The sequence below is a fragment of the Phodopus roborovskii genome, unplaced genomic scaffold (genome assembly GCF_943737965.1).
Source record: "Phodopus roborovskii unplaced genomic scaffold, PHOROB, whole genome shotgun sequence".
Taxonomy (NCBI): Eukaryota; Metazoa; Chordata; class Mammalia; order Rodentia; family Cricetidae; genus Phodopus; species Phodopus roborovskii.
Window position 1 is genome coordinate 4,927,473 of NW_026125562.1, and position 144,179 is coordinate 5,071,651.

Consider the following 144,179-nt stretch of genomic DNA (forward strand, 5'->3'; position numbering starts at 1 on the left):
TAGTGCAAAGAGAAGGGGAGGAGAGGAAAGCACATGAGATTAGGAAGATTGAGTCAGGGAAGGAATAGATGAGAGAGAGAGAGAGACAGAGAGAGACAGAAAGAGAGAGAGAGGGAGCCATTATAGGTTTGAAGAGAAAACTGACTCTAGAGAAATGACCAGAGACCTACAAGACTGACCCCTACTAACAATTTGAGCAACAGTGGATAGGCTACCATAAATGCCCTTCCCTTATAATGAGATTGATGACTAACTTATCCACCATCATAGAGCCCTCATATACTAAGGTGATGGAAACAGACGTCGACACCCACAGCTAAACACTTAGCCAAACTGGAATCCACATGCAGAGAGGGAGGACAAAATCAGGCTACAGAAACCCACAGAGACAGTTTACCTGAACAAAGAGAATTTAATGGGTCCCTAGACTGATAGCTCGGAAACCAGCATTGGAGTGACTCAGACCCCTTGAACATGGGTCTCAGTTAGAAGGCTGAGCAGTCTAAGGGACCTCTGATAGTGGAACTAGGATGTATCCCTGATTCACAAAAGGACTTTGGGTAGTATTTCACTGTGTAGATGTGCCACATCTTCTTTATCCATTCTTCAGTTGAGGGGCATCTAGGTTGCTCCCAGGTTCTTGATATTACATATAGTGCTGCTATGAACATAGTTGAACAGATGTCTTTGTTGCATGGATGTGGATCATTTGGGTATATGCCCAAGAGGGAGATTGCCAGCTCCTGTGGGAAACTAATTCCCATTTTCCTGAGAAACAACCATAATGATCTCCAAAATGGCTGTATGAGTTTGCACTCCCACTAGCAGTGCAGGGGTGTCCCCATTCTCCACATCCTCTCCAGCAACAATCGTCATTGATTTTTCTAATTTTAGCCATTCTGGCAGGAGTAAGATGGTATCTCAAAGTTGGTTTGATTTGCATTTCCCTGATAGCTAAGGATGTTGAGCACTTTTTGAAGTGTCTTTTAGCCTTTTCTTTTCTTTTTTTTTAAATTTATTTTATATAACCAAGTCCAATTAAATGAAAACAAACATTTATACACAATATTTGGGAATTTGGGCTTGTTCTTTCCAAACTACTTCCTGCTGTTAAGGGGCGCTGTCATGGGGGATTCGAAGAAGATTCAGAAATCCTGGCTGCTTTGTCCAGCTGTTTTGAATGTAGGATCACCTCCTACTCTGTTTCAGGCGGTCTGGCTTGATTAAACCACATTAGTCTGGAAGGAATCCATATCTTTTCATTTTCTGTGGAAACAAAAATAGAAATACTTTTCCCCAGTAACTTGTCCTTCAACTTAAATTTTGGAGTCAAAGCATTTTTTTTTTTAAATTTAATTTATTATTTTACATGTCGATCCCAGTTCCCCCTTCCTCCCTCCCTCCCTCCCTCTCTCCCTTCTTCCCTCCCTCCCTTTTACCCTCTCTGCCCTCTCACATGCACTCTAACCACCCTCCCTCCCATCCCCCCATCCCAATTCCATATGTAGGGGAATGCCATCCAGTTGGGTTCATGTAGATCTGACAGGTCATGTGAAGCAGGGACTAGGGCTTCTCTCCTGTCTCTAGATTAAGGCAGTTATCCCTCCATGGGGGATGTGTTCGCAAAGTCCTTTTGGGCACCAGGGCTCCACTATCTGAGGTCCCTTAGACTGCTCAGTCCTTCTGGCTGAGACCCATATTCAGAGGGGCCTGAGTCAGTCCCATGCTGGCTTCCCAGCTATCATTCTAGTTGCCATTAGCTCCTCCTTGTTCGGGTAAGCTGTCTCTATGTGCTTCTACTGCCTGGTCTTGTCCTTTCCATCTGCATCTGGGTTCTAGTTCGACTCAGTGTTTATGTATGGGTGTTTGATCGTGTTTCCAACAGGCATTAGTTGACGGCTCCATGGATAAGTTAGTTGTTGATCTCACTCTCCAGGAAAAGCATTTATGATAGCTTTTCCATGGAAGCTCAAATTGTTAGTTGGAAGCAGTCTTTTAGTTCTCTAGACTTGTTCTCTCTCTCTCTCTCTCTCTCTCTCTCTCTCTCTCTCTCTCTCTCTCTCTCTCTCCTGACTTCTATAGGAATAGATTATAGCTCAATCTTCCTGGTCGCACATGTTTTCCTTTCCTTACCCTCGTTTTCACCTACTTCTCTCTCCATTTGCTGCCCCCCACTTCCCCTGAGTTCTGGGGGGGGGACTTGTCCCTTCCCAGTTCTGTGAAGGACTTCATATGAATCTCTTAGAATAAACTTTGTATCCTAGTTCCTCTGGTGGTGGGAATTATAGGCTGGTGATCCTTTGATCTAGGTCTAAAATCCATATATGAGTGAGTACATACTGTGTTCCTCTTTTTGTGACTGGGTTACCTCATTCAGGATGGTTTCTTCAAGTGCCATCCATTTGCCTGCGAATTTCAAGGTACCATTATTTTTTTTTCAGCAGAGAGGTATTCCATTGTGTAGATGTTCCACATCTTCATTAACCATTCTTCAATTGAGGGGCATCTAGGTTGCTTCCAGGTTCTTGTTATTACAAATAGTGCTGCTATGAACATAGTTGAACAGATGTCCTTGTTGCATGGATGTGAATCCTTTGGGTATATGCCTAAGAGGGGGTCCTGTGGTAAACTAATTTCCATTTTCCTGAGGAACCCCCATACTGATCTCCAAAATGGCTGTATGAGTTTGCACTCCCACCAGCAGTGGAAGAGTGTTCCACTTTCTCCACATCCTCTCCAACATGAGTCATCATTGCTGTTTCTAATTTTAGCCATTCTGACAGGAGTAAGATGGTATCTCAATGTTGTTTGGATTTGCATTTCCCAGATAGCTAGGGATGTGGAGCATTTTCTTAAGTGTCTTTCAGCCTTTTTGATTTCCTCTATTGAGAATTCTTTCTTCAGTTCTGTACCCCATTTTTTAATAGGGTCATTTGGTGTTTTGTTGACTACTTTCTTGAGTTCTTTGTATATTTTGGATATCATCCCTTTGTCGGATATAGGATTCATGGAAATCTTTTCCCAGTCTGTGGGCTGCCATTTTGTCTTGTCCACTGTGTCCTTTGCCTTACAGAAACTTGTAAGTTTGAAGAGGTCCCATTTATTCATTGTTTCTCTCAGTGTCTGTGCCCCAGGAGTTATGTTCAGGAAGCACTCTCCTATACCAATTTGTTCAAGGGTACCTCCTACTTTCTCTTCTAAGAGGTTCAATGTGGCTGGATTGATGTTGAGGTCTTTGATCCATTTGGACTTGAGTTTTGTCCATGGCGACAGACATGGATCTACCTGCAGTCTTCTACACACCCTCCTCTAATTGTGCCAGCACCATTTGTTGAAGATGCTGTCTTCGCCCCATTGTGTAATTTTAGCTGTTTTGTCGAAAATAAGGTGTTCAAAGTTGTGTTGGTTAATATCAAGATTTTCAATTTGATTCCATTGGTCTACCTGTCTATTTTTTGCCAATACCAGGCTGTTTTCAGAACTATAGCTCTGTAGTAGAGCTTAAAGTCAGGAATGCTGATGCCACCTGAAGTTCTTTTATTGTATAGGTTGTTTTGGCTATTCTGGATATTTTGTTGTTCCATATAAAGTTGATTATTATCCTTTCAAGGTCGGTGAAGAATTGTGGTGGGATTTTAATGGGGATTGCATTGAATCTGTAGATTGCTTTTGGCAAGATTGCCATTTTTACTATGTTTATCCTATCTATCCAAGAACATGGGAGATCTTTCCATTTTCTGGTATCTTCTTTAATTTCTTTCTTTAGAGCCACAAAGTTCTTGTTATATAGGTCTTTTACTTGTTTGGTAAGTGTTACACCAAGATACTTTATGTTGCTTGTGGCTATTGTAAATGGTGATGTTTCTCTGATTTCTTTCTCTGCCTCTTTGTTGTCTGAATAAAGTAGGGCTACTGATTTTTTTGAGTTTATGTTGTATCCTGCTAGTTTGCTGAAGGTGTTTATCAGCTACAGGAGTTCCCTGGTAGAGTTTATTGGGTCGCTTATGTAAACTATCATATCATTTGCAAATAGAGACAGTTTGACTTCTTCCTTTCCAATTTGGAACCCTGTGATCTCATTTTGTTGTCTTATAGCATTAGCTAGAACTTCTAGTACGATATTGAAGAGATATGGAGAGGACAGCCTTGTCTTGTTCCTGATTTTATAGGAATCACCTTAAACTTCTCTCCAGTTTGATGTTGGCAGTTGGTTTGCTCTATATTTTTGTTATTATGTTTAGGTATGTTCCTGTTATCCCTGACCTCTTCAAGTTTTATCACGAAAGGGTGTCGAAGGCTTTTTCAGTATCTAGGGAGATAATCATATGGTTTTTCTTTTTCAGTTTGTTTATATGGTGGATCACATTGATAGATTTTCATATGTTAAACCATCCCTGCATTCCAGGGATGAAGCCTACTTGGTGGATGATTTCTCTGATGTATTCTTGAATTCGGTTTTGCAGTATTTTATTGAGTAGTTTTGCATCGATGTTCATCAGGTATATTGATCTGTAGTTTTCTTTCTTAGTTGTGTCTTTGTGAGGCTTGGGTACCAAGGTTATTGTGGCCTCACAAAAAGAGATTGTCAATGAACCTTCTGTTTCTAATTTGTGGAACAGTTTCAGGAATAGTGGTATTATTTCTTCCTTGAATGTCTGGTAAATTTCTGCAATGAATCCATCTGGCCTTGGACTTTTTTTGGTTGGAAGGCTTTCAAAGACAGCTTCTATTTCATTGTGGGTTATAGGTCTATTTAAGTTGTTTGTCTGTTCTTGATTTAATTTTAGTAAGTGATAGTTATCCAGAAATTCATTCATTTTCTTTATATTTTCAATTTTTGTGCAATACAGATTTTCAAAGTATGACCTCTGCCCATTGTTATGTTTCCCTTTTCGTTTATGATTTTGTTAATTTGCATGTTGTCTCTCTGCTTCTTCGTTAATTTGGATAAAGGTTGTCTATCTTGTTGATTTTCTCAAAAAACCAACTCTTCGTTGCATTGATATTTTACATTGTTTTCCTGGTTTTTATTTTGTTGATTTCACCCCTCAAGTTGAATATTTCCTGGTGTCTACTCCTACGGGGTGAGTTTGATTCTTCCTGTTCTAAGGCTCTCAGCTGTGCTGTTAATTCTCTTATGTGACTATCCTCTGTTTTCTTCATATGGGCACTTAGTGCAATGAACTTCCCTCATAGCATTGCTTTCAAGGTATCCCATAAGTTCGGTTATGTTGTTTCCTAATTCTCGTTGAATATTAGAAAGTCCTTAATTTCTTTCTTTATTTCTTCTTTGACACAGGTGTGGTGCAATTGCACATTGTTCGGTTTCCATGAGTTTGCAGGTTTTCTGCTATTTGTGTTGTTGTTGAATTCCAATTTTAAAGCATGGTGGTCCGATACAATACAGGGGACTATTCCTATTCTCTTGTATCTGTTGAGGTTTGTTATGCCACCTAGTATGTGGTCGATTTTAGAGAAGGTTCCATGTGGAGCAGAGAAGAAGGTATATTCTTTTGTCTTTGGATGGAATGTTCTATAGTTGTCTGTTAACCACAGTTGAGACATAACTTCTGTTAATTCTTTTGTTTCTTTGTTGAGTTTCTGATTTGTGGTCCTGTGTAGTGTTGAGAGTGGTGTATTGATGTCTCCCACTATAAGTGCGTGAGGTTTTATATGAGCTTTGATATTTAGTACTGTTTCTTTTACGAATGTGGGTGCCTTTGTATTAGGAGTATAGATGTTCAGAACTGAGACTTTGTGGTGATGGGTATCTCCGCGATGAATACGAAATGACCATCTTTATCTCTTTTGATTAATTTTGGTTTTGAAGTCTAACTTGTTAGGTATTAAGGTAGGCTCGCCTGCTTGCTTTTTGGTTCCATTTGATTGGAAAATCTTTTCCCAACCCTTTACCCTGAGGTAATGTCTATCTTTGAAGCTTAGATGTGTTTCTTGTATGCAGCAGAAGGGATTGTGTCTTCGTATCCATTCTGTTAGCCTGTGTCTTTTTATAGGTGAGTTAAGACCATTAATGTTGAGGGTGAGTAAGAACCATTGGTTGTTGATGCTTGATTGATTTAGGTTTGTTGTTGGCAGTTGTATTGTGAATATATTAGTTCTGCTTTACCCTTGGTTTCTGGTGCAGTGAGTTTAACTGTTGCCTACATTTTTGTGGGTGTAGTTACCTTCCTTGGGTTGTTGTTTTCCTTCCAATACTTTTTGTAGGGCTGGATTTGTAGATATGTATTGGGAAAATCTGGTTTTGTCATTAAATATCTTGTTTTCTCCATCTATAGTGATTGAGAGTTTTGCTGGGTATAGTAGCCTGGGCTGTCATCCGTGGTCTCTTAATACTTGTAGAACATCTATCCAGGACCTTCTGGCCTTGAGGATTTCCATGGAGAAGTCAGGTGTAAGTTTGATAGGTTGCCTTTTATGTTACCTGTCCTTTTTCCTTCACTGCTCTTAATATTCTTTCATTATTCTGTATGCTAGGTGTTTTGATTATTATATGATGAGGGGTCCTTTTTCTTTGGTCCAGCCTATTTGGTGTTCCGTATGCTTCTTGTACTTTCATGGGCATGTCCTTCTTCAGATTTGGAAAGTTTTCCTCGATGATTTTGTTGAATATGTTTTCGGCACCTTTGAGCTGTCCTCACCTTCTGCTATGCCTATTATTCTTAGGTTTGGCCTTTTAACTGTGTCCCACATTTCCTGGTTGTTTTGTGTTAAGGATTTGTTGGATTTATGATTTTCTTTGGTCGATGAGTCTATTTCTTCTAGTTTATCTTCTGCGCCTGAGATTCTCTCTTCCATCCCTTGAATTCTGTTGGTTATGCTTGCATCTGTAGTTCCTGATTTTTTTTTTTTTTGGCCCAATTTTTCTATTTCCAGCATTTTTTCATGTTGCCTTTATTTTCTCTATTTTTTCTTGGCTTTCTGTACCTTCTTTACTTTCCTTAAGGAATTTGTTCATTTCTTCCACTTGTGTGTTTTTTCGTCCATTTCTTTAAGGGATTTTCTCATATCTTTGAGGGCCGCTATCATTTTAATGATGGTAATTTTTATGTCGTCCCTTGTGCTTCCTCTGCTTTGTTGTTGCGTTCCATTCTAGGTGGTGTAAATTCCCTAGATTCTGGTGGTGTAATGCTTGTCTTTCTGTTGTTAGGGTTTCCTTGTATTGCTGTCTTCCCATAGCTTCTTCCAGTAAGTGTTGGTGGGGTCTCCCCTCTCTCTATGGTACTTCCCAGGTGGGCTTATGTGGGTCAGATTTTCCATATCTGTAGCTCTGGGTGGTTCAAGCTCTATATAAGGTCTCTCCACAGACAGGGACCCAGGGATGGGGTCAGTTATGAGGGTCCAGTGGAAGATGCCTGCAGAAACTAAGAGTGGTCCCGCAGAGATAGGCAGGTCTCTGGGAGGGGCCTGGGCCTCCAGCAGAGGACTGGAGGTGGGATCAGATACCAAGCAGGTGGATATTACGGGGTGGTCCCGCATGGATAGGCAGGTCCCCTGTGTTGAGATTCGCTCTGAGAAGTTCCCCCAAGTAGTGTGGACTGTAGCCAATGGCTCTTGCCAATGGCTGGCAGAAGAGTTCAAAAGCTGGGCTGGTACTTAGCATATTTCTGCACTGGTAGTCAGATCTCAGTGGGAACTGGCATTCTCCACTGAGGCCTCTTTCTTTAGCAGAGGCCCTGCTTTGGGGTTCAAGGATCTTGCTGGCAGGAACTCAGAGTGGACCACCAGAAATAGGCGGATTTCTGGGAGGGGACCGGGACTCTAGCAGAGGACTGGAGGTGGTGGTCAGAGACCAAGCAGGTGGAAATTACAGGTGGTTCCTCATGAATAGGCAGGTCTCCTTGTTCAGATTTGCTCAGGGAAGTCCCCGTGAAGTCCCCGAAGTAGTGATGACTGTTGGCTCCACCCTCTGTCCCAGTGCTCAACCAGAGAGGCGGGACAGTGGGCAGGGTAGGGACAGGGTAGGGGGGGCAGGCTCGCTGTTGGGATGGGTGGTGGTGTATCATAGCTCCAAGGATGCTCTTGATGGGGACCCAGATTACTTCTTTTCTTGATTTTCCAGGCTATTCTCTCTACTTGTTTGGATGGTTATGTGTCCAAAGGTCTTTAAATTATTCAAGATGGTTGTTTATATTTCCCTGAAAAGACAAAAACAAAACTCTTCCTCAATCCTAACTTTGGTGAGATTTCTAATCTATTCTTTATTAATTTTGAATAATGGTTTCTCATGAAAAATGTTGTTTTATCTTCTAAAGCTCTTCTATCATGCAGAATATATATATATATATATGCATATATATACATATATATATATATATACATATATATATATTAAATAGGCATTAGATTATTTAACTGTTCTGGGAAGGCGTTTCACTCATGGTAGCAGGAAAGGAATGAACTTCTTTTTAGCATAGGAGCTTTTGAGAGGTCCATCAAGGCATTTCCTGAAGGCAAAGTATTATGTTGATAATCTCTTCTTGATCTACATTCTTTATTGCAATGCCTATCTTTGCCACACCTTCTTCATAATACAGAAGGTAGAGGCTTTCTGTTTGTATTATATTCATAAAAATAATTTTTTCTCCTACCTCCCTCTTCCCTCTCCCATGATTCAGAATTGTCTCTTGAAATGACCTATTTACAACTTGCAATCCTTTTTCAGGTGACATTGTCTGCAACAATTAAAACAATTGACATTTTGATTTTTCTTTAAATGTTTTGAAACCACCCCTCCTATTCATTATCATCACCATAGTCATGAGCTTCATTATTAATTTTATCTCAGATCCAATCCTCCAGATGATCTGGTCTTGCTTCTAAAGGTCTAATTATCCTTTTCCATTGGACATAAGCATTTTCATAAGCCATTGATTCAATTATTATTTTTCTAGCTTCTGAATCTGATATCATTCTACTGGCTGCTCATGACAGTCTTTGTAAGAAGTTTATGAATGCTTCCTTTGGATCCTGTATAACTTTTGTAAATGATTCAGTTTTCTTTCCTGCTTCTCCAGTTCTGTCCCAAGCATTCAAATCTGATGCACAGATTAAACCCTTGACATATTGACATTGCCTTTCTAAAGTAGCATAATTTCCTTCTCCAAGAATTTGAACTTGGGAGATATCTATACCTCTAGCTTTAGCCTTTTGTTCAATAGTCTTAGCCTGCTTTCTGAATCAGGAAGTCTATTGGAATTGTGGTCCAAGCTCTAGGACAGCTTTATTCAAATCTATCCAATCTACAGTGATTAACCAATTACAAACAGACCATGTGTTCACCATCTGCTTCACAAATGGTGAATGGGTGCCATATGAAAATACATATTCCTTGAATTTCCCTAAATCTAACACTGTTACAGGCTTCCAAGTATCTCTTATACAACCTTCTTCTTTTGGTACTTACTCTAAAGTTACTGGATATATTAATGGTGGGTTCTCTTAAGATTGTAGAGTGTTCCTTTTTAACCTTAAAATGGTTCTCCATGTTATTCCTCATGCTCAGTTTGAATATCTCTATAATCTTTTAAAATAAGTTTTCTAAGGACTGAATCTTAGCATTCATATCAACCAACTTTTTTTTTTAACAGATAAACCAAGGATTATCAAAACAACAAAAGTTATCAAAATGATAAGTAACAGTATGTAAATCTAAGTTGACTATCCATTCATTTGCTTTTCCACTTTTAAATCATCTATTATGTAATCATACACAGACAAAATTTTCTCCATTTTAATAGTCTTTTCCATTTTTATTTTGGGGGAAAAGTCTTTTTTTTAACTAATTCCTTCCTTTAAGTATTTCCAATTAACTTACCAAATCTGCCAACAATGTCAGTGAACTGTGAAGCAGAGCATATATGAATCAGAGGACTAGCTTGTGGCTGTGAACTCAAGAGTGTCAGCCCAAGGAGAAGGGCTCTATGAAAGTCCTGAAAGCCTCTTAAGTTTGGTGGCAGCTGAAGACTGTTTAGAAAAGCTACAACTGAAAAATCCTACACTTGTTCAAATAGTTTAGGAGAAAACCTAGCAGGGACTCAGGCAAAATGCCCAGGCATGACTCCAGGCTGCAGCTCAGTTTTGGCCTCAAAGTGGCTTTTTTATAAATTCACACTTTAATGTTGGACCCCAAATGTAGTAAATAAATAAATAAATGACCCAGATAATGATACTAGGGTTCAAGCTTCAAACTTAAGATGAGAAAATCAAAGGAGCCAACCACTAGCTCTTATCACTACCTCAGCCAAATGGGCTGATCCTGGCTCCAGCAAATCTCAGACTGCTATGCTCACCTCCATGTGGCTGGAGAGTCATGAGACTTCAATATTGTGCGATTTCTCACCTGGTTTCAAAGCTGCCTTGTCCCAAATAAACACACAGATGTTATATTAATCATTAAACACTTGGCCGGTGGCTTGGCCTTCTTATTGACTACCTCTTTCTTAATTATTAACTTGTAACTACTAATCTATGCATTTCCACATGGTCTTGGCTTATAGGAGAATGCCGAACCTGCAAATCCTTTGCCTGCTACACCTCCACTGTTCTGGTGGGTTTTCCTGCCTACCTTTTCCAGACTTCTCCTTCTCTCCTAGTACCACCTATCTTCCAACCTCATTAGCCAATGGTCCAACAGTGTTTTATTATCAAGCAATAAGAAAAACATATACAGAAGGACATCCCCATTATTTCTTTTATGTCTAAATAAAAAGAAAGGTTTTAACTTTAACATAGTTAATTATATAACAAAATAGTTATTATGCAAGAACTATAATTACAATGCTCCATTAACATTTAGCAAGATTTAAAGAAAATGGTCTTTCATCTATCCTATCTTAGTGAGTCCAAAAGTCTTATATGAAACTTATATATTGTCAAAACTAAGAAAAACAATAACCCATAACTATCTGTCTTCAAATCTGCCAAAGACCTCAGAAGGATAATGTAGAAATTCCAGAATTGATAGATATATCTTGCTTCATGAACACTCACTTAAAGTTCCTCTGTAACTTTTGAGCATCCATCTTTGGCCCTTAGGTCATAGTGTGACCGGCAGACATCTCAGATAAGCAGGGAATTTCAAACTGTTCACCTGTATTTGTTAGTCCTTTTTCTCTGTGTCCCGCAGAATGTCTGCTATACTCTTCCATTAAGCAGGAACTTTGCAGTACTGTCCATCTTGTTTTGCAAGTTCAGCAGTCACTTTCCTCTGGATCCTGCATGCCCACCTTATACAGCATACAGCCAAACAGTCCAGGCAAGAGCAGTTTCTTTCCCAAATGACTATATCTGTCAAAAAGTGAACTTCTTAATGAGTTTCTTCAATGCCCATCTTCCTTTCTGAAGCAATTGGTATTGCCAGGAGCAGTTGTATCTCACCGTCATGGAAAATGCTAAACCATTATAAATGCCATGTTTTGTAGGTTTTTGAAAGGTTTGAAAAATATCTATGCATTTGAAATATATCTCTGTATATCTAGAAAACCTAACCAACCTAACTATAAGTTTTGACTATTATAGGTGACCACATATAATCTGTATTTAATTATATATCACATTTTTCAAAGAGTTGTATACACACAATACCTAAATAAGAATAGAAATATATCTATATCAAAATTGACCTTAAATTTGTAGCAATAAATCATAATCCATACCAATACAAAGTATTCATTTCTATATCACCTCAATGACTTCCTATCCTCAATGTGGTTGGAGAATGAATGCTAGATCTGAGACCTTGCTCGTGTCTTATATACCTCTCTAATGCTGGGATTAAAGGCATGTGATCCCAGGTGCAGGGATCAAAGGCATGAGCACTGTTACTCTTTACTCTTGTGTAGGCCATGGTGGCCTTGAACTGACAGGGATCTGTCTACCTTTTAATCCTCTGCCCTGGGATTAAAGGTGTGTGCCACTACTGCCTGATCTCTATAGCTTGGGGCTGACATTGCTTTATGAATCATCAGGCAAGCTTTAAAAATCATAAATAATATATCACCACATTGTGTAACAGAATGAATGGCAAAACAGTATCCACCATTCTGCTGCATACAAGAAACATACCTCTACAGTAAAGATAGACATTCCCTCAGAATAAAGGGTTGGAAAAAGATTTTCCAAACAAATGGACATAACGAGCAAGCTGGAGTCACTATCCTAATATCTAAAAAAAAAAACTAGACTTCATACAAAAATCATTCAAAAAGGATGGAGAAGGACATTTCATACTCATTAAAAGAAAAATCCACCAATATGATGTCTCATTTCTGAAAAGCCATGCTCCAGATGCTAGGGCACACACATTTCTTAAAGAAACATTACTAAATCTTAAATCACACATTAAACCCCACACATTCATAGCAGGCCATTTCAACAACCCAGTTCCCACTAATGGACAGATCATCCAGACAGAAATTAAACAAGGAAAAATGGAACTAAGAGATCTTATGACTCAAATGGACCTAATAGATATCAAAAGAACAGGTAACCCAAACAGAAAAGAATATACCTTCTTCTCTGCACCTCATGGTATCTTCTCCAAAACTGACTACATACTTGGGTCACAAAGCAAGTCTCAACAATACAAGAAAATTGGAATAATCCTGTTGTGAACAGGTTTTTCCCACCGGCCTGGTCCCTCTGACACGCCAGCCCCAAATAACACGCAGAGACTCTGTATTTGATATAATGCTGTTGGCCAGTTACTAGTTTCTTATTGGCTAGCTGTCTTAAATATTAACCCATTTCTATTAATCTCAGTACTTCCATGTGGTCTTACCTTATCGGAGAGCGGGGCTGACATTCTTCTCTTTCAGTCCACCATTTTGACTCTCTTCCCTACTACTTCCTCTCTCCTCCTTGTCTCCTACTCTGGCCTATCTTGCTTTCCTATTGGCCAACAGTGCTTTATTTATTAACCAATATGAGAAACATATTTACAGAATGACATCTCCCATCATCTCCTCTTTTCTGTCTAAAGTAAAAAGGATTTTAACTTTAACATAGTAAAATATATCACACAACAGTTATCACATAAGAATCACAGTTAACAATATTTAGTCCGTTAACATATATTAAGATTTAAAGAAAATATTCTATCATCTATCCTATATTTGTGAGTCTAAAGTCTTATATGTAACTTATCTTTAATCCTAACTAAGGAAAACTATAACCTAACTATCTGTCTTCAACTCCTTCAAAGACCACTGAAGGATAATATATAAACTCTAGAAATGACAGAGACAACTCACTACCTGGTCAGTCACCCAAAGTTCTTCTATAAAGTTCCATCTTCAGCCCATAGGCCATAGTGTTTCTGGCAGACTCCTCAGCAAAGCAGGAAACTAAATTGTCCACCTGTATTGGCAGTTTTTCAGTCATTTTTCTCTGTGTCCTGCAGAATGTCTGGCAGACAGACTCTTCCATGATGCAGGAACCCTGTAGCAATGTCCATCTTGTATCAGTAGTCACTTTCCTGTGGGTCCTGCATGTCCAATTTATACAACATAAAGTCAAACAGTCCAAACAAGAGCAGTATCTTGCCCAAATGGCTAGAATTGCCATATCGGAGACAAACTCCATAACGTGTTTGATGTCCATCTTCCTTTCTGATGCAGGTGGTGTTGCCAGGAGAAGTTGTGCCTCATTGTCAAGGAAAATCCTAAACCACTTTAAATGCCATATTCTGTACATCTTTGAAAGGTTTGAAGAATGCCTATTCATCTCAAATACATCTCTATATATCTAGAAAGCCTAACTAACTTAACTATATGTTTTGACTATTATAGGTAATTATCTATAATCTGTACTACATTATACATTGCATTTCTAATATATACACAATACCTAAACAAGAGGAGAAATATACATATCACAAAATTGACCTTAAATTTGTATCAATAAATGAAAATCCATTCTAAAACAAAGTATTCATGTCTATACAATACTCTCCTTTTTACCTTTAAAAAGAATTGGTTGTGATCATTAATCATTTATAACCAAGCCTATTTAAATGAAAACAAACATTTATAGACAATATTTGGGAATCTTGGCATCATTCTTTCCAAACTGCTTCCTGCTGGTAGGGGGCACTGTCATGGGGGTTCCTAAGAAGATGCAACACTCCTGGCTTGTCTCAGCTGTTTTGAATGTTTGATCATCTGGGACTGTTTCAGGGGGTCTGGCTTGATCAAATCACATTAGTCTGGAAGGAATCCACAGCTTTTCATTTTCTGTGGAAACAAAAATAGAAATTCTTTTCCCCAGTAACCTGTCATTAGACTTAAATTTTGGAGTGAAAGCATTTTAAAAATATATAAATTGAGTTAATCCGGTATCATTTCTTTTAACAGTTGTTATTTCCTCAGCAAACATTTTAAAGACAATAGAATAGCATATAGTATCCAATGTTTCTCCATGCTTTCCATCTTTATGTGGCCTTTTTATTATTCTATTTTTTTTTTACTTTTAATTTTTCATTTTTGAGACATGGTTTCTCTGTCCTGGAATTAATCTGTATACCAGGTTTACTTTGAAATCACAGAGATCTGCTTGTCTCTGTCTCCAGAGTACTGGGATTAAAGGCGTGTGCCACCACATCCAGCTGCTCACTGTCTTTTTAAAACCATTTTATTCTTTTTCTCTTCCAAGCCCATGTATATTTTAAAACACACTGTAAATCTTTAGTGGTTTTTCTTATCTGAGTCTGTTTTAACTGTAAATCTTTATCTTTTTGTGGCCATGAGTCTTTTATCTGGTAAACAACAACATTGCTAAAATGAAAGCTACAGCTGTAATAGCCGCAGTCTATCTAAGATGGCAGGGGATACTTTTAATGCCAGAACTGAGAGCTGTGCTCATTGCCTTGGTCTACGCTGCCACCCAACAGCATGCTGCCAGCTTGGAGATATGGCCACTACCATTGCCAGCTCTCGAACACACCATTGAATTGTTAGTAGAGCTCTTTAAAAGCCTTCTGGTTTTTTGTTGCTTATGCTGAATCAGGAAATCTCTCTTAAAGGAACTGCGCAAGCCTCTGCTTGTCTCTAGCAAAACAGAGTTCAATGAGAAAAATGTTGCTATCAAGAAACCTTGCTTATCTCTGTTCTTTGGTTTCTAAAACCACGTTTTTTTTTTTTTTAATAAAAATGTAATTAAAAACCTAAAATGTAAACTTAGAAGCATCTAGACGCATCCTTATCCAAAGATGTGCTATTTAGCTTTCTGTCAACTTAGCACAGAGTCATTTGGGAAGAGGAAGCCTCAGTTGAGAAATGTCAAAGGCTGGCCAGCGGGCAAGCCTGTCTGGCATCTTCTTGATTGATGATTGATGATCCAATCCATTGTGAGTGGTTGTTCCCTTGGGATAGTGTTCTTGGGATGAATGAGAAGGCGGGCTCAGCATCCTCTGTGGCCTCTGCTTCAGTTCCTGCCTTCAGGTTCCTGCCTTGAGTTCCCTTCCTTGAACAAGGACTGTGATATAAAATGTAAGCAAAATAACCCTCTTTCTTCCCAAGTTGCTTTTTATCAGGTTGTTTTATCTCAGCACTAGAACACCAGTTAATCTAAGAGGTAAGCATTGCTAATATTTTGGCACATGTGCCTCCAATTTCTTAGTTATAATATAGAGGTACACATATATAATCAGAATAGGTACCATAATACACATACAGTTGTTTTTCTTCCTAAATTTTTACCTCAAGAGGTTAGTATTCATTCAACTATATATTCAAATTGTTGAAATAATGGTCGATGTGAGCTTGTGTATGAAAACGTATTTAGCTAATATACATATTTGGCTGATACATATCCATGTGAGTTTACCTAAGGATTCCTCTATTACAAAATATTTTTGTTGCTCCACTACAAAGCATAATTGTGGAACAAAGCCAAAGGATGTAAGCCTTTGACTTAATGATCTGCTCTCTCTGCTTCCAATTCTCACTTAAACTTCTCCAAAACACTTGTAAGAATTGGTTATTGTATCAGCTTTTGTTAAGTTTTAAGTGGAAGTTTTTTGGACAGTGTCGGACGCCATTTTGTTGTGAGTGGTTTTTCCTTACCAGTCTGGGCTCATAGCCACACCAGCCCCAAATAACATGCAGAGACACTGTATTAGATATAATTCTGTTGGGCAGTTACTAGTTTCTTATTGGCTAGTTCTGTCTTAAATATTAAGCCATTTCTATTAATCTAAGTATTTCCACGTGGTCCCATCTTACTAGAGAGAGGGGCTAGCATTCTACCCTACAGTCCTCCATCTTGACTCTCCTCCCTACTACTTTCTCTCTCCTCCTAGTCTCCTAGTCCCATCTATCTTGCTTTCCTATTGGCCAAGAGTGCTTTATTCATTAACCAATAAGAGAAACATATTTACAGAATGATATAATCCCCTGTATCCTATCATACAACCATGGAATAGAGTTGGATTTAAACAACAACAGAAAGCCTACAAACTCATAGTTGCTGAACAACACTGAAATGAATTACCAAAGGGTCAAGGAAGGAAAGGAGGGAGGAAGGAAGGAGGGAGGGTGGAAGAGAGAGAAGGAAGATAGAAGAGAGGAAGGGAATGAATAAATAAAGATTTCCTAGAATTCAACGAAAATGACTACATAACATATTCAAACTTATGAAACACAATGAAAATGGGGCTAAGAGCAAAGTTCAAAGAACTCAGTGCCTGCATAAAGAAATTTAAAAAAAAAATGTTCATACCAGTGACTTAACAGCACACCTGAAAGAACTAGAACAAAAAGTACCATACACACCCAATAGGAGTATGAGGCAGTAATAACCAATCTCAGGATGAAATCAATAAAATAGAAACAAAGTGAACAATACAAAGAATCAATTATACAAAGAGTTGGTTCTTGAGAAAATCAACAACATAGACAAATCCTTATTCAACGTAAAAGGCTGAGGGAAAATATTCAAATTACCAAATCAAAAATGGAAAAGGGAATATAACAACAGACACCAAGGGAATCCAAAGAATCATTATGTCATACTTCAAAAACCTGTATTCCACAAAATTGGAAAATCTTAAAAAAAAAAAAAGGATAATTTTTTGATAGGTACCACATACTAAAATTCAATCAATACCAGATAAACTATTTAAATAGACCTATAACACCTAAGGAAATATAAGCAGTCATTAAAGGTCTCATAACCAATAAAAAATAAACAAACAAAAAACCCTACAATGACCCAGGGCCAGATGGTTTCAGAGAAGTCTGGAAGAATTTCAAAGAAGAACTAATACAAATACTCCTCAAATTATTCCACACAATATAAATAGAACATTGCCAAATTCTTTTTTATGAGATTGCATTCATCCTGATAACCAAACCAAAGACTCACCAAATGAGAGTATTACAGACCAATTTCACTCATGAACACAGATACAAAAATACTCAATAAAATACTTGCAACCAAATCCAAGAATAAGCCAAAAAGATCATCCACCATGATCAAGTGGGCTTCATTACAGAGATAAAGGGATGGCTCACCATACAAAAATATATCAATGTAATCCAGCTTATAAACAACGTGAAAGAAAAAAATCCTAGATGATCATCTTATTGGATGCTGATAAGGGCTTTGAACGAAAATCAAACTCTCCTTTATGATAAAGGTCTTAGAGTGATCAGGGACACAATAAAGGCAATATAAAACAAATGGATAGCATAACATCAAATTAAATAGAGAGAACTTAAAGCAATGCTACTAAAATTAGGAACAAGAAAAGGCTATCTACTCTCTTCATATATAGTCAATACATTACTTGAAGTTCTAGCCAGAGCAATAAGACAACTAAAGGAGACCACGTGGATACACATTGGAACGGAAAATGTCAACTACTACTATTTACAGATGATATCATATATTATTGAAGTGGCTAGATACAAGATAACCTAAAAAAATCAGTAGCAAATGATAAATAGGCTGAGAAAGAAATCAGAGAAACAACACTCTTCACAATAGCTATAATTAATATAAAATATCTTGGTGCAACTCTAACCAAGAAAGTGAAAGATTATAAGAGAAATACTTCCAATCTTCAAAGAAACTGGAGAAGATACCAAAAGATGAAAAATCTCTCATTCTCATGAACAGGTAGGATTAACACAGTAAAAATACCATCTTATTAAATCAATCTACAGATTTGATGTAATTTGCATTATAATTCCAACACATTCTTTAGAGACCTTGAAAAATGCTTAATGTTTTGTTTTAGTAATAAAAGAATTTCTAGAGGTATCACCATACCAGATTTCAAACTATACTACAGAGCTATAGTAATGAAAACCATATGGAATTGGCATAAAAACAGACAGGTAGATCAGTGGAATGGAATTGAATACCCAGACATAAACCCACACACCTATACAAGTCAAATTTACACAATAAAAAGAAAGCATTTTTAACAGTTGGTGCTTCTCTAACTGGATGTCAGCATTGAATAATCAAATAGATCCATATCTATCACCCTGTGAACAACTCAAGTCCCAGTGGAACAAAGATAAAAATAAAATCAGATACACTGACCTGCTAGAAGAGAAAGTAGAGGATGGCCCTGAACACATTGTCACAGGAAAGAGCTTCCTGAATAGAACACCAATAGTGCTGACACTAAGAAAAATTAATAAATGGAATTTCATGAAACTGAAAAGCTTCTGTAAGGCAAAGGACATTGTCAGTCTGACAAAGAAGCAGTCATATTTGGAAAAGATTTTTGTAACTCTGCATCTGATAGGGTTTTAATATTCCAAATATACAAAGAACTTGTGAAATAAGATATTAAAATTATAAATAAATTAAAAATAAGATATAGATCTAAATCAAGAATTTTCAATAGAGAATTTCAAATGGCTGAGAAACACTTAAATGTTCAATATCCTTAGCCATCAGGGAAATACAAATCAAAACTAATTTGAGATGCCAACTTACTCCTGTCAGAATGCCTAAGATCAATAACACAAGAGACAGCTCATGCTGTTGAGGAATTAGAGCAAGGGAAACACTCCTCCATTGTTGGTGGGAGTGGAAACACAGCCACTATGCCAATAAAATTGGCAGTTACTTAGGTCATTGGGAATTACTCTACTTTGGTACCACATACCACTATGTACCACCAAACCACTCTTGGATATATACCCAAACATCACTGCATCCTACCAATTGAACACTTGTTCAATTTTGTTCATTTATGCTTTATTCATAATTTTCAGAAACTACAAACTACCTAGATTTCACTCAAGAAAACAAATTGTACATTTACACAATGGAGTATCACTAAGAATTAAAAAAAATGACAACATGAAACAGGCAAACATATGGAACTAGAAAAAAAAATCATCCTGAGAGAGGCAACACTGATCCAGAAGACAAACACGGTATACACCCAATTATAAGTGGATATTAATTGTTAAGTAAATGATAATCAAGTTACAATCCACAGACCAAGAGTGGCTAGGACAGGAATGGAAGCAATGGGGGGGGGTGAGAATTGGGAGAGCTGGAAAGCTGGAATTGGGGGGCATTTGGAAAGAGTATGGAACCAAGTGCAGCAGAAACTTCCTGAAATCTCTGATGGTAACCCTATTGAGGACTCCTAGTAATGGAGAATAAGTAGTCTGAACTGATCATCTTTTGTAGCTAGGTAAGACTCCCAGTGGTGAGAGTAGGTTTACATTTAGTTGAGAGGTTGGTCAAGGAGGCCCTGTGAAGATGTCTACCCAACTCAGGCTGATGGAAGTACATAAAGTTGCCCTCTGTAGATTGGTAGTCATTCCCCATCACCCAAGCCAACTTCCATTCAGCTCACTCATGATCAAAAGTTATAGGTGGTACAGGCTTTGGAGATTTCACCCCTATATTATAGGCTCATTGGTGCAAAAAGCTTCTTTGTGGACTATGAAAAGAGAACTTGGACACCAAACTAGCCAGAAAACCCACCTACAATCTGTCCTGACTGCAAGATATGCAGAGGCAATGGTGGTGCAGAGCATGTATAAGTGGCCAACCAATGTTTTATTTGACTTGGGGTCCACCCCATGAAAGGGAGTCCATACCTTCACTGATTGGAAGGCCAGGAGTGAGAGAATGGATAGCTCAGAGACCCAAGGTAGAAACAATCATGATTGGCAAAAGAGAACAAATAAATAAAATCAATGGAATGATGCCTAATGACATTCTCCTATACTTACATTGGTGCCTTGTCCAGTCACCATAAGGAAAAATAAAAATAAAACCTTGTGTTCTTTCATATGTGATATATATATATATATATATATATATATATATATCTTATTTTACATACTGATCCCAGTTCTCTCGCTCCCTCCTTCCTTCCCTTGTCCCCCCCCCGACCCCTCTTCCATTCCATTCCCCCCCACTACACAGGGAGGGTGATACCTTCCAGTAGGGATCATCAAAATCTGTCAGTCGTTTGGAGTAAGATCTAGGCCCTTCCTCCTTCTAGCCTATTACACACACACACACACACACACACACACACACACACACACACACACAGCAGAAAAGAAAACAAAACAGGTTAACAAAAGACAAAATGCTTGCTAATGAGTTTACATACACATTATAATTTAAGATATCTGAATAATCTTTCAAAGTATAAGATACTCTCAATGGATTTATTGGACCTTGAGGTAGACTGATTCCTATTTTCCTGAGAAAACAATTTAATGATTTCCAAAGCGGTTGTACAAGTTTGCACTCCCACGAGCAATGGACGAGTGTTCCCCTTTCTCCACATCCTCTCCAGCATAAACTGTTGTTGGTGTTTTTGATTTTAGCCATTCTGACAGGTGTATGATGGTATCATAGAGTTGTTTTGATTTGCATTAAGGATGTTGAGTAATTTCTTCAGTGCTTTTCAGCCTCACAAAGACACAACTAAGAAAGAAAACTACAGACCAATATCCCTGATGAACATCGATGAAAAAACACTCAATAAAATACTGGCAAACTGAATTCAAGAATACATCAGAGAAATCATCCACCATGACCAAGTAGGTTTAACATACGAAAATCTATCAACGTGATCCACCATATAAACAAACTGAAAAAGAAAAACCATATGATGCTGTAAAAGTCTTCGACAAAATTCAACACCCTTTCATGATAAAGGTCTTGGAGAGGTCAGGGATAACAGGAACATACCTAAACATAATAACAACAATATAGAGTAAACCAACTGCCAACATCAAACTGAATGGAGAGAAAGTTAAGCTAATTCCTCTAAAAGCAGGAACAAGACAAGGCTGCCCTCTCTCTCCATATCTCTTCAATATCATACTAGAAGTTCTAGCTAATGCTATAAGACAACAAAAGGAGATCACAGGGTTCCAAATTGGAAAGGAAGAAGTCAAACTGTCTCTATTTGCAGATGATATGATAGTTTACATAAGTGACCCAATAAACTCTACCAGCGAACTCCTACAGCTGATAAACACCTTCAGCAAACTAGCAGGATACAAGATAAACTCAAAAAAATCACGAGCCCTATTTTTTTCAGATGACAAAGAGACAGAGAATGAAATCAGAGAAATATCACCCTTACAATAGCCACACACAACATAAAGTATCTTGGTGTAATGCTTACCAAACAAGTAAAAGACCTATATAATAAGAACTTTGTGGCTCTAAAGAAAGAAATTAAAGAAGATACCAGAAAATGGAAAGATCTCCCATGCTCTTGGATAGGTAGTATAAACATAGTAAAAATGGCAATCTTGCCGAAAGCAATCTACAGATTCAATGCAATCCCCATTAAAATCCCACCATTTTAGATTTCTCTATTGAGAATTATTTAGTTCTGTACCCCACTTTTTAATTGGATTGTTTGGTGTTTTGGTGACACACTACAGAATAGTCACATTAGAGACTTAACAGTATACCTGAAAGCTCTAGAACAAAATTAAAACATACTCACTCAGCAAATAAATTGAGTGCTGGAATAAAAACAATAAAGGAAACTAATAAAGAATCAATGAAATGGAGTAGATTCTCCAAGAAAATAAACAAGATAGACTAATCATTATCCTAAGTAACCAAAAGGCAGAGAGAAAACATACAAATTAACAAAATCAGAAATGAAAAAAGGGGGGAATAACAATAGACACTGAGGAAATCCAGAGCATTAAGGTTGAGTACAGCATCCCACCATAGGTAATGGACTCTAATAAGCTAGCTCATGCACCAGGAATCGATACTAGTCCTGAGGTCAGGGTCACCTTAGATAGATCCAGCTACACAATTGTCTCACACATGCAGTGGACCTAGTTTAGTTCCACAGAGGCTCCACAATTGTTGATTTAGAGTTCATGAGTACCCATGAGTTTTGTTCAGCTGTCTCTGTAGATTTCCCCTTCATGATCTTGACCTCTCTTGCTCATGCATCCCCTCCTCCCTCTCTTTAACTGGATACCCAGAGCTCAGCCTCGTGCTTGGTTGTGGATCTTTGCATCTGGTTACATCAATAACTGGGTAAAGCTTCTGTGATGAGTTGGAATATTCATTCACCAGTCATTACAGGGAAAGGCCCCCTCTCCACTATCCTAGGTGTCCTAGCTATGGTTATCCTTGTGGATTCTTGAAAGTTTCCCTAGCAGCAGATTTCTCCGTAACACCATAGTTGCTCTATCAAAATATCTCTTTTCATTTCTCTCCCACTCTGTCTCTGTCCCAACTTGACTATTCCATTCAGATATGTTCTTATTCCCTATCCCATCCCCTTTAGTACTCCAACCCCAAGTTTACCCAAGAGATCTCATCTAATACCCTTCCCAGAGAGATCCATTCATCCCTCTTTGGGCCCTCCTTGTTACTTAGCTTCTCTGAAGTTGTAGTTTGTAGTCTGGTTATCCATTACATCTAGTATCCACTTATGAATGAGTACAATCTGTGTTTGTCTTTAGAAATTGGGTTACCTCACTCAAGAGGGTATTTTCTAGTTCCATCCATTTGCCTGCCACTTTCATGGTTTTGCTGGCTTTTTTGTTTTTGTTTTTGTTTTTTTTTTCAGTTGAGTAATACTCCATTGTTTAAATGTACCACATTTTTTTCTAACTTTTATTTTTCTTATTTTACATATATCTCAGTTCCCTCTCCTCTTTCCATATCCCCTGACCCCACCTCCTATCCAAGTCCCCCCAGTCCAACTGCACAGGAAAGGTGATGCCTTCCAGGAGGGTTCATCAAAATCTGCCAAGTCTAGGCTCTCTCCCCTGCCTCTAGGCTAAGGGGGTATCTCTCCATGGGCAATGTGTTCCCAGTCCTTTCATGCACCATGGATACATCCTGGTGACACTGTCAGAGGTCCCTTAGACTGCCCAGGCCTTCTAACTGAGACCCATGTTCAGGCTGTCTGAGTTGGTTCAATGCTGGTTTCCCAGCTATCTGCTTGGGATCCATCAGCTCCCCCTTTTTCAGGTCAGTTGTCTCTGTGGGTTTCTGTAGCCTAGTCTTGACCCATTTTCTTTCTTTTTTAATTTAATTTATTATTTTACATGTCAATCCCAGTTCTCTCTCCCTTCCTCCCCCCCTTGACCCTCTCTGCCCCCTCACATGCACACTGACCACCTTCCCCTCCCATCCCCCACCCCAATTCCACATGTAGGGAGTGCCATCCAGGTGGGGTAATGTAGATCTGTCAGGTCATTTGAAGTAGGGACTAGGACTTCTGTCCTGTCTCTAGGTTAAAGCAGTATTCCTCCATGGGAGAATGTGTTCGCAAGGTCCTTTTGTGCACCAGGGATACATCCTGGTTCCTTTGTCTGAGGTCCCTTAGACTGCTCAGTCCTTCTGGCTGATACCCATATTCAGGGGGGCCTGAGTCAGTCCCATGCTGGCTTCCCAGCTATCAGTCTGGGGGCCCGTTAGCTCCTCCTTGTTCAGGTAAGCTGTCTCTATGTGTTTCTGCAGCCTGGTCTTATCCTCTCCATCTGCATCTGGGTTCTAGTTCGACTTAGTGTTTAGGTATGGGTGTTTGCTCCTGTTTCCAACAGGTATTAGATGAGTTGGTTGCTGATCTCACTATCCGGGAAGGGCATTTATGGTAGCCTTTCCACAGTTGCTCAAATTGTTAGTTGGTGGCAGGCTTGTAGGTCTCTAGACCTTTCGGTTCAGTTTTCTCTTCAAACCAATAATGGCTCCCTCTTTTATGTTCTCCCTCTCTCTCTTTCTCTCTCTCTCTGTCTCTCTCCTGTCTTCTATTCCTACCCTAACTCAATCTTCCTAGTTACACGTGTTTTCCTTTCCTCCCCCTTGCTTTCTCCTACTTCTCTCTCCATTCACTGTCCCCTCACTTCCCCTGTGCTCTGGGGGACTTGTCCCTTCACCCTTCTGTGAGGGACTTTATGTGAATCTCTTAGAATACACCTTGTATCCTAGTTCCTTTGGTGGTATGAATTATAGGCTGGTGATCCTTTGCTCCAGGTCTAAAATCCATACATGAGCGAGTACATACCATGTTCCTCTTTTTGTGACTGGGTTACCTCATTCAGGATGGTTTCTTCTAGTGCCATCCACTTGCCTGCAAATTTCAACATTCCATTTTCTTATCACTCCTCCCTCTCTGCAACTGGATTCCAGGAGTTCAGTTCAGTGTTTAGCTGTGGGTGTCTGCTTCTGTTTTCATCAGCTACTAGATGAGTCTAGATGATAACTAACATAAGTTAGTTATCAATGTCATTGTCAGGGAAGGACATATAAGGTAGCTCTTCCAGTGTTGCACAGATTGTTAGTTGATATCACCCTTGTAGGTTTATGGACATACCTCTAGAGTCAGTTTTCTCTTCAAACCTATAATGAATCCCTCTATTATGGCATCTCATTTTTTTTCTTCTCTCATTTTTTTCTCCCCTGACTCAATCTTCCTATTCTCACATGCTCTCCTCTCCTTCCCTTCTCTTTCTCCTAACTCCCTCTTCACTCACTGCCCCCTCCCAATATATTCAGGAGATCTTAATCCTTTCCACTTCTGTGAGGGACCTTGTATGAATCTCTGAGGTTCCTTCTTATATCCTATTTTCTCTGGTGGTATAAATTATAGGCTGGCGAACCTTTGCTCTATGTCTAAAATCCATATATGAGTGAGTAAATACCATGTTCCTCTTTTTGTGCCTGGATTCCCTCACTCAGGATGGTTTCTTCAAGTTCCATCCATTTCATTTGCCTGTGAATTTCAAGATTTTGATTTTTGTTTTTGTTTTTCTTTTCTTTTTCTTTTTTACACTGAATAGTATTCCATTGTGTAAATGTGCCACATCTTCTTTATCCATTCTTCAGTTAAGGGGCATCTAGGTTGCTTCCATCTTCTTGCTATTACAAATAATGCTGCTATGAATAGAGTTGAACAGACGTCCCTGTTGCATGAATGTGGATCATTTGTGTATATGCCTAAGAGTAGAATTGCCAGGTCCTGTGGTAGACTGATTCCAATTTTCCTGAGGAACCACCATATTGATCTCCTAAATGGCTGTACAAGTTTGCACTCCCACCAGCAGTGTAGAAGTGTTCCCCTTTCTCCACATCCTCTCCAGCATAAGTTGCCATTGGTTCTTTATCCCTTCTTTAGTTGAGGAGCATATAGGTTGTTTACATGTTCTGTAAGGGCCATATGAACATTGTTGGGCAAGTGTCCTTGAGTTAAGACTGAGCATCCTTTGGGTACACGTTCAAAAGTGGTTACAATGGTAGATTGTTGAGGTAGATTGATTCTCAATTTTCTGAGACACCACATAGTGATTACCAAAGTGGCTATACATATTTGTTCTCCCACTTTCAATGAAGGAGTGTGCCCCTTACTCCTCATCATCTACAACATAAGCTATTCTAAATATTTTTGATCTTAGCCATTATCACAAGTGTAAGATTGCATCTCAGAGTTGTTTTGATTTTCATTTCCCTGATGATTAAAGATCTTGAACAATTCCTTAAATATCTTTTGGTCATTTGAAATTCTTCTGTTAAGAGTTCTATTTTTAATTCTACACCATTTTTAAAATTGGATTATTTGGTATTTTGATGTATTCTTGAATTCTTATATATTTTCAAGATCAGCCGTCTGTCAGATGTGGGGTTGGTGAAGATCATTTCCCATTCCTTAGGCTGCCGTCTGTCTTGTCAATTGTGTCCTTTGCCTTAGAGAAGGCTTTTCAGTTTCAGGAGGTCCCATTTACTTATGGTTACTCTTGGTGTCTGTGCTACTGATGTTACATTTAGGAATTGGGTTCCTGTGACAATGCATTCAAATCCACTTCCCACTTTCTTCTCTGAGGTGTAGTGTAACTGGATATATGTTGAGGTCTTTGATCCAATTGGTCTTAACTTTTGTGCATAATGATATATATGAATCAATTTCCAATCTTCTACATGTTAACATTCAGTTTTCACAGCACCATTTGTTGAAGACACCTTCCTTTTTCCATTGTACCATTTTGACTTCTTTGTCAAATATCAAGTGTCCATAGATGTGTGGATTAATGTCAGGGCCTTCAATTAAATTTCATTGATAAACCTATCTGCTTTTATGCCAATATCAAGCTGATTTTATTACTATTGTTCTAGAGTCAAGTCAGAGTTGGCGATGCCTCCCTAAATTCCTTCGTATACAGAATTGTTTTAGCTCTTTTGGGTATTTTGTTTTCCCATATAAAGTTGATTTCAATCCTCAATTTGAGGACTGGCATAAACTCTTCCTGGGTGAGTTTGCTTCTTTTTATTCTAGAGCTTACAGGTATGCTATTAATTCAGCAGTGTGAAATTCCTCCAAATTCAATATGCAGGCATTCAGTGATATGAACTTTCCTCTTAGCACCTCTTCAAAGCACCCCATAAGTTTGGGTATGTTGTACATTTATTTTCATTGAATTCCATGAAGTCTTTATTTCTTCATTGACCCAGAGGTGATTCAGTTGAGCATTATTTGGTTTCCATGAGTTTGCAGGCTATCTGGAACTTGTATTGTTGTTGAATTCTACCTTTAAGCCATGGTGATCTGATAAGATACATGGGTTTATTACAAATTTTTGGATCTTTTGAGATTTGTTTTGTGACAGAGTATGTGGGCAATTTTAGAGAAGGTACCATGAAGTGTTGTGAAGGTATATTCTTTTGTGTTTGGATGGAATGTTCTATACATGTCTCTAATGCCCATTTGAATCATAGCATATATTAGTTCCCTTGTTTTTCATTAAGTTTCTGTCTTGCAGACATATCCATTGGTGAGAGTGGGGTGTTGAAGTCTCCCACTATTAGTGAGTGGAGTTTGATGTGCAATTTAAGCCTTAGCAATGCTTTCCCTCAACCCCACATGTGGGTGCCCTTTGTATTTGGGGCATAAATGTTCATTATGGAGACTTCATCTTGATGGATTTTTCCTGTGAATATGAAATGTCCTTCATCTCTTTTGATCGCTTTTAGTTTGAAGTCTGTTAGAAAGTAGATAGCTACACCAGCTTGCTTCTTAGGTCCATTTGATTGGGAAGTCATTTCCCAACCCTTTACCCTGAGGTAATGTTTGTCTTTCAAGTTGAGGTGTTTCTTATATGTAGAAGAAGGATAGGTCCTGTTTTCTCATCCATTGTTAGTCTGTGACATTTTATAGGTTAATTGAATACATTGATAGTAAAGGATACTAATGACCCGTGATTGTTAATTCCTGTTATTTATTTTTGGTGGTGGTGGTTTCACTTCTTTAGGATTTGCTGCTGTGAGAACACCTATTGCTTGTGCTTTTGTGACTGCAACTAACTACCCTGGGTTGGAATTTTCATTCTACTGCTTTCTGTAAGGCTGGAATTGTGATAGTTTAAATCTGGTATTTTTATGGAATATCTCTTTTTCTCTATCTATGGTGATTCAATTTTGCAGGGTATAGCGCAGTCTGGGTTGACCTTTGTGGTCTCTTAGTGTCAGAACATCTGTACAGTACCTTCTGGCTTTCAGTCTCTATTGAGAAGTCAGGTATAATTCTAAGAAGTCTCCTTCTATGGTACTTGGCTTTTTTCCTTTGCAGATTTTAATATTCTTTTGTTCTGTATGTTTAGTGTTTTATTATGTGGTGAGGGGACTTTTTGTTGTTGCTTTTGGTCCTGTCTATCTAGTGTTCTGTAAGCTTCTTGTGTCTTCACAGGCATGCCCTTCTTTAGGTTAGGAAAGTATTCTTCTATGATTTTGTTGAATATATTTTCTGTGCCTTTGAACTGGAATTTTCCTCCTTCTTCTATCCCATTTATTCTTAGGTTTGGTCTTTTCATGGTGTCCCAGTCTTCAATGTCTGAGACTGTCTATTCCATCTCTTGTATTCTGTTGGTTATGTTTGCATCTGTAGTTCCTGTTCATTTACCCAGATTTTCTATTTCCAGAATTTCCTCGGTTTTTTTTAATGCTTCTATTTCAGTTTTCAAGTCTTGAATTGTTTCCTTCACCTGTTTTTATTTATTTATTTGTTTGTTTGTTTTGGTTTTACAAGATTTATTTATATCTCTCATTTTTTGTTTGTCTTTTCCTTGATTAATTTTTTAAAGGGATCAATTAATGTTTTTCATTGAATATTCTTTTAGGTTAAATAGTTCCTTATAAGTACTTTTAATTTAAGTACAGTTTATTGATTAAAGAATTTTAGGTATTAAATTATAGAGTATAAGATTTCTGAAAATATTTAAAATATCATAAAATTGGTAACTCCAAGCATACTTGGGAATACTGATTTGTCTCCGAATCTCAAAAAGAAGTCAGCAATTTGAGAACAATGAGAAATTTGCCTTTTCACTGAATGTTGCAATTATAAATCGCATCACCATTAGTGAATAACATACCTTTAAAATTAAAAATATTTTAAAAATTTAATAATTAAATGTGTCAAATGTTGCTAACATGCTAAGAAAAAGATGAAAGCCTAATTGGCCATGCTACTGAACACTGTGATCACTATTGAAGATGGACAAGAGTAACCTTATATTGCTTTTGTGATGATGAAATCTTAATATGAATTCAACTGAGAGTTGGCATTTGAGACCAGAAACATATAGTGTGAATATTTTTATTGTGTACTCATGTTGTATGAAGGCTGAGCATTGCTCAGAAATGCTTTGATGCCTTTGAGATAGGATGTCATATTGGCCCAAAAACCCTATGGATTCTGCCTCCCCAGAACTAGAATTATAAGCATGACCACCATGTATGTCTCTTTTCACTTGGATTCTGGAGATCAAACTCAATTTCCATATCACCTCTGAGCAATCTTTATATAAAGGATTCAAGCTACTCTTCAAGTATCATAGAATATCTCAGAATTTAGTGAATAGCAAACCCTTAATGTGTTAAACATTAAAGATGCAAAATAGTGTCATGAAATTAAACTTGATTTTAAAGACTGACAATTCACCTTCAAAGTGAGAAACATGTTACTGGTTGCCTAGACAAGAAATAATAAGATGAACAAGGAGAACAAAATCCAATATTAGCTTAGTTTGGTTAATGTGGTGACTCAGAACTTAAACAACTAAGTATAGACAAAATAATTAAAACATACATTCACAGAAAAGCTTATCCACATTCATTGCAGCATTTTTAGTATCCTATATTGGAAACAACCCAAATATGCATGCTGTGCCCATCCTGCCAGCAGAAAGAATGACGACAACAAGATTCTTCTCAAGCACACTTTATTGGGAGCTCCAAGCTGAAAGAGAGAAGGACCCCGACCCTACAGAGCGCCAAGCTTACATACTCATGATGATGTGGACATGCAACGTCATCTGATTGGCTTAGGTCTCATTGGACGATTATGCATCACCCAATCGGGATAGGTGAGCAGTCATATTAGGATAATGTCATATGCTCATGCGCAGACGATTAGGATACAAAAGCAGTAAACAAGCTGACGTGGCAAAGCCTGACGAAGCCAGCGTGGCTTCCCACAGCTCCCCCCTTTTTGTTTTTGTTTCCTCAGGATACCCGATCAAGAACCAGCCCTCATGATGGCCAGTCCGATTGAGGGTAGAGCCCAAGACCAAGAGCCTGCTTAAGCACCTTCCCGAGTGCAATGGGAAGAACCCCATCAGGGTGCAAAGGCTGCTCATGCAGGGATGTAAGCTTTCCAAGGTGCAATGACAACAAGGTCACTTGGTGTGCAAAGGCCTTACAATAGACAGGGTGGAACTAACCATCTCGCAGGCCCGCCAGCCACACTTGTGGAGATGCCCCTTGATTCAAAGCCGTAAGTGTCTGAACGATCTTTATGTTATCCTGCCTATGTTGTTGTCTGATTCGACAAATAAGCCAGAGACAGAACACCATGCCACACAGAAGGGCTGCTATGAACATAGCCACTCCCACCCATTCCTTAAAGAAGGAAAATGCAGAAGAGAGCCAAGAGGTAAAATCTCCCAAGGAGACTGGTTCCAGAGGAGTTCCATTCAGCTGTACAATCTGGAATAGTAACTTCCGAGATAACTGCTCTCCTTCAAGCGTCCAATTTCCTGCCAAGAATTCATCTAGCTTGCGACTCTGATTGAAAGAAGCAGTAAAATTAAATTGCAAGGGAGTGATGCAGAAATGCTAGTACTGGGAAACACAGCCAAGTTGTATTATTTTATATAACTCCTCTACTTGATTTTGCACCAGATCTACTCTTTGATTAACTAGATGAATGCCAGCGAGAAGGTGCTTATTAATTGCTTCTTGTATTTCTAGTGCTGCAGAAGTCTTTTCCACTATGTTATTAACAACTTCCACAGTTTGAGCCTGAGACGTCATGGCAATAGCAGCAGTAGTTGCTGCTGCAGCTGAAATGACTATGGCGGAAATGATTGCTGCAGTAATGCCAAAATCTCTTTTATGACGAATGAGTCCTACTAAGGGAAAGTTATTTGGATCCGCCTCCACTGGAATGGGGACAAAAGTAGGTAATTTTACTATTAAAGCCAGATTGACACTGGCATTCCATCATTCTGCAAGCCAGCACATGGTGTTCCTGCAATCTATCGAAGAGGTGTTGGTGGTAACATTCGCTGTTAGAAAAAAGAATGGGGCTTGCACACAAATTGAGGGTGGATTAAAGCTACTATTAGTCCATTGGTGATTTTTGGTTATATTATTAATGTATGGCTTATCATTCTTATTAATTCGAACTGCCGAAATATTCCATAATGCATGTTTAACACCCAATAATCCTGCGAAGGCTGACACATCTGCCATAGCATCTACCTCTTTGGAAAGAAGCCACTGATACCAGTGCCATCCAGCGCTATTGCTAAGTGTATTATTTCCTTTATTCTTAAATTGGTAGCACCTTAACGGGGGTCATTTGGAATCCCTGTAGGATCTGTTTCTGGATATGGTCTGGACTCTGACATGGGGTGAATGTCGGGGGGAAGGTATAATCAGGCTCACACCAGGGGCACTTTTAATATTACTAACATTTGTCTTAAGAATTGGCTGTCTAGAGGGGATGGTCACTTCACTCTGTATTAATAACGTGGTAATGTTAACATCCGTAACATTACCTCCCTTTCCTGACCCATTCTGTTTTCCCTTAGCTCTCTGGGTTAAAGCTGAGAGCAGGATGCTCATATCAGCTTTAGGCTTTTCAAGTGGGTCCTGCCAAGCACTAAGATTTTGTTTCTGTAATACAATACACGGGGGGGGGGGCTGATCCTTATTACCCTGGAAAAAGCACAAAGTGCCATTCAGCTGAAAGAGGTTTGATTATAAATTTTTGGTGTTTGCATAGGGTCCCTGATGCAAGGCATTTTCTCTTGACAGGATGTAGAGAATAAAGTAGGTAAGACACCAGAATAGGAATGAACTGGCACAGGGACAGGCCATGTTCTGGCCACAGCCCAAAATTGCATCTTATCCCCCTTTATCATCATCGGCAGGAGCAGGCTCAGGATCATCAATGGTAGTGGGATGGTTGTCATTCCTTGTCTTCTCATGACATACAACTTGAGTCAACCGCTCTGGCACCCATATAGGATCAGCTTGGCCCTGTGGAAAAACACAAACAGCTCCCCTGGATCTGGCTATAACTGGATCTGGGCCTTTCCAGACATTTTCAAGTACATCCTTCCATTTTGCATCCTTGTAGCAAGGAGGGGATTGGTTCATATGGCAGTCAACTGTCATTAGACCCACAGCATCAATCGTCAGAAAATTCAAAGTAAAAATTACTAGAGATAGTTTATTCTTTGGGGTGTGGCCTTGGCCTATTCCCCCTTTTTGTTTTTGTAAGCATTCTTTTATAGAACGATGGGCTCGTTCAACAATGCCTTGCCCTTGTGGATTGTAAGGAAGGCCAGTGGTATGAGTAACTCCTATAGTTTCACAAAACTGATGAAAGGCTTTTGCAGTATATCCAGGTCCATTATGGGTCTTCAGTGCCCAGGCTTTCCCCAGGCTGCCCAGGCCTCTAGACAGTGAGTAATAACATGCTGAGTACGTTCACCAACAAGGGGAGAAACATGAATAATTCCTGAACAGGTATCTATAGAAACATGTACATATTGCAACTTGCCAAAAGATGGGATATGTGTAACATCCATTTGCCAAATCTCTCCCGAACGCAGTCCCCGGGGATTAATGCCAGTATGAGGAGAGAGCAAGAAGGGGACACAGGCAGGGCAGTTGACGATGATATCACGTGCCATGGCCTGAGGATATTAAATTTTTTGTGCAGCACTGTAGAGGACACATGATACAATTTGTGAAAATCTCAAGCCTTGGAAAGGTTATCCAAGGACAGGAGAAAAAAGGCTCACATGGCTTTATCAGCCATGGGACCAGGAAGCATAGAATGAGCTCTGATATGTTGAACAAAAAAATGGATTGGTTCGGGACCGAATGAGATATTGCAACTTAGATAAGTGTACAGCAACGGGGCTGGAATCCTTAATGAGGCCTGCTACTTCTAGATTCTTAATAGCATTAACTACATACTGGGAATCAGAAATTAGATTAAAAGATTCACTGAAAAGTGCAAACACATGCCATACAATTTGGCATTCCACTATTTGAGGAGTATCTGGTTCAAATCGTACTGTGACTGGTTGTTGTCCCTTGATTACATAGGCTCCTAGACCTGTCTTAGATCCATCCGTATAGATGTCTAAGGCATTTGCAAAAGGCGACTGCGTGGTAATCTTTGGGAACACAATGGGGTGCAGCGAGGCAAAATGCAGTAAAGGGTCTCTGGGCAGATGGTTATCCAATCTTCCAGAGAATGAGCACATCAATATGGCCCAATCATCAGTTGTAGCAGCTAAAATACGTACCTGTTCTGAGTTATAAGGGGTAATTAAAGAATCACATGCCACACCAAAGTGCATCAGAGATAATTTTATACCTTAAAGAGCAAGGGTGGCTACCATAGTTGGATAATGTTCTATGCATTTTTTTAGGAGAAGAATGAGAATGTATCCATAGCAATGGACCTTGTTGCCATAGAACCCCTGTAGGAGTTTCCGGCGTAGCAAGAATGCACAGCAAAATGGGTTGTCCCAGGACTATTCTACATAACTGTGCAGACTGTAAAGCTTGCTCCACTTTAAAAATAGCTACTCATACAGCTGGAGTCAAAGTTCTAAGTGAAGAGATATGTGGGTCACCTTTCAATATTTGAAATAGGGGTCTCAGTTCATGGGTAGGAATCTTTACATATGGTCTTATCCAATTTATATCCCCTAACAATTTTTGAAAATCATTCAATGTCCTTAATATATCTGTTCTTATTTGTAGTTTTTGAGGTATAATGATATGTTTATTAATTGTTGCTCCTAGGAAATTACCTACCTCTCCTTCCTGTACTTTTTCACTAGCTATATGTAAACCATAGGCTTCAAGATCCTTCTTGAGGGATAGAAATGCCTGTGACAGAAATGCCATGGGAGCCACTAATAGGATATCGTCCATATAGTGGCAAATCCTCAGTTTCAGGAATCTCTTCCTAGTAGGTGCTATTGCTAGGTTTACATAATGCTGGCAGATAGTAGGACTATTGGCCATCCCCTGCAGGAGGACCCTCCATTGAAATCTCTGATCAGGCTCCTCATGATTGACAGGTGATAGGGTAAAAACGAATCTTTTATAATCCTCTAAGGCCAAAGGAATGGAAAAGAAACAATCCTTGATGTCAATAATAATAAGAGGCCAGCCATCCGGCAAGCTAGATAACAAAGGGAGACCTCTCTGAATAGACGGGCATTTGTGCATTTACGGCTCTGAGATCATGGAGTAGCTGCCATTTTCCTGACTTCTTTTTAATAACAAAAATGGGAGTATTCCAGGGGGATTGAGAGGCTTCTAAGTGGCTTAATGACAATTGCTCCTTTACTAGTTCTTTTGCTGCTATGAGCTTTTCTAGGGAAAGGGGCCACTGAGGTACTCAAACCGGTTCAGCCGTATTCCGAGGAATGGGGATCGCATCCTCAGTGGCCCCTATGAAAAACCCAACCCTCGTGTGCCTGGATTACCTGAGGCTACAAGAGAATCTACCTGCCCCTGCAATTTTTTAACTAGTCCTCTACCTGGTATATGACCCACCATTTTCATTATAGACTGACTCTGAGGAGAATACTCATCAGTTAATTTTAAATTCATTTGTGCCAGAATATCTCTTCCCCATAATGTAAAAGGAATATTTACTATATAAGCGATAACTTTTCCTTTTTGTCCCTCAGCGCTAGACCAGGTAAGTTCCCGAGAGCTAATATCTGGAGCTTGAGCATACCCCAAACCTTGTAAGGTTTGTGAAGATGATTGTTTGGGCCAGTTCTTGGGCCAATACTTAGCTGCAATAATACTGCAGTCAGCTCCCGTGTCCAGCGATCCCTGAAAATGTTTCCCCTCAATTGTAAGCTGTAGAATTGGCCTCTCATCTAATTCCATGGATAGGTATGTCAAATCAACTCCTGTAGAGCCAAGTCCTTTGTTCCTTCTTGTTTTCCAACAAGAAGGAAACTGCTCATGAAGGCTAGGGATAACTAGTAACTGGGCTATCCTATCCCCAGGTAAGATGGCAACAATTCCTTTCTGGGATGAGCAAAGCACTTTTACTGTGCCTGTATAGTCAGAATCTATGACTCCTGGAGTAACAGTCAATCCTCATGGTGCTGAGGAAGATCTACCAAGCAGTAAACCTACAGTATTAGAGGGTAACGGGCCTTGAAAATCTGACTCCACAGGTTGCACTCCCTTCAGTGGTGTTAATATGAGTTTGGTGGTGGCACAGATGTCCAGTCCTGCGGAACCTGGAGTGGCTCTCCTCACTGTGATGGGTGGCGCAGCGAGGGCTTCTGTAATGCCCCATATATTTGAGGGCCCTGAGGTCGGGGGCCCCTGACCCCATTTTTTGTATTGGCTGTTGACTGGTTAATTGGTTGTCCATTAATATCCTTTACAGAGCGACACTCTTTCGCCCAATGTTTTCCCTTTTTACACTTAGGGCATAAGCCAGGCAAGCACACCTGACCCTGCACTTTAGTATTATTTTTGAGGGCATTGTTTCCTAAAATGGCCTGTCCTTCCACACCAGAAACAAGATGAGGTTCCCTTGTTTGCTCTAGCGGCAGTTAACACTGCTGCAGCTAGGCCTGTATTAGAGGCCCACCAACTTCCCTACAGGCTTTCATCCATGCCTCAAGTCCATTCCCTTTCCAGGGCATGATTGTCCTCCTGCAATCTTTGGTACATTGTTCATAAACCAATTGTTCTATTAATGGCATAGCTCATTCTGCATCCCCAAAAATCCTGCCTGCTGCCTCTATCATACGAGCCACAAAATCTGAAAACTGTTCAGTGGCTCCTTGAATAATCTCTGTCAGGTTGCCTGACACTTCTCCTTTATTGGGAAGTGTCTTCCATGTTTTAAGAGCAATGTCATTTATCTGTCTATAAACTTCAAGAGGATATGCAATTTGATTATTAACCCATTGTCCCTGTCCTAAAAGCATATCTGCATTCCAATCAGGCTGTCCATTAGCAGTATTGGTCCTAGCCTGATTCTGTGCTCCATCATTGTAGATAGATTTCCAGTCTAAATATTGTCCCATACTTAGACATGCTTTGGCAACTCCCATCCAATCTGTTGGCGTCATAATGGAATGTGTTAAACGCTCCACCAGCGCCAGAGTGAAAGAGGCACTCACTCCATAAGTTCTAGTGGCCTCTGCAAGATCTTTGATCTGCTTGTATCCTACAGGCTCATGATATCTATTATTTATCTGTTGATCCTCAAACACAGGATAGGCACTCATTAATTTGCTCCAAGTGCCGGGTCTCACTAGACTACACCCAGATGAAGCACACGCCCCAGGCAGAAGTATGCCACCTTGCTTACACCGCCTGTTCATAGAGGCATAAGATGGCGAGGAGCAACGACACCAACTTCTCCGGGTCCATAACGTTCCCGACCGTATTCGGCCGCTGCTTCCTCAAGATCCTGTTCTTCCTCTGGGGTTAATTCTTCTCTTCAGATTCACTAGAACTTTCTATATACAAATTTGCAAGTTCTGCCAAATCTGGATATAGCTTCGGACCTGAAATTGGCCCTCCCTTTTTTGTTTCACGTTTATTCTGTTCTGTCTGAAACCTAGGTTCTCTTTTAATTTTAACTTTTTGTTTTCCCTTTATTTTCTTCAGACTCTGACATACTATCTTGATGTGCTAATATGCATTGGCCTTCCCTCATCACCTCTTCACGTTTGTCCTCCAAACATGATCGCACCAAGCTGTGTGCCTGCACGCAACTTTCGCGTTTCTGCCTCACGGTCAATGTCTCTGCCTAGTTTATCCCAGCAGGCCAAATTTAATCCCCCAGTCGGCTCAAACCAAGGCGCTATCACATCCACCTCTTCCAAGAACCCCTTAATAGTCTTATCTGATATCTTAAGTTTTCGTTGTTTTAATAATTCCTGTAGTGGCTCCAAAAAAGTGGAGTGGTGGTGTCCCATTCTGCGACCTTATATATGGTTGACCTACGTTTGGGGCGATCAGCTGGCTTATCTACATCAGACTTACAGACCAGTTACCGGTACCGCCGCTCCACGTGTTGAGTTCTGAACCCTCCCTCAGAAGTATCCTCAGGGGGTTCTCTCGACTGGCCATTTGTTGAAATTTCCCGGGTTTCGGCACCACTTCTTGCGCTCGTCCCGCCAGCAGGAAGAACAACAGGATTCTTCTCAAGCACACTTTATTGGAGCTCCAAGCTGAAAGAGAGGACCCCGACCCCTACGAGCGCCAAGCTTATATACTCGTGATGATGTGGATGTGCAACGTCATCTGATTGGCTTAGGTCTCATCGGACGATTATGCATCACCCAATAGGGATAGGTGAGCAGTCATATTAGGATAACATCATATGCTCATGTGCTGACGATTAGGATACAAAAGCAATAAACAAGCTGATGTGGCAAAGCCTGACGAAGCCAGCGTGGCTTCCCACATATGCATATAAGGTGGATGAACAAAATCTAATCCAGTTTTATAGGCAAATTTTACAATCAGCCATATGTTAGAAATGTTGGAAAATATCTACATTAAGACACCTTCTTACTCCCTAAATAAAGCGATTAAATACACTACAATCTACATTATCACGTTGTTTATCTAGAAATATTTAAGATACAGAAGTGGTTGTGATGAGATTATATGTAAAAGTTATGCCATTTTATGTATAAGACTTAGACATACATGGATTTTTATATCCTTTCATTATTTGGGAACAAATCTTCCAGGTAAAAATACAATGGAACTGATGGGCAATAACAAATATTAATGTTAGAATATGAATATACTTGAATATGCATATATTTGGCCAAGTGAAAAAGTTACAACATAAAATGTATTTTATGATTCCATGTAGATGAAATGTTCACAAATAGCAATTTCTATTGAAGATGGGTGTTGCATAGGTGAAAATAAAGAATGAGGTAACTGGTAATGGTTACAGAATTTATATGTGGTACAGTGTTCTGGAATTATTGGTGCTTTCACCCTTCTGGGTATAAGAACAAATTTTATGACATGCATATTTTACTTCAATAAAACTATTAGTACAAAAAGCAGCAGAATCTAATTGACATATTGTTTTACTCCTATTTAAAACTTGTTTATGGTTCTTTGTCTTTACAGTTTTGAGGTCTTATTTCCAAAACTTTGTTGATTTATAAAAAACTGTCTAACACCGCTTTTTAAAAATTCTTCATCCATTCACTTATACTTACTTTCAAACTTTCCCAAATCGAAAATAAACTCAAAAAATTGGATGCTTCTAAGAGAAAAACTATAGTTTGAAAAGCAACTAAGTTACATGTGACTAAGGAATGAATCTACCTTTCAGATAATCTATGATATATATATATATGCAATATATATATGCATATATATATATATGTACACATATCAAAAAGCTGCTTTAAGGTAACATATAATTAAAAAATATAGTTTTATGTGTATGTGTATATGTTGAATGTATGACATATGTATATAGGTGCTGGAGGTCAGAAGGTGGTGCTGGTCCTTTGGAGCTCTGGTTAAAGGTTCTTATGAACCACCTGACATGGGGGCTGAGAACTAAATTTGGATCCTATGAAAAATAGCAAGTGCTCTTAACTGTTGAATCACCTCTCCAGCTTCATAAGACAAAGTTTGTAAGCAAAAAATAAAGTATCATTAAATAGCTTCAATTTCAAACTTTTTGTAATATGTAATGCAGACATGCAGAAAACATGACCCTTCGTGTTGAAGAATATTTGAGTAAATAGATTTTAATATTTTCTTGATGGAAAAAAACAGCAACAACAGTGAATAGGTTGTATCATTTTTTTATAGGTAAGAAGATCAAGACAGTACACATAGAAACTCAATGGTAAAGTTAAGTTTACAGCTGTCTATCTTGGATTGTAGACTTTTAGTACACAATATTTATTGTTAGTGTAAGACCTGAGAAATTTAGTTGAAGATATAACATTAACAGAAACTTTGTACAAAATATTCAAATTTGGGGAATTTCATTTCACAGAAAAATACCAAAAACTTTCTTCCAAAACAAGTAAGTCAAAATATGTCATGTATAATATTGATGAGTCATATGACTCAGCCTTTTCTGTACTCCTTACATTTTATATACAAAAAACGCTTTCAGAGTGCCTTTATAAATAACAGTAATCCCTTGTAATCTACAGTTGGCTCTTCTGTTTTCTGATGCCCATGATAACTGCTGTCCAAAATATCGATGAGAAACTCCAGAAAGGAGGAATTTATAACTTTTAAATTATATACCATTCAGAGTAACATGACAAAAAATTTCAGTGTCCTGTTCAGGACATCAATTATCCTCTTCATTAAGTGTATCCACATTGCATATCCTAATTACTTGCTTGTTATTATCTAAAGTAGATGTTATCAGAATAAAGATCAAGATTTTATAGCGGTTGTATACAGAATTTGGTATCATCTCCAGTTTGGGCATCCATTGGGGGGGGCGGGGGAGGGGGAGGGGGAGGGAGAGGTCTTAACAGTATCCCCAGAAGGTAAGAGGGAACTACTGTAGTAGTACAAGTCATTAAATCCTAGACATTTTATTGTTTTTGGTGCATCTTCTTACGCATTTCTTCAAGAGCTGCTTCTTTCTCTCTTACAATCTGCTTAAGTCTTCTTATTTTTTCATCTCTGATGGTTTCTTCTAATTCTGGTGGTGGCAATAGAAAAATATCTTCCATATAGCTTTTACTGAAACAATTACTTTGTCCAAAAGATGCACTTGAACTTAATATGCTTTTGTCTTGCTTCTCATGGGAGCAGTTTTCTACCTCAGTTCTCTTGTCTTCCCTGGTTGTGCTATGGCTTGCGACAATGTTGTGTTGCGGATTATCTGATGTTGGTAAAATACTAAGAAGTTGGGAACTGGAAGCATCGGTTCCATTCATGACTGTGTTACTAGCTTTCTTAATTTTTCTCCTTTTTGTGTAATCCATCTTCTTAATGGATTTTGCTTTTCTTTTCTTAGAAAAACTCTGTTGCAATGGTAAGACAAAAAATAATATTATTCTACTCCACATGCTCTCAAATCAAAGTAAGCAGACAAATAATAGCAATTAAAATTAAAATTGATTTCACAAATTTTTATTGGGGATAACTATAGTAAAAATTGGATCCTACTATGTGGTACCAAAATGAAAAGTCACAATTATAGTCCTAGAAAACAAGCTAGTGTATTTACATTTTCTTGTTAAGCCGGTTTAGTAGAAGCCAACTGAGCTATCACTGAAAAGAATAGATGAAGTTCAGAATAGTGGATTGTAATGTTTGTAAGCATGACTATAGTATAATGCATTACTGTCTATATATGCTGCTTAAAATTTATTAAGTGCTAATATTTCAATGAATATAAGCATGCTCACATTTTCCCTTATATTTAAGTGATTCTTTAAAAATAGGATAACTAGTTGAAATGCTTTTGACTATTTTCCTTTTTAAAAATATTCATTTTATTAATTTCTGAGTTTTTGACCTGCTGCATGTGTAGCATATATGTACCTGTTGCCCAGGGTGTCTGATTCCCTTGCCATCAGAGTTACAGATGGTTGTGAAACCACCATGTGGGTGCTGGCAATTGAATCAGGGACCTCTGAAAGAGCAACAAGTGTTCTTAACTGCTGAGCCAACTCTCCAGACTATTTTCTTACATGACAAAAGGAAAAAAAACAAGGTGACTAAAAATACTTAGAACTCAAATTAACTAGGGATATATTTTTATCTGTATTATTTTTGTTATTGGTTAGTGTGAGATATTTTGATAAAAAATCCATCTAATGTATATTAAAAACCACATGAGAAGATAAACATAACTATATAACTTTGTCATACCTACAAAAATGTCATACACTTAAGAAAACTATTACCTGTTTTGTTTCTTCTTCCTTCACCACAAACTCCGCATCTTTGTAAGAACTATTATTCTTCATTAAACTGCTAAAGGAATCACAACCTTTTATAGAGCCCAGACAGTCAGGGATCCGAGTAAGACACACTCTCAATTCTTTAGTAAGACCAAATAGCTTTTTAAATTCAGCATCAGTCTTAGTATTACTTCCTTGAGAATATTTCTTGTTATTTCTTTCTTCAGTATTTTTTTTTAACATCGGTGCCATCTCACACTGGGTCTGGAATCAAGAGAAGAAAACACAAACAATATTGCTAATTACTTGGGTTGCTCTATCAGGTGAGTAACTAAGCAATTAACAATTTTCCACAAAAGAACAAATATAAATATACTTTAAAAGATTTGTATTTCATTTATTTTTTACCACGCATTAAAAAACTGAATTTAAATTAATACAACCGTAAACTATCCACACAATTACTCATTTTATTGTACAGAAAAATAACAAAGGATCTATTCTCAAGTATATGAGAGACCATATATGATAACTTTAAAATAATCTAGGCCAAGCATGGTGTCCTGTAATCCAAGCACTCAGGAGGCAGAGGCAGGACGATAGTGAATTCAAGGCCAGTCTGAGTTACATATTGAGACACTGATAAACAATGTAAATCAAGACAAAGAAGTAATTTACAGAACAATATCTAAAGGCCACAGTCTTCTGTAAAAAGTTTAATGTCTTCACCAATTCCATTTTTATTAAAAATGTATCTGTCTTTAAAATTCAGTGATTACCATATTCAAGGGGACAGACACTAACATCACTAAGCAAGAAAGCGAGCAAGCAAGGAAAGTGATTATACATGTATTTTAAGAAGAGAATGGTAGCTGACAGAAGTGTTATGCAATTAGGAGTCAGAAAGGCCTAAAAGAAAATACATGTCTTAAAGGTTCTGATTAATTCTATTCCATCTATTAAATGGTACTTAAAAAAACATAAACATAAAAAAACAAAGCAAGAAAAAAATTTAAAGTCCCACCCTAAAGTTTCCAGTCTTTAAACCATGTCCCTCTTACATAAAGTTTATCTTTTCATATACTAAACATAGGCTATAAATGTATATTCCGTATATACATGTATGCATATTCACACAATCTTAGAAGACATATCACTCTCTGACTCTTCTGAACTTCATTCTGTCATTTTGTCTTACAGATTTGCAAAGTTAAAGAGAAAGATACTGCTTAGACTCTACCAATTGCATCCTCAAGTATTTCTTCAGATAAAAGCTTTAAGCAAGCACATATGATGAGGTATGTGTGCAGTAGACAGGTATCAGACAATTTTGACAAGTATTTTCCAGAGACATATATAAAAAGAATTCCCTGGCATGGAAAATTACCTGTAATTCTTGGTCTCTGAAAACACACTGTTGTGAAGTAACAGTTGCTGCATCAACAGAGGAACATATTTTCTCTATGCTTTGGATGAGATTTCCTTTTCTGGGGGCATTCTGAACTGTCCTAAATCCATCTGGAAAAACTGGGTTTGTAAATACAGTCTTACTCTGTTTAAGGTAGTTACTGCATTGGTTCACAGTATGTGGGTTTGCCAAAGAAAAGGATGGTCTCTCCACTGATTCGGTCTTCTCTGCTCTTAGACTGGCCATGGAAGCAAGCTGAGAATTTGAAAGTGATTTTGTCTCCAACTGGGAAGATTTACTTTGAATCAAAGCACTATTTAACTCTTTGAAGATTTCTGTGCCTGGACTTGAACTTACTACCTGTGAATCTTTTCTTGGTAGATTATCAGAAGAAACAGAATTTGGTTGGTCATTTTGTGATGGCACACCATGTGTCTCCTCTTTAGTCAACAGATAGACTTTCCCATTAAGCATTACCAAAGCATTATCTTTAATGGGCACACTCATGGATTGTGTCCCATTAGAACTGATGGTATTCAACAGAGATGTATTTACAGTATTATCTCCCAAATTTTTCCTACCTATAAACGTTTTTGAAATCTTTGAAGCCACATTATTTGATGATTTAATAGGAACAAGGAATGGAATACAAGGCTGCAGAGTATCTTGAAAAATTATTTTCACTTGAGCAGTTTCAGAAAGGTGACCACTTTTTATCTGTGTCTCTGTAGCAACATTTGGTGGAACTTTCGAGGTATTTAATATCATTGGTTTGGGGTAAATATTCTGAAAGCTCTTAGTAACTCTATTTGTCACTTCATTTACAGGAGATACATAAATAACTGCTGGTATTTGGGAAGTCTCAACTGTTCCTGAAAGACTTCTAGTTGAAGTTGCATGTATACTTTGCTGAACTGAGGAAGGCAAGGTTGATTCAGGTATAGATTTCGCTTCAGCATGGACTGGAATCTGTAAATGAGGCCCAGAAGGCAAAACTGAAGAATTCACATTCACTGGAAGACTTGGGGTGTTGACTACAAAGTGAGATGAATCATTTTGTGTTGAGGGAGGAACAGCAAATGTTTGCATATTGAGTTCATCGATTTTCACACCACGACTTTCAACTTTAGAAACTGGTGGCATAAAACTTCCAGTCCCCATAGGAGTAACACTACCTTTTCCTGATGTATCTACTGTTTTTGTAAGAAAATATTTTGTAGTATCGGCTGGTTGAAAAATGGGCAATTGAATGGATGCACTTGTGGAAGAGCTGGAAATCTGAGCTTGAAAAGTAACTTGAACTGGTTTTCCTGTATTCCCTTTCAAAACATCAGATACCACTGGAGATTGAACTACTGAAGTAAGATTTCCAGAAGATTTAGGAATTGGAAGTAATTGCAGAAGATTTTTTCCATCCGTGCCAACCATCTGAACTACTTGGTACATGCAGCCTGAAACACTTAAAAGAATATTTTGAGTAAATAAACACAACATACTACAAGTTATACACATTTTATTTAAAACAAGTATTTGTAATTACTTTAGATACTAAAATTTAATAACAGTATGTAACTGAGTTTGGCATGTAAAAAATCATGCAATCGATTTTGAAGATACAGAAATAATTTTGATTCAGATCTCACTGGTAGGTTATGAAAACTTAACATTTATTCCAAGATGAAAAGGTTTCTAAGGTTGTACTCAAATATAATGCTGTTAGAAAAGATTCTTGATGCTATTATTGTTCTCTTCTCCTTTAATTTCTTCCTATTATCTTCCTTTACTTTTACAGAGCAGGACTTTTATTCCAACTCTAATTTTGCTACTTCTATCACTTTTCCCACCTCCAATTTGTTCTATCTTCTTCCCTTGACAAATTCTGTGAACATTTTTTCTCACGTTTGAGATCTCTCATGGTGATATTTCTGTTTGTCATGTTTTTATATTGTTGACTTAATGAACATACTCATGTAGCAATCATTTCCTTCTTATTGTTTCCATATATGAGGCTTCATGCTCCAAAGTCCTTGAGTATAATAATTATTTCTAATGTTTTTACACAATATCATGGAAATTTTTCATGTGAGGTTTTCCGTAAAGGTGGAGCATACAGGAGAGGAATAAAGTTTTTAAAATTAGTCCACTGTGATCTTCATTCTTAAGCCAAGATACATTAATCTCTGCATTATCCAGTTTTTCCAAGTTACTTGGTACAGATTTACCAAATTATACCTAAAACAACCTTTCAGATTCTAGGAAGTATAGTGCTCTCATGGAATGCAAGGCAATCACATCCCTCTACCTAGGAACTTCTCTCCTATACAACTCTACTTGGAGCTTAAGTCTCTGCATAAACGATATTTCTAAGAGATACATTCTCTTGCCAACTCAACTATCCTTGTCCTTCTTTCATAGTAAACTTATCCCAGTTAATTCCTTCATGCCATATATTCTTATCATATACCTAAGTTTTTGTCTTTCATGCTAAAGTCTAAAAACGTAACTGTGGAACCCATGTTTCATATATCGGATGTGTTCTCAGATGACTAAGAATAAATGAAGAAATTCTTAAAGACAAGCATTAATATCAAAAGTACAAAGGTCTGCTTTATAACCTGTGGGTGTGATTTTAGAAATTATAAATGAAAAAAAAAAAAAAAACACACCTAAAATTCTATGAATCCTCCCTACAACCCAAACAAAATGTTATCCTCAGACAGTTTTGAAACAGACTTCTGTATATGAAAACCTATACTAACATTTAGCAAATTTTGAAGTATAAACACAAAATCTCAATTCTTGCTTTCAGTGTTTGAAGAGGCATCTGCAAGAAGTACACTGTAAGCTCAGCATGATTTTATTCACCATTAAATGAAAATGTACTAAGTGAGAGCTGAGCTCATGCATGAAATCCTAACACTACTGGGGTGAAGATGATTGAAGGTGGACCTGAGCAAAAGAACATCAGTCTCAATACCAACCAACAAAGTACAGAGTTTTATAGTTCAAACACCACGGTTTGTTAGAGGAAAGGGTTCAATAAATTATAGCTTGTAGGCTAGACCCAAACAATTCTGATTTCATGTTAACTCACAGCCATGTAGTTTTCAAACTTTAAAAGGATGAAAAACACTTCAAAAGTAAATTCTGCCATAAACTGCAGTAACAAAAAAATATCAAGCTTTATATTGTAGCCACCACACAGTAGCTACTGAGCTGCAACAACAGAATTTAACAGTCCTGAGAGATGGAATGGTTCTCAAAGTCTAAATATTTGTTATCAGAACCCATAAACAATGTATTTGTTGAATCTCCCACTAAAATTAGGTACATGAACCCAGTCAGGTAATTGTCATGAAGCAAGATAAGTGATGTATTTGAAAGAGATACAAAAATGGTTGCAACTGAAACTTTTCTAAAATATTTTTATTCCAAGACTTTCAACCATCTTTGACAACTCACCCTATGTAAAGAATGGAAGTCATTTAACTTTGTCATTTGTCACTCTTTTCTACATAGTTTCCAAAGTACTGATTCTTAATAACCAATAAAATTTTTGTTATCTGTAGATTCTTTGGGGTATAACCAAACTCTCCTTTGATATTTTACTCAGAATCTTATGGGCTCCTGAAACTAAAAATGGCAATGTCTTCCTTTCCATAGTCTCATAATTCCTAGGCATCTCATCTTACCTAACAGTGTCAGAGTATATAAATCCTGTTTTCTCAACTAACTATATTGAATCCACAAAAAAAAAAAAAAAAAATGCCTATTGACATTACTGAAATTTATATCTGTTAAATTCTTTCCAAATTGCCACAATTCACAATTCTGGTTTAAACAAGTACTATTCTCTGCCTTAGACATTAGATGACAGTAGCTTTATAATTGACCATATATATATATATATATATGTATTCTTTTCTTTGCCTTTTAGTTCAATGGGCACACTAGTCTTAATATGCCTAAGACATTTCATTGGCATCCAACTAGTCTTAAAACAGTAAAATAACAATTATTATTGTTACTATTTCTGATGCAATGGAAGCCAAAGAAAGAAAGGGTTTGAACATAATTATATTAAGTTTCTGAGAGTCAAGTAGGATGAAGACTACACAAGTGCATTGGAAATAATGACATGAATCATTAATAGATTTAGTAAGAGCAGTTTAATGGGAGAAAAACTGTGTGGATATAAAGAGAGTAAGCACAGACAACTCCTAAGAACTTTAACTGCAAAGAGGAAAATCCTGGGAAGTAAGCTAGAGCAAGATCAAGCAAGAGGGGATTTTCTTTTTCTTTCTTTTTTAAGTCAGATGAACCAGGGATTCAGTGTCTTAATTTACTTTTTGCATTTTTATTGTGATTTTTAAGAATAAAACTTAAAAAATGCATTGACAGAAGTCTGTTTGTACTATTATTAAACCACAATTGAGAAGCAATACTGTAGAAAGTCGTCTTGGAGGTCTCTTTTGCGGTTTAATTCATTCCTATAATTTTCAAAAAATTACTAAGTATGTCCTCTTCTAAGTCTGCCCTTCATTCCATTCTCTCGGTGCCCTGTTGTAAATGACGCTTTTTGTTTGTTTTGGTTTTCAAGACAGGGTTTCTCTGTGTAGCCCTGACTGTCCTAGAACTCACTCTGTAAACCAGTCTGGCTTTGAATTCACAAAAGATCTGCCTGTCTCTGTCTCCTGAGTGCTGGGATTAAAGATGTGGTGCCACCACTGCCTGGTGCAATGACACTTTCAGTATAACCTCCCAGGAAGCTCTTTTCTTTCATGGTTTCTAATGTGTAATAATGTGTTGTCTTGACTTTCTTAATGTCTCCTTATTAACTTTTCTGTATTTTAAGTATTCACCCCCATTTATTCCGCCAATACAGAAATTGCCTAATTCATTTTAACCCTGTTTTTCTTCTTCAAGGTATTTTCTCTTTAAAGATTGAACTGATTTTCATGGCTTCAGCCATTTCCCTCAATTACCTCATTTGCAAAAATGACCAGTATAGTTACATCTTTTTACTCCTATTGCCAGTATTAATCCTCACTTCAATATTGGTGCTCTTTTACCAAACATTTTTAATCTACATATCATTTAAAATCCAACAGGAAACAATTAATCTTTACTAAAACTACCACTATATTTTACTTTCCAACCACATAAGAGCACCGATTACTAGCTCACATAGATCAATTACCCAATTAGCTTTGACTTATTATCCTTAATTCATAGAACCATGAACTCAGGCTTATAAAAGGTAAGAAATATATCCTAAATGAATCAAACACCCAGACTATAAAGTTTTCATCTTTTCATTAGCTCTTCCCAATTTTGGTTTCTTTACCACAAGAACATTCAATATCTAAATTAGTTCCCAACACCATATGTCTAGCATCCTTCATCTCATTCCTGTATTTTGTTCTAGTGCTTCGCTTTTCTGATTGTATCTGCTGTTGATCAGCATGTTTCTATGAAAGATTAATGCTGGTTTTATAAACATTTTGTACTCACATTTAAATTAATATCCAGCACTGTCAATACAGTTTGCCCCCCCCCAAAAAAGGTATAATCAATAGCTACACCACTATTATCTACAACTCCTCTACATGAAATCTCTGCTCCTATCAGAGAACTTTATGCTGTGTACATTATTTTACTAAGTATTCTTTGGTCCAACAAACAACAGCATAAAATGAAGTTCTAATTCTACCTTGTCATAAAATATCTGACAATCATACCAACTAAATTCTGTCAACTTTGAAATATAAAGCATTATTAATATTATTCCAGGTAATTCTGGAATATAATGCCTTTACTACTACAATATTGTTTTTCAAAGCAATACTGATATTCCTTAAGATGAGAAATTCAATTCTGCAATTACTTTTCAGAAACCAGGAATAGTAAACTCTCAAAAATATTACATAAAGAACATAGTTCTTTCCGATTGTTAATCCAAGAAAAGTAGTTCAATTCTTTTGTTAAGTTCCCTCTGATATACACATATTTCGTCTACTAGAAAAATTGTCTAACAAACTATAAGTTATAGAAGAAATAACTTTCATTTTTTACATTTCTATTAATAGCATATTTCAAATATGTAACTGAGCAAATTAGACTTTTAATACCTCATATTTTATATTATAGGCTAAAAGATTTCCTTACTCTTACCTTACAAATATACTTCATAGTAAATTTGATACATCTGTTGATCCATATTTACAACTGCCACTTCCCTGCCAAAGTGACAGAAGAAAAAAATGTAGCTTCTTCCAAGCCTACATATCATTAAAGATTCATATAATCTACCACAGACTGTAAATTCTTTAAGGATAGCTTATCCTATTCATAGCTTCTCTGTATCTAATAGAGCAAATTAACAAGTTAGTCGAACTGATTCCTACAAGCTATTAAAAATGACTTGATTTACTGAAAAATTAAATGAATTCTTAAAACTAAACTGAAATGCAGACTTCTAAAGAGAAAAGTGATAAATTGGAATGAAATTCATATATACTTTTTGAATCAATGCACACATTTTCCAGCTTTAGTAGGAATGTTCAATCTAATAGTTTAACCAAAATCACCCTAAGACTCCACTTTCTTAAAAATATTCCATTTTCTTAGAGATCACACTCTGTCCTAATGTCATCACTAAAACTAGTCTTCATTTCATATTCCAGTTTGAACACTTAGAATTACTAGTGTACTAAACCACCTGGTATTTGAACCAAGAAACTACATTAAAAATAACAACTAAATTTTACGAATTAAAAGAGAAATACATTTAAAAGATTATAGGTTTCTAATTTTGGCTCTTCCGTTCACTGGCTATCTAATTTTAGAAAACCTACTTAACTACAGCAGTACACATTTGTAATTCCAGCTAACTTAGAGAGCTGCCAAGTCGACATGGGAAGAACATGTGAGTCTAGGTACTCAAGACAACCTGATCAATACAGTGATAACTCATCTCAAAATTAAGAGGACTAAATGTGCTAACAAAATTATATAATTCCTGAGTTTTTTTTTTTTTTTTTTAACTATTCTAATATGGATATGCACCATTCATTTATTAGAAATGGAATAATGAACACCATGGAGACTAATTAGCATTTTATAGCTTTGAAAATGATGTATTTTTTAGCTGTTAGGAGATCATTTTCCTTATTTATAAAAATACATAAGAACCTAATGGTACCATACAATAATAAATACTATACATTATTTATGTAGTAATATGGTCATATACTCTAATCCTAAAAGCCAAGCAAGATAGACCTATATTGTCAGGAACATTTTATAGCAAAATAAATAAATAAATAAATAAATAAATAAATAAAGTATTTTCAATAACTTACACAGAATTACATGCTTTCTGTAAACAGTCTTATCCATATTTTATACAATTTGAGAGTAAAAAACATCTAAGTGAAGTACAGTCCAACAATTCAGTAGCATAAACAAATAGATTTGTGACAGAGGACAGTTAGTTTATACAGTGTTTATTTCTCTTTCCAGGCTAATCTAAAGTTGTAAAGATAAAACTTCACAACTAAATTTCAGCAGTGAAACATTTTCTTCCCAAGCAAATCAAGCCACATTCTGACAGCAGTAATTTTAACTAGGCATTTGTGGTTTGCTTTATCTAATTCCAAATATTGACCAAAGAACTGACATAACATCTTGAAAGAAACAGTAATTTGCTGATCAGGTCTGCTTGTTTTCCATTCCACTTCTTTAAATCTGTTTTCTCTACCACTTAATCCAGGCCCTCCCTATTACTTAAAAGTCATTTGGAATATAATCCTTATTCCAAATCAGCATTGTCATTAGTTATCCAAACTACACATACCTAACTGCATCAATCCTATTCTTAAAATTTTCTGACCAATCAATTTCCAAATGATGAAGTCATCATCAGAGGAAGCAACCCTTAGGAGCTATTATCCCACCTGTGAGACACATGTGAGTAAATAAATTCTCAGTACAAACATGAATAAATTAAATGGATACTACACCACAAATATCCAGATTTTGCTCTGTACTCATAAGTTTCTTATCTTTATGCTTGATTAAATTAGATAATAAACATTCTTTATCACAATACTGAATTTTCATTAAAAGCACAGTAACTCAAGGAAAGTTCAAACATCTATAGAAGGGAAAATCCTGTCAATTTTACAAAGAAAACACATAACAGTGCTATCTATATATGCATATATATGTATATATGTATATATATGCACATATAAAACTTTCAATAAAACAAAGAAGTGATATTAATCAAATTATTTACATAACTACATTTCATCATCTGGTATGTTATTAAAACAAAGCATATAACCAAACATGTAACCAGTAAAAGTATTAAACACCTCAGAAAACCATCAGGTTGTAAATGCACCAAATATGTTCTATTTACAACAAAGCACCAACACATAAATCAATGAATTAATGAATTTGAAATGACTTATAAAAACAACCAAAACATAATCAAATTTAAAACGTTTTGCAGAGTTCAGAATTTATCAAATTTATTAGAAACTGTTTAAAAGAGAACCCCAGTGTGTGTGCAGGCGCGCGCGCGCGCACACACACACACACACGCACACGCACACACACGCGCACACACACACACATGCACGCACACACACACAAAACCTTTCTTATTTATGGACCTGAAAAAGAATGCAATCATAAACATCTTCAAAGAGCTATATAGTACATCAGGCATTATAGAAATACAGGCATTAAAATATGGGAAAAGTGAGTTATTAAAAAGTAGTTCTACCTTTGCCTCTCTGTATAGAATACAAACATATTACCAAAGCCCCGTCTCTATTGACACACAATATAAACGGTTCTTCAATATAAAAAGCTCATTATTATTAATGTTTTTTGTTTTTTGTACCTGCACAGTAGCAACTTCCTACAGGCCCAAGCTACTGGGAAGGCTGAGACAGGATGGTCACTTGCTTTTTCAACCCAGCGTTTTAAGGGAAAATTCATTTTAAAAAATTACCATTATTTTTCACTGCAATTAGAGTTTGAATTCTACCTCGGTCTAAAAAACGGGACACAACATTATAATCTTATAATAGTAGCAAACATTAAGACAATCCTTTCTTTCTTGCACTGCTTCGTTTCTCCTTTTTTTGTTATCAACATATTATTATTCTAATCAGAAAGTAGCACATTAGTCTCATAAATACTAAGGAACAAAGCTCCAATAAACAACAGGCAGTCTGTTTCTCTTCACATTTCCCCTTCCATGAATTTTACTTAGATTTCGTGCTGTTCTTTTATATTCTATGGACTCCGTAATTTTTCACCATGTTTCTCATTAACCACGGAAGTCATAAATTAAAATTTTTCCTAAATGAACATTTTGTTGTTCTTATTTCACCTGGATTGACATAAACAAGTTACTGGTGATGTGTTTTTTTAAACAAGCAAACACTGTCGCTGCCCTTAACCCGAACACTAGTCAAACCGAGGCTGTACTGAGGACAGCCTCCCCTACACAGATAGTGTACCAAACTGTCCCTTGTGGAGAAAACAATGAGTGAACTCCCTTTACATCCGTTTCAAATGCACAGCCTTGAAAAGCTGACAACGTTTAAAGTTTTCACTTTACTCCATACTAGTTGAAACATTCAAATACTCAAATCCCTTCTTCTAGAATACGTTTGCTATGTACATTAAAAAGTGACTACTTCGCTTGAAGTTCCAGCGCCCTGGAGCTGCACTTGCTAATCCACGACGTGTGTTCTGCTGCCTGTGCTTGAGGTTCTTCCGAAAAGGGTTTTGAAAGCCTTGAGCTTCGCCATGTTGCTTTTCTTCCGTGGGTATCTACTCCGTCCGCCTATGAAATTCAAGCCGCTGGCGTCCTGCGCGCCGGAGCCTAGAGATGCTAACTGCGTCACGATCCGAGGGCGTTTTACGTTTCTGGGAGCAATGTGCGCCCGGGGCTCTGGAGCGCCAGGGTGAAGGCACTGCGCTCGGACGGCCCCGCAGCTACCCCGGCTGTGCGGCCGGCCTCAGACAACGCGGCCATCTGACATCCTAAGAAGAGGGTGCGGGCGGGCGCGAAGAGCTGGGAACCGGTACTTACCAATGCGAGCCTGAATTTTCCTCTGAGGTTTCCAGAAAGGCGCTCTGGAGTCTATTAGACATTTTAGAAGGGTGGGAGAGGACAGGGCAGTGAATAGTGTGCGGACAGGGTCCCCTACCGGGCGCGAACTCAGAGAGTGTGGCCCCGCAGCCACGGAGGGGCGTGCGGCGGGCGGAGGGGTGCGTGACAGACGGCAGCCAAAAAGGGCGGCGGCCTAGCGTCCGAGGGAAGTGGCTGAGGAAGCCGGAAGACGTACACGGCGACCGCAACCTCCTAGATTCAGGCAGGTTCAGACTAGTCTCTGAGCCACGTGAGGCGCCGCGGCCAGTCAGAGCGGACGCGGGGGGCGTGGCCCAGATGGCACCGCCCCCACACTGCCGCGGCACAGAAGGGAGCTGAGACCCGGCGCAGGCCACCACACCCACCAGAGCCAGCGGCGGCAGAGAGCAAACCTCCGCCCGGCTTGGCTACATCGCGTGTGGTTACCAGGGCGAATGGATCGCTGTAGTCCCGCCCTTATGACGTAGCCCAATAAGCTAGCGAAGGTCCACGACTCTTCTTCCGGATCAAAGGAGGAATCAAAAGAGAAAGTTCTCTCCCTGCCTAAGCGAAATAAAATATTTCCGGGGTCAAGCGTAAATTGTCTGCACTTGTGAGTGCACTTTTGCACGCCAAAGGCGTCGTGTCTTCCGCGTCTTCCTTCGCCTGCTTGCTTCAGTAGACATGGGCGGACGTTTGGCAGTTGCCCCAAATTGTTGAGAATCTTTATATTCCTTCCCATGCCTAGAACTTACTGTCTTTTTTTTTTTTTTTTTTTTCAATTCTCCTGTTTCTTGAAGTTTTGGCTCTAAATGAGACCATTTGCCATTTCCTCCATGTCCAAACTCACACCTCAGTTAAAATTGTATCTTATTGTCATATATTTGTATAAACTTTGAAATGTTTGTTTAAATTTCCAGAGAACAGCGATCTTAGAAATCTCTAGAATTGTGCAATTAAGCTAATATTTTGTAATTACTTGGGATCATACTGATTAAGGGGTAGAAGAGATTCTTGTTCAAATAGGTGTAGAATGTTGTTAAAGTAGTTTCAAAAATACAGTTTTATTTGTTATACACAATCTTGGTATAAATTATTCAAATTAAGGACACTGACATAGGTAGGCAATTCAAAGGTCCATATGGTTATTTTTAAATGGAATTACTTACCAGGCTTGGTGACATCCATGTAATCCCAGCACTTGGAAGGTAGAAACAGGAGGATGTGGAGTTTAAGGTCATCCTTGGCTACCCAGCAAGTAGATGGGCAGCATGTACAACCTAAAAACATGTCTCACAAAAAAGGAGGAAGAAAGAAATGGTTTACTCATTTCCCTAATTACTAAATGTAATAGATATTTAAGAACTTCATACCTTGTTATGTTAAGATAAAGGGGTATTTTCCAACTTCTAAATAATGCCTTTACTTTTTTCAATAAAACACTTCCCAAGCTAAAAGACAGAAGGGAGAGTGGACAGCCTTTAATGCTCTCTTGTTTCTGGCCATTTTTGTCTATGAAATCAAACTTTGAAAAAATTCCCCTTTACCAAGGATTGTGCTGCATGACTTTTATTTTTCTAGCATTCAGGAAGAAGAGGCAGGTAGGACTTTGAATTTGAAATCAGCTTGGTTATGGATACATAGTGGGCTCCAGGTTAGGCAGGGCTACAAAATGATAACCTAATTTTAAAAAAGAAAACAGAAAAGGGAAAGGAGATATCTTTGCTTGCTATCTTGTTAACTGTCATTCACTGATTTATATTTTCTAATTCGGCTTTTCATATTCGTCACTACAAGACTAATTGTCACAGGTTGGGCTATCTAGGCTTTGGAAGGCAGGAAGTTTCTGTAAAAGGAGGAAAATGTGGCAGGGAGAGAGAGAGAGAGAAAGAGAGAGAAAGGGAGAGAGGGAGAGGGAGAGGGAGAGGGAGAGAGAGAAGAATCAGAGAGGTTAGTCTGAGATACCATGTCTTAAGGAAGTTTTATATCAGTCCAAATTTGAAATATTCTTCAAAGTTTTTCCAATATAGGAAGTAGGCATGAGGCTTTATGCTCCATGATACTCAGTTACTGCACCTATGCTTTGATCAAAAGAAAGATGGAGTTTCATACCCATGTGTAAGAAGCAATTCCTTAGTAAAGAGGCTGATTGCTGAGGCATGTCTTTTGGCTACAGTACAAGCAAAAAAGACTATGAGCATATCTGAAGCTAATTCTGGGAGATGGATCACAGCATCCCATGTGCTCATTAAACAACTCATGCAACCATTTATTGCAATCAATGCTGCATATCTCACACTTAACATCTCTAGTCAGCAACACTATTAATTCTTTCATACTTGATGTCTTGGCAATATACTGTAGTGTATTTCTTTCTACTGTTTGATCTACTCAGTGTGCTATGAAGGTCCTTTCCTGTATTTATTAAATAAGTGAATTCTCATTCACTGTTTCTCTTATTTTCTGAAACTGTTTCTCTCCAGCTGATTATATCCCTGGCCATGATTGTAATTGCTACCTCTAACCCATTATTACACTATAAAATGCATACATAATAACATGTTTCAGACATTGTTAAGTGCTTTATAAATAGACACTCATTTGCTCCTAAAAGCTAGTAAAAAAATATACAGAAATGAAGAAACCAACCATAGACTGGGCAAATAACTCTATGGCATTCACATAGTTGGTGACTGGTGGAGCTAAGTTTCAATTCCAGGTTGTTTGTCAGAAGATTCTGTGTATCTTGCTCCTAACTCACAGGTCTCTAACTTCCCTTTTTAGTACCGATCAAATTTGTAGGTAGCTTGATTTTCATGAGCATCATTGAAATCTATTGAGTACTATAAAATCACCTTCAAATGACATATGTTCAAAATCAAACATTTTGTACTACATTTTTCATTTTTGTTTTATCACAAGATAGCCCAAACCGAGATGCCTAAATGCCAGTGTAAGAACGCAATCAACAATAGTCAAGGCAACATGAAGCAGAGCCCAGCTATACCACAACAGCACGACATGAATATTCCAACACAGCAGAAACACAAGAAAATGATGTTTAAAAGAACGTTATGAAGATGTTAGATATCTGTAAAGAAGAAATGAAAAAAAAACTCCCTTAAAGAAATCAAGGAAAAGACAACCAAAAACTAGGAGGAAATCAATAAATCTCTTATAGAATACCAAGAAATTCAAGACAGGAACAAAGCAAAACAACAAGAAGAAAAAGAGGCGAAGGAAATGGTTCAATATCCGAAAAAATGAAACAAGAAATAAAATACAAACTGAGGGAATGAAAAAAATGAAAAACCTGGGTAAGTGAACAGGAACTACAGATAAAATCATCACCAACAGAATACATGAGAAGGAGAGAATTTCAGGTGTTGGTAATATGATAGAAGAAACTGATCTATTGGTCAAAGAAAATGTTACACTTAAAATACTCCTAACACAAAACACCCGGTGAATCTGAGAAACCATGAAAAGATCAAACCTAAGAATAATAGAAATAGAAGGAGAAAAATCCAAACTCAAAAATCCAGAAACTATATTAAACAAAATCATAGAAGAAAATTTCCCTAACCTAAAGAAGGACATGCCTATTAAGTTACAAGAAGCTTACAGAACACAGAATAGATTGGATCAGAAAAGAACTTCACCTAGTCACATAATAAAATGAAATATACCGAACAAAGAAAGAATATTGAAAGCTGCAAGGGAAAAAGACTCAGTAATATATAAAGGCAGACCTATTAGAATTACATCAAAATTCTCAAAGAAGACTCTAAAAGCCAGAAGGACCTGGACAGATATCTTGCGATCTCTAAGAAACCATGGAAGCAAACGCAGACTACTATACCCAGTAAAATTGTCAATCACCATAAATGAAGACAAGACATTTCATGTAAAAGTCAAATATAAGCAATATACATCAACAAATAATCTCTACAGAAGGCACTAGAAGGAAAACTCCAACCCAAGGAAGTAAACTATAGCCACAAAAACAAAGGCAATAGATAATCTCATACCAGCAAGACCCAAACAAGGGAAACACACGTGTGTGTGCGCGTGCGTGCGTGTGTGCGTGCATGAGCACACGTGCGCGCTCGCACACACACACACACACACACACACACACACACACACACACACGTTACCTACAACAAAATAACAGGAATTAACAATCACTGGTCATTAATATTTCTCAATGTCAACATACTCAATAAATAAAAAGGTACATGCTAACAGACAGAATGGATATGAGAAAAAGATCCACTTTGTGCTGCATAAAAGAAACACCTCAAAATCAAAGATAGACAGTACATCAGAGTAAAGGATTAGAAATAGATTTTCCAATCAAATGGATCTAACAAACAGGCTGGTGTAGCTGTCCTAATATCTGACAAAATAGATTTCCAACCAAAATTAATCAAAAGAGATGGAAATGGACATTTCATGATCACTAAAGGAAAAATCCTCTAGAATGACATTTCAATTTTGAGCATAGGCACCCACATTTGACGTTGTTAGTGAAAAACTTCAGAGCCATTCTCACCAATGGATAGGTTATTCAGACAGGAACTAAACAGAGAAATAATGGAAATAAATGACATTATGACTTAAACAGGTTTAACATATTTCTAAAGAACATTTCACCCAAACAAAAATGAACAGACTTCCTTCTTAGCACCTCATGGAGTATTCTCCATAATTGACTACATACTTGGTCACAGAGCAAGTCTCAACATACACAAGAAAACTGAAATAATCCACTGTATCTCATCAGACCATCCAGACTGAAGTTGGATTTCAACAGTAACAACAGAAATTTTATAAACTAACAGAAACTGAACAATTCTCTACTGAATTGCCACTGAGTAAAGGAAGAAATGAAGAAATTAAAGACTTCCAAAAGGGATAAAAAGAGGGGAGACAGAAGGGGAGAAAAGGAGGGGAGAGGAGGACACGAGAGAGCAGGAAGATTGAGATGTGGGAAGAATAGAGGAGAGCAAGAAAAGAGATACTATAATAGAGGGAGTCATTATAGGTTTAAAGAGAAATCTGGAAATAGGGAAAGGTCCAGGTACCTACAAGGATGGCCCCAACTAACAATCTAAGCAATAGTGGAGAGGCTACCTTAAATGTCCTTCCCTGATAATGAGATTAATGATTACCTTATATACCACCCTAGAGCCTTCATCCAGTAGCTGATGGAAGCAGAAGCTAAACACTCAGCTGATCTCCTGGAATCTAGTTGCAAAGAGGGAGAAGTGATGAGCAAAGGTGTCAAGACCAGGTTTCAGAAACCCATAGAAACAACTGACCTGAACAAGAGGGAGCTCATGGACCCCAGATTGACAGCTGGGAAACCAGCATAGGACAAACCCAGACCCCTGAATGTGGGTGTCATTTAGGAGGCCTGGGAAATCTATGGGGCCTCTGGTAGTGGATCAGTATTTATCCTTAGTGTACGAATGGACTTTGGGAGGCCATTCCACATAGATGGATAGTCTCTCAGCCTAGACGCACAGGGGATGGCCTAGGTCCTGCTCCAAATGATATGACTGACTTTGAAGTTCCCCCATGGAAGGCCTCACCCTCCCTGGGGAGCAGAAAGGTAATGGGATAGGGGGATAGTGGGGGGGCAGGGGAGGAGGAGAGGGAACTGGGATTGACATTTTTTTAAAGAAAGCTTGTTTCTAATTTAAATTAAAAATAGATAAAAAAGAAGTTAAAGCCTTCCAAGAATTCAATGAAAAGGAGTACAATATACCCAAACAGATGGGACACAATGAAAACAGTACTAAAAGCAAAATTCATAGCACTAAGTACCTTCAGAAGGAATGTGGAATGATCTCACACTAGCGACCTAACAGTACACTTGAAAGCTCTAGAACAAAAAAAAAAAAAAAAGGAGCAATCACACCCAAGAGGTGTGGGTAGTAGGAAATCAAACTCAGGGTTAAAATCAATAAAATAGAAAGAACAATACAATGAATCAATGAAGCAAGGAGTTGGTTCTTTAAGAAAACCAACAAGATTGATAATCTTATCCAAACTATCTGAAAGGCAGAGAGAATATCCAAGTTAACAAATTCATAAATGGAAAAGGGGACCTAACAACACACACCAATGAAACCCAAAGAATCATTAGGTCATACTCCAAAAAATCATACTCCACAAAATTGAAAAATCTAAATGAAATGGACAATTGCCTTGATAGATACCATCTACCAACAAAGTTAAATCAAGAGCAGATAAACCATTTAAATAGACCTCTAAGCCCCATGGAAATAGAAGCCTTCATTAAAAGCTACCCCACAAAAAGCCCAGGGTCAGATGGTTTTAGGGAAAAATTCTACCACTCTTTCAAAGAGGTAATAAAATTCTCCTGAAACTATAATACAAAGCAAAAAAGGAAATTGCTAAATTCACAGTTACCATAATACAGAAAAAAATTAAAGAACAATTTTCCTCATGGACATTGGTGTGAAAAAGTCAATAAAAATACTAGTAAAACAAACCCAAGAAAACACACACACACACACACACACACACACACACACACACACACACACAATGTAATCCATCATATAAACAAACTGAAAGAAAATGACCACTTGTTAACCTCATTTGATGCTGAAAAAGCCTTTGACAAAATCCAACACCCCTTCATAATAAAAGTCTTAGAAATAACAGTGATACATGGGACATATTTAGACACAATAAAGACAATATATAGCAAGATAATAGCCAGCATGAAACTAAATGCAAAGAAACTTAAAGCAATTCCACTAAAATAAGGGACAAGGCAAGACTCTCCACTCTCCCCATATCTATTCAATATAATACAAAATTTTTAGCTAGAGCAACAGCAACTAAAGGAAATCAAGGGGATACAAACTGGAAAGGAAGGAAAAAATAAAACTTTCACTATTTGCAGATGTAATCCCCAAAAGTATATCAGGGGACTTCTACAGTTGATAAACACCTTCATGGAAGTGGTTAGATACAAAATTAACTTTGCTGGGTGTTGGTGGCACATGCCTTTAATCCCAGCACTCAGGAAGCAGAGTCAGGCGGATTTCTGAGAGTTCGAGGCCAGCTTGAGCTACAGAGCTAGTTCCAGGACAGGTTTCAAAGCAATATAGAGAAACCCTGTCTCAAAACCAAACAAAAATTTAACTGAAGAAAATATTAAGGATTCCTATACACAAATGATAAATAGGCTGAGAAAGAAGTCTGGGAAATGACACCTTTCACAATATTCACAAACAATATTAAATAGGCTGGTGTAATTCTAACAAAGCAAGTGAAAGACTGGTATGACAAGAATTTCAAGACTTTGAAGAAAGAAATGGAAGACAATATCAGAAAATGGAAAAATCTCCCATACTCACAGAGTGACAAGATTAATTTAATGAAAATGGCCATTTTATCAAGAGCATTCAATAGATTCAATGCAGTCCCCATCAAAATTCGAACAGAATTCTCATAGAAAATGAAAGAATACTCAACTTTACATCGTGCTGGAGTCCAACCTCAGCTTGGGTTCAGGTCCTGAGTTGGGGAAGGGGTATCAGCTCAAGGAAAACTTTTGATCACCAAATGCATTGCACTCAAGTGGCCATGAATAGCTTTAGCCATCTTTATACATAAACAGTTTTTCTTGCCAGAAATATAAAAATGAATAGCTTTATTACTGTCCCCTATTTTTGACTTCTAAGAAATACATCATATTTTAAGAAATATATTGTAGTTATTCTAAAAAGCCCCCAATTCTTACTCAAATACACTTTTCCACCCCCTACGCGACCTTATTCTAGACATAGAGTTCAGCATTTTTGGAGGTTTAACTAAATATTGTGCCAGACATATCCTGCTCGTATAGCACTTATGTCAGCTGGCTGCTACTTGCAGTTACAAAGTTAAAAAGTAATGACACAGGTAAAATGTTTTAAGGACAATAATACCCAATACAAACAATTATTTTCATGTCTGCAAGATATATTCTTATATAGTTTCTTTTTCTACAAGAGAGTCCCATGTTTCAGTCTCTCTATAAAAGGGAGACTTTGATAAAGCACTCCTTTCCCATCTCACGGTACCATACTTCTTACACCAATATAAGCTCCTGTGTATAGTAAAAAACAGATCTTTCTATCACATTTTACATTGCATTTTCCCCATTAGATCATACTAGATCTTATCATTGATTCTATATGCTTGGTGTCTAAGGAACTTAATCTCAACAGTTGTACTGTGCATATTTCTGAGACTTTCCCCCATTCTGTGTATGCATGCCTTACTCTTCTTTCTAGAACTGTTAGACATGGTTAATGTTCCAAGTGTTGCTTTCTCATATGTACCTAACTATCTCTGTTGAGTCAAAAATGTTTCCAGGATTAGGAGTTGTAGTTAGTAATTCTACACAAGAGATTTGAGATATATTAGCACTCTGTTGAATCTTAGGGGAAAATTCTTGATAAATAACAGAATTTCCAGGGTAAATGATAACTGTTACATGTGTGACTGACAAAGTAAAACAAACAAACAAAAAAATCATCCAATGAATCACCAATATGAGAGAGAAAAGAGCCTACAAGCTGCAGGAATTTTGCAAATTTATACACTGTCCTACTGTGTCCTACTGATCCTTGCCAAGTGAGAGTCCATTTCAATTGGTGCCTTGCCCAAAGGAAACCCATTGGACAGGTAAGCTGATCTGAGACTAAGCTGCATGAATCCCAACAAAAAGACACAGCTAAGACAATCATGTGTAATAAAATAACTTCCAAAGTTACCTGATTTCAAACTCTACTACAGAGCTTATAGTTAGGACAGGTGTGTTACAAGTAAGTTTTCTCTTGCCCGTCTTGTCCTACCGCCACGCCAGCCCCAATTAACACACAGAGACCCTGTATTTGATATAATTCTTTCGGCCAGTTACTAGTTTCTTATCGGCTAGCTCTGTCTTAATTATTAACCCATTTTTTATTAATCTAAGTATTTCCACGTGGTCTCATCTTACTGGAGAGTGGGGCTGGCATCGGTTCTCTCTAATCTCTACATGCTGACTCCTCCCTACTACTTCCTCGAATCCTCCTTGTCTCCTAGTCCTGCCTATCTTGCTTTCCTATTGGCCAACAGTGCTTTATTCATTAACCAGTATGAGAAACATATTTACAGACTGACATCTCCCATCACAGTTGGAACAATGGAATTGAATAGAAGACATATAAAGACAACTGATATTTGACAAAGAAGCTAAAATTATTCATCGGAAAGAAGAAAGCATCTTCAGCAAATGATGCTGTTCTAACTTGACTTTGGCGTGGAAATGAATGCAAGTAGACCATACATATCACCCTGCATGCAATTCAAATCCAAGTTGATCTAAGATCTCAACATAAAACACTGAATCTGGCAGAAGAGAAAGTAGAGAATAGCCCTGAATGTACTGGTATAGGAGGCAACTTCCTGAACAGAACACCAAATGCAAAGGCACCAAGATCAGCAATTAATAAATGGGACCTCATGAAACATAAAATCATCTGTAACGTAAAGGATACCATTAAAAGGACAAAACATCAGGCTACAGAATGGAAAAATATCTTTAGCAGCTCCAAATCTTGACAGTTGACTGATTCTCAAAATATAAAAAGAACTCAAGAAACTGTACATCAATAAACCAATTAGTCCAATTTAAAAGGGTTGGTTTACATATCTAAACAGAGAGTTTTTAACAGAAATATCTTAAATGGCAGAGAAACACTTTAAAAATGTTCATCATTCTTAACCATCAGGAAAATGCAAATCCAAATGACTTTAATATTCCATCTTACATCTGTCAGAATAGCTAATAACAAAAACAAAAGTGACATCTCATGCTGGTGAGAATGTGGAGCAAGGGGAATGCTCCACATCACTGCTGGTTGTGGTGGTTTGAAAGAAAAATGACACCCAAAGGGAGTGGCATTAATGGAAGGTGTGGCTTTTTGGGGGTAGGTATGGTCTTCGTGGAGTAAGTGTGTTACTGTAGAGGCAGGCTTTGGGGTCTCATATGGTCTCATATATGCTTAAGCCATATCAGTGAGACAGTTAATTCCCTCTAGCATTTGGATCAAGATTTAGCCAGCATCATGTCTGCCTGCATGCTGCCATGCCCTACCATGATGATAATAAATCTATGAAAATGTATCCCGCCCAATAAAATATTTTTCCTTTTCAACAGCTGTAGTGAGGTAGTCCTTCTGTAGCACTGACCACGCCCATTGGGGGGTGGAGCGATGGGCGGAGGTGACCTGAGGAAGGAGGTCGGAGGGGGCCAGGAAGGCGCTCTCTTTCTGGCGTGAGTCGGACAGGAGAGGATCGGGTTGAATTTCCTGGTGTTCATCTGTCTAGGTTGTAAGTTATTTCTCCCTGTATAAACATCTATTAGGCCTATTTGTTTATCCTGATCCTTATTTACCGCAATAAACAGCTGCCATGGCCATGGTGTTTCTTCACAGAAATGAAACAGAAATGAAACACTAAGACACTGGTGGAGTACAAATTTGTACAATCACTTTGGTAATCAATCTGGCGGATTCTTAGAAGTAGGTAATCAACCTACTTTAAGACCCACCTATGCTACTCCTTGGCATATACCCAAAGGGCACACCACCATACCATAAAGACACTTGATCAACTATGTTCATAACAGCATTATTAGTAATGCCAAAAATTGGAACAGCTTAGATGCTCATCAATGACCAAATGGATAAAAAAATGTGTTACCTTTACACAATGGAGTATAACGCAGCTACTAAAAAAATGACATCATGGTCATTTGCTAGCAAATAGATGAAACTAGAAAATATCATTATGAGTGAGGTAACCCATATCTAAAAGGCAATCATGGTATGTACTCACTTATAAGTGGATATTGACTGTAAACTAAAAGGTACCCATGGTACAATCCACAAATCCATTAATAAGGAGGTCTCAAAGTAATAAGAAGGGCTCAAGGTTTCACTGTGAAGGGGAAATAGCATATACATTACAGGTGGATGGGGGAGGGAGGGTTGGATGGAGAAGTTGGCATCAGAAGAGGAGAGATCGGGTGAGGACAGGATGAAGGAAGAGAGTAATGGGAAAGACAACTAGAATATGAGGCATGTCTGGAGTGAGCTAGAAACCTAGTGCAATGAAAACTCCAAGGTATCTATGAGGGTGACTCTACTTAACACTCTTAGCAATGGGAAATATGGAGCCTGAATTGGTTATCTGCTATAACCAGGAAAGGCTTTTAGTGGAGGGATTAGGACACCAACCCAGTCACAAAACCTTTGACCCACAGTTTATCCTGCCTATGAGATATGCTGGGGTAAAAATGGTATATAATAAATTGTGTGAGTGACCCACCAATGACTAGCCAGCAGGAGACCTATACCATGAGGGAGCTCACTACTGAGTGCCAGGATCCAGAGGATGGATAGCCCAGAGATCTAGGATAGAACCAAACATGACTGGCAAAAAAAAGTCAATGAAATGATTCCTAATGATATTCAGCTACACTCATAGACCATAGATTTGTACCTAGTCTAACTGTCATCAGAGAGGCTTTAGCCATCCAGCAACTGATGGAAGGAGATGCAGAGACCCACAGCCAACACTAGGCAGAGCTAGGAGAATCTTGTGGAGAAGCAAGAATTTTAGGAAAGCGGGGTCAAGGAAAGGACAGCACAACAAAACCCACAGTATCAACTTACTAGGCTCACAGCTGTTCACAGAGACTGAATCAACAACCAGCAAACTTGCATGGGACCAACCTAGGCCCTCTGCATATATGTTATGGTTGTGTAATTTGTTCTTCCTACGGGATACCTAACAGTGGGAGCAGGGGCTGTCTCTGATTCTGTTACCTGTTTGAGGGATACTTTCCTCCTACTGGATTGCTCTGTCCAACCTTACTAGGAGAGGAGGTGACTAACCTCTCAGCAACTTGGTATCCTATGGCTGGCTGATATCCATGGGAGTCCTACCCTTTTCTTAAGAGAAACAGAAGAGAAGTGGATGTGGGGGTAGTGAGTAGAGTCTGGAAGGGGAGAGAGGAAACTGATCAGGATGTAAAAATAGAAAATAAGTAAACAAAAATAATGGGTCAAGACAGTATTTAAGAAAGAAAGTAAACACTAAGCCTTTGGAACACAATAAAAGGGTTTTAAAGGGGCAAGTTCATAATACTAAGTGCCTACATAAAACAAAACAAAATCTGGAGAGATCTCAAATAAGTAACAGCGCAATCAATAGCTCTAGAACAAAAAGAGACCAAAAAAAGTACCCCAAAGGAGTAGATATTAGGGTCATCTCAGCAGATAGAAATGAATAATGAAATTTGAGTTAAAAAATCAATAAATTAGAAACAAATAAACAAAAATAAAAAAATCCAGTGGAAGTCAAAATGTCATGGCTCCCAGCCACTTGAGACAGACAGTAGAAGCCACCACCAAGGGCCCCAGAACTCATGCCAAGGGACAGGAGAAACCACCAGGGAGACAGCAGAAAGTATCTGGCCACTGTAACCAGACCTTCACCCTCATGCCTGACTACTCCTAGAAGAGAGATCACCAGAGCCAAGGCACCACTGACACCTGGAGGAGTGGCCACTGGAGCTGTGGATACATCTGCAGCTAGAGGAGCAAGAATCTGAGCCTTGAGCCCATCTACAGATGGAGGAGTAAAAACTGGAGGCTCCACCCTACTGGCATCTGAAGGAGCTTTCATTAGAACCACAACCCCCAACTACATCAATTAGTGGAAGAGGGACGCCAGGAAGAGGGAAGCCCAGGCTCTACCAGTACTAGAGAAATTGATGGGCAGGGAAAAAGGTAAGAATACACTTAACAACACAAAGAGCAATACAGTACCACCAGAAATCAATGTTGCTACCACTGCAAGAGCTGAGCATCCCAAAGCAGATGAAGCAGAAGAAAATGACATTAAGAATAGCTTCATGAAGATGATTGAGGCCCTTAAAGAGGAAATGAAAAATTTCCTTTAAAATTGGAAGAAAAGACAAACAAAAAAATTGGAAGAGATCAAGAAATCCGATAAGGAAAACCAAGAAAAAGCAATCAAACAGGTGAAGGAAACAGCTTAAGACTTGAAAACTGAAATAGAGGCAATAAATAAAAGATAAACTGAGGAAACTCTTGGAATTAAAAATCTGGGTAAACAACCAGGAACTACAGATGCAAACACAGACAACAGAATACAAGAGATGGAAGAGAGACTGTCAGGCCTTGAAAGTACAAGAGAGGAAACATATTAAATCCAACAAATTCTTAACACAAAAATATCCAGAAAATGTGTGAAACCATGAAACGACTGAACCTGAGAATAACAGCTATAGAAGAAGGAAAAGTCCAGCTCAAAGGCACAGAAAATATACTCAACAAAGTCATAGAAGAAAACTTTCCTAACATAAAGGACATATCTATGAAAGTACAAGAAACATATATAGAACCAACCAGACCGAACCAAAAAAAAAAAAAAAAAAAGTCATGTCACCACATGATAACACCAAACATACAGAATAAGGAAAGCATATTAACTGCAAAGGAAAAAGGCCAAGTTATGAAAAAAAAAAAAAAAAAAAAAACACAGACCTACCAGAATTACACTTGACTTCTCAATGGAAACAATGAAAGCCTGAAGATCCTGGTCAGGCACTGTGCAGACACTGAGAGACCATGGATAACAGCCCAGATTACTATATCTAGGAAAGCTTTCAATCACTATTGAAAGAACAAATAAGACATTCCATAAAAACACCAGATTTAAAGAATCCAGCCCTTCAGAAAATAATAGAAGGAAAACTTCAACCAAGGAAGTTAGCTACACCCACAAAAACACAGGCAATAGATAAACCCACACTAGCAATTCACTAAGTAGAGAAATGTACACACAATGCCACAATTAACAACAAAAATAACAGGAACTAGGCATCACTGGTCATTATTATCCCTTAATATCAATGGACTCAATTGACATATAAAAATACAAAGGCTAACAGACTGGATATGAAAACAGAATCTATCCTCTTGCTGCATACAAGAAACACAACTCAACTACAAAGACAGACATTACCTCAGAGAAAAAATTTTCCAACAAATTGACCTAAGAAATGAGCTGATATAGCTAACCTAATATCTAACAAAATAAACTTCAATGTAAAATTAATCAAAAGAAAAGAAAATGGTTATTTCATATTCATCACAGAAAAAAATCCATCCCTGAACATATATGCTCCAAATACAGGGACACCATTGTTTGTAAAAGAAAATAATAGTGGGAGACTTCAACACTCCATACTTGACACTGAGTAAGTATGTCAGAAAGAAAATTAACACAGAAATAAAGGAACTAACTAATGTTATGACTCAAATGGGCCTAATAGACATCTATAGAACATTCCACCCAAACACAAAAGAATATGCCTTCTACTCAGCACCTCATGGAATCTTCTATAAAATTGACCACATACTTGGTAACAAAGCAAACCTAAATATACACAAGAAAAATTGGAATAACCTCTGTATGCTCGATTTCCATGGCTTAAAGTTAGAACTCAACAACAACACTAATTGCAGAAAACACATAAACTCATGGAAATTGAACAATGCTCAACTGAATCACCACTGTAAGAACTTTCTATATTAGCTGATGAGCTGATAGTATACATAAGTGAACCCAAAAATTCTACCAGAGAACTACTATAACTAACTAATAAACTCTTTCAGTGATGTAGCAGGATACAATATTAACTAAAAAAAAAAATCAGTAGCCTTCCTATATACAGATGATAAATTGGCTGAGAAAGAAAGCAGAGGAACAAGTAATTTATGATAGGCACAAATAACATAAAATATCTTGGGGTAATTCTAACAAAACAAGTGAAAGACAAGTATGATGAGAGCTTTAAGTCTTTGAAGAAAAAAATTGAAAATGACATGAGAAAATGGGAAAATCTCCTATGTTCCTGGATAGGTAAGAATAACATAGCAAAAATAGTATTCCTACCAAAAGCAATCCACAGATTCCATTGCAATACCCAACAAAATCCCAGCAAAAATTTTCATAGACCTTGAAATGAAAATACTTAACTTCATATGGAAAAACAAAACAAAACAAAAGCAAAAAACAAACAAACAAAAAAACCCAGGATAGCCAAAACTCCTGCACAATATAGGAACTTCCTGGAGGCACCATCATCCCTGACTTCAAGCTCTACTATAGAGCTACAGTAATGAAAACAGCTTGGTATTCACCTAAAAACAGAAAGGTGGGCCAATGGAATCGAACCAAAACCTGGATATCAATTCACATACCTATGAAGTCCTGATTTTTGACAAAGAACCTAAAATTATAGAATGTGGGGAAAAAAGCATCTTCAACAAATGTCATTACTGGATGTCAACATGTAGAAGAAGGCAAATAGATCTACGTCTATCACCATGCACAAAACTTAAGTCCACATGGATCAATAACCTCAACATAAAATCAACCACACTGATCCCAATAGAAAAGAAAGTGGGAAGTAGCCTTGAATGCATTGAAAAATGAGACTACTTTGTAAATATAACACCAGTAGCACAGACACTGAGATCTAAAATGAATAAATGGCACCCCCTGAAACTGAGAAGCTTCTTTAAGGCAAAGGATATGGTCAATAAGACAAAATTGCAGCCTACAGAATGGAAAAATATTTTTACCAACCCCACATCTGACAGATGGCTGACCTCCAAAATATATAAAGAACTCAAGAAACTAGATACCAAAATACCAAGTAACCCAATAAAAAGTGGGAAACATATCTAAGAGAATTCTCAACAGAGTAATCTGAAATATGCAAAGATGCTTAAGGAAAAGCTCAACATCCTTAGTCATTAGAGAAATACAAATCAAAACAACCCTGAGATACCATCTTATAATGCCAGAATGGCCAAGATCAAAAATTCTGATGACAGATTATTCTAGAGATAATGTGAAGTAAGGGGATAACTCCTCCACTGCTGCTGGGAGTGCAAACATGTATAGCCACTTTGGAAATCGATATGGGATTCCTCAGAAAATTGGGAATCAGTCTACCTCAAGACCCAACAATACCACTCTTGGGCATATACCCAGATGATGCACACTCACACCACAAGGACACTTGCCTAAATAGGTTCATACCAGTATTGCTCATAATACCCAGAACCTGGAAACAATCTAGATGCCCCTCAACTGAAGAATGAATAAGAAAAGTATGGTACATTTACAAAATGGAGTACTACTCAGCGGTAAAAGACAATGACATGTTGAAATTTTCAGGCACATGAGAAAATCTAGAAAAGCCATCCTGAATGAGGTAACATAGATCCAGAGAGACAAAATAATATGGGCTCACTTATAAGTGGCTATTAGACATAAAGCAAAAAGGCTGAGGACAACCAGTGTGCAGGCGACAATCACAGAGAACCCAGTTAACAAAGAGCACCGTAGGAAGGGGAAAAAGACAAGCCCTCTTGAGTAATTTGGGAGCATGAAGATATGGAGTAGGTGAAAGGGAAGTTCTCCCAGAGTTTTAAACATTAGTTAACACAAATATTCTTCAGATTATTCTGCAAAGTAGAAAAAGGAACATTTGTAAATTTCATTGAGACTACAGTTACCCTGATACCTAAACCACATAAAGACTCAACAAAAAAGAGAATTACAGACTAATTTACATTGTGAACATACGTGATTAAATAATACAATACTTACAAACTAAATAAAAGAACACATTAAGATAATCATGCCAGCTGAACTCCCCGGGTTGGCCCCTGATCCTGCTGCTCCTGTCTCCGTCCCCATCGAGAGCACCCTTGGAGCTCTGATACACCCCAACCCATCCCCTCCGCCAGCCTATCCCCCCACCCTGGGCCCTACCCCACCCAAGGTCCTGCTGCTCTGGTTGAGCACTGGGACAGAGGGTGGAGCCAACAGTCCACCCTACTTCGGAGACTTCTCTGGGCAACTCTGAACAAAGGAGACCTGCCTATCCATGCGGGACCATGGGCAATTTCCACCTGCTTGGTCTCTGACCACACCTCCAGTCCTCTACTGGAGTCCCGGGCCCCTCCCAGAGATCTGCCTATCTCTGTGGATCCACTCTGAGTTCCTTCTGGCAAGACCCTTGACACCCAAAGCAGTGTCTCTGCTAAAGAGACTTTAGCTGGAGAGTGACAGTTTCCAGTAAGATCAGACTATCATGCATAAACTTACAAAGTTTCAGCTCAGCATTTGTACTCTTCTGCCAGCCTTTGGCTAGAGCCATTGGCTAGTAGCATCTTCTACTGGATCTTCAGCCCTGACCCCATCCCTGGGTCCCTGTCTGCGGAGAAACCTCCTAGAGAGCTTGGACCAACAAGAGCTATAGATATTGAATCTCTGACCCACATAAGCCCACCAGGGAAGTACCATAGAGAGAGGGGGAGACACCACCAACACCTACTGGAAAAAGCTATGGGAAGACAACAATACAATAAAACACCTAACAACAAAAGACAAGCATGACACCACCAGAATCTAGGGAAACTACGCCAACTAGAAAAGAACACAACAACAAAACAGAGGAAGCAGAAGGGAACGACTTAAAATTTACCATCATAGAAATGATAGAGGCCCTCAAAGAAGATGTGAGAAAATCCCTTAAAGAAATGGAGGAAAAAACAAACAAAAAGGTGGAAGAAATGAACAAATTCCTTAAGGAAAGTAAAGAAAGTACAGAAAGCCAAGAAAAAATAATTAAGCAAGTGAAGGAAATGGTTCAAGACTTGAAAACTGAAATAGAGAAAATAAAAGCAACACAAACCAAAGAAACGCAGGAAATAGAAAAACTGAGCAAAAAATTGGGAACTACAGACACAAGCATAACCAACAGAATTCAAGAGATGGAAGAAAGAATCTCAGGCGCAAAAGATAAACTAGAAGAAATAGATTCATCGACCAAAGAAAATCATAAACCCAACAAATCCTTAACACAAAACATCCAGGAAATTTGGAACACCATGAAAAGGCCAAACCTAAGAATAATAGGCATAGAGGAAGGTGAGGAAGTCCAGCTCAAAGGTGCCGAAAACATATTCAACAAAATCACTGAGGAAAACTTTTCCAATCTGCAGAAGGACATGCCCATGAAAGTACAAGAAGCATACCAAACACCAAATAGGCTGGACCAAAGAAAAAAGACCCCTCGACATATAATAATCAAAACACGTAGCATAAAGAATAAAGAAAGAATATTAAGAGCAGCAAAGGAAAAAGGACAGGTAACATAAAAGGCAGACCTATCAAAATTACACCTGATTTTCTCCATGGAAATCCTCAAGGCCACAAGGTCCTGGATAGATGTTCTACAAGTATTAAGAGAACACGGATGACAGCCCAGGCTACTATACCCAGCAAAACTCTCAATCACTATAGATGGAGAAAACAAGATAGTTAATGATAAAACCAGATTTTCCCAATATGTATCTACAAATCCAGCCCTACAGAAAGTATTGGAAGGAAAACTCCAACCCAAGGAAGGTAACTATGCCCACAAAAATGTAGGCAACATATAATCCAACTACACAAGAAACCCAGGGTAAAGCAGAACTAATATATTCACAATACCACTGCCAACAACAAACCTAAATCAAACAAGCATCAACAATCAATGGTCCTTACTCACCCTCAACATTAATGGTCTTAACTCACCTATAAAAGACACAGGCTAACAGAATGGATACAAAGACAGAATCCATCCTTCTGTTGCATACAAGAAACACATCCAAGTTTCAAAGATAGACATTACCTCAGGGTAAAGGGTTGGGAAAAGATTTTCCAATCAAATGGAACCAATGAGCAAGCAGGCATGGCTATCCTAATATCTAACAAGTTGGACTTCAAACCAAAATTAATCAAAAGAGATGAAGACGGTCATTTCGTATTCATCGCAGGAGAAATCCATCAACACAAAGTCTCAGTTCTGAACATCAGTGCCCCTAATACAAAGGCACACACATTCGTAGAAGAAACACTACTAAAACTCAAAGCTCATATAAAAACTCACACACTTATAGTGGGAGACATCATTATACCACTCTCAACACTAGACAGGACCACAAATCAGAAACTCAACAAAGAAACAAAAGAACTAACAGAAGTTATGTCTCAACTGGGATTAAAAGACATCTATAGAACATCCATCCAAAGACAAAAGAATATACCTTCTTCTCTGCTCCACATGGAACCTTCTCTAAAATGGACCACATACTAGATGGCATAACAAAAACCTCAACAGATACAAGAGAATAGGAATGGTCCCCTGAATCTTATCAGACCACCATGCTTTAAAATTGGAATTCAACAACACAAATAGCAGAAAACCTGCAAACTCAAGGAAACTGAACAATGTGCAATTGTACCACACCTGGGTCAAAGAAGAAATAAAGAAAGAAATTAAGGACTTCCTAATATTCAACCAGAATGAGGACACAACATACCTGAACTTATGGGACACCTTGAAAGCAGTGCTACGAGGGAAGTTCTTTGCACTAAGTGCCCATATGAAGATAACAGAGGATAGTTACATAAGAGAATTAACAGTAAAACTGAAAGCCTTAGAACAGGGAGAAGTGAACTCACCCCGTAGGAGTAGACGCCAGGAAATAATCAACTTGAGGGCTGAAATCAACAAAATAGAAACCAGAAAAAAAAAAAAAAGAAAGAAAGAAAGAAAGAAAGAAAGAAAAAAGAAAAAAAAATCAATGCAACAAAGAGTTGGTTTTTTTTGAGAAAATCAACAAGATAGATAAACCTTTATCCAAATTAACGAAAAAGCAGAGCAAGAACATGCAAACTAACAAAATCAGAAACAAAAAGGGGAACATAACAGTGGACACAGAGGAAATCCAGACAATTTTCAGGTCATGCTTTGTAAATGTGTATTCCACAAAAATTGAAAATTCAAAGGGAGTGGACAAATTTCTAGATAACTATCAATTACCAAGATTAAATCAAGAACAGACAAACAACTTAAATAGACCTATAACCCACAATAAAATAGAAGCAGTCATCGAAAGCCTCCCAGCCAAAAAAAGTTCAAGGCCAGATGGATTCAGTGCAGAATTCTACCAGACATTAAAGGAAGAACTAATACCACTACTCCTCAAACTGTTCCACAAGATAGAAACAGATGGTTCATTGCCAATCTCTTTTTATGAAGCCACAATAACCTTGGTGCCCAAGCCTCACAAAGACACAACTAAGAAAGAAAACTACAGACCAATATCCCTGATGAACATTGATGCAAAACTACTCAATAAAATACTGGCAAACCAAATTCAAGAATACATCAGAGAAATCATCCACCATGACCAAGTAGGCTTCATCCCTGGAATGCAGGGATGGTTTAACACATGAAAATATATCAACGTGATCCACCATACAAAAAAACTGAAAAAGAAAAACCATAGGATTTTCTCCCTAGATGCTGAAAAAGCCTTCGACACCATTTCGTGATAAAACTTGAAGAGGTCAGGGATAACAGGAACATACTTAAACATAATAAGAGCAATATACAGCAAACCAACTGCCAACATCAAACTGAATGGAGAGAAGCTTAAGCCAATTCCTCTATAATCAGGAACAGGACAAGGCTGCCCTCTCTCTCCATATCTCTTCAAAATCGTACTGGCAGTTCTAGCTAAAGCTATAAGACATCAAAAGGAGATCAAGGGGATCCAAATTGGAAAGGAAGAAGTCAAACTGTCTCTATTTGCAGATGATATGATAGTTTACATAAGTGACCCAATAAACTCTTCCCTGGAACTCCTACAGCTGATAAACACCTTCAGCAAACTAGTAGGATAGAAGATAAACTCAAAAAAAATCAGTAGTCCTACTTTTTTCAGATGACAAAGAGACAGAAAAAGAAATTGGAAAAACATCATCCTTTACAGTAGCCACAAGCAACATAAATATCTTGGTGTAACGTTTACCAAACAAGTAAAAGACCAATATAATAAGAACTTTGTGGCTCTAAAGAAAGAAAGTAAAGAAGACACCAGAAAATGGAAAGATATTCCATGCTCTTGGATAGGTAGGATAAACATAGTAAAAATGGCAATCTTACCAAAAGCAATCTACAGATTCAATGCAATCCCCATTAAAATCCCACAATTCTTCACTGACCTTGAAAGGATAATAATCAACTTTATATGGAAAATTAAAATACTCAGTATATCCCAAACAACCCTATACAATAAAAGAATTTCAGGAGGCATCACCATTCCTGACTTTAAGCTCTACTACAGAGCTATAGTTCTGAAAACATCCTGGTATTTCCACAAAAATAGACAGGTAGTCGAATGGAATCGAAATGAAAATCCTGGTATAAACCCACACACGAATGAATACCTGATTTTCGACAAAACAGCTAAAAGAATACAATGGGGGGGATGGAAGCATCTTCAACAATGGTGCTGGCACAATTTGATGATGGTGTGTAGAACACTGCAGATAGACAAATGTCTGTCGCCATGCACAAAACTCAAGTCCAAATGGATCAAAGACCTCAACATCAATCCAGCCACATTGAACCTCTTTAAAACAGAGTAGGAGGTACCCTTGGACAAATTGGTATAAGAGACAGATTTGTGAGCATAACTCCAGGAGCACAGATACTGAGAACAACAATTAATAAATGGGATCTCCTCAAACTTAGAAGCTTCTGTAAGGCAATGTAAACAGTGGACAAGACCATACAGAAGCCCACAGTCTGGGAAAATATTTTCACCAATCCTACTTCTGGCAAAGGGCTGATCTCCAAAATATACAAAGAACTCAAGAAACTGGTCAACAAAACACCAAACAACTCTATTAAAAAATGGGGTACAGAACTGAAGAAAGAATTCTCAATAGAGGAAAGCAAAAAATCTAAAAGACAATTAAGAAAGTGGTCAACATCCTTAGCTATCAGACAAATGCAATTCAAAACATCTTTGAGATACCATCTTACTCCTGCTAGAATGACTAAAATTAGAAACACCAATGACAACTTACACTGGAGAGGATGTGGAGAAAGGGGGAACACTCCTCCACTGCTGGTGGAGCCATTTTGGATATCAGTATGGCAGTTCCTCAGAAAAATGGGAATTAGTTTACCACAGGACCTGGCTATCCCCCTCTTAGGCATATACCCAAATGATCTGTATCTATGCAACAAAGTTATATGCTCAGCTATGTTCAGAGCAGCATTATTTGTAATAGCAAGAACCTAGAAGCAACCTAGATGCCCCTCAATTGAGGAATGGATAAAGAAGATGTGGCACATCTACACAATGGAATACTACCCTGCAGAAAACATGATGGAATCTTGAAATTCACAGGCAAGTGGATACTACTTGAAGAAACCATCCTGAATGACGTAACCCAGTCAAAAAAAAAGAGGAACATTATGTACTCCCACGTATATTGATTTTAGACCTAGAACATAGGATCACCAGCCTATTATTAACACCACAAGAGGAACTAGGATACAAGGTGTATTCTTAGAGATTCGTGTAAGGTCCCTCACACAAGGGCGAAGGGACAAGTCCCCCAGAAGACATGGTAAGTGGGAGCGGACAGTGCATGGAGAGAGAAGTAGGAGAAAGAGAAAAGCATGTGTAACTAGGAAGATTGAGTCAGATTAGGAACAGAAGACAGAAGAGAGAGAGAGAATGAGCGAGAGAAAAAGAAAAAATGAATCTATAAGAGGAAGCCATTATTGTTTGAAGAGAAAATTGAACCTAAAGAAAGGTCTAGAGATCTACAAGTTTGCTGCCAACTAACAATTTAAGCAACCATGGAAAGGCTACCATAAATGCTCTTCCCGGATAGGGAGATCAACAACTAACTTATCCCCCATCATGGAGCCCTCATCTAGTACCTGTTGGAAACAGAAGCAAACACCCATAACTAAACACTGAGTCACACTAGAATCCAGATGCAGAGGGAGAGGACAACACGAGGTTGTAGAAACACATAGAGACAGCTGACCTGAACAAGGAGGTGCTAATGGGCTCCCAGACTTATAGCTAGATATCCAGCATGGGACTGATTCAGGAACCCCTGAATATGGATCTCAGCTAGTAGGACTGAGCAGTCTAAGGGACCTGAGGCAGTGGAACCAGGATGTATTCCTAGGGCACTAAAGGACCTTCTGGACATATCCCTCATGGAAGGATACTGCCTTACCCTAGAGACAGGAGAGAAGTCCTAGTCCCTACTTCAAATAACCTGACAGATTTACATTACCCCACCTGGATGGCATTGCACTACATGTGGAATTGGAATGGGGGGATGGTCAGGGTGGTCAGGGTGCATGTGATGGGGCAGAGAGCATAAGAAGGAGGGAGGGAGAAGGAACTGGGATCGACATGTAAAATAAAAAAAATAAATGAATGAATAAAATAAACCAATGGAAAAACTATAAAAATTCACATAAAAGAACAAAAGCTTGTGAGGAGGTAAAGTAATCCTGAAGAAAATCAACATTTCTGGCATTATCACACTTAATTCAAAATATACCATGGTGCTGTAGTAATAAGAACATAGTGAACTGACTTTATATGGAAAAACATAAGACCCAGGATAGCCAAAACAACCCTAAACAATAAAAGAACTTCTCCAGTCCTCTGCTGGAGTCCCAGGCCCCTCCCACAGATCCGCCTATCTCTGCTGGTCCACTCTGAATTCCTGCAGGCAAGATCCTTGACCCCCAAATCCAGTCCTCTGCTAAAGAAAGAGGCCTCAGCTGGAGAGTTCCAGTTTTCAGTGAGATCCCACTATCCTGCAAAACCTTCCCAAGTTCCAGCTCAGCCCTTGTACTCTTCCGCCAGCTATTGGCCAGAGGCGAGTCTGGGCCCACTCAGGGGTGCCTGTCCCTTAAAACCTCTTCCCAAACCCTGTCCGAACACCCTGGGTTGGCCCCTGATCCTGCTGCTCCTGTCTCCTGTCCCCATCCAGAACACCCTTGGAGCTCTGATACACCCCCACCAATCCCCACAGCGAGCCTACCCCCCCTACCCTGTGCCCTACCCTACCCACGGTCCTGCTGCTCTGGTTGAGCACTGGGACAGAGGGTGGAGCCAACAGTCCACCCTACTTTGGAGACTCCTTGGAGCAACTCTGAACAAAGGAGACCTGACTATCCACACTGAACCACCAGTAATTTCCACCTGCTTAGTCTCTGACCCCGCCTCCAGTCCTCTGCTGGAGTGCCGGACCCCTCCCAGAGATCCGCCTATCTCTGCGGGGCCACTGTGAGTACCTGCTGCCATCTTCTACTGGATGCTCATCCATGACCCCATCCCTGGGTCCCTGTCTGCGGAGAAACCTCCTAGAGAGCTTGGACCACACAGAGCTACAGATATTGAATCTCAGACCCACATAAGCCCACCGGAGAAGTACCATAGAGAGAGGGGGAGACACCACCAACACCTACTGGAGGAAGCTATGGGAAGAAGGCAATACAAGTAAACACCTAACAACAGAAAGACAAACATGACACCACCAGAATCTAGGGAAACTACGCCAACTAGAACAGAACACAACAACAAAGCAGAGGAAGCAGAAGGGAACGACTTAAAATTACCATCATAAAAATGATAGAGGCCCTCAAAGAAGATATGAGAAAATCCCTTAAAGAAATGGAGGAAAAAACAAACAAAAAGTGGAAGAAATGAACAAATTCCTTAAGGAAAGTACAGAAAGCCAAGAAAAAACAATTAAGCAGGTGAAGGAAACAGTTCAAGACTTGAAAACTAAAATAGAGAAAATAAAGGCAGCACAAACTGAAGTAATGCTGGAAATTGAAAAACTGGGCAAAAAATCAGGAACTAAAACACAAGCATAACCAAAAAAATAAAAAAGAGGAAAAAAGAAACCTGGGGCCAAAAAAAAAAAAAAAAAAAAAAAATAAACCAACAAAAAAAAAAAAAAAACCCAAAAAAACCAAAAAAAAAAAACCCAGGGAAGTGTTGGACACCATGAAGGGGCCAAACCAAAAAAAAAAGGGCTAGGAGGAAGGGGGGGAACCCCCCCTCAAAGGTTCTAAAAAAAAAAAAAAAAAAAGGGGGGGGGGGGAAAACTTTTCCAATCTGCAGAAGGACATGCCCATGAAAGTACAAGAAGCATACCGAACACCAAATAGGCTGGACCAAAGAAAAAAGACCCCTCGACATATAATAATCAAAACACGTAGCATACAGAATAAAGAAAGAATATTAAGAGCAGCGAAGGAAAAAGGACAGGTAACATAAGAGGCAAACCTATCAAAATTACACCTGAATTCTCCATGGAAATCCTCAAGGCCAGAAGGTCCTGTATAGATGTTGTACAAGAATTAAGAGACCACGGATGACAGCCCAGGCTACTATACCCAGCAAAACTCCCAACCACTATAGATGGAGAAAACAAGATAGTTAATGATAAAACCAGATTTTCCCAATACATATCTACAAATCCAGCCCTACAGAAAGTATTGGTAGGAAAACTCCAACCCAAGGAAGGTAACTACGCCCACAAAAAATGTAGGCAACAGATAATCCAACTACACCAGAACCCAAGGGTAAAGCTGAACAAATATATTCAAAATACCACTGCCAACAACAAACCTAAATCAAACAAGCATCAACAATCAATGGCCCTTACTCACCCTCAACATTAATGGTCTTAACTCACCTATAAAAAGACACAGGCTAAGAGAATTGATACGAAGACAGAATCCATCCTTCTGTTGCATACAAGAAACACATCCAAGCTTCAAAGATAGACATTACCTCAGGGTAAAGGGTTGGGAAAAGATTTTCCAATCAAATGGAAATAGGAAGAAAGCAGGCATGGCTATCCTAATATCTAACAAGTTGGACTTCAAACCAAAATTAATCAAAAGAGATGAAGACGGTCATTTCGTATTCATCGCAGGAGAAATCCATCAACACAAAGTCTCAATTCTTAACACCTATGCCACTAATACAAAGTCACCCACATTCGTAAAAGAAACACTACAAAAACTCAAAGCTCATATAAAACCTCACACACTTATAGTGGGAGACTTCAATACACCACGCTCAACACTAGACAGGACCACAAATCAGAAACTCAACAAAGAAACAAAAGAACTAACAGAAGTTATGTCTCAACTGGGGTTAACAGACATCTATAGAACATTCCATCCAAAGACAAAAGAATATATCTTGTTATCTGCTCCACATGGAACCTTCTCTAAAATGGACCACATACTAGGTGACATAACAAACCTCAACAGATAAAAGAGAGTAGGAATAGTCAGTCCCCTGTATCTTATCGGACAACCATGCTTTAAAACTGGAATTCAACAATAACACAATTAGCAAAAAACCTGCAAACTCATGGAAACTGAACAATGTGCAATTGTACCACACCTGGGTCAAAGAAGAAATAAAGAAAGAGATTAAGGACTTTCTAATATTCAACGAGAATGAGGACACAACATACCCGAACTTATGGGACACCTTGAAAGCAGTGCTACGAGGGAAGTTCATTGCACTAGTGCCCATTTGAAGAAAACAGAGGATAGTCACATAAGAGAATTAACAGCACAACTTAAAGCCTTAAACAGAGAGAAGCGAACTCACCCCATAGGAGTAGACACCAGGAAATAATCAACTTGAGGGCTGAAATCAACAAAATAGAAACCAGGAAAACAATACAAAAAAATCAATGCAACGAAGAGTTGGTTTTTTTAGAAAATCAACAAGATAGATAAACCTTTATCCAAATTAACGAAAAAGCAGACACAGAACATGCAAATTAACAAAATCAGAAACGAAAAGGGGAACATAACAATGGACACAGAGGAAATCCTGACAATTTTCAGGTCATACTTTGTACATCTGTATTCCACAATAATTGAAAATTCAAAGGAAATGGACAAATTTCTGGATAACTATCACTTACCAAAATTAAATCAAGAACAGACAACTTAAATAGACCTCTAACCCGCAATGCAATAGAATCAATCATCGAAAGCCTTCCAACCAAAAAAGTCCAGGGCCAGATGAATTCAATGCAGAATTCTACCAGACATTAAAGGAAGAACTAATACCACTACTCCTCGAACTGTTCCACAAGATAGAAACAGAAGGTTCATTGCCAATCTCTTTTTATGAAGCTACAATAACCTTGGTACCCAAGCCTCACAAAGACACAACTAAGAAAGAAAACTACAGACCAATATCCCTGATGAACATCGATGCAAAATACTCAATAAAATACTGGCAAACCAAATTCAAGAATACATCAGAGAAATCATCCACCATGACCAAGTAGGCTTCATCTCTGGAATTCAGGGATGGTTTAACGTATGAAAATCTATCAACCTAATCCACCATATAAACAAACAGAAAAAGAAAAACCATATGATTATCTCCCTAGATGCGGAAAAAGCTTTAGACAAAATTCAACACCCTTTCATGATAAAGGTATTGGAGAGGTCAGGGATAACAGGAACATAGCTAAACATAATAAGAGCAATATACAGCAAACCAATTGCCAACATCAAACTGAATGGAGACAAACATAAGCCAATTCCTCTAAAATCAGGTACAGGACAAGGCTGCCCTCTCTCTCTCCATATCTGTTCAATATCGTACTACAAGTTCTAGCTAAAACTATAAGACATCAAAAGGAGATCAAGGGGATCCAAATTGGAAAGGAAGAAGTCAAACTGTCTCTATTTGCAGATGATATGATAGTTTACATAAGCGATCCAATAAACTCTACCAGGGAACTCCTACAGCTGATAAACACCTTCAGCAGACTAGCAGGATGCAAGATAAACTCAAAGAAATCAGTAGCCCTACTTTTTTCAGACGACAAAGAGGCAGAGAAAGAAATCAGAGAAACACCACCTTTTACAATAGTCATAAGTAATATAAAGTATCTTGGTGTAATGCTTACCAAACAAGTAAAAGACCTATATAATAAGAACTTTGTGGCTCTAAAGAAAGAAATTAAAGAAGATACCAGAAAATGGAAAGATCTCCCATACTCGTGGATAGGTATGACAAACATAGTAAAAATGGCAATCTTGCCAAAAGCAATCTATAGATTCAATGCTATACCCATTAAAATCCCACCAATTTTTCACCAACCTTGAAAGGATAATAATCAACTTTATATGGAAAAACAAAAGACCCAGAATAGTCAAAACAACCTTATACAATAAAAGAACTTCAGGAGGCATCACTATTCCTGACTTTAAGCTCTACTACAGAGCTATAGCTCTGAAAACAGCCTGGTATTGGCATAAAAATAGACAGGTAGCCCAATGGAACCAAATTGAAAATCCTGATATTAACCCACAGACCTATGAACATCTGATTTTTGACAAAATAGCTAAAATTATACAATGGGGCAAAGACAGCATCTTCAACAAATGGTGCTGGCACAATTGGATGATGGTGTATAGAAGACTGCAGACATACCCATGCTGTCACCATGCACAAAACTCAAGTCCAATTGGATCGAAGACCTCAACATCAATCCAGCCACATTGAACCACTTGGAAGGGAAAGTAGGAGGTACCCTTGAACAAATTGGTATAGGAGACCGCTTCTTGAACATAACTCCAGGGGCAAAGTCACTGAGAACAACAATTAATAAATGGGACCTCTTCAAACTTAGAAGCTTCTGTAAGGCAAAGGAAACAGTGCACAAGACCAAACGGCAGCCCGTAGACTGGGCAAAGATTTTCACCAATCATATATCAGACAAAGGGCTGATCTCCAAAATATACAAAGAACTCAAGAAACTAGTCAACAAAACGCCAAATAACTCTATTAAAAAATGGGGTACAGAACTGAAGAAAGAATTCTCAATAGAGGAAATCAAAAAGGCTGAAAGACACTTAAGAAAGTGCTCCACATCCTTAGTTATCAGGGAAATGCAAATCAAACCATCTTTGAGATACCATCTTACTCCTGCCAGAATGGCTAAAATTAGAAACACCAGTGATGACTTATGTTGGAAAGTATGGGGAGAAAGGGGAACACTCCTCCACTGCTGGTGGGAGTGCAAACTCATACAGCCATTTTGGAGATCAGTATGGCGGTTCCTCAGGAAAATGGGAATTAGTTTACCACAGGACCCGGCAATCCCCCTCTTAAGCATATACCCAAAGGATTCATATCCACGCAACAAAGACATCTGTTCAACTATGTTCATAGCAGCACTATTTAATAGCAAGAACCTGGAAGCAACCTAGATGCCCCTCAATTGAAGAATGGTTAATGAAGATGTGGCACATCTACACAATGGAATAGTACTCTGCAGAAAAGCATAATGGTATCTTGAAATTCGCAGGCAAGTGAATGGCACTTGAAGAAACCATCCTGAATGAGGTAACCCAGTCACAAAAAGAGGAACACAGTATGTACTCACTAATATATGGATTTTAGACCTAGATCAAAGGATCACCAGCCTATAATTCACACAACCAGATTAATTAGGATTCAAGGTGTATTCTAAGAGATTCATATAAAGTCCCTCACAGAACTGGGAAGGAACAAGTCCCCCAGAGCTCAGGGGAAGTGAAGGGGGGCAGCGAATGTAGAGAGAAGTAGGAGAAAATGAGGGGTAGTTAAGGAAAACATGTGCGACCAGGAAGATTGAGCCTGATTGTGAATAGAAGACAGGAAAGAGAGAGAGAGAGAGAGAACATAAAAGAGGGAGTCAATATTGGTTTGAAGATAAAATTGAACACAAAGAAAGGTCTAGAGAACTACAAGACTGCTCCCAACTAACAATTTGAGCTTCTGTGGAAAGGCTATCATAAATGCCCTTCCAGGAGAGTGAGATCAACAACTAATTTATCCATGGAGCCCTCAACTAATGCCTGTTGGAAACAGGAGCAAACACCCATACGTAAACACTGAGTCGAACTAGAACCCAGATGCAGATGGAGAGGCCAAGACCAGGCAGCAGAAACACATACAGAGTGATTATATGAACAAGGAGGAGCTAATGGCCACTATAATGATAGCTGGGAAGCCAGCATGGGACTGACTCTGGCCCCCCTGGATATGGGTTTCAGCCAGAAGGACTGAGCAGTCTAAGGGACCTCAGACAGTGGAGCCAGGATGTATCCCTGATGCACAAAAGGACTTTGCGAACACATCCCCCATGGAGGGATAACTGCTTTAATCTAGAGACAGGAGAGAAGCCTTACTCCCTACTTCACATGACCTGTCAGATCTACATGATCCCAACTGGATGGCATTCCCCTACATAGGAATTGTTGTGGGGGGATGGGAGTGGAGGGTGGTTAGAGTGCATGTGAGAGGGCAGAGAAGGTAAAAGGGAGGGAAGGAGGGAGGGAGGAAGGGAGGGAGAAGGAACTGGGATCGACATGTAAAATAATAGATTAAATTTAAAAAAAAATTCTTTGACTCCAAAATTTAAGTTCAAGGACAAGTTTCTGGGGAAAAGGATTTCTATTTTTGTTTCCATAGAAAATGAAAAGATGTGGATTCCTTCCAGACTAATGTGGTTTGATCAAGCCAGACTGCCTGAAAGAGAATACGAGGTGATCCTACATTCAAAACAGATGGACAAAGCAGCCTTACAGACGACAGCCAGGATTTCTGAAACTTCTTCAAACCCCCCCACAGCGCCCCCACCAGCAGAAAGAAGAATGTAAAAAAAAAAAAAAACAAAAAAAAAAATATTATAAATAAATATTTTTTTTTAAAAAAAAAAATTTTTTTAAAAAAAAAAAAAAAAAAAAAAAAAAAAAAATTATTATATTTATTTTCTAGCACTATTCTGGAATAAATACAACACTAATCATGAACTTAAAAAAAAAATAAAAGAACTTCAGGATGCATCAGCATTCCTGACTTTAAGCTATACTACAGAGCTATAGCTCTGAAAACAGCCTGGTATTCGCACAAAAATAGACAGGTAGACCAATGGAATCAAATTGAAAATCTTCATATTAACCCACACACCTATGAACACCTGATTTTTGACAAAACAGCTAAAATTATACAATGGGGAAAAGACAGCATCTTCAACAAATGGTGCTGGCACAACTGGATGATGGTGTGTAGAAGACTACAGATAGACCCATGTCTGTCGCCATGCACAAAACTCAAGTCCAAATGGATCAAAGACCTCAACATCAATCCAGCCACATTGAACCTCTTAGAAGAGAAAGTAGGAGGTACCCTTGAACAAATTGGTATAGGAGACTGCTTCCTGAACATAACTTCAGGGGCACAGACACTGAGAACAACAATTAATAAATGGGATCTCCTCAAACTTAGAAGCTTCTGTAAAGCAAAGGAAACAGTGGACAAGACCAAACGGCAGCCCACAGACTGGGAAAAGATTTTCACCAATCCTATATCCGACAAAGGGCTGATCTCCAAAATATACAAAGAACTCAAGAAACTAGTCAACAAAACACCAAATAACTCTATTAAAAAATGGGGTACAGAACTGAAGAAAGAATTCTCAATAGAGAAAATCAAAAAGGCTGAAAGACACTTAAGAAAGTAGTCAACAATCTTAGCTATCAGGAAAATACAAATCAAAACAAATTTGAGATACCATCTTACTCCTGCCAAAATGGCTAAAATTAGAAATACCAATGATGACTCATGTTGGAAAGTATGGGGAGAAAGGGGAACACTCCTCCACTGCTGGTGGGAGTGCAACACTATTTGTAATAGCAAGAACGTGGAAGCAACCTAGATGCCCATCAACTGAAGAATGGATAATGAAGATGTGGTACATTACACAATGCACAAAAAAATAATGGTATCTTGAAATTCACAGGAAAGTAAATGGCACTTGAAGAAACCATCCTGAATGAGGTAACCCAGTCACAAAAAGAGGGACATAGTACGTACTCACTCATATATGGATTTTAGACCTAGAGCAAGGGTCACCAGCCTATAATTCCCTCCACCAGAGGAACGAGGATACAAGGTATATTCTAAGAGATTCATATAAAGTACCTCACAGAATCAGGAAGGGACAAGTCCCTCAGAGCACAAGGGGAGTGGGGGGCAGCAAATGGAGAGAGAAGTAGGAGAAAATGAGGGGGAGGAAAGGAAAACACGTGCAACTAGGAAGATTGAGCCCAGTTAGGAATAGAAGACAGGAGAGAGAGAGAGGAGAGAGAGAGGAGAGAGAGAGAGAGAGAGAGAGAGAGAGAGAGAGAGTCGAACATAAAAGAGGGAGCCAATATTGGTTTGAAATAAAAATGAACATAAAGAAAGGTCTAGAGAACTGCAAGACTGCTGCCAACTAACAATTTGTTCATCCGTGGAAAGGCTACCATAAATACCCTTCCCGGATAGTGAGATCAACAAATAAGTTACCCATGGAGCCCTCATCTAATACCTGTTGGAAACAGGAGAAAACACCCATACATAAACACTGAGTCGAAGTAGAACACAGATGCAGATGGAGAGGAAAAGACCAGGCTGCAGAAACACTCAGAGAGCTGAAGAAGGAGGAACTAATGTGCCACCAGACTGATAGCTGGGAAGCCAGCATGGGACTGACTTAGGCCCCCCTGAATATGGGTCTCAGTCAGAAGGACTGAACAGTCTAAGGGACCTCAGAAAGTAGAGCCAGGATGTATCCCTGGTGCACAAAAGGACCTTGCTAACACATGGAGGGATAACTGCCTTAACCTAGAGACAGGAGAGAAGCCCTAGTCCCTACTTCACATGACCTGTCAGATCTACATGACCCCAACTGGATGGCATTCCCCTACACATGGAATTGGTTTGGGGAGATGGGAGGGGAGGGTGGTTAGAGTGCATGTGAGAGGGCAGAGATGGTAAAAAAAAGAGGGAGGGAGGGCGTGACAGATGGTGGAATGGAGGGAGGGAGGGAGGGAGAGGGAACTGGGATCGACATGTAAAATAATAAATTAATTAAAAAAATCCTTTGACTCCAAAATTTAAGTTCAAGGACAAGTTTCTGGGGAAAAGGATTTCTATTTTTGTTTCCACAGAAAATGAAAATATGTGGACTCCTTCCAGACTAATGTGGTTTGATCAAGCCAGACTGCCTGAAACAGAGTACCAGGTGATCCTACATTCAAAACAGCTGGACAAAGCAGCCTTACAGACTACAGCCAGGATTTCTGCATCTTATTAGAATCCCCCATGACAGCGCCCCTTACCAGCAGGAAGTAATTTGGAAAGAACGACACCCAAATTCCAAAAATGTTTGTTTTCATTTAAATGGACTTGGTTATAAAAATAAAGAAAGAAAGAAAAGAAAAGAACATAGTGAACTGGTATAAATATAGATATGCAAACAGTGAAATAAAATATAAAAAGGAAACAGCTACAATCAATTAATTTTGGCAGAGTTGCAGGATCTACATATTGGAGAAAGGACAGACTCTTCAATGTATGGTACAAAGACTTAATATCTACATGTAGAAGATTAAAACCAGCCCTGTAACTCTCACCTTATATGGCTATCAACTCATAATGGGTCCAAGATCTTAACATAATACAGAAACCTCTGGAATTACAATGGAAAGATATGGCACTTCAAGGTTTTAGCACAGGAAGTAATTTCCACTATGACTACAAATGACAGAAAACAAAAATAAGAAAAGACACATTGTTAATAAAATTCAACAATTTCTTTAGAGGAAGATAAACAACCTTGAATCATGAAGTGGAGCTGGAAAGATGCTATCTTACTCCTCTTCAGGACTTGAGTTTAGTTCCCAACACCCACATCAGGTAGCTTATACCCAATTTAACTCCAGTTCCAGGGCCTCTGACTCTGTTATGGTCATTCGCATGCACATACTTACACACACACACACACACACACACACACAGAAAGAGAGAGAGAGAGAGAGAGAGAGAGAGAGAGAGAGAGAGAGAGAGAGAGAATCTTAAATCCATCCTCCAAAATCTTAGATGTCATTTTCAGGCAGAGGATCGATATTCAGAATACATAAAACACTAAAAAGACAACAACAAAAATCTGAAACAATCCAGTGAAAAAGTGGCAATGAAGGTCTATAAAGATAGATCAGTGGGTAAAGGTTTGGTGTATAAAAGTGATAATCTCAATTTAATTTCTAGATCCATAGTATAAGAAGACTGACAAAACAAAACAAAAACAGACAAAACAACAAGAACAGAAAAACAACCAAACAAACAAAAAACAAGAAAGGAGAAGACTGACTTCTGAAAAATGTTCTCTGACATCCTTGGTGTGCTCTGACACACTTGTGCCTAAAACACTCTGTCTCTCATCTTTCTCTGTCTCTGTCTCCTCTGTGTCTCTTTCTCACACACAAACACACAGACACTGATGAATACATTTTTTTAAAAGCCAAATTCTCAACACTGGAGGCAAAGGCAGGTGAATCTCTGTGAGTTCAAGGCCAGCATGGTCTACAGAGCTGGTCTTAGAACACCCAGATCTATTACACAGAGAAACCCTATTACAGAGACTTGGAGGCAGACCACAGCATCCAGTATCTGCTGCCATTGCAATCTTACACTTGCATCCACTTGGAAAGGGGAGTGACAGGCCTTCTCATGCCCACCTTTCCCTGTTGGCATCACCTGACCCCGGATCCTTCCCACCCCCAAATATTCCAGAGACCTAGAGGCAAATCAAACCATCCAGCATCTACCACCATTTGAGTCTTGGACCCACCTGCACTAACTGGGACAGAGCCTTGGATCCATACCAACGAGGATAGGGAGAGTCACCACTTGTGCCCACTGGAAGGAGAGATGGGAAGACAACAGTATAAGATCACATTCAATAGCAGAAAGACAAAAAACAAAACAAAACAAAACAAAACAAAACACACACAATAGAAAGACAAGCATGACACCACCAGAATCTAGGGACTCTACACAAATTAGATCTGAACACACCAATGCAGATGAAGCAGAAGAGAATTACTTAAAAAATAACATCATAAAAATGACAGAGGCTCTCAAAGATGATATGACACAATTCTTTAAGGAACTGGAAGAAAAAAAACAAAGAAATAATTGGAAGAATAGAGGAAAAGATCAAGCAAAAAATGCAAGAAGCTCTTAAAGAAATTAAAGAAAGCCAGGAAAAAACAATCAAACGGATGAAGAAAACAATTCAAATAGTTCAAGAAAGACTTGAAAACTGAAATAGAGACAATAAAGAAAACACAAACCGAGAGAATGCTGGAAATAGAAAAACTGGGCAAATGATCAGGAACTACAGATGCAAGTATAACCAACAGAATACAAGAGTTCAAAGAGAGAATCTCAGGTGCTGAAGATAAACAAGAGGAAACAGATTGATTGACCAAAGAAAATCATAAATCCAACAAATCCTTACCACAAATCATCCAGGAAATGTGGGACACCGTGAAAAGGCCAAACCTAAAAATAATAGACATAGAAGAAGGAGAAGATGCCCAGCTCAAAGGTGCAGAAAAAAATATCCAACAAAATCAGTGAAGAAAACTTTCCCAATCTAAAAAAAAAAAAAATGACATGCCTATCAAAGTACAAGAAGCATGCCAAACACCATACAGATGGGACCAAAGAAAAAAGAACCCTCAACACATAATAATCAAAACACCTAACATACAGAATAAAGAAAGAATATTAAAAGCAGTGTAGGAAAAAGGCCAGGTAACATATAAAGGCAGACCTATCAAAAGTACATATGAATTCTCCATGGAAACTCTGAAGGACAGATGATATTGGATAGATGTTCTATAAGTACTAAGATTCCACGGATGCTGGCCCAGGCTACTCTATACCCAGCAAAACTCTCAATATAGACAGAGAAAACAAGATGTTCAATGACAAAGCCAGATTTTCACAAGACATATCCACAAATTCAGCACTATAGAAAGATCTAGAAGGAAAACTCTAACCCAAGGAAGTTAACTAAGCTCACAAAGACATAGGCAGTAGATAATCTCACTTCATCAGAACCCAAAGGATAAAGCAGGGAAAATATATTCACAATACCACCAACAACAACAAATCTAAAACAAACAAGAATTAACAATCAATAGTTCTTATGTTACCTCAAAACTAATGGTCTTAACTTGCCTATAAAAAGACACAGGCTAACAGAATGTTTATGAAGACAGAATCCATCCTCCTACTGCATACAAGAAACACATCTAAGCTTAAAAGACAGACATTACCTCAGGATAAAGTGTTGGGAAATGATCTTCCAATCAAATGGACCCAAGAAGCAAGCAGGTGTAGCTACCTTAATGTCTAACACATTAGACTTCAAACCAAAATTAATCAAAAGAGATGAAGGCCATTTTATATTCAACACAGGAAAAATCCATCAAGATTAAGTCTCAATTCTGAACATCTATTCCCCAAATACAAAGGCACCCATATTCATAAAAGAAACGCTACTAAAAATCAAAGCTCAAAATAAACCTCATACACTCATAGTAGGAGACATCAACACCCCCCCACTCACCAATAGACAGGACCACCAGACAGAAACTTTACAAAGAAACAAAAGAACTAACAGAAGTTATGTCCCAATTGGGTTTAACAGACATCTATAGAACATTCTATCCAATCACAAAAGAATATACCTTCTTCTCAACTCCACAGGGAACCTTTTCTAAAATTGAACACACACTAGGCAACATAAGAAACCTCAACAGATACAAAAAAAAAAAAAAAAAATGGAATAGTCGCTTGTATCTAATGATACCATCATGTGTTAAAGTTGGAATTCAACAACAACACAAAACACAGAATCTCTACAAACTCATGGTAACTGAAAAATGCACAATTGCACCATTTCTAGGTCAAGGAAGAAATAAATAAAGAAATTAAAATTTCCTTGGAATTAAATGAGAATGAAGACACAATATACCTGAACTTATGGGACACTTTGAAAGTAGTGCTATGAGTGGAAAGTTCATTGCACTAAGTGCTCATAGAAAGAAAACTGAGGATAGTCACATTAGAGAATTAACAGCACAACTGAAAGCCTTAGAACAAAAAGGAGCTAAAACACCTTGAAGGAGTAGACACCAGGAAATATTAATTTGAGGGCTGAAATCAATAAAGTAGAAACTAGGAAAACAATACAAAAAAATCAATGTAACAAAGAGTTGGTTTTTCGATAAAATCAAGAAGATAGTCAAAACTTTATCCAAATTATCCAAAAAGCATTGAGAGAATATGCAAATCAACAAAATCAGAACGAAAAGGGGGACATAACAATGGACTGAGGAAATCCTGAGACTGTTCAGATCACAGTTTGAAAATCTGTACTCCACAAAATTCAAAAATTCAAAGGAAATAAACAAATGTATTGATAGCTATCACTTATCAAAATTAAATGAATCACAGATAAGCAACTTAAAACTTAAATATACCTATAACCCATAATTAAATAGAACCAGTTGTCAAAAGCCTCCCAACCAAAAAAAAAAAGCCCAGGGTCAGATGGCTTCAGAAGTTTACCAGAAATTCAAAGAAGAGCTAGTAACAATACTCCTCAAATTGCTCCAAGCAATAGAAGCAGAAAGTTCTTTACCAAACTCTTTTTATGAGACCACGATTACCTTGGTACCCAAGCCACACAAAGGTCCAACTAAGAAAGAGAACCACAGACCAATATCCCTCATGAATATTAATGCAAAAACACTCAATAAAACACTGGCAAATCAAATCCAAAAAAATATCAGAGGAATGACCATGTAGGCATCATCCCAGGGATACAGGGATGGTTCAACAAAGGAAAATCTATCAATGTGATCCACCATATAAACAAACTGAATAAGAAAACCACATGAAAATCTCACTAGTTGCTGAAAAAGCCTTTGACAAAATTCAACATCCTTTTATGATAAAGATCTTCTAGAGATCAGGGATAACACATATACATAAACATAATAAAAGCAATATACAGTAAACCAACAGCCAATATCAAACTGAATGGAAAGAAGCTTAAGGTGATTCCTCTAAAATCAGGGACAAGTCAAGGTGCCCACTCTCTCCATATCTCTTCAATGTTGTACTTGAAGTTCTAGCTAGAGCAATAAGACAACAAAAGGAGATCAAGGGGATACAATTTGGAAAGGACGAAATCAAACTGTCACTATTTGCAGATAATATAATAGTTTACATAAGTGACCCCAAAAAAATCTACCAGAGGACTCCTACAGCTAATAAACACCTTCAGAAAATTAGCAGGATATAAGATAAACTCAAAAAAAAAAAATCAGTAGTCCTACTATATACAGATGACAAAGGGGCTGAGAAAGAAGTCAGAGAAACATCACCCTTTACAGTAGCCACAACATAAAATATCTTGGAGTAATGCTAACCAAACAAGTTAAAGACCTATATAGCAAGAATTTTGTGGGCAAAGGCATACAGCCATTCTTGGAGTTCAGTATAGCGGTTCCTCAGAAAAGTTGCAATTGTCTACCATAGGACCTAGAAATTCCACTTTAAGGTATATACCTAAATACCCATGCAACAAAGTCATCTGTTCAACTAAGTTCATAGCAGCATTATTTGTAATAGCTAGAACCTGGAAGCAACCTAGATGCTCCTCACCTGAAGAATGATAAAGAAGATGTGAAACATTTACAAAATGGAATACTACTCAGTGGAGAAAAACAATGGAATTTTGAAATTTGCAGGCAAGTGAATGGAACTTGATGAAACCATCCTGAATGAGGTAAGTCAATCACAAAAAAGAGGAACATGGTATGTACTCACTGATATATGGGTTGTAGATATACCTCAAAGGACCACCTGCCTATAATTCACACCACCAGAGAAACTAGGATAAAAAAGGAACCTAAGAGATTCACACAAAGTCCTTCACAGAAAAGGAAATGAACAAGATCTACTGAGGAAATTGGGGGGGGAGCGGCATGAGTGGAGCACGAGTTAGGAGAAAGAGAAGGGGAGGAGAGGAGAACATGTGGGACCAGGAAGATTGACTTGGGGGATGAATAAACCAGAGGGAAAAGGGGGGGTAACATAATAGAAGGAGCCATTATAGGTTTGAGGAGAAAACAACATAATCATCTCACTAGATGCTGAAAAAGCCTTTGATAAAATCCAATACCTGTTTTTGATAAAGGTCTTTGAGAGAATAAGAATAACAGGAACGTACATAAATATGTTATAGGCAATATACAGCAAGCCAACAGCCAATATCAAACTAAATGGACAGAAACTCAATGTGAGATTCCTCTAAAATCAGGAAAAAGACAAGGTTGTCCACTCTTCTCATATCTCTTCAATACTGTACTTGAAGTTCTAGCTAAAACATTAAGACACCAAAAGGAGATCAAGAGGATACAAATTAGAAAGGAAGAAGTCAAACTTTCACTATTTGCAGATGATATGATAGTTCACATAACTGACCCAAAAAATTCTACTAGGAAACCCCTACAGCTGATGAACACTTTCAGCAAAGTGTAAGGATACAAGATTGATGGGAGATGTCATTCTGTATATGTTTCTCATACTGGGTAATAATAAAACACTGTTGGCCAATAGGAAAGGAAGATAGGAGAGACAAAGAAAAAATAGGAAGTAGTAAGGAGGAGTCAAGATGGAGAGTCTGGGAAGAGCAGTACGTGGCAGCCGGCTCCGGGTAAGAAGACCACATGGAAATACATAGATTAGCACAAATGGGTTAATACTTAAGACAAAGCTAGCCGATAAGAAAGTAGTACCTGGCCAACAGCATAATATCAAATACAGAATCTCTGTGTATTATTTGGGGCAGGCATGGCGGCGGGACAAAACCAGACGGCGGCAAGCAGAAAAACTGTACTCGTTACACAAGATTAACTAAAAAAATCAGTAGCCCTATTATATACAGACAATAAATGGGTTAAGAAAGAAATCAGAGAAACATCACCCCTTACAATAAACAACATAAAATATCTTGGGACTCAGGCCCCCCGAATATGGGTCTCAGCCAGAAGGACTGAGCAGTCTAAGGGACCTCAGACAGTGGAACCAGGATGTATCCCTGGTGCACAAAAGGACCTTGCAGACACATTCTCCATAGAGCGATACTACCTTAACCTAGACACAGGAGAGAAGTCTTAGTCCCTACTTCAAATGACCTGATAGATCTACATGACCCCACCTGGATGGCATTGCCCTACATGTGGAATTAGGGTGGGGGGATAGGAGGGGAGGGTGGTCAGGGTGCATGTGAAGGGGCAGAGAGGGTAAGAGGGAGGGAGAGAGGGAGGGATGAAGGGAGGGAGAGGTAACTGGGATTGACATGTAAAATAATAAAATAAATAAATAAATATCTTGGGGTAACTCTAACCAAACACATAAAAGACCTGTATGAGAAGAACTTTGAGTCTTTAAAGAAAGAAATTAAAGAAGGTACCAGAAAATGAAAAGATCTAACATGCTCATCGATAGTATGAACATAGTAAAAATGACAATCTTGCCAAAAGCAATACACAGATTCAGTGCAATCCTCATTAAAATCCCAGTGCAATTCTTCACACACCTTGAAAGAAAAATACTCAACTTTATATGAAAAAAAAAAACAGGATAACCAAAACAAACCTGTATAATTAAGGCACTTCCAGAGGCATCCCCATCTGATGGGAGATGTCATTCTGTATATGTTTCTCATACTGGTTAATAAATAAAGCACTGTTGGCCAATAGGAAAGGAAGATAGGAGGGACTAGGAGACAAGGAGGAAAGAGGAAGTAGTAAGGAGGAGTCAAGATGGAGAGTCTGGAGAGAGCTGGACGCCAGCTGCCTCCCCGGTAAGAGAAGGCCATGTGAAAATACATAGATCAGTAGTAATGGGTTACTACTTAAGACAGAGCTAGCCAATAAGAAAGTAGTACCTGGCCAACAGTATAATATCAAATACAAAGTCTCTGTGCATTATTTGGGGCTGGCGCGGCAGCAGGACAAGACCAGGCGGCGGCAGGTGGAAAAACCGTACTCGTTACACCCATCCCCATCTAAAGTCTTACTATAGAGCTGCAGTAATGAAAACAGCTTGGTATTTGAACAAAACTAGACAGGCAGACCAATGAAATCAAATTGAAAACTTGATTAATCCACACACCTACAACCACCTTATTTTTCACAAAGGAGGTAAAATTATTCAGTGGAAAAAAGGCATCTTCAACAAACGGTGCTGGCATAACTGGATTTTGACATGTAGAAGATTGCAGATAGATACAAATGTATCTACTGCTATGTACAAAACTTAAGTCCAAATGGATCAAAGACCTCAACATAAATCCAACCTCATTGAACCTCTTAGAAGAGAAAGTGGGAGGTACCCTTGATCAAATTGGTATGGGACACCACTTTCTGAAAATAACACAATAGCATAGACACTGTGATCAACATTTAATAAATAGGACCTCCTGAAACTGAGAAGCTTCTGTACGGCAAAGGACACAATCAACAAGACAAAATGGTAGCCCATAGAATGGAAAATGGTCTTCACCAACCTCACATCTGGCAGAGGGCTGATTTACAAACAACTCGAAAAGCCAGTCACCAAAACACCAAATAATCCAATTAAAAAGCGGGGTACAGAAATACATAGAGAATTCTCAATAGAGAAATCTAAAATTGCCAAAAAACACTTAAAATGCTCAACATCCTTAGCCATCATGGAAATGCAAATCAAAACAATCCTGAGGTACCATGTTACTCCTGTCAGAGTGGCTAAAATAAAAAACACCAACAACAGTTTATGTTGGAGAGGATGTGGAAAAAGGGGAATATTTCTCCATTGCTAGTTGGAGTGCAAACTTGTACAGCCACTTTGGAAATCATTATGGCAGTTTCTCAGGAAAATGGAAATGAGTCTACCTCAAGATTCAGCAATTACACTCTTAGGCATATACCCACATGATGCACAGTCATACTACAAGGACATCTGTTGAACTACGTTCATAGCAGCATTATTTGTAATAGCCAGAACCTGGAAGCAACCTAAATGACCCTCAGCTGAAGAATGTATGCAGAAAATGTGGTACATTTACACAATGGAGTACTAGTCAGTGGAAAAAAGCAATGAGATCTTGAAACACACAGGTAAATGGATGGAACTAGAAGAAATTATCCTGAGTGAGGGAACCCAGTCACAGAAATATAAACATGGTATGTACTCACTCATATATCGATATTAGACAGAGTAAATGATTAACAGCCTATCAGCCTACAAGCCACACCTCCAGAGAAGCTAGAAAATGAGGAAGACACTAAGAGAGACATACATTGTCCTCCAGAGAAGGGAAAAGGAACAAGAACTGAAGAAATTGAGAGCTGGGGGGTGGGGGTAGGAGACAAGAAGAGGGGTTAGTAGAACATGAGGGACCCGGAAGATTGAATCAGGGATAAGAATAGAGAAGAGTAAAAAAGAGACACTTTATAGAGAGAGCCATTATAGGTTTAAAGAGAAATCTGGCACTAGGGAAATGTCCAGAGAACCACAGAATAACCACAACTAACAATCTAAGCAAGAGTGGAGAAGCTACCCTAAATGTCCTTTCCCTATGAGACAGATGACTACCTTAAATGTCATCTTAGGGCCTTCATACAGTAGCTGATGGAAGCAGAAGCAGAGATCCACAGCTAAGCATTGAGATAAACTCCTGGAATCCAGTTACAGAGACAATTCTAAGGAAACCTTCAGAAACAGCTGACCCAAGTAAGTGGGAGCTTGCAGACTCCAGTCAGACATCTGGGGAAGCAGCATAGGACTGAACCAGGGCCCCTGAATGTGAGTGCCAGTTAGGAGGCCTGGGCAGTATATGAGGACCCTGACAGTGGAACCAATATTTATCCCAAGTGCACCAATGGATTTAGGGAGCCCATTTCTCCATGGAAGGATACTCTCTCAGCTTAGATACACGGGCAAGTGCCTAGGCCCTGCCCCAAATGATGGCAGACTTTGATGATCCCCACTGAAGAACTCACCCTCCCTGGAGTGTTGATTGGGTGGGATGGGGAATCGGTGGGAGATATGGGAGGATGGGAGGGAACTGGGATCGATATGTAAATAAGATTTTTTTTCTAATTTAAATAAAAAATATTTTAAAAGTTACAGATACCAAACTGTGAAAAAAAGAAAGCCAAATGTTCTGAATATACAATTCCCAAAAGAAGAAATACAAGTGACCAATATATGCATGAAAATGAGTTTAGCTATCTGGTAAATGCAAAGAAAACCTACAGAGAATTATCATTTATCATGTAAAGCCTTTATGTATTTAAATGACTTTGGACACACTTGCTTACTCAAGTCAGCATAAAAGAGCTAAGTAAACCATATGTACACGTTTAGAAAAATAAAGCCAGACCCTTACTGTGTTATTCAGTATTCCATCATTGTGACAAAATACTTGAAAATCACAACTTGAAGAGATGTGATGCACTTTATCAGAGAGTTCAGTCCATAGTCACTTAGATAATTACTCTAGATGCTTTCTAACTTAGTCAAGGTACAGCATCAGGACTAAAGAGTGTCATAGGAGATAGATGATCACTTAATAGGTTGCCGGGGCCCAAACTGTATTTTAGGATGACTTACTGATATACTGAAGAGAAGAAGCCATAGAACTAAATGACAGAAAATACAGGGGTTTCCTATTACCCATGCCATAATGCATATGGTAGGAGACCTCATAAGATGGCTCCCCATCAGCAATGGCACCATAAATCTACACTGGAAAATGCATGAACATTCTTTTCCAGTAGTATTCTGCTTAGAAGGTATGTTTTCAAGGTGCTGGATTCTTAGCTGATGGAGGCCACACAGATTCCTCTCTACTTTTCTTGTAACCTTGCTGAGGGAGGTCTTCCTTCTTTCCCTCCCAAGCCACACCTAGTGTCAGGCTTACTCTGTTTTTCATTTTATAAAAAAAAAATGTTATAAAACCAATACTTCTGGGTTTCACCTTACCAAAGACATCTGTTGCCTACCAGTACCTTCCCATAATACTCCACATAACTCTGTAGCTATGTTTGTATGTATTGTTTGGAACCAGTCTGATAGAGACACATGAAGACTCTGGGTGCCTCGTATCTCCAATCTTCTCAAATTCTGTGGTTTTGTTTTTAAACTGTTGTGTTTTGAGATTAATTTTGGAGACTTTCTGTACTACCACTCTAAAGTGTTACTCTTCTGTGTTGTTTTCCATCATTAGAAGAAAGAGATTGAGGAAAGTCAATTTACACTGAGGATTGTCTCATGTGGGCTCATGATTTTAGTGCTTTCATGCTGGGGTCACTCAGCCTCTTGGTCTGAGCCTGGGGTGGTACAGTATATTATAGTAGGATGTATGAGTTATCTATTCACCTCAAGGCAGCTGGGAAACAGAATGAATGAGATAGGAAGAGGGTATGGCTCCCATATCACTTCAAGGGAATGCCTTCAATAACCTATGTTACTTACATTAAGCACCAATTCCTAAAGGTTCAACTACAACCTAATAATACTACTGCCACATTACATGAGCCTTTAGCAACATTCTAGATCAATCTCTGCCATTGCCCATCTTTTCTTTCCAGAGCCTGCATCTGTCTCTTAGCACACATAATGACTGTCTCATTTCTGCTATACATGACAATCAAGAAGGTCTTTAAAGTCTGTTTTCTGAAAATGTAGAAGGGGAACAATGAACAATGAATGAGATCCATTAAATTCTCTGTAAGTCCCTTCAGCCATAGTGAAAGTAACATAACTCTGGGGATAGGGAAAATACAAATGCTCTTCACATTTTTCCCAGCATTTCTGTTGTCAGAAACAGCAGTTAGAACAGAAATCTTTGATATCTCCAGGACAAGTTCCTTTTCTTCTGCAGCTCAGAGAGAGAAAGAGAGAGAGGGGGGGGGGAAGGAGAGAACAAAGAGAAAATAAAACAAAAACAAACAAAAAACATGCACTATTACACCCTGATCAAAGTAAAGATTAGGTAGCTGCTAATGTACTAGTGTACTAAAAGATTAAATGGGTAGGGTGGTGGTAATGCACACCTTTAATTCCATTCCTTGGGAGGCAGAGGTAAGCGAATCTCTGAGTTTGAGGCCAGCCTGATCTACAGAGTGAGTTCCATTACAGCCAGGACCACAATGAGAAACCCTGTCTCAAAACCCAAATTTAACCAAAACAAAACCCCACAAATCCCCCTAAAACAAAACAACAAAAGATTAAAATGACTAAAATCAACCATATACACTACTGTAGGTAGGCACTACAGTATTCTTAAACAGACTAGAATCTTACAGAAAACACATGAGCAAGATTCTATCGGTGCAATTGTTACCTGGCTAGAGAGGTATATATCTATTGTTTAATATTTTTTCTTTTGCTTCCTAATCCTGCATCTTACAAGAAGCCATCTCCATAACTGAATATTGCATATTATAATTTCAATAAACTTACTTATCAGTTCTATACCATTCTTGTTGGAGTTAAGATTTTTTCGGTGTGTGAGATCATGTTTTCTATTAATATTTCTCTTCATGCTTTACTTAGATGCAGTTTATTTTCATCTCCTTACTGCTTTTCTAGACTCTACCACAGTCTTGACTGCTTATGTTTGATTTGCCGAACAGATGAAACAGACCTCTTTGTTTTGCTTCAGATTTTAGGTGGAAAGATTGCACTTTCTCCCCACTCATAAAATTGACTAATTTATTAATTTTGTAGCTATTTTTTTTATATAATCAGGTAAGAGTTCTCTTATAGTTGACTTTGGTATTTTCTTTCATGGAAGATTTGCATTTTAGTAAATGCTTTTTCAATGTATGTCGAGGTAGATGATAATGTAAATTTACTTCTCCTAATGGTGTATTAGACTCATTTATTTTCAGATATTAAAACACTAATAAACAGCCCTACAGACTACAGCTAGGATATCTGAATCTTCTTCGAATCCCCCAAGACAGCGTCCCTTACCAGCAGGAAGTAGTTTGGAAAGAACGACGCCCAAATTCCCAAACATTGTGTATAAATGTTTGTTTTCATTTAATTGGACTTTGTTATATAAAATTAAATAAAAAAATTATATATAAAAAACACTAATATATCACTTCAATAAGCACTTCTCACTCATGTCTAGCTAATTTAGTTGATCTTTTTTTTTTTTACACGTTGCATATAGATTTTTTTTTTACAATCATAAGAGATTGGGTGTTGATGCCTCTTGTGATGTCTGGAATGATCTGAGTAGCAGTATAATTTGGTTTCTTACCTAATAACAAAGAAGTAGAGTTCCATATATTCTATTTTTAGGAAGATTTTGTGAAGAATTTATGTTATAAAGTTTGCTAAAGTTCAGCAAACTTTAGCTTTGTGTAATGAATATGTCCTTCTTTACCTCTAGCAGCATGGTTTCTTTTCAAGTCTAGCTGTGTGATATTATAGTCACAGAATCAATTGGTTGCCAGTTGCTTGGAGTCATTTTCAATTCCTAACTTACTTTTTTTTTTTTTTGCTTTTGAATACAAAATGTATCACTTATGCACAGCATATAGTTGGATCTTTTTTTGCTTGAAGTTTTTTTTTCCTTTATATTGCTTACTAGCCAATCACATTTAATGTTAGCTATATAGCTGGGTTTTAGCTGCCATTTTTCTTTTGGTTTCTATAGGTACCAAAATTGTTTGATAGTCTCTCCACTACTGTTTTCTTTTACAGGGGGTGAATTTTTCCACGTTAGTTTTCATGTGTACATATGTGTGAATGCATAATTTTAGTTTTAAGTCTTTTTTATTTAAATTAGAAACAAGCATTTTTTTTTACATGTCAACCTCAGTTCCCTCTCCCTCCCCTCCTTCCCTGGCTCCCCCACCAACTCCCTTTCCCGTCCCTTTTCTGTTCCCCAGGAGGGTTAGACTTTCCCCAGGGAGTCTTCAAAGTCTGACATAGATATCATTTGGAGCAAGGCCTAGGCCCTCTCCAATGTGTCTATTCTGACAGAGTATCCATCTATGTGGAATGGGTTCCCAAAGTCCATTCGTATACTAGGGATAAATACCAGAGGCCCATTTTTAAGTCTTTTTACAGAAGTACAGTACAGCTTCTCTCTCTTTGGTATATCACTGTTCTCGAATTTTAGGGCTCTGGTTGATTAAAAGTTTACTTGAACACAATCATTACAATACAAAAATCACTATGATAATCAAGAAGCATTGGTTGTTCTTGAACTTACAGCCCTCTTATCTTGACCTTCTGAAGTCTAATATTACATGTGTGGTTCATACACACCTGAAGAAGACTATTTCTTCTGCTAAACTTGCCCTCGTAACTTCTGAAATTTCATTTCATGTATCTTGGTGCACATAATGATTTCTCACATTTTCCTGCGGTCCTCTTCCCTTTTCTTCATTCTCTTTTAGAGTATTATTTGGTTTGTCTTTCTGTGTAATGATATGTATTCAGTTCCTTACATTCTTTCTCTTCACATCCTGCCTTTATGTTTCAGCTATTGTACTTTCTAGTTCCATCAAAATATTTGAAAATTTTTCTTTATTTCTATTCTATACCAATGCAAACTCATCTACTCTTGAATGTGGGAAAGAGTAACCAATGCACTCATCTTTCAATGCACCTCACCTAAGGCAGAAATTATGTTGTTGGGGCTGAGAAGAAGTATAGAAGATCCATGATTTTACTTCACTCATCCAGGATTTAACTGCACTTGCAGGTAGCTAGAGGCAAGATGCAAAGTGCTTACTTCATCTGTGAGTTACTTTCACATTTACTTTGTAGTATTATTTTCATTTCAAGGAACAATCCCCTCCCTGAGTGTACATGTTTTTGACTGAATTATGTTTTAATAGAAGGTAGAACTGATTACATAACTTTGGACCTTTAGGGTTATGTCTAAGCAAAGCTTTGGATGTTTTGCCCAGTCTCTTCTGTTTACAGTAAAACGTGAGGTGATAGAAAACTGAAGGACCTATTAGGTGCAAAGGAATCAGGACTTAAAGAAAAATTAAAAAAAAAAACCCTTCAGTGTTACCTATATTGTAAAAATTGAAAAAGTTTTATCAGGAAAGAATAGAATGTTTCTGTCCAAAGATTACAACTGACAAGGTCATCCATGGATTGAATCAACCACCTCAGCTAGAGCCAAGTATGTATGTGGGATTACACCACCAGAAACGATGCTTCGAAAACATTAACCATACAAGAAGTCTTCCAGACTTCTGGGATTATACAAGAGTTTACAATAGAACTAGTCAGCTGCATATATTCATGTCAGGAAAAAAACATGAAGACAATTTCAAGATCTTTAGGTCTTCTGCTCTTACCACAGACTCACAGTATGTGGCCTTAGCACTTGATTGTTAAGTACTGAGTTTAAGAGACTGGAGCCATCTTCTCTATGTCGGTTGACCAGACTAGTTCCCACAAAGATCCAGAGGGAATGAGTCACTATTTTGTCAGATACATTTTTAACAAACAAATTTATCATAAAATAATTTGCTTAGAATTTGTTTTCCAAGGTTCTACTTTCAGTCTCTGTGCCTTTGACAGCAATGTGTAGTTTCTTGTAGACAGCAAACAGTTGGATCATGTATTTTAATCTAGCTAGCCAGTCTGTGTTTTTGTTTGTTTGTTTTGTTTTGTTTTTTGAGACAGGGATTCTCTGTATTGCTTTGGAGCCTGTCCTGGAATTAGCTCTGTAAACCAGGCTGGCCTCAAACTCACAGAGATCCGCTTGACTCTGCCTCCCAAGTGCTGGGATTAAAGGTGTGCTCCACCAATGCCCGACCAGTCTGTGTTAACTGAAGAGCAGTATTATTGAGAACTATGTGTTAATTCATGTTTTTTAAATTTTGCAGTTTTTGTCCTTTTTGCTGGTTGATTCAAGTATTTTTGGTTTTCTTTCTCCTCTATTCATCTAAGAGCTTGAATGGTTTGCTGAGTTGAATGCTTGATTCTTTCCTAACTCTTATTAGCTCTACTAATTTCATATAATTAATTTTTCCTGAACTCTTTCATTTATGCCTATCTCCCTACCTCCTGGTTTATATAATTCAAATATCTTCAGCAGTTGTTGGTTTAGTCATTAGGCCTTTAATTATGTCTTCTATCTTGGAAAGATTTTATACCTCTTTTGGTTTTAAAAGCTGATTTTGTTAGATAAAGAAATCTTGGCTGGCTGCTATTAACCTTAATGTACTGAAATTCCTGATTTCTTATTTCCTGACTTTTGGGATTTCTGATGAGAAGTCTGAGGTTTGCCTTAGTTTATATCTTTGTAACTAGACATCTTTTTCTTGCAGCTTTCAATATTCTTTCTTAGCTCTGTCCTTGTGATATCTTAACTACAGCCTGATATGGACAGGTTATTTTCTAGTCATTTCCACTGGTGTTATAAATGTATTAAGTACTAAGGTGCTCATATGTCTCTCTAGACTCATTGAGATTTCTCCATGTCATCATTTTTTTTTCTTAGCTCTCTGTCTATATCAAGGATTTGGGGGTATAGACTTTTTTATATGTTCCAGAGTTGTTGAAAATTCTATAGTCATGATTTTTCTTTCAATATTCTTCTCTGAGTAAAATAATTCAGTGTTTTTTTTCTGTAATTGATACTATTTTCTTGACTTAGTATATTATTGCCAAGATGCCTGTTTTTTTCTTTTCACTTAAATAAGAGTCAAGCTTGTTTTACATGTCAAGCGAAGATGTCTATTTAAGTAGTACTTTTTTTCTTCCTTCCTCACAATATCTATCTCTGGAGAATTTCTCATGCAAATCCTGTACTGACTTTTCTTGCTTTCTTCAGTGTTTGTTTCAATCCTATTAGAGGACACTTATCATTTGCAAACTGAATTTCTGAATTCCTTGTTCAATAACCCAAAAGTATTAATGCTTTCCCATTCAGTAATAGAAGAGTTGTAAATTCTTATTTATTTTTTATTTTACATGTCGATACCAGTTACCCCTCCCTCCCTCTATCTTACCCTCTATGCCCCCTCACATGCACCCTGACCACCCTTGCCTCCCATCCACCCACCCCAATTCTACATGTAGGGTAATGCCATCCAGGTGGAGTCATGTAGATCTGTCAAGTCATTTGAAGTAGGGTTTCTCTTCTGTCTCTAGGTTAAGGCAGTTATCCCTCCATGGGGGATGTGCCAGCAAGGTGCTTTTGTGCACCAGGAATACATCCTGGCTCCATTGTCTGAGGTCCCTTAGACTGCTCAGTCCTTCTGGCTGAGATCCAAATTCGGGGGGGGATTGAGTCAGTCCCATGCTGGATTCCCAGCTATCAATCTGAGGACCCGTTAGCTCCTCCTTGTTCAGGTCAGCTGTCTCTATGTATTTCTGAAATCTGGTCTTGTCCTCTCCTTCTGCATGTGGAGTCTAGTTCGACTCAGTGTTTAGGTATGGGTGTTTACTTATGTTTCCAACAGGTACTAGGTGAGGGCTCCATGAAAGTGCATAAGTTAGTCACTATTCGGGAAGGGCATTTATGGTAGCCTTTCCACGGTTGCTCAAATTGTTAGCTGGCAGCAGTCTTGTGGGTATCTAGACCTTTCTTTAGGTTCAGTTTTCTCTTCAAACCAATAATGGCTCCCTCTTTTATGTTCTCTCTCTCTTTCCCTCTCTCTCTTTCTCTCTTCTATTCCTACCCTGACTTAATCTTCCTAGTCGCACGTGCTTTCCTCTCCTCCCCTTCTCTTTCTCCTACTTCTCTCTCCATTCACTGCCCCCCCCACTTCCTATGTGCTCTGGGGGACTTGTCCCTTCCCCCTTCTGTGAGCGATTTTATATGAATCTCTTAGAGTACACCTTGTATCCTAGATCCTCTGGTGGTGTTAATTTTAGGCTGGTAATCCTTTGCTCTAGGTCTAAAATCCATATATGAGTGAGTACATACCATGTTCCTCTTTTTGCGACTGGGTTACCTCATTCAGGATGGTTTCTTCAAGTGCCATTTACTTGCCTGCGAATTTCAAGATTCCATTATTTTTTTCTGCAGAGTAGTATTCTGTTGTGTAGATGTGCCACATCTTCTTTATCCATTCTTCAGTTGAGGGGCATCTAGGTAGCTTTCAGGTTCTTGCTATTACAAATAATGCTGCTATGAACATAGTTGAACAGATGTCTTTGTTGCATGGATGTGAATCCTTTGGGTATATGTCTAAGATTGGAATTGCTGGATCTTGTGATAGGCATTTCCCATTATTCTGAAGGACTGCCATACTGATTTGGAAAGTGGATATACAAGTTTGTACTCCTACCAGCAGTGGAGAAATGTTCTTCTTTCTCCACAACCTCTCCCGCAAGAACTGTCATTGTTGTTTTTTATTTTATCCATTCTGACAGGAGTAAGATGGTATCTCAGAATTGTTTTGATTTGTATTTCACTGATGGATTCAGATGTTGAGCACTTTCTTAAGTGTCTTTCAGCCTTTTTGATTTCCTCTATTGGAATTCTTTCTTCAGTTCTGTACCCCATTTTTAATAGGGTTATTTGGTGTTTTGTCATCTAGTTTCTTGATTTCTTTGTATATTTTGAAGATCAGCCCTTTGTCGGATGTAGGATTGGTGAAAATCTTTTCCCAGTCGGTGGGCTGCCATTTTGTCTTGTTTACTGTGTCCTTTGCCATACAGAAGCTTCTCAGTTTGAGGATGTCCCATTTATTGTCCATCTCAGTGTCTGTGCTACTGGTGTTATGTTCAGGAACTTGTCTCCTATACCAATTTGTTCAAGGGTACCTCCTACTTTCTCTTCTAAGGTTCACTGTGGCTGGATTTATATTAAGGTCTCTGATCCATTTGAACTTAAGTTCTGTGCATGGCATAGATATAGATCTATCTTCATCATTCTAAACACCAGCCTCCGGTTATGCCAGCACCATTTGTTGAAGATGTTTTCTTTTTTCCATTATATAATTTTAGCTGCTTTGTCAAAAATCTGGTGTTCATGGGTGTGTGGGCTAATATGAGGATTTTCAATATGATTCCATTTGTATACTTATCTATTTTTGTGCCAATACCAAGCTGTTTTCATTACTCTAGTAAGCTCTATTATGCCTGAAGATGGGGATTGTGATGCCACTGGAAGTTCCTTTACTATACATGGTTGTTTTGGTTATCCTGCTGTTTTTGTTTTAGCATATAAAATTGCATATTGTTTTCCAAGGTCTGTGAAGAATTGTTCTGGGATTTTGATTGGGATTTCATTGAATCTACAGATTGCTTTGGGCAAGGTTGCCATCTTCACTATGTTGATTCTACCTATCCAAGAGCATAGGAGAACTTTTCATTTTCTGGTATCTTCTTTAACTTCTTTTTTTAAAGACTCAAAGTTCTTGCTTTCACTTGTTTTGTTAGTGCTACTCTAAGATATTTTATGTTGTTTGGGGCTACTGTAAAAGGTGATGTTTCTCTGATTTCTTTCTCAGCCCCTTTATCATCTGTATACAGTAGAACTACTGATTTTTTTTTTTTTAAATTAATCTTGTATCCTTCCACTTTGCTGAAGGTGTTTTTCAGCTGTAGTAGTTCCTTGGTAGAGTTTTTCAGGTCACTGGCAAATAGTATGTACTCACTTATATATGTATTTTAAACATACAGCAAGGATCACCAGCCTACAATCCACACCACCAGAGAAGTTGGGAAACAAGGAGGACCCTAAGAGAGACACACATGGTCCCTCATGGAAGTGGTAAGGGACAAAATCTTCTGAACACATTGGGAGCAGAGGGGTAAGGAAGAGAGATTTAGGAGAAAGAGAAGAAGAGGAGGGGACAGAACATGAGGGAGCAGGAAGATTGAGTCGAGGAAGAACAGAGGAGAACAAGAAAAGCGATACCATAGTAGAGGGAGCCATTATAGGTTTAAAGAGAAATCTGAAGCTAGGGAAAGGTCCAGATACTTACAAGGACAACTCCAACTAATAATCTAAGCAATAGTGGAAAGGCAAACTTAAATGCCCTTCTCTTATAATGAGATTGATGACTACCTTATATGCCATCTTAGAGCCCTCATCTGGTGGTTGATGGAAGAAGAAGCAGACACCCACAGCTAAACACTGAGCCAAACCCTGGAATCCAGATGCACAGATGGAGAATTGATGAGCAAAGCTATTAAGACCAGGCTGTTGAAACCCAGAGAAGCAGCTGACTTGAACTAAGGGGAGCTCATGGACCCCAGGCTGATAGCTGGGAAACACAGAGAACCTGAATGTGGGTCTCAGTTAGGAGGCTTGGAAAGTCTATAGTACCTGTGACAATGGAGCCAGGATGTATCCCTAGTGCAGGAACGGACTTCAGAAGCCCATACCCCATGCAGAGATACTCCCTTAGCCTAGAGACACAGGGGAGGGCCTAGGCCCTACCCAAAATGACTTTACAGACTTTAATGATCCCTCATGGAAGGCTTCATGGGAGGGAGAGGGTCTTGGGATTGATATGTAAAATAAGAAAAATTAAACAAAGATACTTTATTGTAATAAAAAATACACAAAATGAATTCAACAGGTTTCAATCCAATAAAAATACAAAATGAAGCTAGGGGACTTTAAGTTAAACTTATTTTTATTGGGGAATATAAAATGTTAATAAGTAATAAGAAGTGGGGTTGAAAAAAGGAAAAAAGAGAAGAAGCAAGCTTGGTGGGATGAAGGTATGAGAAATGATAGTGCATAGTTATAAAAGCATAATAAGTACAAAGTAAGATAGAACAATTGAAAAACTAGTGATCTTTCTTTCTGAAAAAAAAAAAAGATGGAAACGCCCCCCCCCAGGTTGTGAGGGTCAAATTGGTGTTAAGTCATTTACTCTCTTCTGTGAAGTCCAAACACGTTAAACAGGTTAGTTCACAAACAGCTATTTGCAGGCTGCTATCTGCCCTGCCTTTCCTTTGGAAGTACACACACTACTATTATGACTGCTGCTAGTCTGAATTCCTGCTAATGTTCTTCATATACAAGCCCAACAGTATAGCAACTTTTAAAGCTGCCCTCATGCTTCTCCAAACAGCTGAACCCAAGTCCCACCAAGTTAACTGTCCTCTGATGCCAGAGGCACTCTGCCAGTGTATGCATAGGTGTAAGGAATGCTCAAGTAATAACTGTTTCCACCAAACATCTATAGTCCTCTTGAAGTGTGAAAAGCAAACAAACAAGAAGACAATCTGGGATGAGATATAGGTCATGAATATCCTATTGCCCTAGGCATTCTGGTCTCTGTCTTAGTCATTTACTTGTGTTAGTCATCTCACATGTGTGAAACTTTGGCTTTGCAAAAAATTCCTAAAGCCTGTGCCACCTGCTTCTTTATGTAATAAATCCATTACCCCCCATCACATGAATCTGTGTCCCTGGGGCTGTGTCCAAGCCACAGACAATTTCCTGGTCACTCAGGTAGGAGAGAGGAAAGATCTTTGGTGCTTGGAAACACAAAAATGTAGAAACTCCTGCTACCCCAGAAAGGTTTTACAATAATATGTCTCTTAATGTAATTAAGAGCAGTGGTGAATAAGCTGTGAAGTATGGAGGGGTAGGTTGTGCTTTCTCTGATGTCTACCTGATGCAAAATTACATTTTCAGTGTGTCTGATTGTGTGCCTGTGCAATGTGGCAAGGCTTTACTTTCCCCTGAGAGGGTTGTACTATTTATCATATTGCTTTGCTCTGAATATTATTGATCATAATTTCTATTATAAAAATTCACACCAATATTTATGCTCTGTAAATACCTACTATTTAACTTTTATACTCCTGTACCTTTCAAAGTCACCCATCTTTTCCTTTAATCATGAGCCTGGTACTTAGTTTCAAACTTCAAACTCAGGAAGATTCATAAAAGTTCTTGGTGTTTCTAATCTACAAATTTCTGAGAAATTTTAATAATTATTGAAGACCTACTTATTTCCTACTTTGTTCTCCACCACTGGATTAATCACCTCTCACCTCATTGAAGTGACCAAATTTCCCACACATAAGCCTTTGGAGAACAAACTACATCTAAAACTTATCAGAAGATTTAACATTTTACATATGAAATTAAGAATATATTTTGATTAAATAAGCATCCTTAAAGATAATGAGGCAAACTAATGATAATGTTAGCAATATTGGCATACCCTTTTGGTAAATTTATGGTTAATTTTAGGTTCCAGCTTGATTGGGTAAAGGGATTTCGAGATAGATGGCAAAACATTTCTGTAAGTGGCAATAAGGTTATTTCAGGAAAAGATGAACATTTAAATTGTCAGACTGAATAAAGGATACCTTTCTCACTTACGAGAAGACCATCACCCAAACCATTAAGGGACCAAATAGGACAAAAAAGTACAATGAAGGAAATTTATCTTCCCCAGTTCAGCTATAATTCTCTTGTCCTCAAAAAAAGGAGGTCCTGGTTGTCAGTCTTTTGGACTCAGTGGATTATACTACTTACTGGCTTTTCTGATTTTTCAATTGGTAAAGAGTATATAATAGGAAGTCTTAAATATCCACAATTACTTGAGTCAATCTTAGAGATAGAAATAAAAGCATCTTATAGATTTAAACAATGAATGAACCACTCATTTGCTCTCTTTATTTTTCTCTGATTATGTTATCCATTCCTCCTAAATATGCTTCTACTATTATAATGCTATCTATCACAAAGTCTCCACCAGAGTGAAGGCAATGATGACACATTGCCCTATAGTCTTGAAGACTATGAGATAAATGCAAAGTTAGTATACCTCAAGTATTTTGTGACAGTGATGTAAAATAGATGTAACGCACCTATTACTTTGGTCTTAAAAGCATTTACAGAAGTTCTTTTCTGTAAATGGAAAGGCACTTCTGAAAAATGTCTTTTTCTTCATTCCTGTCCATAGAGATCACCAGAAGAAAGTTGATTTCAGATAATAATGAGAGCAATATACTTTCACTGTTTGCTAGCACTATGTTACAATCTATCATATGTCATCTATATATTTACCATCTCTCTATATATATGTGGGGGGGCATGCACAAGCTACATCAATGCATTTGTGGAAGTCAGAGGGCAACTATTGTGAGTTAGTTCTCTCCTTCCACCTTGTGGGGCCCAGAGGTTTAACTAGAGTTCTAAAGCTTGGTGACAACCACCTTTATCTGCTGAACAATGTGAACCATCTCATAAGGCAAAATTAGGGAGATTATAATACCCGTCCCCTTCTACAAGATATCACATTGATGACATTATCCTGGGGGCAAGAAGTAATGATCACTCCAGATGTATTGGTGAGACATTTTAATGTGACATATTGAGAAATATATCCAAGTAAACTCCCAAAGCCTTCTAAAATTTCTAGATTTCTGGGACTCTGGTGAATAAATCATTTAATATGGTCCTCTTTGGAACCAAGAAAGAGCTACTAAAACTCTTATTATGCCTTTTTAGGTTTTGAAGGCAACATATTTCTCAATTGGTACATTACCCTTGCCTGTCATTTACTAAGGAACTAAAGTAGCTGCTAGCTTTGGGTCATTCTTAAAATTGGCCTTTGATTGTATACTCTCAGGTTGCTATAGCAAAGGAAATTCATTCTTAACATTCTAGAACCTGGAAAGACTAAGAACTAATCCTACTCACCATCTAGCTAGGCCCACTTCCTGGTAAACAGACTTTGTTGTTATTTTGTTTCTTCATTATAATCTCAACTAGCAAAAAGGACTAGACAAGCCTCTGAAATCTTTATAAGAGCACTGATCCCAATTATGAATGTTCTGCACTCATTGCCTAATCACCTTCCCCGGTTTCTATTTCAAACACTGTAACAATGGTTTTAAACATACTGATTTGAGGGATGGGACAGAAACATCTATACCATAGCAATCTGCAGCAGATAAAAGTTGATGTGCAAACTTCTTTCTACCAGTGGAGCTACGGTATTAAATAACAAACAAAAAACAGAGAACCAAAGTGCTTGAAGTTTCACTGGCAAATTAGATTAATTACAAGGCAGTCTGCATTTTTCAGAAATAGCTCTTGGATTCTTATTGCATCAACAAGCTACCATGTGACTTGACAACTTATCATAATTGGGTATATCTGATATACAAAGTCATAAAATTCTAACTATTAAACGTAAATGTAAATTGGGACATGATCAGTCCCAGTCAGCCCCTAAAGTTGATAATTAATCATGAGAGTAGCATAAATACTCATGATTCCTACTCCCATAATTCTGACTTCCTTCTCCCAACCTGAACCTGTGATCTCATAGGAAGTTTCCTATGATCAACTCTCAGGGGAAAAGAAAGCTTGAGTTTCATTTTAGTGTAGTTCTGTAGAGAGAGAACATGTAGGAGAGAGGGAGGGAGGGAGAGAAAAAGAATGAATCTTAGGCACCACTGAGGTGTGGGAAGTACAATTATTTATCTCTTTATAAGATAATCCTGAAAGATAGGAATGAATTGGTTGTGCTTTCAACAATCCACCTTGTGCACTTTGCTTAGATGTAGAGATGGACAGATATGCAATTATATAATGATTCATGGACTATATCCAATTATTTGGATTCATTGTCAGGTATTTGGAAGAAATGTAATTGGAAAATTGATGACAAGACATCAGAGGAAAAGCTATGGAGGTAGAGATACCCAACTAGCCATAAATATAAATTTAATGTAAAAACTGGAAAGATTTGAATGGAAGTCTCATTAAAGAAGATATAGAGTGCATGCTTTAGTCTATTTCTAAATCAGTTAAAACTTAGACTGGATAATTTATGAAGACTAAATTTCCCTGTAATTCCAGAAGCCAAGAAGTTACAGATCAATATGGCAAAATTGTGTTACCCAATGAAGGCTGCAATCTAATTCTAAAGTGGAATTGTGTTGCTATGCCCTTACATGGAGGTGGGTAGAAGAAAAGGTCTTTTGTGAGCAGAGAGCTCACAACCTAATCACACTGTAAAACCTACTTCTTAATCGTATCACATTGGGTCTTTGTTTTCCAGATATGAATTGTGAGGCAACACAAACATTCAAATAATTGCAGCTGGATAATAAGCAAATAAAAAAGAGTCTTATCACTAGGGAATTAATAAATTGAAGCAAAAGTTATATGCCACTTCACACCTATTACAATGCCCCAAATCAAATTCAGTCACTGTGGAATAAAGTTTAACATGGATTCGTTTGTTCTTTTTTGCCAACCTAAACATACCAAACCCTTAAAAAAAAAAAAATTCCTCTAGGCTGTTACATAAACAGGTTGAAAACTTGCATCTACATGCCTCTAATGTGGAGGGAAATTACCTAAGGCAGAGGATGTGGAAAGGAAGGGTAAACAATAGGATATTTTAAGACAGAATGTTACACGGTTAAAAAACTGGGTGTTCTACGGGTAGTTGAAATGCTTTCTCCTTCAGAGAAGCTCTTAAACTCAGAAAGAAAACTACTTCAAATAGACTCAGGAATTCCATGAAACTGACCAGATTCACCAGGCACTTCCTTCCCTATGCATATCCAAGCAGTATCAACTCCTGAAAGTCACTTTCTTACAAATGGAGCTGCCCAGAAAAGGTTCAGTTGGGCAAAGCTGCCTGGAAGTGTCAGAGACCAGCCTATCTTCCTGGAGGTGGCAGAGAGCAGCCCAGCTGCCTGAAAAGGTTCAGACGAACTGAACTACCTGAAACTTGTGGAGCTGCCTGTAGGCTGTGCGTTATGGCCCAACTTTCCAGCTCTCATAAGCTGCCCCCCACCCCTCACCTGATGAGGTAGTCTTTTGTTGATGCTTCTGTTCTTGGATAATTTGCCTCTTGTAAGCAATCCCTCACCCATACTCCTCTAAGTAACCCTAATGAAATACAATGCTTCACCAAACTGGACTTTTGTTTGTTGATGTGTTATCAGGTCCCTGTCTGGGGTGAATAGACATCTGTTCATGTCTTTCTGGGAATAATGTCACACAATACCACAAAAAAACTTGAGTACATATATTTATAGTAACTTCACTTGTAACTAACAAAACTCAGAAGCCACCAGGGTGTTTTCAGATTGGCAAATGTCTAAAAATGTATGATATAGCCATATAATGAAATGTTTAAAAATAAGATATTCAATTATGAAGAGTCATGGATGAATCAAATAGATATTGTTAGCTGAGAGCCTGTGTTCTTCGTAATTCCAACTATATGACATGCTGCCAATAACAAAATTAGAAAGGCCTTAAAACAACTGTGGCTTCCATGCTCAATGGAAAGGGGAAAATGAGTAAGTGGGGCACAGATTTTAGATCACTGAAACAATTATTTTGCATTATTTTGTAAAAGTATATACATGTTACTTACACTTATGAATGTAAATATATTCATATGTTGGTCAAAAAACGCAGCACATATAACACCAAGAGTAAACTTTTGAATATATCATCATTGGCTTATCAATTGTAACAAGTAGACAACAGGATATAAGATGCTAACAATAAAGGAGAAAATATTGGAGGTGATGGGTACATGAAATGTTTCCACTTTCCTGTGTCTCTAAATCTATTTAAAAATAAACTATTCATTTTAAAGTGATAGAACACCTCTTCAGAAGAAAATAAAATAAAATGCAGTAAATATCTACATTAAAAAAACAGGTTTCAATCAGTGATCTTGGTTTGTATAGGTTAATGGGAGTTCTTCAGATCAATCATACCAATGAAAGAATTTTTATTGACTATATATTTTTAATTTATTCACAATTCTGTGAAACATGCTCTCTATCTGATTCCAAACTACTTTCACCAATAGGCAACCACCTTTTACCTTTCTTCCAAGCTCTTAACAATCACTGATCTCCATTCTACTTTAATGGAATAAGATATACTAGATAGTGCATACACAGTGAAACTGATGTATGTTTTTCTTTTTTCCTACCTAAATCTTCTTAGCATTGTGCTTCTGAATTCAGGTAGTTGTGGCATGTACCAATAAACCATTCTTCCTGTATATTACACTTTCTTAATGCACTTCACCTGTTGATGGACATTTAGGCTGTTTCACTTTGAAAATGCTGCTGCTATGAGCAGACTTGTCAAAGTTTGGGAACCTGTTTTCAGCCAGACATTGTAGTGTATGTCTGAAACCTCAGAACTAGGACTTGGAAGGAAGGAAGATCAGAAGTTTGAGGTCATGTTTGGGTGGACAGACGACCAAACTGGGCTACACAAAACCTTGTCTATACAAAAACATACATACATAGAAGTAACAGTATATAGACTGAAAAGGTTGTAAGTTGTGTCTGTGAGATATATATATATATATATGTGTGTGTGAGAGAGATAATATATATATATACATATATATATATATATATATATATATATATATATATATGTACGTACGTACAAAAACAGTTGAAAAGGAGGCAATGAATTTGAAGGAGAGTAGGGGGCATATGGGTGGGTTTAGAGGGAAGACAAGGGAAATGTTGTAATTATAGTCTCAAAATTAAAAATAACAGCAAGCAAGCAAAAATCTTGTTTTCATGTCTCTGGAACTGCTGGGTCATATGACGAACTTATAATTTTTTTGTGTGTGTGTGAAACTGATAACCTGTTTCCAATAGTAGAAATGTTATTTATGATCTCAGCCAAAATATTTAACTGTTCAAATTCCCATAGTTGCTGTTATGTAACATTTTAAAACTATAGTCATCCCAGTGAGTAAACGACTCCCCATGTGTGGTATTCTTTGCGTTTTTTTTTTTATTTAAATTTGAAACAAAATTGTTTTACATGTCAATCCCAGTTCCTATGACTAAGGGTATTTTGTTTTTAATCTGCTTTTTATGTAATTTCTGAGGAGAAATGTCCACTAACACCCTTTGTCCACTTGTGAATTGGCATTTAAATTTTATATAGTTATTCATCTTCAATTTGATTTCAAATATATTTCAATTGACACAGTGATTGTATGTGTATGGGGCACAGTGTGATATTTCAGTACATTATGCAATGTGCAACAATCAGAGCAATTGGAAAATCTTCAGACATTCATAGTTTCTTTATAGTAGGACATTTCAAATCCTTTCTGTTAACTAATTATTATTTATTTTGCCTTGGCAATAGATTAGGATACACGTTTTTCCACGGAGGTTCTCTTGACCAATGAAGATCCAAGAGCCTCAGATGCTCACTCCAGCTGCACTGACAGATGTTCCTTCAGTGCAAGCGGTACTCACCGGCCTCGCCTTGTCTGCCCTGCTTCTTGCTCGGGTCCCGCCAGCCATGACAGTCAAGCAATACACAGTGCTCTGGGAGTGAGCTCCAAATCTAAAGACCTAGGACCGCTGTAGTCCCGAGTTCCCAGGGGGCAGTCCTCTGGCTAGCACCTGAGCCTGCTACTCTAGCCTCGTCTGTGACGTCACGGCCGGAAACTGTGGTTCCCGCGAGACAGCGACTGAAGTCGGTTGCCCGGGAAACACGCATAAGTAGTTGCCTGGTTCAGAATGGAGGCGGAGACATCCTTGAGGTCTCGGCAGCTAAACCTTTCAGTCCCAGCTGGAATAGGATTTGAGCAGATGCAGGCTCTAAGTCAGCCAGATGGGGGCAGTTTTGAGACGTGATCATAGAACAATCATGTAACTTGGTAAAACAGTATTTTATTCACTTAGTAAGTTGGAAAAGATGAACAAATACAGAGCAGCCTTCTTTTTAGACTTATCTACTAATTATATCTATATTACTAACAATTTATCTACATGTACCTTATAATCATTAGGTTTTATTTCTCCATGCACGTACCTTAAAAACTTTCAAAAGAAAGAAAAGAGCAAAGCATAATTGAAGACCTAAATTTTGTTTCGAGACAGGATCTCATGTAGCTCGGGTTGGCCAGGAACTGGCTGGGGCTAAGTGTGGCCTTGAAGTCTCCCGCTTCTACTTCTAGAATGCTGGCATTAAAGGCTTGTGTGCCACTATTCTGTTTTAGTCTCTTCTGGAGAACCCAGTTCTGTTTCCACACCTAGCAAACATAGTACCAACTGAAGAGCTTTTACAATATGTGCAGCTCTTCAAATATGAAGAATGCTTCCTATTATGTACTTGATCAGGAACAAGATATTTAACTCACAGGCATTGTTTAAAATCACTTGCATACTATTGAATTTATTTATACTTTTCAAACTGTATAGCAGCTTTTAAGTAACCTGACACAATTGCATATTTAGAACTTTTTTTTCACATTTGGTCTTTTGTTGTTTCTTTTTTACTATCATTATTATTGTCAGAGGGGGTTCTACTCTGTGTACTAGTTATAAAATGCAAACATTTTAGTGGTGGTTTTATTTTTATCATTTAAAATATCAGATTTCATTACAGATTGCCATACCTAGTTAAGCTTGGTGTCTTAGTCACTGTTCTATTGCCATGAAGAGATACAATGACCAGAGCAGCTTTTATAACAGGAAGCATTTAATTGAGGTTTACTGACAGTTTCACAGGTCCATTATCATGGGGAAGAGCAGGCAGCATGGAGCAAAGCTCTGGAGCAGTAGCTGAGAGCTACATAATGATCCCTGGGCAGAGAGAAAGATGGACTTTAGGCTTGGCATGGGCTTTGAAACCTCAGATACTACCCCCAGTGACACACTTCCTCCAACAAGGTTTATCTTTTAATCCTTCTAATCCTTGAAAATAGTGCCATTCTCTGATGACTAAACATTAAAATATATGAGCCTGTGTGACCATTCTTATTCAAATCAACATGCTTGGCTTGACCCTGCTCTCTCTCCTCTTACATTTCCTTGAAGCCTATCCTCATCTAAATGCTTCTACTGTCAGTATTATCCTTTTACGTTTATACCATGTGTGTTTATTACTCTCCCTACCAGTGTCCCTTTAAAGCCTCTTTCCCCCTCTTTCCTGGACCCTTGCCTAGTTCCCTGGTATCTACTGTGGTGGCTTGAAAGAAAATGGCCCACATAGGCTCACAGGGAGTGCAACTATTAGGAGGTGTGGCCTTGCAGGTGTAACGTTGTTGTAGGAAGTGTGTCACTGGGAGTGGTCTTTGAAGCTCAAGCTGGGCCAGTGTGTCTCTGTCTCTTCCTGTTGTATGCAAATCAAAATGTAGAACTCTCAGCTACCTGTCCAGCAACAATGTCTTCCATGATGACCATGAACTAAATATCTGAACAGTAAGCCAGGCTCAATTAAATCTTTTCCTTTATAAATAGAGTTTCCATAGCCCTACAGTCTCTTCACAGCAATAGAAACCCTAAAGCATCTCTCTCTCTCTCTCTGTCTCTGTCTCTCTCTCTCTCTCTCTCTCTCTCTCTCTCATATACCCACAGACATGCACACACAGAAAATTAGAGCTATAGTCTACATTTGACATAAAACATGTAGTGTTTATATTTCTGGTTTGAGCTACAACACTATAATATTTTTCAGTATTATTCATTTTATGACATATTTGATAATTTCATCCTCTTGTGACATAATAAAATTCCTCTGTGTATACATACCACATTTTTATTATCTATTCATTAGTTAGTGGATAACTAAACTTATTCCATTTCCTTGATACTGTGAAAACAGAAGCAGTAAACATGGGTAGCAGGAAGCAAGAGTGTTTGACTGCATGCCCAGAAATGATAGAGCTCAATCACTATGTTTTAACTCCACACTGAGTTCTATTGTTATCTCACTAATTTATACTCCTTCCAGAAGTGAGTAAGTATTCCTCTTTCCAGAATGTGCTCTCATTTATTTGATGCTAGCCATTCAGTCAGGGACTGAAACTTGGAGTAGTTTTCACTATGCTCTTGATAGCTAAGGAGCTTGGGCATAAAAAAAAAAAAGTATTTATTGGCTATTTGTATTTCTTACTAAAATTTTTCTGATCAGCTTCCTAGTCCAGTTTTGGATTGAGTTTATTTTTTTTTGGGTGTTTGTCTTTTGAATACTTTGTACATTCTGGATAGTAATGCTCCTTCAGATAAATAGCTAGCAAAGATTCTGTCCCATTCTCCTGGTTTGGTTAACTGATTCCATCACTACACAGAACCTTTTTAATATCATGATATTAGTTGATATCCTATTAGTTGATAATTGGCCTAATTCCCCCACTCAATTGAAGTCCTATTCAGAAAGTACTTACCTGTGTACATATCTTGAAGTATTTCTGCTACATATCACTTCTAGTAGTTTCAAATGTTTAGGCCTTATGTTAATGCCTTAGATTCATATGGAGTTGTTTTGTGCAGGATTCAAGATAAAGGATTTTATTCTTCACACAGAGATATTCTGTTTCCCCAGCATCATTTGTTAAATATGTTGCCTTTCCTCCACTGGGTATTTTTGGCATTTGTCAAAAATATCTGAGTCTTCCATCCCATTGATCTATAGGACTGTTTTTCTGCCAATGCCATGCTGTTTTTCCTTTTCCTGATGAACATAAATGCAAAATTCTCAACAAAGGACTTGTTAGTTGAACTTAACAACTCACCAAAAGGATCACTCATCACTTCCAGGTAGGCTTTATTTGATGAATGCTGACTTGGTTCAACACATGCAAACCTATATATCACACAAATGAACTGTAGAATAAAAATCACGTCATCATTTTGATAGATGCAGAAAAGGATTTTGAAAAACTTGATATCACTTATGATAAAAATTCTGAAGATACTCATAGGAGAAGGAACATTCTTAGAGGCTAAAGAGAATCTTGGTGGTTAAGAGGTCACACTACTCTTCCAGAGAATCTAATTTCAGACACAAATGCCCTTGATAGATGGATCATGACTGTCTATATCTCCAGCTCTAGGGGATCCAACATCATCTTCTTGCTTTCTCTCTCTCTCCTCTCTCTTTTAAACTCTTTGTCTTAGTTATGATTTTCTGTTCTTGCTGTGATTAAACATTGTGACCATATCAGCCTGGGGAAGAAAGGATTTGTCTCACTGTACAGTTTGTAGTCCTTTGTTTATGGAAGTCACAGCAAGAACTCTTGAGGACCTAAAGGCAGGATCTGACACAGACTCCATGGAAGAGTACTTCTCACTGGTTTGCTCCCTATGGTTTTCTCAGGATCAGCAGCTTGGAGGTGGCACTACTCACAGTGAACTGGGCCTGCTATACTAATCACCAACCAAGAAAATGCACCACGGGCTTACCCTCAGGACAATCTGGTGAGGATGGTCTCTCAGATTTAGGTTGCCAATGCTTCAGCTGTCCTTCTTCATCCTTCATGCCTTTAAAACTAGTACTGCCTGAGTGGTTCTCTCCATACCAATCTTGGCTTCCACCATAATGTGCAGTCTCAAGCCTCTCTGAACCAGATGTTCTGACTCTGAAGACTTCTCGGTCTCTTCTTCTTATTCACCGTTAAATTCCCAGCTACAGCTAACCATCATTAGTTGTGCCAGCAAAGCAAGGTTTCATGTTAGTAGCTTCTAATTCAAAATATTAAATAGCCCTTGTAGAGTATTTAAGGAACTCTAACTTCACTCTGTAATTCCATAAGCCAGGCCTCTATTGTCTGCACTGCTCTTTTGTTTATCCTTTTAGTTCACACAGAATATCCCACTGAGCTTTGAGCACTCAATGCCTTTTCCAGCCCAAAGTTCCAAAGTCCTTCCATGATCCTTGCAAAAACATGATCCAGTTTGTCACAGCATTGTCTCATGACTGTTAACAGTTTCTGTTAACTGTTAATGATGACTATAGTCAACTTGGTGAGGAAAGGGTTAATTTTATCCTATCACTACTAGTTCATCATCCATGGAAATCAAGACAGGAACTCAAGGTGTGAACTGAAGCAGAACCATAGAGGAGTGCTGCTTACTGGCTTGCTCCTCATGGTTTGTTCTGCATATTTTATTACATACTCCAGGACCACCAGAATAGAGGTGACACCACCCACCATGATCTGGGACTGCTCACATTAATCATCAACTAAGAAAATATATTATAGGCCTGCCCACAGGCCAGCTTGGTGGCAGCATTTTCAAAGTCGAGTTTCCCTCTATTCTAACTTGTGTTGACATAAAAATTACCCAACATGATCTGTAAAAAGGAAGAAACATATTGAGATGTAATAAAGTCTCCATGTGACAAGTTGTGATGGTCTGACAGAAAATGGTCTCCAAAGGAGTGGCACTATTAGGGGTGTGGCTTTGTTGAAGTACATATAGCCTTGTTGGCAGGAGTGTGTCACTGTGTGGGAGGGTTTTCAGGTCTCTTTTTGCTCAAGCTTCCCTCAGTATAATTTCAGTTGGCTTCCTCTTGCCTGAAAGAGGTAGGACTCTCAGCTACTACTCCAGCACCACATCTGCCTGTATGCCATCATGCTTCCCATCATGATGATAATAGACTGAACCTCTGAAACTGTAAGTGAGCTGCCCCAATTAACTATGCTCTTCATAAGAGTTGCTGTGGTCATGGTGTGTCTTCACAGCAATAAAAACCCTAAGACAGAATTATATAGTCAATATTATATAAAATAAAAGTTCGAAAGCATGCCTACTAAAACCAGTAACATGAGTTTCCACTTTGTTTGTTCTTATTCAAAATAATGCTAGAAGTCTTAACTATATGGATAAGACAAGAGAAGCAAATAGAAGTGTTATGGAATAGTAGTTAAATGTGTGCTACATTTTTTATGCTGTGCACTGTTTGTTTTTTGTTTGTTTGTTTTGTATTTGTTTTATTTATTTAATTTTATTTTTTTATTTTATATATCTATCCCAATTCCCTCACCCTCCCTCCTTTCCTCCCTCCCTTTTTCCCTCTATACCCCTCACATGCACCCAACCACCCTCCCCTCCCATCCCCCCCACTCCACATGTAGGGCTATGCCATCCAGAAGGGGTCATGTAAATCTGTCAAGTCATTTGAAGTAGGGACTAGGACTTCTCTCCTGTCTCTAGATTACGGGAGTATTCCTTCATGGGGGATGTGCCCGCAAGGTCCTTTTGTGCACCAGGAATACATCCTGGTTCCACTGTCTGAGGTCCCTTAGACTGTGCAGTATTTGTTTAATGATGCAAAGATGTGTTGCATTCCTTTATGTTGTGTCTGTTTAACTCTGTGAAGCTGTGTTACTTTGCCTGTCTGAAACACATGATTTATATAATAAAGAGCAGAACGGCCAATAGCTAGATAGGAGAGGGGTAAGCATGGCAGCCAGGCAGACATAACAAATAGAAGGAGAAAAAGACAAAAGGGAAAGTGGAGTAAAGGAGAAGAGGAGAACACTAGAGGCCATCCACTCAGCTATACAACCAGCCAAGGAGTAAGAAAGAAAGCAATGGAAAAGGGAAATGGACCTTCCTCAACTTAATGTGCCAGGCTTTGTCGACTCTCCCTGGGAGTGGTAGGCTGGGTAGAGATGTAAGGGTGAGCAGGAGCAAGGGTGGGAGGAAGAATTATGGTTGGATTGTAAAATGAAATTAAAATTAATTAATTAAAGAGATAAAATAGAGAAAGGTAAAGCCCAAAGACAAAAAGTAGATGGGATAATAAGCCATGCTAAGACAGGGCATTTGCTCTGAGTCCCCGCCAGCAAGATCCTTGACCCCCAAAAGCAGGGCCTCGGCTAAAGAAAGAGGCCTCAGCTGCAGAGTACCAGTTTCCAGTGAGATCCGACTATCCTGCAAAAACTTCCCAAGTTTCAGCTCAGCTTTGTCCTCTTCCGCCAGACATTGGCTAGAGGTGAGTCTGGGCCCAATTGGAGCGGCCTCTTCCCTACATCTCCCCACCCAGAAACTCCCTGGGTTGGGCCCCTGATCCTCTGCTCCTGTCTCCTGTCCCCATCAAGAGCACCCTTGGAGCTCTGATAAACTAACACCCATCCCCACCGCGAGCCTGCCCCTCCTACCCTGTGCCCTGCCCACTGTCCTGCTGCTCTGGTTTAGCACTGGAAGACGGTGGAGGCAACAGTCCACCCTACTTCAGAGACTTCTCTGAACAAAGGAGACGTGCCTATCCAAGCAGGACCACCCTTTATTTCCACCTGCTTGGTCTCTGACCCCACCTCCAGTCCTCTGCTGGAGTCCCGGGCCCCTCCCAGAGATCTGCCTATCTCTGTGGGTCCACTCGGAGTTCCTGCCAGCAAGATCCTTGACCCCAAAGCAGGACCACTGCTAAAGAAAGAGGCCTCAACTAGAGAGTGCCAGTTTCCAGTAAAATCTGACTATCGTGCAGAAACTTCCCAAGTTTCAGCTCAGCCTTTTTGCTCTTCCACCAGCCATTGGCTAGAGCCATTGGCTAGTGGCATCTTCTACAGGTTCCTTAGACCTGACCTCATCCCTGGGTCCCTGTCTGCAGAGAGACCTCCTATAGAGCTTGGACCACCCAGAGCTACAGATACTGAATCTCTGACCCACATAAGCCCACAAGGGAAGTACCATAGAGAGAGGGGAGATCCCACCAACACCTACTGGAAAAAGCTATGGGAAGACTGCAATACAAGAAAACACCTAACAACAGAAAGACAAGCATGACACCACCAGAATCTAGGGAATCTACACCAACTAGAAAGGAACACAACAACATAGCAGAGGAAGCAGAAGGGAACGACTTAAAATTTCGGTCATAAAACTGATAGAGGCCCTCAAAGAAGATATGAGAAACTCCCTTAAAGAAATTGGAGGAAAAAACAAACAAAAACGTGAAAGAAATAAATAAATTCCTTAAGGAACGTAAAGAAAGTACAGAAAGCCAAGAAAAAACAATTAAGCAGGTGAAGGAAACGATTCAAGACTTCAAAACTGAAATAGAGAAAATAAAGGCAACACAAACTAAAGAAATCCTGTGATGGGAGATGTCATTTTGAATATGTTTCTCATACTGGTTAATAAATAAAGCACTGTTGGCCAATAGGAAAGGAAGATAGGAGGGACTAAGAGACAAGGAGGAAAGAGGAAGTAGTAAGAAGGAGTCAAGATGGAGAGTCTGGAGAGATCTGGACGCCAGCCGCCTCCCCGGTAAGAGAAGGCCATGTGAAAATACATAGATCAGCAGAAATGGGTTCATAATTAAAGGCAGAGCAAGCCAATAAGAAACAAGTAACCGGGCCAACAGTATTGTACCAAATACAGAGTCTCTGTGTATTATTTGGGGCTGGCGCGGCTGCAGGACAAGAGTGGCGGTGGGTGGAAAAACCGGACTCCTTACAATCCTGGAAATAGAAAAACTGGGCAAAAAATCAGGAACTACAGACACAAGCATAACCAACAGAATTCAAGAGATCAAACAGAAATCTCAGGCACGGAAGATAAACTAGAAGAAATACATTCATGGACTAAAGAAAATCATAAATCCAACAAATCCTTAAAACAAAACATCCAGGAAATGTGGGACACCATGAAAAGGCCAAACCTAAGAATAATAGGCATAGAGGAAGGTGAGGAAGCCCAGCTCAAAGGAGTGGAAAACATATTCAACAAAATCCTCGAAGAAAACTTTCCAAATCTGAAGAAAAACATGCCCATAAAAGTACAAGAAGCATACCGAACACCAAATAGGCTGGACCAAAGAAAAAAGACCCCTCAACATATAATAATCAAAACACCTAGCATACAGAATAAAGAAAGAATATTAAGAGCAGCGAAGGAAAAAGGACAGGTAACATAAAAGACAAACCTATCAAAATTACAACTGACTTCTCCATGGAAACCCTCAAGGCCAGAAGGTACTGGATAGATATTCTACAAGTACTAAGAGTCCACGGATGCCAGCCTAGGCTACTATATCCAGCAAAACTTTCAATCACTAAGAATGGAGAAAACAAGATAGTTAATGATAAAACAAGATTACCCCAATACGTATCTACAAATCCAGCCCTACAGAAAGTATTGGAAGGAAAACTCCAACCCAAGGAATGTAACTATGCCCACAAAAATGTAGGCAACAGATAATCCAACTACACCAGAAACGAAGGGTAAAGCAGAACTAATATATTCACAATACAACTGCCAACAACAAACTTAAATCAAAAAAGCATCAACAATCAATGACGCTTACTCACGCTCAACATTGATGGTCTTAACTCACCTATAAAAGACACAGGCTAACAGAATGGGTACAAATGCAGAATCCATCCTTCTGTTGCATACAAGAAACACATCCAAGTTCCAAAGATAGACATTACCTCAGGGTAAAGGGTTGGGAAAAGATTTTCCAATCAAATGGAACCAAGAAGCATGCAGGCATGGCTATCCTAATATCTACCTAGTTAGACTTCAAACTAAAATTAATCAAAAGATGTGAAGACAGTCATTTCGTATTCATCACAGGAGAAATCCAACAACACAAAGTCTCAGTTCTGAACATCTATGCCCCTAATACAAAGGCACCCACATTCATAAAAGAAACGCTACTAAAACTCAAAGCTCATATAAAACCTCACACACTTATAGTGGGAGACTTCAATACAACACTCTCAACACTAGACAGGACCAACAATCAGAAACTCAACAAAGAAACAAAAGAACTAACAGAAGTTATGTCTCAACTGGGGTTAACAGACATCTGTAGAACAATCCATCCAATGACAAAAGAATATACCTTGTTTTCTACTCCACATGGAACCTTCTCTAAAATCGACCACATACTAGGTGGCATAACAAACCTCAACAGATACAAGAGATTAGGAATAGTCCCCTGTATTGTATCGGACCACCATGCTTTAAAATTGGAATTCAACAACAACACAAATAGCAGAAAACCTGCAAACTCAAGGAAACTGAACAATGTGCAAGGACGAAATAAAGAAAGAAATTAAGGACTTGATAATATTCAACGAAAATGAGGACACAACATACCTGAACATATGGGACACCTTGAAAGCAGTGCTACAAGGGAAGTTCATTGCACTAAGTGTTCATATGAAGAAAATAGAGGATAATCACATAAAAGAATTAACAGCACAACTGAAAGCCTTAGAACAGAGAGAAGTAAACTCACCCCATAGGAGTAGATGCCAGGAAATAAACAACTTGAAGGCTGAAATCAACAAAATAGAAACCAGGGAAACAATAAAAAAAAAAACCAATGCAATGAAGAGTTGGTTTTTAGAGAAAATCAACAAGATAGACAAACCTTTATCCAAATTAACAAAAAAGCAGAGAGAGAACATGCAAATTAACAAAATCAGAAACGAAAAGGGGAACATAACAACGGACACAGAGGAAATCCAGACAATTTTCAGGTCATACTTTGAAAACCTGTGTTCTACAAAAATTGAAAATTCAAAGGATATGGACAAATTTCTGGATAACTGTCACTTACCAAAATTAAATCAAGAACAGACAACTTAAATAGACCTATAACCCGCAATGCAATAGAAGCAGTCATCGAAAGCCTTCCAACCAAAAAAAGTCCAGGGCCTGATGGATTCAGTGAAGAACTCTACTAGACATTCAAGGAAGAACTAATACCACTACTCCTCAAAATGTTCCACAAGATAGAAACAGAAGGTTCATTGCCAAACCCTTTTTATGAGGCCAAATAACCTTGGTACCCAAGCCTCACAAACACACAACTAAGAAAGAAAACTACAGACCAATATCCCTGATGAACATCAATGCAAAAATACTCAATAAAATACTAGCAAACCGAATTCAAGAATACATCAGAGAAATCATCCCCCTTGACCAAGTAGGCTTCATCCCTGGAATGCAGGGATGGTTTAACACATGAAAATATATCAATGTGATCCACCATACAAAAAAAAACTGAAAAAGAAAAACCGTATGATTATCTCCCTAGATGCTGAAAAAGCCTTCGGCAAAATTCAAAACCCTTTCATGATAAAAGTATTGGAGATGTCTGGGATAACGGGAACATACCTAAACATAATAAGAGCAATATATAGCAAACCAACTGCCAACGTCAAACTGAATGGCGAGAAACTTAATTCAATTCCTCTAAAATCAGGTACAAGACAAGGCTGCACTCTCTCTCCATATCTCTTCAATATCGTACTAGAAGTTCTAGCTAAAGCTTTAAGACAACAAAAAGAGATAAAGGGGATCCAAATTGGAAAGGAAGAAGTCAAACTGTCTCTATTTGCAGATGATATGATAGTTTACATAAGCCATCCAACAAACTCTACCAGGGAACTCGTACAGCTGACAAACACCGTCAAAAAACTAGCAGGATACAAGATAAACTCAAAAAAATCGGTAGCCCTACTTTTTTCAGATGACAAAGAGACAAAGAAAGAAATCAGAGAAACATAACCATTTACAATAGACACAAGCAACATAAACTATGTTGGTGTAATGCTTACCCAACATGTAAAAGACCTATATAATAAGCACTTTGTGGCTCTAAAGAAAGAAATTAAAGAAGATACCAGAAAATGGAAAGATATCCTATGCTCTCGGATAGGTAGGATAAACACAGTAAAAATAGCAATCTTGCCAAAAGCAATCTACAGATTCAATGGAATCCCCATTAAAATCCCACCACAATTCTCCACTGACCTTGAAAGGATAATAATCAACTTTATATGGAAAAACAAAAGACCCAGCATAACCAAAACAACCCTATACAATAAAAGATCTTCAGGAGGCATCACCATTCCTGACTTTAAGCTCCACTACAGAGCTATAGCTCTGAAAACAGCCTGGTATTGGCATAAAAATTGGAATCGAATTGAAATTCCTGGTATAAATCCACACACGTATGAACACCTGATATTCGAGAAAACAGCTACAATTATACAATGGGACGAAGACAGTATCTTCAACAAATGGTGCTGGCACAATTGGATGAGGGTGTGTACAAGACTGCAGATAGACCCATCTCTGTCGCCATGTACAAAACTCAAGTCCAAATGGATCAAAGACCTCAACATCAATCCAGCCACATTGAACCTCTTAGAAGAGAAAGTAGGAGGTACCCTTGAACAAATTGGTATAGGAGACTGCTTCCTGAACTTAACTCCAGGGGCACAGACACTGAGAACAACAATTAATAAATGGGACCTCTTCAAACTTAGAAGCTTCTGTAAGGCAAAGGACACAGTCAACAAGACCAAATGGCAGCCCACAGACTGGGAAAAGATTCTCACCAATCCTAAATCCGACAAAGAGCTCATCTCCAAAATATACAAAGAACTCAAGAGACTAGTCAACAAAACACCAAATAACCCTATTAAAAATGGGGTACAGAACTGAAGAAAGAATTATCAATAGAGGAAATCAAAAAGGCTGAAAGACACTTAAGAAAATGCTCCACATCCTTAGCTATCAGGGAAATGCAAATCAAAACAACTTTGAGATACCATCCTACTCCTGCCAGAATGGCTAAAATTAGAAACACCAATGATGACTCATGTTGGAGAGGATGTGGAGAAATGGGAACACTCCTCCACTGCTGGTAGGAGTGCAAACTCATATAGCCATTTTGCAGATCAGTATGGCTGTTCCTCAGGAAAATGGAATTATTTTACCACAGGACCCTGGCAATCCCCCTCTTAGGCATATACCCAAATGATCCGTATCCATGCAACAAAGACATCTGTTCATCTATGTTCATAGCAGTACTATTTGTAATAGGAAGAACCTGGAAGCAACCTAGATCCCCCTCAATTGAACAATCGATAATGAAGATGTGGCACATCTACACAATGGAATACTACTCTGCAGAAAAACATAATGGTATCTTGAAATTCGCAGGCAAGTGGATGGCACTTGAAGAAACCATCCTAAATGAGGTAACCCAGTCACAAAAAGAAGATCATAGTATGTACTCACTCATATATGGATTTTAGACCTAGATCAAAGGATCACAAGCCTATAATTCACACCACCAGAGTAACTAGGATCTAGGATACAAGGTGTATTCTAAGAGACTCATATAAAGTCCCTCACAGAACCGGGAAAGGACAAGTCCCCCAGAGCACAGAGGAAGTGAGGGGGACAGCAAATGGAGAGAGATGTAGGAGAAAATGAGGGGGAGGAAAGGACAACATGTGTCACCAGGAAGATTGAACCTGGTTAAGAAGACAGGAAGGAGAGAGAGAGAGAGAGAGAGAGAGAGAGAGAGAGAGAGAGAGAGAGAGAGAGAGAAAGAGAGAGAGAGAGAACACAAAAGAGGGAGCCAATATTGGTTTGAAGATAAAATTGAACACAAAGAAAGCTCTAGAGAACTACAAGCCTGCTGCCAACTAACAGTTTGAGCTTCCGTTGAAAGGCTACCATAAATGCCCTTCCCGGATAGTGAGATCAACAACTAACTTATCTATGGAGCCCTTAACTAATGCCTGTTAGAACCAGGAGAAAACACCCATACATAAACACTGAGTTGAAGTAGAACCCAGATGCAGATGGAGAGGACAAGACCAGGCGGCAGAAACACATAGAGACAGCTTACCTGAACAAGGAGGAGCTAATGGGCATCCTGACTGGTAGCTGGGAAGCCAGCATGGGACTGACTCAGGCCCCCCTGAATATGGGTCTCAGCCAGAAGGACTGAGCAGTCTAAGGGACCTCAGACAGTGGAGCCAGGATGTATCAAAAGGACTTTGCGAACACATCCCCCATGGAGGGATAACTGCCTTAATCTAGAGACCTAGTCCCTACTTCACATGACCTGTCAAATCTACATGACCCCAACTGGATAGCATTCTCCTACATTGGAATTAGGGTGGGGGGATGGGAGGGGAGGGTGGTTACAGTGCATGTGAGAGGGCAGAGAGGGTAAAAGGGATGGAGGGAGGGAGGGAGGAAGAGGGAACTGGGATAGACATGTAAAATAATAAATTAAATTAAAAAAAAATCCTTTGACTCCCAAATTTAAGTTCAAGGACAAGTTACTGGGTAAAGGATTTCTATTTTTGTTTCCACAGAAAATGAAAATCTGTGGATTCCTTCCAGACTAATGTGGTTTGATCAAGCCAGACCGCCTGAAACAGTGTACCAGGTGATCCTACATTCAAAACAGCTAGACAAAGCAGCCTTACAGACTACAGCCAGGATTTCTGCATCTTCTTAGAATCCCCCATGATAGCGCCCCTTACCATCAGGAAGTAGTTTGGAACGAACGACACCCAAATTCCCCAATATTGTCTATAAATGTTTGTTTTCATTTAAATGGACTTGGTCATAAAAAATAAATAAAAAAAGACAGGGCATTCATAAGAAAGCACAAGTCCCCATGTATTTATTTGGGAGCTGGTTGGTGGGCCCCCAAACATCAAAGAGAATAAAAGTCAATCAACTACATAAAAGGTACACAAATATGACAGGAAAAAATTTTAAGCATTCTTACTTGCAGATAACCGTCCATATTTAAGAAATCCTAAGAACTGTACAATAAAACCCTTCCAAATGATACACGCATTTCAGGAAAGTAACATAAAATTTTCCTGTATACTAAGAATGGACATGCCGAAGAAGAAATTAGGAAACAAACTTAGTCAATGTTCTATTGCTGTGAAGAGATTGACACATTCCTGGCCTCAATGGCTTTTCTTAGCAGAGAAGGAAGATTCCGCAATCCCTTTCTTGTAACCTTGGCTCTGAAGACATAACCACAGTCCCCAAACTGTCAAATTCTGCTGCTTGCTGGGGTTTAAACACACCCCCCTCCTTCAATTATATTTGCATCAGCTAAATATTGTTTTTCCTTCATTGCTTAAGATTTTCTTTACTTCATTTTTCACATGTTGGAAGCTTAACTGGGTGGGGCCTGACCCTGAAATCACCACTCCCTTTATTCCATTAGCATTAGGTTTTTCTTTTAAACTAATATATCCCACATTTGTATGTACACAAGGAGATTGTGATGGCTAATCTTGGTTGTCTCCTGTTTTTTATTCCTTCCTGTCTCCACCTCCATGGTGCAGGGATTAAAGGTGTCTGACCAAAGTTGCTTAGATTGCCTTTGTATGAGCTGCTTCTTTTAGGACTGGATCAGTTTCATATAGTCAGTGTAACCTTGAGCTAACAGAAATCAGTCTACCTCTTAATCCTGAGTCCTAGGATTAAAGGTGTGTAACACCATCGCCTAGCTTCTATAGCTAACTAGTGTGCCTGGCTTTGTATCCTGAACCCTCAAGCAAGCTTTATTAAATCATAAATAATAAATTACCATACATGTACATAAATTTGGAGCTTTCCTGAATGATCTAAATCCCTCATTTTGCTTTTCTAGTTAACAAATTGTTTTTTTTTCTTTTTAAAGTAGTTTGACTTTCTTATATAATTTATTTATTATTCATCTATATAACTATATTTTCATGAGACATATCATGGTAACTTAACACCTGTATATTGTGCATATAGTCAGATCAGAGTAGACCCTTTCTTCAAAAGATAATTTTCATGGGTAGGAAATATAATGTTCTTCTTTCCAGTCCCTTTTAAATACAACATGTGTTGTTTTTTTAGTAGTTATCCTACTGCAAAAGAACCAAAACTGTTGCTTTTGTTTCCCCTTATTAAATTCTTTTCTCTCCCTCCTTCTATGTGTCCCAATTTGTAGCTGCCACTATGACATTCCATTCTTCTACAATGTTGGCTTGTTAAATGAGATATGTATTTGTCTTTCTGTGTTTGATTTGTGCAACTTAATGTAATCATTTCCAGTTTTATTTATGTACTGCAAATGATAGGATTTCATTCAGCTCTTTTTATTGCTGGATGTTATTCCACCATGCAGATACAGCACATTTTCTTTGTGTTTCCATCTACTGAAGAGCATTGGACTTTTGCATTATTTTGTTATTATGAATCATAATGAAATACGCCTGGGATTGTATCATCCTGGTATAATTATTTCATGTCTTCTGGGTATAAACCAGTATTAGAATTGTTGGTTTATAAGGTATTTAGTATTTTTAGGAATGTTCCACTGTATTTTCCATAATAACTTTACTAATTTACATTCCAACCAACAATATATAAATTCCATTTTATTTGTATCCTATTTGTTACTTCTTATTTTTTAAAATTGTCATAGAACATCAGATTTCTTTGTGACATTTTTACACATACTTTGTTTTGGTTGATTCTCTCCCAAGTTCAATCTTGCCCCCATTCCTGATGTAGCTTCTACCCTAGCATTTTTTCCTTTAACTTTTATATCATATGTATTCTATTACTCTCCCGACCACGCCCATTGGGGGTGGAGCCATGGGCGGAAGTGACCTGTGGAAGGACTATCTCACTACACAACATTATTCCTTAAAGCCTCTTTGCCATTTTCTTGGATGCCTTCCTAGTTTTCCAACCTCAAACCACAGTTGCTCCCACATAAATACACATACATAATAATTAGAAGCTATGACATACATATAAATTATACAGCATTTGCCTTTCTATGCTTGGGTGAGCATATATGCTGGTTTTAAAAAGAATATCCCCCGTAGGCTTGTATATTTTAATGCTTATTCACCAGAGAGTGGAAAGAACTCTTTGGCAGGTAGTGTTATGCCCTTGTTGGAATAGGTGTGGCCTTGTTGGAGAAAACATGTTATTGGTGGTGGACTATGAGGTTTCAAAAGCTCATTCAAGGCCAAGTTCCTCTTTGCCTATCTATCATGATATTTTTGTCAGCTACTTCTCTAGTACCTGCATGCATGCTGCCATGTTTTGTGCCCTGATGATAATAAACTAAATCACTTAAATTATAAGCAAGTCACCAACTAATTTCTTTCTCTTACACTTGTTGCCTGGTCATGGTGTCTCTTCATTGTGATAGGACAGTAAAAAAGACACAAGTTGGTACCAAGAAGTGGGATACTGGTGTGATGGACCTAAACTTTTTCTTTGTTGGAATAATATGGAAGCCTTTGAGATTTTGAACCAAGAAAGCTGTTTAACAATTTAATCGCTGCTTAATGGGTCATTGTAGTAGGAGTATAGAAGACAGTATTAAGGGTAGTTTGAACTATAGGGACACTGCTCATGAAGTTTCAGGGGGTAAGCATATTTATAAGTGGCCTAGAGACTGTTCATATGATATTTTTGGGAAGAATGAGGCTGCTTTTATACCCTTCTCCCAAAAATCTGCCTGAAGTTAAATTACAGAGTTTTAGATTAATGACGTTGTCAGAGGAGATGTCAGGACAGCCTGGTATTGACTTTGTTATGTGATAATTAGTAATCACTCTTATGTAGATCAATAATGAAAAAGATCAGGCTGAGCAGAGAAATACAAAATGAAGTTTGGAGAAAAGGAGTACCAAGAGGTGTAATAGAGCTAAGTCCAAAGCATAAGGAGATGAGATGTTTTGTTTTAGACCTAATATTGAATAGAATAAAGAGTGGTATTCTTAGCTGGGGTCATCCTTTTGGATTTATGAGTTTCCCTAATATCAGGTTTTGTCCTAAACCCAAAATGACCCCCAGCATTAAAATATCTGTTTAATTATTATCCCTGCCCATCCCACCCCATCTGCCTAACCTGATCTGTCTTGCTCCTGTACCTTTACCCTACCCTTCACCCCAAATTTACCCAGGAGATCTCTTCTACTTCTCCTTCCTAGGGATATCCATGCATCTTTCTTTGGTCCCTCCTTGTTTCCTAGCTTCTCTGGGGCTGTGGTGCCTGAGCCACCCCTTCTCTAATCAGATTGGTGACTATACTAATTGTCATCAGAGAGTATTTATCCTGTAACTGATTGAAGCATATTCAGAGATCCACAGCCAAGCTCTGGGCCAAGCTCTGAGAGTCCTGTTGAATAGAGAGAGGAAGGATTGGATGAGCCAGAGGGATCAAGGTCATGACAGGTAAACCCATAGAGACAGCTCATCTAAGCTTCTGGGAGACCACCAACTCTGGAGGACAGCTATGGAGTCTATGTGGGACCAATCTAGGCCCTGCATGTGTGTCTGTTTGTGGGACTTCTAGCAGTGGGACCAAGCCTTGTCCCTGTCATGTGAGCTGGCTTTTAGGATCCTATATCCCATGCTGGGTTGACTTGCCCAGACTAAAATCAGGGGGAATTTTGTTCTTTAGTTAGAGTTATAAGAATAAAAGGTTGAGAATGGGGGAAGGAGGGTGGACCCGGGTGAGGGTTCCAAGTGAGTGGGGTCCCAAGGTAAGGGACCATGTGGGAGAGCATAGCAGGTTCCATAGCAGGTGAGGGTGACCGAGGTGGGAGGGAATAACATGCCAGGCAGATAGAGCTTGAATGAGGAGTTTATTTAGAAAGAGGTGAGGGATAAGGTAAGAGACATAGAGGCACCGGAACAGAAGAGGAGAGAGGGAGGGGGGTACAAAAGAAGAGGGGGGTAGTTGGTGGCCAACCGAAAGCAGGAGGGAGAGAGGAGAGAGAGAGAGAGAGAGAGAGAGAGAGAGAGAGAGAGAGAGAGAGAGAGGAGAGCACAAAAGAGAAATCAAAAGAGAGTGTAAGTGGGCAGGGGTATGACTATTAAAGGGGTCCTTTACACCTACCTGCAGACTAGTACTCATGGAACCCTGGACTGACCGGAGTACTGCCTGAGTGCATTCTGCCAGGTGACAGGGGCAGGCCAGCATAATGCCTGCATCCTTACATTCCTACCTTTACTTATTACTAAAAGGGTGAGGAGTTAGGAGTGGCAGGTTAGGGAATTAAGGACATTGAGTTCTCAAGACTGTTTCCTGATGAACTGGGGGCGCTGATCATCTTTGAGGGATCTGAGAAAGCTGAAGTTCTGCCACCTCCTGGTAGCTGGTTGTTTCATCACAGTCCTGGCAGTATGGAACTCTGGTGACTCTTTGAGACCTGGCAAGATATTGGCAGAGCAGAGGACAAGGTTAAGTTAAAAAAAAATTTTTTTTTCCTTAGGTCCTGGTACTTGAGGGGAGAATTGTAAGATGAGGGAGGGGCTCCCCAGGTGAGGGAAGGGAGTCCTAGGACCAGGGAAAAGTTGAGTAAAGTTGAGTAATATTTATTTGGAGTGAATCTTACCTATTTAAGTGGGTCCAATTAGGCTCCCTAGAACTTACAAGAATCCTTTGAGTTTGTGAAAACATAAATATTACTCACATTAGCAGCATACTCATGTTAGAAACGATTTGGCTGAAAGAATTAACACATACAACTGACAGATCTTTACCACAATGAAAAGCACTTAATTTTGAGCTTAAAGTTATAGTTATGATTGTATAGTGGCATAGTATGGCGTATAGTACTCTGTCAGAATTGGATTAGTAGCTCATTAAAACTTTATTGATTAATGTTAAGACTATAAATAGTAGCAACCTTAAAATACCCATTTCTGAAATCTGTTTTGTAACAGTTGGAGCCTTGGTTGCTACTTTAAGATGACAAAGTCATCAAAAGCATCAGAGTTCTTGAGAAGGATAAAACTTTACCTGAATGATTAGAGAGTAACAGAGACTTACTAGCTGGCAGCATGGACAGCCACCCCAAGGTCCTCCACAGTTGTTGAAGCTTTAAGGACTTCTGCCTTCTGCTGATGGCACAAGACCTGTGGATTGGGAGCTTTTGGAAGACTTACCTGCCCAAGCAGCCCAAGCAACATGGAGAAAGTTGATTCCACTGCCCTCTTGTTGTTCATGGTTCTTAGGGTCCTTTACAGCTGCTGAGATGAAAGACAGGATTGCTCAGTGGCTAGCACTGACACTTTTGTGGATGGAGTTCCTTCAGTGTCCACCAGTCTTCTTGGAGAAAATGGGTGGTGCCAGCACCTGGCCTGTCTCTCTGTTATAAAAGCTTTTAAATGAACCATTTTAAATGCCATATTCTCTAGATCTCTGAGCATTTGAGGGCTGTCTGTTTAGTATATGTCAGTAGACAAAACTTGTCTTTAGTTACTTGCCTTAAGCAAATAGATGGCTAGATAAGGCTTTACCCTGTAATTAATTAATCTGTCTGGAAAACTGGATCCAAGCAGAGAGATGTGGAAGGATGTTTTACTCAGAGCCCTCCAGCCTGACTGTAACTGGTTTTAACTTAGTAGGTTAGATTCACACCTGTAAAGGACAAAGAGGTAGAGAAAAATTCCCTTTTGTAATAGAAGTTTAATCTTTATAAACAGCTTACAGGAAGGACTGGGTGGCATAAATATTTTGTTAAATTGAAATAGACCTTTATAACCTTAAATGTTTACCATCACTTAAAGACACATAACAATTTATAAATATTTGAGATAGCACAGTTGAATTTAAGTTGTATAAAGTTAGCTTACATTTATATAAAAAGTTAAATTTAAATCACATGTGCATATATATCAAACAGGACTGGGTAAAATATGAAAAACCAGAGTGTGATCTCTGATTTGTATGTTGCAGTAAACAGACAGGACATTTAAATGACAAGAAAGGACATCTGCTGCATGATTTTTTTTTTTTTTGCATGAAATGTGTGCCCTACCTGACCCTGGAGAGGCACACCATTCCACAAACAAGCCATGTGGAACAGAGTCAGTGAAAAAAGAAATTAGAAACAAAGAGTAAAAGTCAAAAAGTGAATTACAGGTTTTGTCAGTGGCAGAAGCTGGCTAGACTGACCCTCTGCCTAGGTGGCTGGTGCAGCAGAGGGAAGAACCACATGGGGTGAGACTAGGCCACGAGGTCAAGATGGCAGCTGTCATAAACACACTCCCAACTGCTGGAAGAAGTCATAAAGTTTTGAGATATAATTTTGTTGGCTTTTTTCTCTCCACGAGTGAGGCAGAAGGATTTGTGAAACTAACAGGACACCGGAGTTCAAGGGGTATGACATCCAAAAAGACCACAGTAGGTCTGAGAAATGTATGTACCAGTCTAAGGGCAGTGCTAGGGTATAGCACAAAATCCAAAAACCTCATTTGTGGGGAAAAATGAAAAACTCTCAGAGTATCTTAAGCAGATGCTGCCTCTGACCAGCCCACTCTAAGCCAACGGCATCTGCACAGAGAAGAAACAAGATAGGCTAAACAAGAGAGAGAGACATTTGAACAGGAGCATAAGATGCCTAGCAGAACAGGACATTTTTAGGTGGAGGGAGGTTCCTGCCCTGAGATTGGTTGCAGATGTGGCAGGCAGGGGAGTTTTAGCATGCCTGGAAGAGAATAGAAACAGAGAAGTTTAAGGAAAGAGATGGTTTAGCAGAGAGGTAGAAAAAGCTTGGATATATGGCAACTCCTTCCATCTACCTGTTCTCTGGAAGTAATCATGGCCAATTTGATTTATTTTCTAGGGGATATCTAGGCCATTGCTCAGTACAAAGGTAAATAGTCTGGGTGCCTTAACAAGTGACATTAAGTGAAAGGGTTTTAAATATTTACAATGAAAAAGAGTACCTTACAGAATTATAGCCAGTGTGGGATTGTATTTCCAGCAAATGGGTGGATGAACTGGACTGCTGGTTCATAATCAGGGTTGCTGAATGCCTCTGGCTGGCTGTCCAACAGCAAATGGCCACAGAGTCCTGGAGGAGGGCCTGACCCAGTTTCAGCACCAAAATGATGTTCTTTCATTACAATTATAAGAATAAATGGTGAAGTAAGGTGGTGAGTGGTGGTCCCAAGTGAGTGGGGTCCCAAGGTAAGGGACCACATGGAAGAGCACAGCAGGTGAAGGTAACCCAGGCGGGAGGGAATAACACACCAGGCAGAATGGGAAGTTTATTAGAAAAGGGAGTGAGGGAAAGGGAAGAGACATAGAGGCACCACCAGGAACAATAGAGGAGAGATGAGGAGAAAGGGGAACAGAAGAAGAGGGAAGTAGCTGGTGGCCAACCGAAAGCAGGAGAGAGGGGGGAAAGCCAAAAGAGAAAGCAAAAGAGAGCATAAGTGGGCAGGGTCTGTCTTTTAAAGGGGTCCTTTACACTTGCCTGCAGACTAGCACTCATGGAACACTGGGATGACCAGAGTACTGCCTGAGTGCATTCTGGCAGGTGACAGGGGCAGGCCAGCATAATGCCTGAATCCTTACTACAGGGAGGAGCTTGGTCCTGCCTCAGCTTGATGTGCCATGCTTTGTTGACTCCCATGGGAGCCTGTCCCTTTCTGCATGGAGATGTAGGAAAAGTGGATAGAGGATAGAAGAGAGGTAGGGAGGTCTGGGAGGAGAGAAGGAAGGGGGAACTGTAGTTTGTATGTAAAATAAGTTTTAAAAATCTTAATAAATAAAAAAGTGTGGTGATCTCAGGCAAGACCCCACCTACCTAAACTTCCAACTTGTGAAAAAGAATTAAAGAAAATCTTAAGCAGAGAAAGAAACTGTCAACCACAGAAAGCTGATACAAATGCAGTTAAATATGGGGACCAAGTTCCAGCCTCATCAAGCAGCAAAACTTGGTACCTTTGGCCATATGGTTCTGGCTTTACGTTGAGAAAAATCAAGTGGAATCTCCTTCTGCAGCTGAGGAAAACTGCTGAAACCAGGCTTGTGTCAGAGCTCTGTCTGCATGGAGGCCGAGAGATGGCATTTCATGACGCTATGAAGGTGAAACCTAGATTGGCTTGGCTTGACTGCTTTGCTTATTAGATAATCAGCTTGAACCCCAATATCTATCTCCAGGTTTTTTTTATTTGTGTGTGTGTGTGTGTGTGTGTGTGTGTGTGTGTGTGTGTGTTACAAGAAACAGATACACAAATACATTTAGAAGATTAAGAATATGTTGCAAGAGAAGACTTCTCTATGCTATATTTCAGTGAAGACATCAAAAATAATAAAAAGTTACTATAACAATATTGATATATACTATTCTATACTATACTATGCTCAGAAGTCTCAGTTGTGGAAAACAGGAAAGTATACTGTCTTCTTCACTCTTCTATTGCTTTGAAGAGACACCATGACCAAACCAACTCTTGTAAATACTCCCTCCAAGAGGGTGACACTAAGTATGACATGGCCACACCTCCAAATCTTTCTAATCCTGTGAAACAGTTCCATTCCCTAGTGACTGAGTATTCAAATATGAGTCTATTGGGGCTATTCATATTCAAACCACAGCAAATACATTTCAAGATAATGGCTGAACAATGGAGAGAAGAAATGTGTCATGTGCCAACACAATTTAATAGCAAACCTCAGTAACAATTATGGAGAAACTAATAACAGACAATAATCCAACCAAGAAGAAGAAACAACATAATTTCAGGAATTTGGCAGGAATTTCTCCATAATAAGCTTTCATGTAAATGACTTCAATTCACTATTACATTGATAAAAACTGGTTGGCTGGGTTGAAAACTACATTCAATTGTCTGATAAAATATACACTACTATAGAAAGAACAACAATCTTAGATACAAAGGATAGAAATCAAGCTCCTAAGTATGAACTGAACAAGTCAATACAGCTAACTATTCTGAAATCTGATAAAGTAGACTCCAAAAAACACTAGTCACAAGAAATAAAAAGAGCTTCTCTCCTGTCTCTAGATTAAGGCAGTTATCTAGAGACAGGAGAGAAGCCCTAGTCCCTGCTTCACATGACCTGTCAGATCTACATGACCCCAACTGGATGGCATTCCCCTACATATGGAATTGGGGTAGGGGATGGAAGGGGAGGGTGGTTAGGGTGCATGTGAGAGGGCAGAGAGGGTAAAAGGCAGGGAGGGAGGGAGGGAAGGAGGGAGAGAGAACTGGGATCAACATGTAAAATAATAAATTAATTTTTTTTTTATAAAATGCTTTGACTCCAAAATTTAAATTGAAGGACAAGTTACTGGGGAAAAGGATTTCTATTTTTGTTTCCACAGAAAATGAAAAGATGTGGATTCCTTCCAGACTAATGTGGTTTGATCATGCCAGACCACCTGAAACAGAGGACAAGGTTATCCTACATTCAAAACAGCTGAACAAAGCAGCCTTACAGACTACAGCTAGGATTTCTGCATCTTCTTTGAATCCCCCATGACAGCGCCCCTTACCAGCAGGAGTAGTTTGGAAAGAACGACGCCCAAATTCCCAAATATTGTCTATAAATGTTTGTTTTCATTTAAATGGACTTGGTTATATAAAATAAAAAGTTAAAAAAAAGAAATAAAAAGAGCACTACATGGTAATGAATGGCAAAATCAATCAAGGAGGTATAACTGTTGTAAATAATTTTGCACTGAATATTGAGGTTCAAAATTACATAAAAATAAAATATTGATGTCAGATACCACAATATCTGGAGACTACAATATCTTGTTCATTATAACTCCATTTTAACTCTAAATGTACACACATATTGTGGTAGTTTGAATGGCAATGGTTTCTGTAGGCTCACACATTTTCATGCTTACTTCCAAGTTGATAAACTGTTTGTGAAGGATTAGGCAGTGTGATCTTGTTGAAGTAGGTGTTGCCTTGCTGGTGGAAGTACTAGGGGCAGGCTTTGAGGTCTGAAAAAGCCCATGCCTGGATGAATGCCTCTATCTCAGCCTACTGCCTATGGATCAGTATGTAAAGCTTTCAGCTTCTGTTCCAACATCATGTCTGTCTGCATACCACCACACTCCCTGCCATGATGATAATAGACTAAGCCTCTAAAACTTTAAGTAAGCCCCAATTAGAACACACACACACACACACACACACACACACACACACACACACACACACACTTCTCTATGGCTTGTCAAAAATTCAAAATTCTTTGTGATATTCTTCTATCTTTCCTTACACTCCCTTACCTTCCCCATCTACATTTCCCCCAAATCAATTTTCCCCTTCATAGAACCCATGCTCTACTATCCTGTTCTCTAGATGTCCTTCTTTCCTTCATCTCCCATGGTTCCTTTATGCTTTCCTGGTTTCTGTGGTTACTTTGGGTAATATGCCAAAGCTAAAGATTGAGCTCTGGTATCTACAAATACAAGAGAACATGTGCCATTTTCTTTCTGGGTCTAGGTTACTTGACTCAAAGTACTATTGTCCAGTTATGTTCATTTACACCTCAACTTTCATTATTCACTAATAGGATTCCCTTAGTATATATGTGTGGTATTTTGAATAAGAATTGCCCCTATAGACTCATATATCTGAATGTTTGGACACCAAGAATTGATATTATTTGAAAGGATTAGGAGAAATATCTTTGTTGGAGGAAGCATGTCACTGGGGTGGGATTTTCAGAAGCCAAAGCCATGCCTAGAGATACCTGTTGCCTTCAGATCCCAGAACTCTCGGCTACCATGTCTGCCTGTGTGCAGCTATGCTTTCTACCATGAGGGTAATGGACTAAATCTCTGAAACTGTAAGTCCCAAGGCTTTCTTTTATAGGAGCTGCCATTGACATGGTGTCTCTTCACTGCAATAGAACACTGACTAAGGCCATATATAACATATTTTCATTATCTACTTATCAGCCAAATGATATTTAAATCATTTACATTTCCCAGCTATTATGAATAGGGCACCTGTGATCATGGATAGAGCAAAGTACCTATGGAGTAGGATGTCTAGTCCTTTGAGAATATGCCAGGAAGATGAGTTATGAGGTAGATAAACTTATACCAGTTTGAGAATTCTCCCTGACTTCCATAGTGGCTTCACTAGTTTACAATTCCACAAAAGTGAATATTTGTTGCCAGTTGTTTTATTGACCTTAAATACTCTGAAGTGAGATGGTCTCAAATAAACTTTCATTTTCATTTCCATAATTGCTAAGGATGTCTGACTGTATTGTAATATTTATCCTTAACTCATGCATATATGTACCTTACTTCCCTCATTAAAGGATTGTAGCAGAGCTGGATGTTGGTGGCACAAGCCTTTAATCCCAGCACTCAGGAGGCAGAGGCAAGAGGAACTCTGTGAGTTCAAGGCCAGCCTGGTCTACAGAGCTAGTTCCAGTACAGGTTCCAAAACAACATAGAAAAACCCTGTCTCAAAAATAAAAAAAAACTGAAAAACAACAATAATAAAATAAAAAGAATAAAAAATAGCAGAGATGAGCTACTATAGAGATGCACAACTGGTCAAATTGTAGGGGAAAAGTGACTATAGGATCACTCAACCACAATTGATATATCTACAGTGCTCGAAGACAATCATGAAAGAAGAGATGAAACGGCTAAAATAGCCTGAGAGCCAGGATACCTGCTGCTAAACAATGTTTCTAGACATGACAGGAAGCTGCACCTGTGAAATCTCACTAATGTTTGCCTAAACAAGTCCTATGTAATAAGAGCAACAGAAGTCATGACAATATATTGAAGGGGTAAAGTTCACCCCTACCACAGGCAGTAAGTCCATTCTTAGATGAGGAGAATAAGTTTATTCCCGAGAAGCGCTCCCTGGTTGGTTATCCAATCCCAAGTGGCCAGCCCTAGATACATGCACCAAATAGACTTAGGAGGATATATTAAGAGGTCATTAATAATTTTAGAGTGAGTGGGGGGCATAGGAGGGGAGCAGGGGAGAGAATGAGGACAATATATGATGTCAGAAAATGATGTATATAAATATTTTCGTATAAAAGTCTAAAATAAGTTAAAATTAAAAATGATAAGAAAGGGGGGGTCAAGACCAGGCTACAGAAACCCATAAAGAGAGCTGACCTGAACAAGGTAGAGCTCATGGACCCCCAGACTGATAGCTGGGAAACCAGCATTGGACTGACTCAGACCCCTGAACATGGGTCTCAGTTAGAAGGCCTGGGCAGTCTAAGGGACCACTGACAGTGGAACCAGGAGGTATCCCTGGTGCACAAATGGACATTGGGAACACATTCCTCATGGAGGGATACTCCCTTAACCTAGAGTCAGGAGGAAGGGCCTAGAACCTACTCCAAATGCCTTGACAGATGTTGATGATCCCTCCTGCAGGTATCACCCTCCAGGTGGAGTGGGAGGTGGAATGACATGAGAGGGAGGATCAAGGTGCATGGGAGGGAGGGAGCAAGAGGGAACTGGGTTCAATATGTAAAATAAGAATATATATATATATATATATATATATATATATATATATATATGGAAAACTATAGAAAGAAGCCCAAGTAGCACTATTTGAGCCTATATTTTATATATGAGACCCTAAACATTTTTCGAGAAAATTTTAGAACTTATAAACATTTTTAGTAAACTTCCTGAATACAAAATTAACACAAAAACCAATGATCTTTCTATATACTAAAACCAGAATTGTTGAGGAAGAACTAAGGGGAAAAATCCCATTCATAATTGCCTCAAAAAGTGCCCTGGAATAATACAAGAAAGTGAAAGGCATCTACAAAGAAAACTTTAGATATTCAAAAGATAAAAGTATTTAAGAGAAAAATTGAAGCAGGTATGCAATAGAAAGAACTCAAATGCTCATGGCATGGAACCATCAATATTATAAAAGCACTACCTCATGAAAATCCATCTACAGATTCTATTCAGTTATCATCAAAATATCAGATTCATTTAATTTGGAAACAGGTTTGCAACTGTGTTGAATTGCTTCTGTGGTGTAGAAAGGAAATACCTTAATGATGGTAGGATAGGAACCTGTACTCCAAAATATTTGAAAATTCAAAGAAAATGGAAAAATTTCTAGATAATTATCACTTGCCAAAATTAAATCAAGAACAGATAAGCAACTTAAATATACCTATAAACCCTAATGAAATAGAACTGAAAGCCCTAGAACAAAAAATAAGCCAACTCACCCCAGAGGAATAGACACCAGGAAATAATCAGATTGAGGGCTGAAAACAATAACATAGAAACTAAGAAAACAATAAAAAGAATAAATGTAACAAAGAGTTTGTATTTCCTGAAAATCAACATGGTAGACAAACATTTATCCAAACTAACTAAAAAAGCAGAGAGAGATCATGCAAATCAACAAAATAAGATAAGAATGGGGGGGCATAGCAAGGGACAATGAGGAAATCCAGAGAATTTTAAGGTCATACTTTGAAAACATGTACTCCACAAAATTCAAAAATTCAAAGGAAGTGGATGCATTTCTAGAGTGCTGTCACCAAAAATTAAATCAAGAACAGGCAAACAACTTAAATAGACCTATAAACCCTAATGAAATAGAAGCAGTCATCAAAAGACTCCCAACCAAAAAAAGACCAGGGTCAGATAACTTCAGTGCAGAATTCTACCATAAATTCAAAGAAGAGTTAATAACAATACTCCTCAAATTCTTCCACACAATAGAAGCAAACATTCATTACCACACTCTCTTTATGAGGCTACAATTACCTTGGTACACAAGCCACACAAAGACAAAATTAAGAAAGAAAACTACATAACAATATCCATCATGAACATTGATACAATGATACTCAATAAAATACTGGCAAATGGAATGCAAGAGCACAGCAGAAAAATCATCCAACATGACCCAGAAGGCTTCATCCCAGGGACGCAAGGATGATTCAACATATGAAAATCTATCAATGTGATCCACCATATACACAAATTGCAAAATAAATATGTGATCATCACACTAGATGCTGAAAAAGCCTTACTCGAAATTCAACATGATTTCATGATACAGGTCTTGGAGAGATCAGGAATAACAAGAACACACATAAACATAATAAAAGCAATATACAGAAAAAAAAAAACAGCTACCACCAAAATGAATGGAGAGAAAATTAAGGCAATTCCTCTGGAATCAGGAACAAGACATGGCTGCCCTATCTGTTAATACCTCTTCAATATTGTACTTGAAGTTCTAGCTAAAGAAATAAGACAACAAAAGTAAATCAAGGGGATACAAATTAGAAAGGAAGAAGTCAAATTTTCACTATTTGCAGATGATATGATAGTTTACATAAGCCATCCAACAAACTCTACATGTGTACTCCAACAGCTGACAAACAGCTTCAAAAACTAGCAGGATACACGATAAAATCAAAAAAATCAGTAGCCCTACTATATACAGACAAAAAAGGGGCTGAGAAAGAAATCAGAGAAACATCAACCTTTACATTAGCCACAAACAACAAAACGTGAAAAACATAAAGCAAGTGAAAGACCTATATAGAAAGAACTTTATGTCTTTAAAGAAAGAAATTAATGATCATCTTACTCCTGCCAGAATGGCTAAAATTAGAAACACCAATAACAACTTATGCTGGAGAGGATGTGGAGAAAGGAGAACACTCCTACAATGCTGGTGGGAGTGCAAACTCCTGAAGCCATTTTGGATATCAATATGGCGGTTTCTCAGGAAAATGGGAATCAGTCCACCACAGGACCCTGAAATCCCCCTCTTAGGCATACACCCAAATGATCCACATCCATGCAACAAAGACAAGTGCTCAACTATGTTCATAGCAGCATTATTTCTAATAGCAAGAACCTGGAAGCAACCTAGATGCCCCTCAACTGAAGAATGGTTAATGAAGATGTGGCACATCTACACAATGGAATACTACTCTGCAGAAAAAAAAATAATGGAATCTTGAAATTCACAGGCAAGTGGGTGTCATTTGAAGAAACCATCCTGAATGAGGTAACCCAGTCACAAAAAGAGGAACATGGTATGTACTCACTCATATATGGATTTTAGACATAGAGCAAATGATCACCAGCCTATAATTCACACCACCAGAGGTGCTAGGATACAAGGTGTATTCTAAGAGATTCATATAAAGTCCCTCACAGAAGGGGGAAGGGACAAGTCCCCCAGAGCACAGGGGAAGTGGGGGTGGCAGTGAATGGAGAGAGAAGTAAGAGAAAGAGAAGGGGAGCAGAGGAAAGCACGTGTGACTAGGGAGATAGAGCCAGGGTAGGAATAGAAGATGAGAGAGACAGAGAGAGAGAGAGAATAAAAGATGGAGCCATTATTGGTTTGAAGAGAAAACTGAACCTAAAGGTAGGTCTAGAGACCTACAAGACTGCTGTCAACTAACAATTTGAGCAACACTGGAAAGGCTACCATAAATGCCCTTCCCGGATAGTGAGATCAACAACTAACTTATCCACCATCATGAAGCCCTTATCTAGTACCTGTTGGAAACAGAAGCAAACACCCATAACTAAACACTGAGTTGAACTAGAATCTAGATGCAGAGGGTGAGGACAAGACCACATTGCAGAAAAGCATAGAGACAGCTGATCTGAACAAGGAGGAGCTAACCGGCCCCAAGACTGATAGCTGGGAATCCAGCATGGGACTGACTCAGATCCCCTGAATATGGGTCTCAGCCAGAAGGCCTGAGCAGTCTAAGGGACCTCAGACAGTGGAACCAGGATATATTCCTGGTGCACAAAAGGACCGTGCAGACACATCCCTCATGGAGGGATACTCCTTTAACCTAAAGACAGGAGAAAAGTCCTAGTCCATACTTCAAAGGACTTGACAGATGTACATCACTCCACCTGGATAGCATTGCCCTACATGTGGAACTGGGGTGGGGAGGATGGGAGGAGAGGGTGGTCAGGGTGCATGTGAGGGGTGAGAGAGGGTGAGAGGGAGGGAAAGGAAGGGAGGGAGGGCAGGAGGAGGAGGGAACTTGGACTGACATGTAAAATAAAAAAATAAAAATAAGAAAAGAATACCTAATATCAAAGAATACAGTATGTATAAAAGCTCTTCTAGGACTATTGTTGGTGGATTTCCTCCACTAAGAAGCAAACATCTGTACTTGGGAATTAAAACCTTATATTTATTCAGATATTTACAAATCATATCCCTCTGAAATAAGAGACATCCTAAATTTGTAAGATGTTATCTTCTTTTCTGACTCTGAGAGATATGCATGTCAA

The 144,179-nt window shown here is 38.5% G+C and overlaps 1 protein-coding gene across 2 annotated transcripts; it reads right to left on the minus strand.

Annotated features, from left to right (window-relative positions):
* Nucleotides 1-38,808: 38,808 nt before the first annotated feature.
* Lrif1 (ligand dependent nuclear receptor interacting factor 1) lies at nt 38,809-113,953 on the minus strand. Of its 2 annotated transcripts, none has more exons than XM_051177774.1 (4): nt 113,809-113,953; nt 42,337-43,816; nt 40,953-41,213; nt 38,809-40,064 (listed from the first exon to the last, which is right to left on the minus strand). In XM_051177774.1, the coding sequence occupies exons 2-4, from the start codon at nt 43,801-43,803 to the stop codon at nt 39,630-39,632; spliced, it is 2,163 nt and encodes a 720-aa protein (XP_051033731.1). In that variant the 5' UTR covers nt 43,804-43,816; nt 113,809-113,953; the 3' UTR covers nt 38,809-39,629. The 2 variants fall into 2 exon arrangements, with proteins under 2 accessions (XP_051033731.1, XP_051033733.1); XM_051177776.1 differs by lacking the exon at nt 113,809-113,953 and adding an exon at nt 52,478-52,593.
* Nucleotides 113,954-144,179: the final 30,226 nt, after the last annotated feature.

Coding starts and splice junctions, on each gene's coding strand:
- Lrif1 (XM_051177776.1), bottom strand. CDS start 52,539: ATGTCTAATAGACTCCAGAGCGCCTTTCTGGAAACCTCAGAGGAAAAT. Junction 43,817..52,477: donor GAAAATTCAGGCTCGCATTG/GTAAGTACCGGT, acceptor TATTCTTTTAAG/TGTTTCAGGCTGCATGTACC. Junction 40,065..40,952: donor AGGAAGAAGAAACAAAACAG/GTAATAGTTTTC, acceptor CCATTGCAACAG/AGTTTTTCTAAGAAAAGAAA.